Source organism: Aythya ferina (assembly GCF_964211825.1).
Source record: "Aythya ferina genome assembly, chromosome: 11".
NCBI lineage: Eukaryota > Metazoa > Chordata > Aves > Anseriformes > Anatidae > Aythya > Aythya ferina.
In genome coordinates this window covers 8,453,296-8,574,272 of record NC_140307.1, presented here as the reverse complement: position 1 = coordinate 8,574,272, position 120,977 = coordinate 8,453,296, and the positions used below count along the sequence as shown (strand labels likewise).

The window sequence follows — 120,977 nt, the reverse complement described above, 5'->3', positions numbered from 1 at the left end:
CATCCTCGTTCCCATCCTGTCCCTGCTACGTTTTATAAAACTAGATCTGGTCCAGCTCATGTGAAGTTTAATTTACTTTGATCTGAAGAAAGTCTTGGTGCCCTTTACTACATTTTAATATCTTCTGCACTGTACAGAATGTATTAAAAACACACACGAGCAACTTACCAGTTACACAGAAAATGCCCCGACGGGCTTCCTGGGCAGAAGTGCACACAGAGCAAGGTTGAGGATTTGGATCACTGATGAGTCTAAAGTTGAAGAGAGGCTTTGTCTTAACGTCACACTTGGAGGAAAATTCACGTTGCCTGTAAACTGCTTAGCAAATGTTTCTTTATGTGCATCAGTCAACGGGGAACTTCAGCCGCCTGTGATTCCTGCTTCCTTCCCCATCATCTTTCCCCCTCTTCATCTTTCTCCCTCTCTGCTGCTTGCTTTCTGCTCTCCTGCTGCCCTACAAAGTGTTCCTGCTGAGCAGTGGGATTATGACATATCTGATAATCCGGAAGATTATGACATCAGAGCACTCCATCCCACCCCTTCCAGCTTTCTTCTCTCTGCTTCTTTCTGCCTTTTCTGCTTCTCCTCTCCTAAAAGAAAGAGGAAAATTGGGCCATTAGAAAGAATGGCATTACCATGCTGGCATTATCTTCTCTTCTGGCATTACCTCTGCCTTGTTTGCATTCTCTCCTTGGCATCCAGTGGATGTGTTGGTCAAAATACACGTCACACACTGACAAAATGCATCTCTGCATGTTGGTGTGAACTGTGCAGGCAGTCACTTGGTTTGCTCACATCAGCTTCGCACACACAGATTTGCGTGATATAATGCTTCTTGCATTGGTCGTGGGGATAAGAATTTTTTCTTGGCTGCTCGTCCGTATCTATTAATTTTCTCTTTAAAAATACAGAGTGTGTGTGTTATTTTATCCCTTTAAGCATCTCTAAAACTTGTGACATTTTTGTGTCATATATTTGTGCTTCCTCAGCCCTTCACTCTTCTAAATGAATGCATGTTAGCATTTTATTTTCGCAGTAGTGGTCAATTGACAATATTCTGACATTTTACAGGCTTGCAAAATTTTTCCCTCCTTTGGGAAACTGTTAATTATCAAAGTTGCCACAATAAACAACAGGTTCTGCAGAAAAAGGGCAAGGCACCTCAGTACAAAGCTCCAACATGAGAGAATTGGAATGTGCGAGTAATTCAAATTTTTCGGAAATATTGCTTTATAAAATCTATTTCAAGTTGTGCTTTGCTCTCTTATGTAATGTTTTCTGGAATCTGCTTGGGACTATTCGTGTTACCTATTTTCTTGTCGTTACTAGTACAAAATAATATTTATAGACACCACACCAAGCTCACCAGGTCTTGCTAAGAATTGTGCTTAATACACTGCTGTTAATTTGCTGACATACCTAATTATGCAGTTGAATATGTCAAGCATTAAGTTATGTCTACCTGACAGTCATTGATGTGGCTGTTAAGTAACACAGATTTACCCAAACTACCTTTAAATGAAGCTCGGGTACTGCTACCAGCTTAGCCATTGCTGAGCCACACGGCCTGTAAAACCAACCAGAATAACTCCATAAATATTACAGTCCTGTAATAATTAGCCAGCTTAAAGTGCTGGTGGGGATGAGCTGGTGCTAGGATGCTGGACTATGAACTGCGGTATAAGACACACAGCCTCTTGTGCTGCTTTTATGCTGGTGTCAATAAAGTCCAGCAGAAAATACCGGGAGCAGCATGGCTGGTTGCAAACACCACTGCTAAATATGCTGGAGCTGATCTGCCAGGGCCCTTGCTCTTGGAAGAAAGGAATTGTGAGAATTACAGACCATGAAACAGAAGGCTGTCTGCTAACAAAACATCCCAGTGAAGTCCAAAATCAATACTGAGCCATAAGTAAATCAGAGAAAGCAAAGCAATAAGCAAAATAGAGAAAGTCATAAACATCGAAGACTGATGTATCAGTCCATATCTAACAAAAAGTTACCTCTTTCCAGACAGTGTATGAATAAATGGTCCCACAGGACACAAGAGGTGTAAGCTCCCTGCAGTGTGTATCAGACCCTTTCCATTGGAATAAGGAAAATAACTTCTTACACTTAGCCAGAATCTAAACATACTGAATTATTTTTTTTTTTTCTCCAGTGCTTCAAGAGATTTTCCACATGATCTTGGGCAAGATGCATAATTTCTCTCTGCTGTGGAGTTAGGTAATGCTTCCCTACCCTGTAGCTTGTGTTGTGAGCTGCTGAATTTCAAAGAATACTTTTTAGCTAGGATTGTATCAAATCCTGTAAAAGGTGGATAGAAATGGGATGACTTCAGGTGTCCCCCAAGTCAGTGGGAGCTGAGGTCTTGGCAGATGCTCAGCAGTTTTCAGACTCAGCTTCGTGATAAGGAAACCTTTCCCTAACCAGCATGCTGGGAGCTGGTTTAGCTTAGGGGTAAGTAGTTGTGCTCTTAATACTCAGTGGGCAAATCGATTGTTTGCTAAAAGAAAGATTGATTTCTCATTGGCACCACATGTAGGAAGTATTTCAGTGGGGTCAGGATCGATTCTGCTCCCGAGGAATGAGTTCCTGCTAACGTCTGGGGAAATATTGGAGTGAAATTTCTAAGGGGTCAGGTCCCGTGAAAGAGGGGAGGACAAGGAACAAGAGTACACAAGCCAACTTGTTTGGCAAAGCAGAGCAGTTATCAGACGTTCAGGGGCTGTGCAAGGACAGGGGATCTCGGTGTGAAGGTCTGGACACATAGCTACAAAGATAGAAGGCAGGGAGCGTTAGAAGGTGGCTGGGCACATTGCTCCTTACAGCACTGCGTTTATTAGATTCAATAAGGCCTGGTGGGAAGACACCAGTACTTTGAATTCATTTATTGGCTAAATCAAGTGATTTTTCTTATGAATGGGTTTTACACACTTAGAAATGATTTCCGCCCATTAGCAGGGTAATAACTACAGGCAGATCCAAACAAACAGACACTGACCTTTGCTGTGCACAGGAGAGAACCTTTCACCTGCAGTTGATCTCTTGCCCGGCTGCTACTTTTACAGCCTTATGTATACAGAGGATCAACACTTCAGCTTTGCAGCACTCTTTGTCATGTCCAGGTAATTAAAAGGATGCCACTGCACCTGGCAGAACTATAAAAATGTCCTTATAAAAGCCTCAGCAGTATTTAATATTTTATTCATTGCAATGTTGTTGTGTTTTGCCTGCAGTAAAGCAGCCTCATGGAAGCAAGATGCTACAGCAAAGGGCTAGCAAACATTTTCTCATCGATGTGTTACTTGAGCTCAGAGGCTTTTTTGCCTTTCCTATTCTGAATCTTTTTTTTTTTTTTTAATCAATCTTCCTGCTTTCACAACAGAAAGAAAGAAAGAAAATTATTTTTCTACAAACAAGGAAGCAGAACAGGCAGTGTTTAAGCTTCCACCCCCTTTAAATAAATGGAAAAGACTAAAAACTTTACTTCCCAGGGAAATATATTCCATCTTTTTGTCTTGAAATGCCTAAATTATTGCCTTACATATAACATTATCTCTCCTGTTAGTGACTCGGGAACTAGAAGGAAAAATAAAACAAAGTTTAATATATACAAAAGAACATTGATAGCTTTATTGCAGAAGGTGTTGTAAGCCAAACTGCACAAGCATAGACATAGCTATTAAAGGAAAATTACAGAGTTGCCAACACAAACTGTTCAGAAATAAACTGTCAGCCTCCCCCCCCCCTCCCCAAAGCCACACAATTGCCTTATAGAGTGTTGGTTTCCAAAATACAGGTTCAGTTTGTTCTTATTTGTCTTCACTTCTTGATATGCTGGAAAATCACATGTAACCAGCTTCATTTTATAAACGGGAAGGCTGTAAACTACTTTTTGACAAGGATTCTTGAGTAATAACATGACTCTGGAATAGAGAGATTTGAAAGAACCACAACCAGGCCCTGTGTCCTGCAGTAAAATTGTGAGTTTTGGCAAAATTCGTCTGTTCAATTCCAGCAGACTAACTGGCACACTAGGTTTTTCCACCCAGCAAACTCGTGTCAGAGAAAGAGGACTCTCTGCCTAGGATTTACAGACACAGAGGGAAATAAAAAAGCATGTTGGTATATCAAGAAGTCCCCACTATCTTCTGCATATGCTCAAATCACCCAGAAGTACATATGCGGGATGCCTGACTCATCCCCAAATCCTGGATGTAAGTATAGGCGCCCCGGGTGGAGAGTGTGCCAGCAGTGCAATAAGCAACGTGACTAACATCCATCACATGTAGTTTGTTTTCTCAGCCTTTTTTTTTTTTTTTTTTCTTTTCTTTTTGAGGGAAGGACCGCGTCTCTTGGCAGTTTCTGTCACATTCCTGGATACAAGGAGAGCGCTAAGCTCGAGGAACTGCTGCTAGCACAGGAAGCAGGAGGTGGTGATGTTTGTGACAGCAGTGAGCCCCCCAAAAATGCAGGGCTTACTCACGGATGGAGCTATCCCCAGCCTGGACAGGCTGCACAGTCATTTTGCAGCATCCCACTTATCTGAGGGGCATGACTACCAGCGAGGTGCTTAGTCTGAGCGACTGGATATGCCAAGCACAGCCTTGCCAGCATCTTGCTTTAAGGCTTGAAATTTATTTAGAGAAGAGGAAAAATGAGAGAAAGCTTGGAAGATTCGGCTTAACCACACCAAGCCACGTGAAGGCAACAGGAAGAAATGAATATGCCAAGCCCAAGTCAAACCAGTGGCGCACTCAATCATAAGTTGAAGGTGCAGTCTTGGGACAATCAGCCCCATTGTGACCGTCATCTAACACCAATCCATTGACACAATTAAAAAAAAAAAAAAAATCTCAGCAAAAGCTATCTGTATTTTCCTACAATAGTTTTATATATCCAAACTCTAAGTCATTGTGTTGTTGTGAAAATCAGACCCCTCATTTTAGATGGAAAAGGAAAATCCCTCATTTGGTTTCACTGAGTACATTCAGTGGTAGCACCGGTGTTGCTAATTCTGGTCATTTTACTGCAGGTCTTACATTATTCACTGAGTTTTCTTTATAAAAAAACGGGGGGGTGGGGGGAGGAGGAAAGAAAAAAGATATTGTGTGTAGCTCATGAAAAATGGGTCCCCCAAGTTTCTAGCCTTTATGGTTGCAAAGACAAGCTTGCAGACCTGGAACGGGTGTGCCTTAACTTCAGAAAACCCAAAGGCAAGTAGAAAATATGCAATTTATTGTTTTTGATCATCCTTGTGATTTTAAGTCATGCATGACTTTTCGAGGAGGCCTGACTCACAGCATTTTAATAAGTTCGCATTGGGCTGCAGCATCCCACAAAGAATGAAAAGCAACGGGAAGAGCTGTAGGGGGATGCCTACCCAGGTGAGAGGCTAGGGGCAGCCCAGCAAGTATGAAACATCCTGCCCATGCCCGCAATCTCTGCTTCATGTTCACACTGGCCAGTTGGCAGCCAGGAGGAGCCTTACACTGCTGGTGCTTTACAGGAGCAGGGAAAGTTAATGAAGAGCAAGAAGAGGCGAGGAAGAATTCCTTCCTGACTTGAAAATGGGTGAAAGTTGATCCTGAGAAAAATAGACCAAATCTCTAAGTGCTACCGCTGTGTTAATGAAAGGTTGGGGAAACGGAGAGGGAAGGCATGTGTTTATATCGCAGAGCTGGTAATGAGGGATTCTTGTTCTTGTCCTGATTCTGCCAGTGACTCATCTGGCAGGGTTAGGCTTCTTCAGTTCTCACTTCAGAGTAGTTTAGACTTAACTATAGACTCAGACGCTGTCACATTTACTTGTGTTGAGTAACACTTTCTTCCCTGGTGACACTCTTTGTGAAGCAAGAAACTGCACAGATGCCAGAACATGAATGACTGAGGCCCACTGTGGATGTGAGGAGATTATACGATGTACCAGCAGCACAAGAGATGCTCTGAGGCTTCACTAGTTAGGCCCGTGATTAATGCATCTATTAATTAGCTCAGCCACATGGAGATACAGAGATCAGTTCTTCTTCTTCTCTACAGGCCTTTGGGTGGGAGCAAAGGAACAGGAGCAGGGTGGGGTTTGGAGTTGAGGTTTGCTCAGTTTGAGAGCCCACTGCAGCTGCGGGAGGGTGACAGGATCACGGAGCTCCTCTTCTGTACTTAACCCTGAAGCAGCAGAGAAGGTGAAGAGCCCACAATATCTTCCTGGAGATCCTTCTGAAAATCCTTATACTTGAGTCTAAGACACAAGCTGAGCTTGAGGCCTAGCATAAAGCCCCTGGTTGTGGAAGCTCTGCTGTGAGTGCACACAGCTCACAAACCCCCAGACGTGGTGGCAGTTACTGACAGTACGAGAGCACTACTCAGTGAACCCTTCCAGGGAGTTTTTTCGTGTTCAGCCAAGTGCTTGATTCAAAACACAGTTTTAAAATTCAACCAGTTGCACAGACCACTGAAAATCAGTTGTTCAGGAAGTTTGGTGAGTACTGATGAGTGTTATCAACATCAATATGCATTGTTTAGGGATGGCAATTAGTACAATATACATGATTTTGTCAGCAACGTCACTGTGCCATGCCTCTGTTCCACCTTGGAGCCATCCTGTGTGGAGTGGTTGCAGACCTGTTAATAAGGACTGCACATAGAAAGTAAGTTTCATAGAAACTAAGCTCTATTGTAACTGTGGGATTGTGGCTATGTTGTTCAAATACCAGAAGTGAACTCTTGATACCTCCTCAGATTTCAAATAAACTACATGTGGAATGAAATCGGGCCAGTGTCTCATTAGTGCTCTTATGGAGGCCCTTACTTTTTTATTTCTGATTGGAAACATTTCACATTGTTTTCCTTTCTTCAGTGATCTCAGAGAAAACATTGCCTTGCTAGACTTCTTAATTCCTAAATTACCTAGTTCACATTTATTGTCATTACTCCAGTACACAAAACTCAGGCTGGGCAGCTAAATATCACTCTGTATTAAATGCACAATTCAGAACTTATGGCCGCAATAAAACCCTCACCTTTATGCTCACTGGCTCAGGAACTTCATGTCCCCCTTTTATTACATATCCATGACTTACAGCAACATAAAAACACATTGTTTTTCCTGATAATTTTGCCATCCTGCTATTTTATGAGCCAATCGGTTCATCTGCGAGCGCACGCACCAGGTAGTGTATCTCGACAAAAGAACTGGATTATGGCCAAATAAAACACTCAGACTAATATTATGGCTAATGTGCCAGAAGTGTTCACAATGGGTTTTTAAATAATCCTCCACATTTATATTACGCCATTCATCCTGAAGAGAACCAAGGTGCTGTGGAGGCTGATAGTGTTGTTTGTTTGTTTGCTTTTCTCTTTGCTGGAAAGTAATCGCTGCTGAGCTGGAGAGGAGGTGACCATCCTGCACAGCGTTACGAGTACAGGAGGTAACGAAGCAATAGATATTACCATTTGGAATTACAAGCTAATTACTTCAGTTGGAATTTGATGAGGACATGAGAGCTGATATGCCGCTGGTGGTGGAAATATGCCCTGAAGTGTTGGTGGGCCAGGTTTCATCATCTGAGAGCGATGGCTGCTCCACCAGCATCAGGTTCTCCATCATCACAATTTACACACCATTTCCAGGAGAACTCAGGGACACGACTGTGCCTTCAGAAGTGAAAACTTCATTCCTAACAGCACACAAGTCTCTCCAGAAAGCTTCCTAAGCAGCCCAGCGACTTGTGAAGCTCCCCTTGCTTTAGGAGAATTTTTGCACAAAGAGCTTTACTCACCGCAGTCCAGACACGCGCCGAGGTGTGGGAAGGTGCGTGACAGGCAGCCTTCAGCCAGGGACGTGTAGGCGCCTTGCTGATGTCTGAGCTGTAATGCAGATAATGCCATGCTGTTTAATTCACAGTGAATCTTCCCTAAAGGTGGTAGGAGGATATATAGCTTTCTACTGGACTTAGAGCTGCATCATTAATGCATCCCCACGGCCTGCTCTAACTTCTGCGTCGGGGCTGGCTCTGACACTTACTTGAAGGATGGGAAGATCAGAGTTGAATACAGAGAAAGTGAGAAATTCCTCTGTTTTGTTATTTTCTGCATTCACTGTGTAGCTATATGTAGTTATGGAAAGATTTGTCTGAAATAGCAGATAGTTCTTGACAGACTGTCCATATCACATTGCCTGTATAACCCACCACTGTCTGAATAGAGCTGTAGTGCAAGGGAAGAGCACTGATCAGACCATCATTTAGTAAAAAAATGTTACCAGAGGCAGATAGGAAGAATCAAAGCAGTATACACCAACACCGAGGTCTAAGTAATGGGAAGTCACAGGAAAAAATCACTATATGAAGAGAGCTTTCTGTCCAAACTAGATCAAGACCAAATTAATTTGCAAACTAGAAGACCTGCCCCAAGCACTATTGCTGAGCAAGGAACCTAGCTTGAGACTTCCCCTTGGTAAAGGCCTGGGCCCGGAGACCTGAGGTAAGAAAGGCACATCCCTAAAAGCAGGTTAAAGGGAAGATTCATGCTATAGGCTCAGGATTTATCAGAGAGGTCACTAATGTCCTGGGACATCACTATCTCCAGGCCAGTCTCCCCCTCTCACTCCCAATACTGAGAACAAGGCATCCACACTGCAGTGCTGTCTTTTCTCTCTGGCTCCCACACATCAGGCATAGTACATCAAACGCTGTTTCAGATGGTGCTTGTTTTCTGTGCTTAACCAAAATCATTAGGCAAATTATGTAGCAGGGTGCACAGGGATTTAGCAGTGGGATTCCCATTAATACAGCCAGACATCCATGGCTAAATCTCTGCACAGAATTGCTTTCATCTTTTCAACTTCTAAATAGTTTGCTTTGTCTATACAGAGATGCTGTAGACAAATTGAAGGTAAAACTTCACAGATTTTTTAATCAGTTAAGAGTCAATACTCTCTTCAGGCTCCTCAAATGAGAAGAAACCCTGTGATGTTGTATGACAGAAGAGGAATGCACCAAATTAAAAGCACTGTAATAGCTGAGACTGATTGGTATCGATCAGTCCTTTGTAAGCTGATAACTCAACTGCTCTCCTTGAAATAAATTTCTACACATTCCTTAAGAGTCAGTGACCAATGCAGTCATTCACCCACGATAACAAGGGTGAGCCTGTGCTGACTCAGTATTCTTCCTAACCTAAATGTCAGCAGGTACCCAAATCCCAAACTTCAGTAAGGGGCAGAGATGGCAGTGATATCAGCACTGCTAGAGTAAGAGATTACAGTTATCTTGTCACCATATCCTGACTCATACAGGTACAGAGACGTTGCCAGAAAGACAACACCAGTGAAGTTACTTGTCTTTGGCAGAGAACTCCTCACCTATCATTTTGATTGTTTAACCACTGAACCTGCTGCAAAATATACCCTGGTATCGGTGGTAGAGGACAAGCTTTCACTGAAAGCCAAACAGGTACCTCGGGGTGGAAAGATGCTTTACAATATTCCTGCCTTGAGTCCTATTGCAGCATCACTCCGACAGCTAAAAAGAAAAGCACACAAGTTGTCTATACCTGGGGTATTGCAGAGGATTTAAAATGTTGCTTTTCCTCCTCGATCCATTGAGGTCAGTTCAGATTCTGCTTCATGAGCTGCCTTTGCAGTAGGGACAGGACAGAAGAAGGGAGGGAATGATTTCTGGGAGAAGGAGCCACAGCGGCTGTTGCAAGGCCTGTCATCAGCAAGGGTGACTGAGAGCCCCCATTCTGAATTGTTGATCTCTGCAAAACCATTACAAGAAATGAAATGATAAAGCTGTGGGGGATTCATCCAGCTAGCAGAGCCTGACTTAGCTGGGAGTTATGAGCTATACATAAGGATGCCCTAATAGAAATGATAAGGATTGTGTTAATAAATATGGCACACTAGATGATCTGATTCAAATAAGCACTTCTCTTTATTTAAATATTTATCAGAAGGAACCTATTTTGATCTTACTCACACCCAGGTGCGACCCAGGTAACAGACATAGAGACAAAACACTACCAAGCCATGACTGTACCACTGCCTGGGGAAGATGACTACACATGGTATAGGGCAGCAAAGCTGGAGCATAACCCCTTTTTATGGCTGTTTGCTAAAGGGGAGGAAAAAAAAAAACAAAAGTGTTTTTGCTTATAAAGTGAGCACATTTGGTCTCACTGAGAGCCAGTAATCCTGCAGCTTGCAAGTGGCATTTTTACTGAGTCACTTTTCACAGCAGAACACCACTTGCAGTGTATTATTGGGGCTGTAAACATTTGTCTCAGCACTCCTATCTCGTTAACATTGCCACGAGTCAGGGAAGAGGTTTGCTAACGCTGAGCTCTATGCCACAGGGCAAGCTTCTAGATCACACTTTGTCATCCAGCTCCGTTCCCTTGGAAGGTGACAGAAGTGCTCACAACTCCTTAGGGTGGAGGAAGCCCCTTTACAGGCCTGGTCCTGCATTTACAGGCCAGGTCCTGCAGCGGGGTGCTGCCTTTTTCCACTCAGGAGGATTCACTGACAGTGAAACACATACATGGGGCCACAAGACCAGGTCTTGAATCTGCAGGAAGGAAGAACTGTGATTGTGTGGATGTTTTTGGAAGAAAACAATGTCTCAGAGAGACATAATAGCCAGCGAACCCTAATGTACCCAAAACTCCTACTGATTTCACCAGAGGCCGTGGTTAACGTAGAGCCTTATTTGGCAAGGCATTAATACAATAAAATCCCAGTCTTTTCTTTGTTGAGCATCCAGCTGGATACCACTAACAGAAAACCTGACTACATCATGCAAGTGTGTTGTGTTTTACCTTCTAAGAGAGATTAGTTTCTATTAGATTACAAGTTAATTAACTATAAAGGTAGTTTATTGCTGTTACAATTACATCCAATTTTCCATCTGCAAAACGTTACATACTGACAGAACTATTTCTTCATTTACAAAAAGATTTTAGCCTTTTATAAAATCTACCACTTTAAACTCCTTTGGAGAACTACACAAGTTAATTTAGTATACTAAACGCTGCAAAGAATCTGGCCACAACAGAAGAGGAGTCCACTCACAAACTGGCTCTCCAGAAGTCATTAGCAAACGACAGAGGACAAACTAAAGAAGTTCTACACCAATTTCCAAATTATATGAAGAGTAGCCTCTATATAATGGTTAAAATGGGAGAATATTTTCAGAAGAAAGCCCCTTGGAGCAAAGATCGATGCACGGGAAAATGAATCACCTCAAAGTGCAGTAACACAGTTTAATAGAATAATTTTACAGCCAGCAAGGCTTACTGTGAAAAAGAAGTGATTTGAAGAGACAGACTTGATAGAACAGTCTTTCAGATTGCCTCACAAGTACTCAGTCTTTGGGGACTTCACCAAAACACACGTCTGAAGTCCTACAGCTTTGCCATCTCTAGGGCAGATCTCTTTCTGATCCACAAGGCTGTATAGGAGAAAAACAGGACCCAATAAACAAACACACACAAGTGCCCAAACCAATATCTCACCCTATAGCTGCATTAGGCTACCCTATTAAAAATAGCACACAGGCCTGGCAGAGATCAAGGCCCCAGTGCAGGACAAACAAACAGCACCACTGACTTCTGACCAAAAAAAAAAAAAAAAAAAAAAAAAAAAAAATAGAAGAAAACAAATACTAGAGCTCTGACTCACGTGCAGCTGGCAAATGGCTGAAGTGATGTTCATCTGAGTCAGCTCTTACCTGCTCCAGCTCTGCTGGGCACGTGGCCGTGGACTCATTGCCACCAACAGCCCAGGCCTTGGCATCCTAGTGTGCCCCAAACCAGCTGAGTGGCACCATGAGTGGCACCATAAGTGGCACTTCTCCTGGCAAGCCTCCTTGGGAAGGCAAAAGACAGACACCTGACTGTAATGCTCTAATTTCCTCTATTTTAGAAGTGGGGAAGTGAGTCACAGAGAGGCCAGAAGCTCTGTCAAGGTCATGCAGGAAAGCTGTGGCATGAGAGGCAAATGTTTGCTGAATCAACAAATCTTTTGGAGAAGCCCTTCCCGCAGATGGGGAAACTGAAACTTGGAGACCCGAAGGTTTCTGCCAGACCATGTGAATGCCGACTTTTATACAGGGTATAAAGACTTTAGATTTTGTGGCTTGCCACCTTTTGTAGAGAGCCCTGGTCCCTGCCAAGACATTCAGCTGCCGATGGAGTTGTGCTGCCCGGAGACAGCAACTCCCCCAGTCCCCGTAGGCAGCCAGAGAAACGAACTCCTTTTGGAGCTGCACTGACCATTTATTAGCTTGAGAATATAAAGGCTGGATGTAAAGCAAACTAATTACTTCTGAAGGGGGCTTTTTGGAGCTGAGTCGTAAGTTGCAAAATAGATTGGGAATGGCTGCTTATTGTCAAGCCTCCAGAAGGAGATTAAGGGCAAAGGAGAGCCAAGGATGTTGCTATTATTTACATTGCTTGAGCACTGGTCACTGGATATGCATTTCTCATTAGGTGATTAACAGTTATCTAGCACATGGAGCAAATAAAAACCTTGTCTAACTCAGTCAGCCTATTCTCTCTTTAGTTTTGCTGCACTAAATCATGTGAAACTGGCTATTTACTGTCACTCCTTAGTATCATTTATCTGCTGTGATGTCATATTTCAAAATCAGGAATCATTAAGAAAACATAAGAGGTCTTTTAACTAAAGTTCTTTTCCCTTGGAAATCAATAACTTTGGGCTTCATTTAGCTCCCTGTAGATAGATTCATGTCCCCGCACAGATGAAGTTACCAAAATCAATAGAGCTTTGCTGAGGCAGGGGGGTCAGCCTGTGCAGAGCTCCTCTGACTTCATGAGCAAAGCACTCACTGCTGGGTCCAAGCTTCCATCTGCATTTGGGTTTAAAAAGGTTTCTCGGCGCTAGAATAAACTATGAAAGCCTTTGATTAAGTCATTATGATGCATAATTCCCTGGCACGCCAAGAATCTAGTCCCAAATTGATACAAAGGCAAGTCTGCGAAGGATGAATGGGCGCTCTGGGGTTTTGTTGTGAAAACTCAAAATGATGTATGCTGAACTGCTGGTGCGGAGTTTAGTTGTTGTTGCTACTGATAGCCATTAAAGTGCCTTGCCAATGAAATGCAGTCATAATGAAGTACTATCATGGTCCTGCTCCCACTGCTTCATGAAGTCAGCGGGTTTTGGGCAGGCTCAGCACTTCTCCCCACGCTCATGAACAGGGACAGGAGACTCCTTGTGGGTTTAACAGGTGAAAGAGCCAGCAGCAGGCAATCCATGTCCTGTCTGGGGCATCCAGGTGTTGCTTTACTGTCTATAACAATCAGCACAAAGTGTTGATTATTTGAAAGGGTATAGAAGAGCTCAGCTTTCTGAAAGGCAGAGCATTTTGGGGTCTGAGCAATCATCGGTGTTAGCATCATTACTGACATGCTTCTAGTTTCTGTGCAGGCTTAATTCTGCTGCTGGCTTTGGGTGAACCAAAGGCTTTTTACACAGACATTACAATGAAGTGATGCACAAATGTGGTTCAAAGCACTGAATGCTGTGAAGATATATGATTAAAAAATGAGCTCAAAAGCAAAATTCCTTCTGCTGTGGTCAAAGGATGACAGCAGGTCTGGATAACTAGTCATGGTAGCATCAGCTTCCTTCACAGTTATTTAATAGGTCGTCATTTCACTTAAAAAGATTGAGGGGCTAGTAATACATGCTCAGACAGCACGGTAATGAATGTGGTATAAATACCTGGAGAGACAGATTAGCTAGCTATTTCTGCTCACGGCCTTCTCCTAGGAGCACAAAAATGCCATCTCAGCAGGCCTTTTTTGGAGGATCACAAAATTATAACAAACACGGGGATAAAAATATACCATGGGAGCTACAGCTAATTTCTTGCTACAATTTGCAGCAATTTACACGTAATCATTGTGGGTTTGAAAATACTGCACAATGCCAACAGCAGAGTGTGTGCTGACATGGTGCAGATCAGCATGAGAAAGACACTTTGGATTAAAAGCCCCCCTAGAATAGTTGTATGGGATGTTAGGTTTGTGAGTTCTCCCCAGCACTTGGCTTATGCAGGACATTTTTATTCTACTATATACAGTCCAACTTCTTACGCTATAGGTGGATGGAATGAATTTCATACCAAATGCTTTCACACTCCAGAAAAGTCCTACCAGATTGCAATGTAGTCTGTCTTCCCGGTACGTTAGGTGAAAGGCTTTTTAAAAAAAAAATAAAGCTGAAAACAGCAGGCACTAGCACCACAACATTTTCATGCAAATACATATTTGAAGAAGTAATAAAATTGTGGTAGAAATACTGAATTAGGGTTCAGAAACATATTTTAATATAAATATTTATTTTGAGCATATGAGGCTTGCTAAAATCACATTACACATTCATGTCATTAAACATAATTTCGTTCAAAGCAGATCTGGATTGATTATAAAAGAGGAAAATATCTGCATACTGTAAAGATGTATTTCAGTTCATTTTTATAACTTGAAATAATTCAAGGCAATTTGCAAAGGGAATAAAAATAAATGCACTCCCTGACTGGACCCTGTATATAAAACAAAATAAGGACGAGTTACAAATCTCCATGAAGAATGATTTATAGCTGAAATATTAGTGTTGCTACAGCCTTCTTTTATAGGGTCATGAACAGAGGGGGTATCATAAAAGGTGGACTAAAATGATTTATTAGAAGGGTACATTATCTTCTACAGGAGAGATATTTAACCTATGAATCACTAATACTTGACCCAGTGCAAAGGTTTCTGGTATTAACAGGAGCAGATGCAGCCTTGATTTGAAGGAGGGAGAAGTAGGGAAGCAAACGTGCTCCTGGGAGAGCTGATGCAGAGGACTGCAAGGGTCTGAGACATCCAGGTAGCTTGCACCTGGTGAAGTGAACTTGAATTTTAAAGCAATTTATTTTAAAAACATGAGATACATAAACTTCTTTTGTAAAACCACATAGAAAATAATTCAAGAGCACTCTTGACTCCTTTAATCTGTTAATCACCTTTTTGAGCAGCTACATTTTTTTTTTGGAAGGCACCTAAAGGAACCAGGCACATATACCCTCTTTACGCTCAGCAGCAACTTTTTACTTCAATCTTGTTTGTGTTTTGAAAACCGCAATGACTGGGGCTCTCTGTATGCTAAGTAAGGCTCAGCTATGTGACTGAAGTGCTGTGCAACCACATTTTAAATGTCACCACGATTTAAAGTATCTTTAAAGCATCGACACGGCTGATGTTGAATGCCTGTCTCCCCTGATCCCATTACGTCCCAAGACACAGGTCTAAACAAAAGCTGCGGATCAATACACAAATGGACTTTGCACATGCTCACGTTGCACCTGCTATAACAGTGAACCAAAAGCCAAGAGCACTCTTGCCTTGCGGGAGTGTGGGACACATAACATTTTGGTTATCCTATTGAGGCATGAACCTTTGACTTATTATTTCATGAATATTCCCAAGCAGCCCTTTTATTTAGCTTCTGGGAGCAAGTATTTTCAGCAATGAAGTTGGCTTCAGCCTGAAATGTTACTGCTGGGATCTGCAAGATCTTGCTAAGTTTCTACCAAGAGTTGTTCGTGCTCCATTGTCCCAGAGGCTTAGGGAGCCTGACTTTTCCATGGCTCACTGCTGACAAGCTCCGATGACTTGTTCAAATTATCCTAATCCTGGATAAACATTTGGAAAGGCATGTGAGAACAAAACATGTGTCCACACACATGCACATGATGACAAATGGCACATGCATCATGGAGCAACGTGCTCGGCTGCCCCCTTGACTCATGATGTTGAGAGAGGTTGGATCAAGGCAAGTTGTGAGCTGTTACCAGAGGAAGTGGTGAGGCAGTGGCTGGCCCCGAATAGCACAGCCATCCTGCCCCTTGCTGTACTCCCCTCACAACACTCCAGGGGTCAGGACGGCCTCTCAGAGAATTCTTCTCATGCTTAGTCAATGGAGAGCCACAGTGTGCATCTTCACCTGAAGGATCCTCCCAAATATACTGCATGGTACTTTGAGAGCAGGAGAGAGCCTGTGACATATTGCTCAGCCCTCTGCCATTCAGGACTGCACTACAGCTCAACAGAAAGCAGTTGAAGCTACTTGTTTTAGCTTTCCAACTGGTTCTGAATCTCTCAGTTGGCCCAGAGGATGCAAAAATAGCTGCCCCCTCCAATCCTTCCTGGAGCTTGTCTTCTGTGCTACATCAGCACCTCCTGAGGCACACGGGATGTAAGCTGGCTCTAAATCTCTCTTTCAGTTGCCACAGAATTTGAGAGCCAGGATCCTGCTACAGGTATTCCCTATCACATTTCTATCCCAGAAACATTAGGAGATGGGAAGGAGTTTTATACGATGAACTGCTCCCCAAACTTCTTACGGAGATAAGCTTCCCAAGCTCTGGGCTAAAGATCTTGGCTGATAACGAGTCAGGCGACCTAGCATCATTGATTAATTGAGATCATTACCCGTGATGAGTCCCAGTGCTGCAGTATTTCAGCTCTTTGCTGCACACAGGATCCAAAGCGAGCTGGTGTTGGAGACACCCGAGTGCCCGGGCCCTGTGCTTGCAGCCAAGCCGGCTGCGACTAGGTGGCAGCACTCCACTGGGCAAAGCAGCCCAGGGATTATCCCAACACAGCTCCGCAGCTCACAGAAAGCCGGCTTGCATATTCCAAACTGTAGGGGAATGGAGGGTAAATAAAAGTCATCAAAGCCTCCCGAAGTCTTGTATCAGGGCTGTGCGGGACAGCTGGAAAGTTACAAATGAACCGAGCGATGAAATCCAATGCTGCATGAAAATTGTCCAGGTTTGGACATTAAAAACTGAGGAAAAACAGGAAAAGTCTGCAAGGACTTTCTCAAGGCCTCAAACTGTTCCTCCAGACAAAGCCTGTCTGCCTTAGCAGAGTTCGCTGTTCCCAAATTTACCTGGGACTTGAACAACTCTGGCAAGGCAGATGCAGCACAAATAGCTCAGTGAAGCTGAGCTATTGCCATTTTGCCATTTTGGCTTAATTTGGTCTGAAATAAGATGAGACAACATTATCTCATACGAGTCCATTTTATGAAAATCTGTCAACTCAGTTCCCATCTGTTATAGAAAATAAGCCTTTTTAGGTTAGGGGAGGATGTGGAGCTAGCTCTGCAGAGCACAGATTTAAATTAAAGTATTTGAAGCCACTTTCTATGCCAGGTAGCAAGGAGAGGGTTTGCATTTGAGCTTCCATGTCAGGCTGGTTTCTATTTCAAACCTATTATCGAAAATTATCCTATATAAAAGAGAGAGTACATACAGATAAGAGGAAAAGAAGAAAGAAGTAGTACGCTGTATGAGAGCTCACTGCAGGCAGCACTGTGGAGAAACAGCAGGTAGGAAGAAGAGCAGAGATTCATTAAGTTTGAGGTATTCACTTATAACTACAAAATGTGAATAAAATCTGGCAGGAGAAAGGAAGGCACAGCCTCATGTAGAAAATGAGAATCGGAGCATTACAGTGGCACGATGCAGGTAAGAGATCCCAAAGCTGACTTCTTGTGCTCAGAGCTGAACAGGAGAGCTGGAGAAGACTGCTCTGGTCAACCTTTTATATATATATACATATATATTTATATACATGTATAAACACCTGATATATATATATATATATGTATACACACACATATACGCATACATATACATATAACCTGTCAGGGCTACTAAACATCCAGCACTTCGAATCACACCCGCCACCACACACTGTTGAAAAGCAAATACATCTAACATTGAGGCTGATGGAGCAGGGGCACCTTCAGCAGCTCCATCCCCAGTTCTGGTCACCAGTGTCACAGCTGCTGTTCGAGATGTCTGCTCCGAGCTGCCACCCCCCTCCTGGGAGCTGAGCATGAGCTTCACCTTTCAGCCCTGTAAGAGATCAATGGGCTGGAAGTGGCAGCGTTTGCACCAAAACCGCCAAGATATTAACACTGATTTCTTTCTATAATGGCGACATATTCATAGCCTTATTTCATCAGCCTCCTCAGAATCCTAAATGCTCCACTAATGAAGAAATATCTGCCTCTGCCTCTGCTCTGATGCTGCAGGTGGTGAAGAAAGCAAAACCTGTCTCCGTAGGTATTGTTCACTGTTCCCATATTCAGCTATTACTTACATTCACAATGAATACAAACAGCTTTTCATTAATCAATTATTAAGAGAGTCAGGAGTGAGTTATAACTTAATAGATGGTGCTATGTAAAAGGGGTTCTTGGGATTTTTCCTTGAGTACTGATGTTAGCCATGTTTGCAGCAGGCACTCGACAGGAGGGAAGCTGTCTGGGTTCAGCGTTTTCACTCCTTTCTCCCAGAAATTTCTGTCCAGAGTTAGGTTAGCAGAGTTGGGAAGAGGTAAGAGCTGTCACATCCTTCTCTTCTTTTTTTTTCTTTTTTTTTTTTTTTTTCCTTTTCTCATTTTATTTTCATTTGGATTCCTCATAAAAATGTTGGCAGTTTGCTGAAATCACTGAACATAACAAAGGCAAAGACAGCCTAATAGCTCTGCCAGAGCAGCAGCTGCAGGTATTGGATAGAGGACACCTCTGAACTTCCAAAATGAGCTTCAGTAAGAAGGCGTGCATGTGGAGGGGAGAGCTAGCTTCCCACCCCAGCCCATTCCCAGCCCTAGAATTTCATCCTGCCCTGGGGGGAGCATCTAAAACATGAGCTCTTCCAGCTCATACCACCCTCCTAAATTCATTCTCGCCCAAGGGTGAACGTGGCACCAGCCACCTCCTTCTTGGCTTCCAACAGAAAGCGAGGCAAATGGTAATGGAGTTTCCCACTAACTAAAGGGATTGATGTCTGTGCTACGCTGGTGATACCTTGAGGTTTCGAACCCCGCTGTGTGTGGAAGATGACTGTGTCACTCCGAACCTGGTTCACCTCATACGGAAGAAAAACCCTGCGAAGGAAGTGGAAAGTACGCTTCTGTAATTAATGGGTTTCTGCAAAACTCTGATGTCAGAGCAGCAGCATATGCAATTTGAGGGGGCTAAGTAGGGCTAGCAATACACTGACAGCATGGTCGTGTTGCAGTTTGAGATTTGCCTGATGCTCCAGCAAGATCAGGTTGCCTCAGGACAAGTGGATTTGTCAGGAAAAGGGAGGGCTGGAGACCTCTGCCTCTTCTCCCCGAAAACAACTGCTTGACCAGAAATTTGAATCGCAGAGCAGCCATTGTAGGCATCGTGATGCTTTTTTGTTATCTGTCACGAAAGAATCATATGGTATTACACACCACTAGCTTGGCCCCATATTTTCAGCCTCGTGTTCTGACATGCTGACTGCATTAGCATTGTCTTTTATACTAATATTGTTTTTCACACCAGAACTCCCTGTGGGGGAAGGAAATCCTTGAAGCCATTCACTCAAATCTTCAAAGAAGGACCTTGAAGCGCACACACAGGGAGAGTGTGGGAAACTTCAGACCAGGGAATAATGCTACAAAGCTGGCTTTCCCCTTTTCCCATCCATACATGCACCACTGTTGTGTTCCCACTTCTAGCCGTTATATAAATCTCCCTGCATGATGAAAAAAGGTTTATCCATTTTTCCATACTGTTGGAAACTCCCACCAGTTTCTTCCAAAATTTGGGAAGCAGAGGTAACCCATAAACCTGCAATACAGATTGCAGCTTTAGCCACTGGCTCTGAAGATTGAGGTGGGGGAAGTTGGGGATTAGAGCAGCCTGCAAGTTCCTACAGCAATGCAGCTTTTCAGGCTTTTTTTTTTCCTTTTTTCAGCTAAATGCTTAACCTTTGCTAGCAAACACCTCTCTTAAATGCCAGATCTTTGCAAGTGTTACATAGCAAAAGTCCCTAGGAATTGACAATTTACACTGCTTAAGAAATGTGGTAAGTGGTGTTTTTAGTTGTAGAATCATACTATTTATAAAAATAATAAATCACTCAAGATTTGTTTTCTCCCCCGAGCAGACTTTTTTTTCTTTCACTTCCGCTTTGACATATTCTACAACCCACACAATAATTGACTACACTTTTACAGGAACTTCCGTGGTAAAATAAAAAAAATTCCATCTAAAACCGAAGATACAAAGCTGTGTGCATGTCTTGTGGCTGCTCATTATTGACCCTGATTAAGAGCGGTGCACTGCTCTCTGAGCTTCATACTAAATGGAAACTGCTGAGTTCTATTACGTTTATTATTTAGCTCAAGATTATCTGCAATATGTGCTTCAGGAATCACATCTTGGACCAGCACAAACCAGAGTTGCTCATGTCTTGCGAAACATTGCATCTTCGCTGCAAGATCAAACAGAGGAGGCTCTCAGACCCTTCCTGGACAGGATTGATATTACTTCTGTAGATGTTGCCAAGAGAATTTTCAATGGTGTCATGGATGAAAAATTTGCTGATGGAAATACTAACTGGGGAAGAATTACGACCATATTTACTTTTGGGGGTCTTCTCACTAAGAAGCTTCAAGAACATGGAGTTCAGCTCACTGGAGAGAAGAAGGAGCAGATCTCTTATTTTATCACAGAGTACATCATAAACAACAAAGCCGAATGGATAGATGCAAATGGTGGCTGGGTAAGTTTCAGTTCAGAATCTTCTAATTTTTCCCCAAAATATAGAGTCAGAGATTTTTCTTAATTAAGGGAAACTTTTGTTACATACACTTTCAAAAACATTATATTAAGGGCTTTAAGTGGTGGCTTAGTTTATGATGTCTGTAACGTCTGCTTGAGACTTACAGAGAAAGCTTTGCTTCTGCTTTAAAAGGGAAAACGCTAAAAGACATCTTTCTTTTGAAAAAGGCACTTCCTGTTAATAGTCAAAACCCTAGAGTTAATCATAGGATTGTACGATAATTCAGGTTTAGAGAGACATTAGGAAATCATCTAGTGCAACCTCCTGCTCCAAGCAGGTTAAACAAGGCATTCTATCAGAGCTTCCCATTATTAAATCTAAAACTGAATGCATCCTACAGTTAGTGTAGCAATTACGCTTTCATAGAGGAGTTGGTCCAAAAATACTGAAGTTCAAGGTAAGGGTCTCATCCTCACAGTTAAGTCAGTACTTCTGCTGTGGATTTCATGAAGCCATTATTTAATCCCCCAAATCAGTTGACTTAAAGACATCTAGAGGTAAGAACAACTGGAGACAAATCTCTTCTGTTTGCTTGGGCCGAGATAATCCTAGAAGTTCCATATATCAATGGCCAAAGCTGAGAAAAGCATTTGTCAATATGTGGATTACTTTGTCAAGCTGCTGAATTTCCCTTCTGCTAGTGGAGGGGAGGTCCCTTTTGCTTTGCATAGTTTCATCCCACCAATACCTTTTTCTATTGCAGTTAGGGGAAGCTGAGTAACGGTGACATCAGAGTTAGTTATTTCCCTGGTACTTTTTTTTTCTTTACCTATTTGTAAATGTTACTTTCTCTTTCCATCCCTTTCTAATCCCACTTCTCTTACATTTCCTATTTGCTATTACTTTTTTTTTTTTTTTTTTTTTTTTTTTTTTCCCTCAGTTGTCTTCTAGTGCTTTTCTTTTCCTTTATTCTCCTTTTGCTTGTTTTGATCCTTCTCTGGCTGGTAACAGTAAAAAAAGGTGATAATGAGTCACGGACCCTTGATGAGATTTATTGTAGAGGCTTCTTTCTTCATCTCTTGCAAATAGAGTGATTTTTATTTTAGAGAAGTATCAACTCTAGGCAGCTTTCTGTCATAACATGTGGCCCATCATAGTAGAAGAAGGAGGCTTGAAGGAAGATATTTATAATCATATTATTATATCAGAAACATGGTACTTGTGTCTTCCTTTAAGATGTGGGCTCAGATGATATAATTCACATTCATTTTGTATTTATACAGGGAGGGCATGGTCTTGACTTGGAGATAAAACAAACATTGAGCAAGGTGCAGCTATTTTCACCTACTCATTTTAAAGCCCTATTCATCTTTTTCAGGTAGAGCTCCAAAGAGCTGCCTCTCTATGCACAATGGTGTAGCACTTTGTTAATCTGATACTAGCACAATGTGGTACATTTTCCCTATACATGTTGCTCCTAAACTGTCCCTAACTGTGCACATTCTTTTCCACAGGAAAATGGCTTCCTAACAAAGTTTGAAAGAAGATCACTACTGTCTTTCTCCAAAATTACAGACTTATTCGTGGCTGTTTTTTCCTTGTTCAGAGAGTACTACTGAAATAATGGACCTGCCATTCACGCACAATTTAGATATTGCCACAAGCTTCATTGCTAAGCTTTCCTCCAAGCAGTATCAACTAGAAAATAATTTTACTCTGGTTTTTTTTTTTTTTTTTTTTTTTTTTTTGTAATTTATTTGTATTTATTTTGACTAAATGCAAAGTTTAACATGCTCTCCTAATTAACAAACCTAAAGAAAAGACCCCTCTGGAGAGGAATTGACACAGCAACATGCTGCAATGCAAGCCAACCTTTCCAGGCAGGACTGCTTCGAGAGAGAGAGATCGTCCCCCACATCCAGACAGTTCTTGGAATCTCTGTTGCACCTCCATGAAAGGACATTGTTTTTCTCAAATACAATCCAATGGGTTAGGAAACAAACTTTAATCTCATTTGTTTTGTAAATGAATACTATTGTAATGCATTTTTATTGCAACATTTGTATAAGTAAAAGGAGGGGATTCCTCTGAAGAAAAAGGAAACGCAAATTCCAATGTAAAAGTGGGTACAAATTACTGACACAAAGCAATCTTCATAGAACAAATTGTGGAAACTATCAACTTAGACTTGTACACTCACTCACTGTTAATGCAATGGTATGTGTTTCTTTGTTGTATTTTTAATTGCTCATATCTACAGTGACTGTTCCTTCAAAATTTTGTAATATAGTCACCTGAACATTTTTAAACTAGATTTTTTAAAATAGAGAAATACAAATTATTTTTAAATCAAAAAATTTGTGTAAATACACTAATATTTTTGAAAAATACATTAAAATATGTATTTTAAAGTCTTATGATTGGCCTCATCTCTTTCAGAAAAACTGGAGGAAGGGGAAAGATCTACCGGGGTAAGATAACTCTCAGAAAAGCTGTTACAGAGCTACAAGAGAATCTAAGTAATACATGGGTTTGAGCTGAAGCCCAGGGATGTCAATACTTTAATTTTCTGTAGTACTCTTAAGTGTTATATGGCAGTTTATACAAGAAATGGATAGCTTTTTGCAAAATTAATGAACTGGATCAGCTTCAATGACAGTAACTGGTGTTTTGGGATACACGGCCTAGTCAGAAAATTCAGAGGTAGTTCCTAACAGACTTACAGAATTTTATAGTCTGGGACAACTATTGTTTTGACTCAAGTTCCATTTGCATTCAAACTTTAAACTGTTCTTTCTCAAGAATTTATTTTAGAAGGGTTTTCTTTAGCTGTAGTGACTGCCCTACATTTGGGGACTAAGACTAGGTCTAAATAGTCTTCTGTAGACATGGTGGGAGGTGAACTGAACCAAGTCAGCAGTGGGCTTGTGGCACACAACGGCAGTATTCCCCGAGACAAATCCTCTATACCATGAGGGCTTTATGACACCAGCAGAATGAACCAGCTTCCTCCTAGTATTGGGCTCTCTCTCCAACTTGCTGGGTTTAACTAGAGAACACATGCATGCGTTAACATTCACAAGAAACAGTACCGCTCCCTCTTCCTCTCCAATGAAAGCAATAAAGATGATTTAGCATGTATACCAGGATTTCTGAGATTAATTTTGTTGCTGTTGAAGAAGAGATGGCAGCTTCCTGAGGGCATATGGCAGCTAAAGGAAAACATCCCCTTCAGGACAGCTATGGAAGTTTCTGTCAGGAATGACATTTTAAATGTATTTTGTCATACTTATTTATTTATAGTCTCAGTCTTCAGGATAAGGGCAGTAATTCTTATTCAGTTCCCTTTCTTATGCCATTTAAAGCTCTTACTGTGTTATGGCTAATACCAGCCTTTTAACGCTATATTCACTTCCTTTTATACTAATATAGTACCTTATTTTATACTGGGGAGTACAATTTTTGAATTAAATATAAAAGACTATCCGACCCTTTAAAAAGTCTAGATGTTGTAATGATTTGATAATTGGCCTTTCATGGATAAGGCCTGGGTTTAAATAAAAGAAACCTAGACCACTGACAGTTCCTTAAGCTCTAGATTATCTTCACTAGGACATAAATAATGTGTTTGCTTCGCATTTAAGAGCAAGAAAAGCTGGGTTGAGAGGCTGCACCTCGAGTTCTGTGTCCAGTTTTGGGCTCCTCACTACAAGAAGGACATTGAGGCCCTGGAGCATGTCCAGAGAAGGGCTACGAAGCTGTTGAAGGGCCTGAAGCACAAGTCCTGTGAGGAGCGGCTGAGGGAACTGGGGTTGTTTAGTCTAGAGAAGAGGAGGCTCAGAGAGACCTTATTGCTCTCTACAACTCCCTTAAAGGAAGGTGTGGGGAGCTGTGATCAGCCTCTTCTTGAAGATAACTAGCAACAGAACTAGAAGGAATGGCCTCAAGTTGCGCCAGCGGAGGTTTAGGTTGGAGTAATGAGACATTTCTTCTCAGAAAGAGCAGTCAGGTGTTGGGACAGGTTGCCCAGGGAGGTGGTGGAGTCACTGTCCCTGGGGGGGTTCAAGGAAAGGTTGGACATGGTGCTTAGGGACATGGTTTAGTGGGTGACATTGGTGGTAGGGGGATAGTTGGACCAGATGATCTTGAAGGTCTTTTCCAACCTTAATGATTCTATGATTCTACGATATACTGTCTAGAATCTAAACAGAGTTTGTCTTAAAACAGCAGTGCTACTAGCTAAGTCTTCTAAAGTAGTATAGATATACTTTGTTAACCGTCATGGGTTTGTGTATGACACTGTTCGACATGTATTGCCTCAGGTTCTGCGGCAGAGCTGTTTCACAGCTGCCAGGCGATATGTTGGAGAACACAATACTCTTTCCAGAGCAAAACATGTGGCCAACAAGCCGCATGTGGGATAGCTGGTGGCTTCAATAAACACAGTAATTAGATTGAGATGTCTCCCAGTAACACCTAGAGAAGATGTATGAAAGTGCCTGTTCCCAAGTTCCTACCAAGAGAGAAACCAAAGGACACTTGCAGTGTCTCCCTTTCAATGCCCCCATCACCAGGCCAGCACCCGTGGGTGAGGGGCTGTGAGGCTGCCATGGGCCGGTGCCAGCGCAGCGCTTTCAGTTCCTCTCAGGGCACAAAATCTCCCCTGTATTCCAGGCCCACCAGCCACCACCAGAGCTTGTAGGGATGTGAAACCATCTGTCAGGCAGCGGTCAAATATCCTGCTGAAGTGTAATTTCCCTTTCTATAACAAAATTAGGAAAGGGGAAATTCTTTGCAATCAATGCTAGCTTGACATTCCGCCTTGAAAATGGTTCTGCATGGCACAGGGCTCACCCTGACAGGTGTTTTGTGTGGAGTGGAGACCGTGGGCAGAGCACACCAGGCCTCAGAGCCACGACTTTTTGCTGGGAATCACCCTGCAGGGGAGGCTGACCCCATGGCTGTGAGGGAAGGAGGAGGTGGCTGCCCCAAGCAGGGATGGAAGCACCCATGTTCCCCTGACCCAGGCTGGGGCACAGTGCCCAACAATCCCCTCCCCGGACAGCGGGGCTGTGCTGGGACCTCAGCTGGCTGCAAGCCACCAGGAAACCCAGCCCAGCAGCTCCACAACGCTGCCCCGAGGCGCTGCTGCCCGGCTCCCCGGGGCTCATGGAGCCGCCGCGGGAGGGCGGCGGCGGCGTCCCCGAAATGGCGGCGGCGCTGCGGGCCGCCAAGCGGGCGCTGCGAGCCGAGCTGCGGCAGCGGCTGCGGGCAATGGGCACGGCGGAGAAGCAGCGGCAATCCCGCCTGCTCAGCCGCAAGGTGGGTGCGAGCCGGGGCCCTGCCGTCACCCGGAGGCTTCCAGGAAGAGCGGAGCACCGGGGGCGGGCGGGGAGGACGAAGGAAACGGGCCCGGCCCCGGCTCTCCGCGGGGAAGCCCGCCGGGGGGTTTCCGAGCCCCGCTGGGAGGCCAGGAGGGGACTCGGGGCCGCCGCCAGCTCCTCGGATCCCTCCTGGAGCAGCGGGAGCGGCTTGGCCATAGCCGTGCCCCTTCCTAAAGCGGCTCCGGCGGTGATCAGGCCGGAAGAGGACGGGGCTGGGATTTCAGGGATTTGGGGTGGCTGCTGCGGGCGAGGGGGCATTGTGGAGTGGGGACGGGCTCTGCGGTGCATTCCGGCGTGGGGGGGCTTCACGTGGCTCTGGGGTGGCTGCTTATCCTAAAATGTTCGCGTCGGCCTGGCTTTACAGCCAGCTCCGTGTCAAAACTTAGCGATTGGCTCATCCTGGCCTTTCGCTTAACTGTCTGTAATTGCCCTTCCGTGTCCTTCGGGGTATTTCTTCCCTGCAATTTGATTTCTAATGTGATTTTTATACTTTAAAAGGTATCGAGAGGGGTTTACCTCACTGGTGTCATAGCACAGAGTGGTACCAGTGTGTTCTTTTGAAATGTCCTGTTCGCATTTGGATTGCAAAGTTTTTATATAGATGTATTTTGTCATTTTAATAAACACAATAAAATTTTATTTTTCAGTCACTGCATGTAATAGAACAGTCATCCTTTTTTTTTGCAGCACCAGAGTGTACTTCTAGATGATCTATGTTTATATTGTTATTTTCCTGCCAAAGGATCTTAAATCTTTTTATAAACTTTGTGTAGTACTAATTTGTAGCCACTTCATGAATGTGACATGGCAGCACAGAAACTTTAGGTCATAGGTTCAGTTGGAACTCACATGAACTTTTTTTCATTGCTTTTATATATATACAAATATATATATAAAATATATATTATATAAATATATATATATATATGCATTACATCCTACTACAATGCAAGTATATTTTAATAATTTCACACCCCTGACTTAAATCACAATTTTTACAACATACTGTCAGAGTCCTCTGCCAACTTTATAAGCACCCGGGCCATATACAGAACTTTATGGAGCTCTCAACCTTGGTCTAACTGCAGCCGATAAACTCAGCAACAGGACACTTGTCTCTGTGGGTGAGGACATACAGAATATAAAGGTTTATTTTGCTTAAAAGAAAGCATTGGGAAATATGACATAAGTTGATGTTATCATGCCATTTTAATATTATGACACAGGTTGAAAATCATGAGCTTTCTTCAGACACAATGGCATTGCACAGCTGACAGAAGAGAGCCAGCTTCCTTATGGGAAGGGAATGCAGCTGACATGAAATTCTTGAAAATGATGAGAAATACTTGGAACAATATGAGGCTGAAAGTGTAGCTCTATAATGTATATCAGTAAGTGTAGCTAATAAAAGTGAGTATGTTTTTTTATAGCACCTGAACAGCATTTTTAGTAGTAAAATCTCATCTCAAAATTATCTTTAAATTCAAACCAAAATTGCTTAGCTTCTAGATGACTGTTCTTTTTTAACATGTCTGTTCATGATTAAAGTCATGGTGTTAGCATGCTCTAATTCTGCAGCAACAGCCATCAACAAAGGGCACACAATACTTGTAAGTGTGGAAATTTTCTCACTCTTCTCAGAAACTGCTCAGAGTCTTGGCAGCTTTGTCTTCACATTTCTGAAAACATTTGAAGTCATGCCTTTCTGATAGCTTGTGGTTTTACATCTCCAACCTCACTTCTTTCTGTACTGCATAATCATTTGTGGTGTTGGACATGTCAGAACAGATTTGACCTGTGTGGTGCCCACAGCACCTCTTTGACAGAGGAGAGTTTTGTGTTTCGGTTTCTCTATGCTGTCAGCCCATGAAAAGGTTCAGCTCAGGAGCCCCTCAGTAACATGAATCACAGGCATTGTCTGGAGTCTGCAATTTGACTAAATAGTTGGTTCTTTCAAACAAAGGCTGCCATGGAAATTCTGTTGTTTAAGAGCTTAATCACTTAGTTGGAAAAATCCATGTGTAAGGTTGAACAAATTATAAAAAGAAGTAAAGTACGCTTTTGAATTGTTAGGCACTTCTATGGCCAAGCAACACCTTACCATAATTTGGGCCAGCGTGTTTCATTATATCTTGCCTTACAAAATATATCCATCTTTTGAATATTTCACCTGGACTTTTAGCTGGTGTGCTAGAAAGAAAAAAAAAAAAAAAGAATGAGAACCAATTCTCCACTCAGATACGGGCATATATCTCTCAAAACAGGGAAAGGGCAAGGGGTAAAGCTCAGGAGAGCAGTTACCCTGCAGTTACGCAAACACAGAACAGAGGATTTGGTGTAAGCACAGTTTCTCAATTGTCTGATATTTCTGACAGCTTTTTGCAAATGCGTAGAATAAGCATAAATCACATTTAAGTCAGAAGGGACACATTTGTATTTGTCTTGTCTTGATGTAAGTAACAAAATATATAAGATACTAAAGAGAGAAGACAAGCTTTAAAAAAAAAATCCGCACAAATTTTAATGTGGAATTTAATCTGGAATTGGGCAGAGACATAGTAAGGTATGAATCTGTTAACACTCTTTCACCATATAAGCATTTTTTATTTTCATTCCTACATTCGATCTTTCATAAGTCCAGCACAGACGACCTCATGAAAATAAAAAAAATGGCAAGGCCATCTTTCCTTCAAGCTCTGAAAAATGTGCAGTAATAAGATCACCTATCAGAAGCAGGTGATGTTTGTAGTCATATATCTAAATTTGCTGGATGTAAGGCATTTCAGATTAAAAAAAAAAAAAAAAAAAAAAAAGGGCCTGATCTTGCAAGACTTTGAGCTCTGCAGTCAACTGCTTTGATGCTAATTTTCTTTTGAGAAATTTCATTGATGCATTTCTCATCCTGCCTAGGCCCAGTTGTGAAATGCAGCATGTAAAAAGGATGGAAAAAAAGGAATGCAAAATCCTCATGTCTTGTATAAGCTGGCAGTTCTGACCTGCTGTATCTTTCTCAAGTGATGTTTGGTGTTTGAGGATGCCTGCACTATATGGCACAAATATTTAAAGGATCTGGACTATCTCTAAAACAGTTTTTTGATGGCCCAAACCTGTGTTACAATGTTTTGTTCACTTGCAGCAAAAATTTGCCCATTTTGATTTTGCTCATGGTAGGGAGTAGGAAACAAAGTCAGTTTATTTTATTCTCTTTGTGATTCATGGTAGTTTGTATCTCTGCTCTTTCCAATGGGTATTTTCCTCCAGTTGTGTTTTTTATTAAAGTCTGTTGTTTAGTAAACTTTTCATAAGCTCATTACAGCAATTTCCTGTATAGGTGATCGGGCATTCAAGGTACCAAGAATCCAAAAGAATTGCAATCTTTCTGAGCATGCCAGATGAAATCCAGACAGAAGAAATCATTAAGGACATTTTTAAGCAAGGCAAGGAGTGTTTCATCCCACGTTACAAACCTGACAGCAATCACATGGACATGCTAAAGTTATCATCAGCTGAAGACATTTCTTCACTTACTTTGACATCCTGGAATATTCTTCAGCCTAGTGACGATGACAGTGCAAGAGAGGAAGCTCTTGCTGGTGGTGAGTATTTTCCTCCTACATTGCAGGGTTGTTGATCAGGAGTAGTCAGGATGCTGGTAAGAAGTAATCAGATAGCAAGAATTAAATGAAATGTTATGCTTTGGTCTAACGTGTTGTGGTAGAGATGCTGAAGTCGATGTCAGCAGGTGCTACTTTCTCTTGCCTGTTTTTCTCTAACATGTGCCACCCCTGTGATATGCCAGCAGAGCTGGCAAGAAAAATATTGCACAGTTGATCCAACTGAAAGTAGCCCCCCCTCCAGATAAATTTGCTCCCCGGTCCCCTTCCACAGAGAGGCTCAATGCAATCTTGGCAAGCACAGCATAGGGCCTCGTGGAGGCAGGCGCTTGCTAGAAGATGCTTGGGCTGCCATTGAAAGTCATGGGGATTCGCAGATATTTTCAGACACACTCTGAGAACTTTAGTTTCCCCTGCCTGAAAGGTACAGAACTTTTCAGGTGATGCCTGTAGGCTGACAAGAGGATTTTCTGAAATCTTTGATCCTGCAAATTGTATTGCATGGATGAATCACAGTGCTGATGTGGAGCCTGCCCATGCAGAACAGCTTTCTGGATTGAGACCTTAGACTGAAAATAAAAACAAAAACTTTATTGCAGGCTTGAGTAAACATTGCAAACTCTTTTCGATCATTGTCTCTTACATTTTCATTTTGATCTTAAAATGCTGTCTCAGACACTGGATTCTTTACAGAGTTGGAAAGTTACAAGTTCATTTAGGTCTATCTATGACATGTGGTTTGGTCCCAAAAGAATCTCTCTCCTAACCTAAAATTCCCCAGCTTTTACAGAATTGTAAACAAACTTACTTTTTCTGTGTCTGCATTAATTATTTTCATTCTTTTTGTAAACACATTAGTGTCTTCCTGAAACATCTGCAGAAATGTTTAGTGGATCAGGCTTGAAACCTCAGGCTGGGGAAGTTTTCTCTAGATGGAAATTTACCATGCAGACAGCTTCCACACCTCACAGACTCACCAGCTTTTTAATGCTCAGTACAGGAACATAAAATTTATATGAATCTGTTTGGTTGAACTGGGTTTTGTGTTTGTTTTGGGATGCCAATGTGCTTTCCCAGAACACTGCCCTATAGACAATTCTGCTGGAAGCATTAGCTCTAGTACGTAGTCTTCATTTATCAGCATTTTCACTGTGTTTGTTTCTATTTGTTTTTTTGGATCACTACCTCTTTCTTAATTCAGAATCTTTTCCATGTCCACAATTCAGGCAGCAAGGGATTTAACTGCTTCATACATCTGTCTTCTTTCCATTTAATATTTAATACTGTTATTTGTTTTCCTTTTTTTTTTCCCTGTAAATTTCTATATATTGGTGGTATCAAGTGGCTTTTGAAGGTAACCCTTAAAGTGTCCAGGGTTCTGTTGATTAAGTCTAGTTAGATACTTGGGACAAACTTTTGCACTACTAACAAGCTGCTGTTGAATTTAACAAGTCTGTTGCAGAGATCACAAGGGAAACATACAATTTTAGGTGTAATGGGAGCAGGGACTACCAGGTGCAGAGTGCACTGGGATGGACCTGTGGTACCTGGCTAGCCCTGGAGCTGCTGTTTCATTCTCGGCACCAGGGTATGCTTATGGGCAGAGAGCAACACCAAGAGAGCTACAGCGGTCCTGTGAGTCCTATATTTAGGCTGCTGACTGCAGTGAGAGGTCAGGGGAAGAGTTGTAAGAGGCATTTCACAGAGATCCCATGTGTTGTGTTTTGAGGAGCATAGAATGATGAGAGTGCATTTGCTCAAAATTACTCATACTTCTGTTTTGATGTAATTTCTGAAATGGTACTGTTTCTCTGATCAGCAGTTGTAACAACTGATATAAGGCCATGTCAGTGTTGTCCTGTCTGAAGCTTCAGTTTAGTCTGTTTTTACTCTATAATACAGGAATAATTTGTTGTGGATAGGAAGTCAGATTCTGGTCTTTTTCCCTTGGAAAGCTTTTGAAGATTAGAGAGTAAGTTTAGTTTTTTTGCACTGTTACATAATTGGACAGATACACTCCAATTTGTCCCCACAGAAACAGACACTGCATCTCAGTGCATCTTTAAAATACTTCTGCTATATTTTTGTGTCACTTATATCTTTTGAACTTTGGTACATTTGCAGGAATGCAAATTGCCTTGCTTCTACATTTGTCCTTCATTGTTGGAATTATGCATGGATGAAACATTTATCTTTGTGATGTTATCAAATACTGTGGTGATCTGAGGCATTTACATTGTTATAAAGAGATGACATGGTGTTATACTAGTAATGTTCCCATTGCTTGCATAAGTTGCTATGTAATTTCCAAGGAATACCCTGCAGGTACATAAATAAGTCATGTCACTACTGAGTGTATTCATTTTGCATGACAAAAAGCTTAAATTCAGACTGTCCTTAAAACTTCTTTCCTCTTTTTAAGACAGAGTTATTGTGAAGAACAGCTCAAATGTAAAACTAGGTATAATTTTTGCATGGTTTCCCAATCTTTGGTAGTACATGCAGGCTGTGTTTACTAGACATGAGCCCCTCCTCTGGGAGATGGTCCTTTTTCTGTTGGATCAGGATTTACCTGTTTTCATCTTGACAGCACAGCACATTACACCTTGTTGTCATAAACAAAGATCAGTGTAGTTTCTGTAGTAGAAAGTCTGTTGTCTTCGCTACCATACATGGATAACTATTTTAATATGAAATATTCCTTTCTTCAGGCTAAGTGGACACAGAAACAGAAAGAACAAAGCTGGAAGAAGCTCAGATATTTTACTTGGAGTAGGGGTGTATGTAAGTGCATGACTTTCCAGGTATGCTCACTGAAAGTTTTAGACAACTTTTGGAACAAGCCAGTGGTACATTTTCTCAATAGGTCTGAATTCACATGCTTAAATCCTTGCCCATCAGAAATATAAATATGCACCGGTATAGTTTGTTGCCCAAGGTAATACTTTTGATGAAACTTTAGGCAGGTTGCAGCAATTGTTTACACGAGCGTAAACACCTTACACAACCATGGAAAGAGTAAATCAGATAAAACCATGCTCCCTGTTTGCTTCTTATCACGACTCCTACAGAAATTTAAAGGACACCTTCCCAGCAGCTCTCATTTCAGTGTGGTTTAGGGAGGCGGTGTGATTCAGCAGGCTGGACATGGGTTTCCTCATTTATAATGTTATTTATTGTTACTTAAATCTACTTTGAGTGCTATGGGTGAACAGCTAAGTTGTTCCTCCTAAAAAACAATTATTCTTACTGGGACTTGAAAAAATTGATTGGGTTGAATATGTCCCTGTGGTAAAATTCTTGAAGGTGACTTTTTTGAAGGGAGTCGTGACCAACTTTGGCCTCAGGGATCTCAGCTGGAAATCTTGCATCCAGTGCATATTAAAATTAAATGTCCATAAGCAAATTGTAGACTGGTAGTTGAAGATGTACAATAAATTATAGTCAATTTTTAAAACATTCACCTGGGTGATGGGGAGAGGATTTTTGGCCTAGATACTTGGTTTTGGCTGAAATAGGTATTAGAAATTGTGGCTGTGAATCTGCTTACTCTAGTGGGTTGTGAGGTACTCTCTGAAGAAATGCAAGAAACAGGATTACATGCACAAACTTAGTTCAGCCTCTTTATCTGTGTATATTCTGCCTCAGTCTTCAAGTAGGCCTTTACATAGGCCTTGCCCATTGGATCTGGGGTCATTCAAGATGAACCCCGATGCAATGATCTAGACTCTTCCAAAGATGCAAAGGATCAATGCTGTTAATGAATGCTGCTAATAAGTATGCATTCGGTCATTTGTTTTCTCCCTTTTGTTCAAGTTAGAGTGGCAGGCCTTTTTTGCTGTACATTATTCCAACTATGGTATGACACAAGTCGTCATTTCTGTATGGGCTCTTTATCACTGTAATGTTCAATAACTTAAGAATATTGCCTGGCAGTTGCTGAGGACCAGCAGAGGCTCAGGATCCTGGGTTCCAGGCTAGGCTGTGGGGAAGAGTTGCCCCCAGTGAACACAGACTCTTTTGCCTGTCTTTCCAAACAATATGGCTTCTTCTCTGTTCCCTCCAAAGTGATTGCTTCCCAGGCTTGTCTCATCCTTAGGCTGGACCCCCCTTTTCCAAGTTTTAATTTCTCTGCCAACCGAATACCTGCCTTCTGCTCTTTGCCCAGAGTCAGTGTCTCCCTCCCTGTGTCCTTCTTGGCCTTTCTCACCAGACTGCCCATTTCCTCTTCCTCCCAGTTATAGGCTGTCACTTTTTCGGCAACTGGGCCCACATAAATAGCTTGCCACCGCCAAAAGGAAGGAGATCATGTGTTTTCTCTTCTTTCACTTGTCTGAGTCCAGACATACATGATTCCTTGTCCCAGTTTTCTCATTTCCTTCCTCACTGGTGTGGCTTCTTTCTCATTGCCTTAGAAAAAAAAAAGAAGATAAAAAAAGAAAAAAAAAAGCTTTTCTGTTAAACAGCACTTGTACTAAACAGCACAAAATTGATTGTGGAGTACTGTGTTCAGGTCTGGGGCCACCAGCACAAGAAGGACATGGAAAAAACTTGGAGAAGAGAAGGCTCTGGGGAGATACCACAGCGGCCTTCCAGTGCCTAAAGTGGGCCTACAGGAGAGCTGGGGAGGGGCTCTTTGTCAGGAATTGTAGTAACTTTAGTTTAAACTAAAAAAGGGGAGATTTAGATTAGATATTTGGAAGAAATTCTGTACTATGAGGGTGGTGAGGCACTGGAACAGGTTCTTTCCAGAGAAGCCCTGTCCCTGGAAGTGTTCAAGGCTGTGTTGGATGGGGTCTTGGCAACCTGGTCTGGTGTGAGGTGTCCCTGCTATGGCAGGGGCTTGAAATTAGGTGATCTTTGAGGTCCCTTCCAACTCAAACCATTCTGTGATTCTCATGCAGAGTTTTGTGATCCTTTCTTGTGGGCACTGCTAGATTAAATCAGCCGCTACCCTCTCTTCTTGTCTTCTGTTTGTCCCAGCCCTCCGCTGTGGTGCTGGTACTGTTATCTGTGTGGCCCTGCTGTGAGCTGCACGGGGAAATCTTCCACCAATTTGGACTGGTGCAACTAAAGGCTTGGCAGGAAACTGGTGATGAGGGGTTGCACAAACTGGTGACTAGAAGAAATGTCAGTGAAACTCCAGCCCTCATTTCCTTCCATGTTTCAGTTCCCAGTCTCGCCCAGGCAGAGGGACTAGGGCAACCCCTGCAATAAAAGTCCTTCTGAGTCCTTCTGAGTCTGAGCCTGCAGCTCCATGTGCCCTTCTTTACCTCGCTCCTGGCCTAGGGAGTTCTCCCTCCCTGCAATTTCAGCGTATTCCCACCCCGGCCTCTCTGTGGCAAACTGGATCAATGAGCTTCTCTGGATGAAAAAACGTTTTGTTCCTCTCTGCCTGTTTTGGTTGGGAATTTTGTAACCCAGATAAGTGAATACATCCAGTTTGCCACATGACCATCTTGATGCAGGGTGCGTGGGATGGGATTGAGTAGCCAGGATGGAGACAATGTCCCTTATAAACTGGCACTAGTTCCTCGTGAGCTGTGGGGCTATCTGTGCGCTTGCAGCTCCAGCAGTGGTAGAGAAGGTGGCATCCTCAGAGAAGCCCAGCATTAACCCTAATAAATCTTCCCTAAGATGTGCAAATGGCAGATTTTCAAACATTGACAATATTTTACAAGATCAACTCAAATGGATTCGAGTGGCTAAAGCCACATTGTTGACGCAGAGGCTACTCTGATCAAGTTTTCTACTTGCCCCAAAACATGGAGCAACAGAGGTTTCCTGGCCATTTTTTGCTAGCATTGTTCTTAGAAACCAGTGAACCATTTTGCCTTGAATAAAAAAGAACATAAAAAACCTTGGTTTGTCATAAATGCCCAGATTGAAAAATATAAGCACTTAGAAATATAGCATCTTATATATAATGGGGAATGCTGAATAATCTGGTACTACTCTCCTGGAGAATAATGTATTTTTGCTTCCAGAAATGAATGCATTAAGAACTGGACTTGTATTTTGTAATTTAATTTGGAGACTTCCAGAATTTTTAGTATTGGAAACAGTAGTGGCCTACTGATCACAATATTTGTGTTGTCTTCAAATTAATTAGTGAGATGCTAACTAGATAATCCGTGATATAAATACCAGAATATTTATTAAGGAAAAACCCAAAGGTCAAAGTGAGGAAATGCTAACATATGTCTGTCTATCAGTGACTTACTGCTGTTCCATTTTCACATAGCCCTTTGTACATTAACTTTTGAGGTTAGAGCAGTTATATTTTTCTATCCTTACAACCTGCAGAATACTTTGAGCCTTGCTGTGACATAAATGACAACAATATGCTGATAGTGGGAATGGACAGGGCCAGTTTACCTGTGTGGATCGTATTTGGTTTATAAGAGCTATTTACACTGGGAAGTGTGAACCTCTTGCAAGCAAAATGCTGTCTACCTCTAGACTACAATTCCAAGCAAATCCAAGTAGTCTGATTTTTTTCCAGAATGATGATTAACCCCATTTTAGACTTTGCCATTGGGATCTGCCCTGCAGAAACATTTTAGTCTGTGAAAGCTCTGTTTCACCTGTCATTAAAGTCCCACAATTTTGTTGCACATTCGAAGAGTCTGCATGTGCTGCCAGGAGTGATGGCCTTTTGATGACATTGCTATTCTGTCATTCCAAATTTTAGCAAAGTTCTTCAGAAATGTGGCTGAGGTTGTGGCAACACAGTCTCAAGAGGAAGAGATTAATTTACAGCTGCAAAGTAAAATAGGATGTAAAAAAAAAAAAAGATAATGGGTTAGAACCCACTTCCTCTCCTGCCCCCCTCAAAAATGCACCAGAAATTGAAAGATTTTGAAATATACGGCTCATGAAAGCTTAGAAATAAAAAGCAGTACAAAGAAAAGCAGTGTCTTGAAGCACAGGGAAGGTCTAATAAGCTACTTCAAACCCATTGGAGGTTGTAGAGTTGTACATGGAGGCATAATGGGAACATACAAAATGGTGTTAATCATTCTGAAAAAACACTTGTGGTAAATAATACTCGCGGGTAACTGTGACATATTTAAGTGATATACACAGATTGGAAAGTATCTGGAATAAATGAAATACAGGTTTGTGGAAAGCAGACGTTAAATATTACTGCTTAGTTAAAAAAAAAAGTGAAGTGATTGAGGGTAGTATTAGATTTTCTTTTCCTCTGGGAGTCTTGATTAAAACTTACAGTACAATATATGTCAAGGGGTAGATTACAATTTAAAATCTTTTTACACTGGTCATAAAAAAGAAAATCTGAGACCATGGGATGAAACAAAATTGAAAATCGAGGCTTAGCTCTTAATATAATTTATTTTTTAATGATATGATCAGAAGTTTGGAATGAACTTCTGCTTGGAGACAATGAGCCATAGTATTGTGATACGCATGAGGAGAGCAAATTCAGTGCAAGTGAGGCGTTAACATTCTGGTGGTGAGTGTACTAGTGGAGGGAGGATGCTGCCCCCACGAAGTGCAGGGTCACAGCACTGGCCATTCAGTCCAGCATCGTGAGTTTTACAAGATGTAGGAAACCTCACAACTTGTAGCTATGTTGCAATAGCTGAAATTTCTTCCTACCACTGCAGATACAGCTCCTGGCTTATCCCCTTACACACAGGTTCTGGTTTTTCATTACCTGTGGGCATTCTGGTCATTCCTATAAGCAACTATTTTTATTTCTATTAAGCCCTTGGTTCTGCAACATTCTGACAGCAGTGAGTTATAGTCAGTTAGTTGTAATGTGAAATATTGTGTTCCTTGTTACATTAATATTACATTATGTTCCTATGCTATGTGAAATATTATGTTCCTTGTATTCATTTTGAATTTGCTGCTTTCAGTTCAAGTGATACCTCATTCTTCTACGATAAGAAGTAAATAAGGATGTTTGATTTACTTTCTTTTTATTATTCATTGCTTAGTTAAACCTGTATTATATCAATTGTACCTTTTTTTCTTTACTAAACATTTTCTGTTTTCTTATTCTCATATGGAAGTTTTCTAGATCTGCAGCAGTTCCACCCATTGGCCTGTCAGCCTTTGCAATTTTGGAGAAAATATGCCTGAGAAAACGTTTTATGCCCAGGTGAAGAAATATTGTGAAATATATGTAACGACAGTGTTCAAGTTAATTCTTTCTGTATATGCCATAACACTGCTTTCAGATGAGCTTGCTGGGCAGGCCTTTTTTTACTGAGTTCCACACAGGTATCCCACAGCTACAAGTCGTTACAAAAATGTCTGTTCCAGTATTCCTGATCCATAAAACAGACAAGATAATCTTTAATTATTCTGTATAGGGTGTTCCCTAACATGAAATGCTAGGAAAATACTTGCTTGTAAATAAAATAGTTCAGATTTTGGACCAAGCTGTGGCAGCAGCTGCTTCCCTTAAGGTTTTCCTGCATTCCAGCCTTCAGTTGCAAGTTGCACGACTCTGTCCCCATGCCTGCCCTGCAGTCTGCACCACCTTCCACAGCTCTGGAGCAGCCTAATAACAATCAGCACCCAATTTGCTGGGCGAATACCCATACTTTTAGCTGGGCTTCTCCCAGTACTTCTGTTTAAAAAGGTTCTTGCTATGATTACACAGAATCTCTTCTTTGAAAGACTTTTGGATAAAAAAAATGTTGAATGCAAAAGTTGATGTGTTTCTGTGGTATCACTTTGTAATGCCCTTTTGGTATGCTTTAGTCCTGAATTTCTTTGGTGCAGACTAAACCACGAACACTGTGGTTTAATTTTAATACTGTGTCTGTGCAGAGGTATTCTGCAGTGAACCTGGAGGTCTGAGAGCTCTGGAATACTCTGGTTTTTTGCTTTTGTTAAGGTTATTAAGGCTTTAAAAGTGCTTTTCTTTGTAATCATCCTAAGATTAACATCCATATTTGCCTTCTTGCAGAAAACATTCTCCCTGCACTCAGCAAAACAACAAAAAAGATTACTTCTTCTGTCATCAACTAATGTTGAAAGAGAAGTGAAAACAACATAGGCGCAGGCTTTAAATTCACTGCAAGTGACTCTGAAGTGTTTTGTTTCAGAGAGCTATTTTGTTAGTGTGAATAGTGGTATTGTCATTTTCTTTACACTGTTTCCTAGGTACAGGAGTCTTTCAAAACCAAATAAGAGGTTAGGTTATTCTGTGCAGTGTGGCATGGGTCTGTATACCAAACTAGTACAGGGGAAATGCAAACATGCATCTTTGGCTGCATTAACTAATCCACAGATTTTTGTCTCCCTTTATTTTCCTTTTTGGACGGGAAGAGGTGGCACTGAACTTGTCTTTGTGCCTTTGCTCACATAATCTGGATAATCTGGAGGACAGGAGAGGATGCCTTTACCTGGTGCTCACCTGTGTATGGCGACATGGATTGAAGATGCAGTTTGGTGAGACAGCTGAGCCCTGCAGCTGGTGCCAGGAGGGGCAGCCCTGCTGCCTTTTCTTTGCTTCCAGCTCTGTTCTCCCCTTGTCCTCACAACAACGCTGATGTCATCTCTGGTGAGCAGATTTAGCTCAAGAATCTGGCAGAAAATTACTTTTTTTTTTTTTTTTCTTCTCCTAAGATTGGTTTTCTGCCAGATTAGAGGGCTATTAAATCAGGTCAGCACTTTTCCAGCTACAAAAAATTTGTCTTCCTGGCACAGGTGTAACCCCTGCTCTCTTTGCTGAGATTGAAAATACTGTCATTTCCCCTGTACAGTGGGAAATCCCTTGGACCTGGCAGGGAGCTGCTGGCTTTCAGAGGGCAGGATTCACATGCTGCTGTTCCACCGTGTAATGATAGCTCATAACTGGATGCAGTTCTTGCTTGTGATGCCTTTTGTGTGTATGGGACGGGAATCAGTTTTTGGGTGTAGATGGAGGGCAAATTACTGTCCAGGAGTGATGTGAAGCCCTTTGCCGGCAGGTGTCAGTATTCCATAGATTTGCTATGGAGCACTGGTGTCATTTAGGCAGTTTTCCTATAATTTAAGTCTCGTCCAGGTATTGTCAAACACACAGAGAGCTGGAGGGAGGTGGAGGATTCCAGGGATGGTGGGGTTTTTTTGTTTGTTTGTTTTTTCTTTTTCGGTTGGTTTGGGTTTTGTTTATTTTAAGCTGTGCAAGTTTTAAATATAAAACCTTGTGATGGAAGAAGCTGGATTACTCAGCTGTTGTGATGTTAACATGTTTGACACTAACAGGTAAGGTGCTGTCACCTACAAACCAGCTGACTACATGTTCAGCAAACCCTGCCTGGAAGGATGCCTAATGTTTCTATCCAGTGGTGTAGCTCCTTACAGGAGTCAGGTTTATGTGCTGACAAAGAAGTTGATGATATTTCACAAGCGATTCTCTGTATTTTATGATAGGCTATCTGCTGACTGAGTCAAGGGGTGTTGGAAATACTGATAGTGATACATGATGTGTTGAAAAAATCCCCAGATGATTCACTTGTGTCATATTTTGATTTAAAAATATCCAGACAGTAGCAAGCAAAAGAAGACCAAGAGTAGAGAAATGAAGTGCACATACGCATGTATCAAGTGGAAGTATTTTAAATAAGTGCTTAGATAAACACTATGGGAAATGTAGCTGATAAAATCTTAATGAATCTCACACAGGCACACAGAAAGATGCACAAAGATCCTTGTGTTTTAGGTTGTAGCAGAGTTATGACAATCCCAGCATCAACAACTCAAGCTCCCTTGCCTTGTTAGTTTCTCTGAAGGAGAAACTCAGCAGTCAGCATTTACTGATTTAACAGGATGTGTTGATGTGCTCTAAAGTGGTTGTAATGCAGTTTGTTCTCCCTTTGGAGTTGTTCCTTTGCACATCTTGTTTCAGAGTATTTTGGTGGTTTAAAATCACAGGAGAACGCAGGTGCAACCATTAGAACCAAAAATCTTCCATTGCCCAAGTTTTCCCAATCAAATTGTTCTAACTGCTCCAACGTCTGAATAGCAGAAGTAGGTAAGTCATTTTTCACAGACTGGTTGCTAAAGCATTTCTAAGCAATGATTTCCTTTACTTTGAATTTGCAAAAGCAGACGTTTTTGTAGGTGGCATGGAGTGATTATGGTTTATTTACTGTGCCTTTGCCAACTCGATGAATAATAGCGAAATAGAAAAGAACTAGTTCAAATTTTCTCTTAGGTAGACATTTGGCAAATTCTGAAAATGAGACACTAGACCTCAGCTGACAAAAACTTAAACCTCAGGGGAAATGAGTGTGATGGTTATAACCTCACACAGCCTTCCCACATGATGAAACCAGCCAGAATTTGAACAAGTCTTGGCCTTATACCGATGACACATGAAAGGATATTTATTCGTGCGGCAGGACAGGGTTGTTTGTGCAGGGCTGAAGTACCACATCTGAAGCTGTGCAGTGCCCTTAACCTCTCAAATGCTTTGGCACTAAATTTTGTTTTAACTAAATTCAAATTAGAAGGAGGAGGATGTTTACTTTTCTGAAGCTCAGTAGCACAGCAGCTGATCAAAAGGCATTATTAGTGGGTTTTGCAGGTTTGATAACAGGAGAGGGACTGACACTCCGTTGTTTTAAACCTGTATGACTGATGGCTATCATGTAGCTTCTCAGAGAGAAGTATAAATATTTTATTATGCCGTAGTTCAGGAGGGCAAGTGTGAACTGTGGAGACCAATGTTTCATGCTGACACGAAGCACAGACATGGATGAGCAGACAGATAAGTGCTGAGTTGCTCCGTGCTTGTTTGTAGATTCTGCTGATGGTTCTATTTTCTGCAAAATATTTTATTGAAGCAATAACCAAAGCTGTCTCAGTCATCCTATAGTGGACCAATTACCTGTGGCACATGGATGGCAGAGGAGATAGTCTACTTGACATATATATGTATGTAAAAGAGATTGGTGGGCCATGTGTATGTGTGGATGTGGATAAAATGTTGTTTGCCAGAAGACAAAAGGACACAAAAACCTTCCTTGTGCCTGCAGTGCCCTTAAACAAACAGGAATACAAATGAAGCAAGTGAGTGCCCCTGGATGAGGTGAGCATTAGCCTTGGGGACCTCACGGTGTACCCTGTACCTAAAGTGTGGGCACAGCCAGTGGGACCTGGTGTGCAGAGGTGCTTGTGGAGGCTGTCCTCCACTCTCTGGGTGCTGAGGGACTCAGCTAGCCCTTGGCACGGGTCTGCAGGCAGTCACGCTCTGCAATGGTCTGTTTTTTGATTTCTGTGCCTGGCCAGTACAAGCATCTCTCTGGCTTTCCTTCTTAGGGGAAAGACTGGCCATGAATAGTTAGAAGAAAGGAGGTCCTGCCAAAGTGCTGTGCTGCAGCACTTTGGCAGGTACTGCACAATTAAAGTTGTTCATGTAATGGAAACACCTGGAGGAAGAGCTTGTGTCTGCAGTTTAAAATTAGCTGTATTTTAAATCTAATACGAAACACAACTTTTAGTCCTGTTAGGTAACTGTGTTTGGGATCACAAGGAGACTACAGAGTGAGCACTCTAGGAAAGCTTTAGAGGAGAGCTGTTTATGAGCAAACAACAAATACCTACAAGAGAAAAGAATTGATTTTCCTCAAACATGTGTCAGTAATTCATGATACTTCCTATGTAGTTCTCAAGGTCAGTGCAGAGGGGACTCAGTGGGGCAATGCTGATTTACAGTAACTGAGGATCTGATCCTTTTCTGTTGTAACTTAGGTTTCAAAGGAAATGAGGATTCATGCTGAGCTTCTGATATTGATTTTCAAAGACTATGTCATGTGAGCAAATCAGAAATGAAACTCTTACCAATATTTCTTTTTCAGGGATTGTATTTGCATTTTAGCAGCCCGTCTGGGGCAAGGTTAAACAACGCACTTGTTTATGGCTGTGATCACTTGTGCTACTGGAAAAACTCACCATAATTGGTTCTGGATGAATGGCTTTTTTTTCAAATGCTTATCAATTGCAGCGAAGGGTAATGCTTCTGTCTCCTTGCTCATTAGATTGGGATGATAACGCCACAGGGCAGCCAGAGAACAGCCTTTTGCTGGTGGCAGGAGTGGGTCCTGAAGGACACGAGCCCCAGAGGCCAGGAGCTGCAGGATCAAGGCTGGCTCCAGGTCCTGCCGTCAGAGCAGGGTGCTGTATAGTGTTCCTTACCCTCTCCTGGGCTTAGGATAATGAGCTGTTTTCCTCTGGAAGTGATCCCAGCTCTGGGAAGCACACACACCGCTGGGTTCAGGATTAGGCCTGTAGTGAACAGATTTGTCATTTCCCTTTCCGAACTTCTACCATGGCAGGTGTGTAATAGCAGAGATGCTGTGCCTGAAACCAAGAGCAGGTTTTTTCCAGAGGGCAGAAAATTTGCATCTGGAAGGAAGTACTGGGCGGTTAGCAACCTCAGTAGTGGTGCAAGGGGCAGCCAGGGCATTCCAGGGGGAAAGCTGAGTACTGTTCATCTGCAGCATAATTGAAATATTTACTTCTGTGGAGTTGTTTTCCCCAAGGTCTGGTGATTAACCGAGAGCACACTGTGGTAGGTGCTGTGGAAAGAGCAAGATGACGATCTGAGTCCTGCAGAATATATGTTAAGAAGCTAACACTTACCCAAGAGGCCTAACTGTGCTGATGCTGACAGTAATTAAAGTTATAGTAATGATTCTGCCATTAATTAGAACTTTCTCAGTTATTCCAACTCATTGGCCCATACCCTGCATGTCACCAAGACTGATACTTCAATATTAGGATCAAATGGATTGAGTTAATGTTTTCTTCTCTGCTGGGGCAGCAGTTACAGAGACAGCAGGCAGTTACCGTGTCCTTTTAGTTCTGAAAAGTAAAGTTTTCCTGCGTAAGGGTTTGCTTTTTCTCCATTGTGGTCTTTGGTAGATCATGAAAGCACCAAAGTCAGCTTTCATTCCTTGTAAATGAACAGCTTTCAAGTACTTGTCAGCTCTGCAGAGGCTGTGCGTAGACTGATCTGACACTGCTTATGGTGAGCATTGTGCAGAAAGGCTTTCCTTTTCTTTAAACAGAAAATTGTTCTTGGCCCAGTTCTTCATGGCCCTGCACCTTATATAACCTTTTATATCTGAGCAAAGCAGAGGGAGTCCCTAATGACCACTGCGGAATGAGCTGTGCTTGGGAAAAAAAAAAAAAAACAACTGCTCAAGAGCTCGCTGGTGCTGCAGGCACCGTGCTGAGAGAACCCAGGCATCTTGTGGGGACACAGCAAGCCAAGCACAGGCTGCTGGGCTTGGGGGAGTTATGTCCCCCAAGATAAACTGTGGAATAAATCTCCCTCACAGCGGGGTGGCAGTGGGCTGGGACCCCTTCACGTCAGGGAGGAGAGAGGCTGCGCCGGCTGCTCCATCTGCGGGCAGGCCAAGGCCCCAGCAGTCTTTCTATGACCTGTGTCTGGTGCACCATGCTGGACTCTTCTATAATTAACCATTGTCAAGAACACTTCAGAAAACACCGGTTGGCATTTCAAATAGGAACATCAGATTAAGGAGAAGAGAGGTAATGAGGTGCAAGGAGAAAATCCTTCCCTGGGGATCAAATCAAACTTGATATTATCATAAAGGGTAATGAGAAATGCACTGCCGAACTGAGGAAATTCACCGCAGCTGCCTAGAGGAAGCGAAACTGTGTATTCCTATTTAAAACAGCAGAGAGAGGATGCTAATGTTTCGGTCTGCTGGGTAAGTCAGGGGACGCGCAGCATGCACACCTGCCTTTTGCATGTACTTTTGCCACACATTTCCTGAGTCCTCGGGCCAGTCATTTCACTTCTCTGTGTAGACATAAGGTGTATAGACATAGATGTTGCATGTCAGTGCAGACAAAGCATGCCTGCACACCCACATGGCAGGTTCTGAAGCTGTGACTTGATACTGCTAAATATAGCGGGGCCTAGTAGCACAGACTGGTCCTGTCCCCACCACACAGGACTTGGCTTGCCTCCCAGCATGAGGCCTTGTGGCAGACCATCACGGCAGTATTTTTGTAGCAAGAATACAAAGATTTGTGTGGCATAAACTGACAGGAGGCAGGAAAGCCTGTGTCTGGAGGAGCAACCCCAGTTTGGATGGTGTAGGAGGATCGTGCGGGGTGAAAGGGGCCAGACCTGCACACTTCTGTCTTTGCTGCTCACGGGTACTGGCAGAACCCGGCAGAGTACTAACAGATAAACAGTGTGGACCACCTGGGATCCTGTAAATGAGTCTGCTTTCTCGTCCTGCTTTATTTAGCTGTATAAATGAAACCTATGTGGCCGTGTCAGCACGGCTGCATGCCCACGTTGGTAAATCAGGGTGTATTATTTCACACACGGTGGTACACAGTTGAAGGAGCTGTAGCCACAAGAGCTCATGTCATGGGTAGAGTGAGTATTAGGTGACTGTCATCATAATTGCCAACCTTACATGGGTATCCTGTAGCTTAATTAAAGTTTATAAGAAGCATTGGTATTCTCTTCACAGAAGACCTGGGCTGGTGCAATGTATTGCTGCTTGTGTGTTTTCAGCCCTCAGCATTTTGCAGACCACCTGAGAGAAGTACTCTGAGAGAAGTGCCGATTAACCACAGCAAAAGCCCTCTCGACAGTGGCTGTGCTTTTCTTGGTTTTGTGTCCTGGGCTCCTGGCCTCTTGTCACAGGAGGCTCAGGGATCCCTGAGCCAGCAGTTAATGACTGCAGGCGTGTGAGGGACAGAAGGCATTACAAGGACAGGGACAGAAGCTGGTGGCCATCGGGAGGCCTCATTTATACCATTTTACAAGGCAGTAAAAACTGACTGGTGTTTGATGCTCAAGAACCTCCTCTTTCTTCTCAGGGATGGGGATTTGGGAAAGGAACAGGCCTTCAGGGCATCCTGAGTGGCAACTCATGGTCCTACAGGGCTGGAAGGGCTTGTGAGCATGAGGAGGGCCACATGCCTGGAGGGGCAAGACGTCCTTCCCCTCACCTGCCATCCTGTTGATGTATGCTCACTGCTGATAGTAATCTTATATGTCTGCAATCTTGGTCTCATCTGTGTGTCACTCTCATCCAGCAACAGCTCTTCCCCCGCGCTGCCGCAGGCACCGCAGGAGGTTTTGTTGCTCCCCAAGTTATGTGGAGGGAAAGTGTTTTCTCCATGCAGCTTTCTTCCATTCCTTCTAGCTCCCAGGGCAGGATTTGGGGCTAATACAGCTTGAACTGCCTTCGGGCTCCTTGCAGGGTAGCTGTGTCATTTTTCTACTGAAAGTCTTGCTTGGTATTTTACTTAAATCTTATGCGGTGTGAGTTGCGTGGCTATCAGTGTGTTGTGAGTCAGAGCAAAGGCATTCGGTGTCACACTGCTCTAGTGGAAAAAAAAATATAACGGTAACTATTACAGTATTTACAGCATTGTTTTTTATATTGAGATTTGCACAAGCTTGTTTGAGTTATTCGGCATAAAAAATCCATGATTATAGCGGAGCTAACTCATTAAAGCAGACTCCATTTCTCCAGAGAACCCAGAAGAAAACACAGTGCTTTAATACATCTGAATTCACTCGAGTGTGCCCTGTGCTATCAGTTAAACGACACAGAAAATATATTTCTTCCCTGCACTGTTCCTGCCAATTCCCTCTTTCCTTAGTGCTTCCCCAGCTTGTCTCCTTCCTGTCTGTAATATAAATGTAAAAAGAAATTGCACCTTTTTCCTCAGCAGATTTGCCCCTTGTGTACATTCCTACCTGCCAACAGTAGTGGCAGCAAATGTTTTCTGCTTTTTTCCATGAGTCACACGGAGAGAAAACAACTAAAAAATGTGTACGCCAGAGTGTGTTTCTTTTTAAACATGATTGGTGCTTGGTCCGCACTGGTTCCTGGGCCACCTGTATGCCTGTACAAAGCCAATGTGAGGCAAGTCATGGAGAGAACAAAGAATGAGCACAGGATTAACAGGAGAGTATTTGACCTGCAGAATCTCCATTACTGACCATGCTAATGGGGAGAAGACCAACTGGTTTCCGGGTCCTAGGCTATAGGCCTGACAATTGGCGAATATCTGTTTTTATTTGAACACTCAAGAGATTTGACAAGGTATGTCCAACGTGGTGTACACAGTGACACCATAAAAATGACATCCCTATCCAAGTGAGATCGTATTTCTGCTCTCTTGCCTCTTTTTTTCTGTTTGCTATTCACCATTTGTCTGTCTTAGGAAACAAAAGTTGACTGCAGTGTGGTAAATTACTGAGGCTCCCTTGTAATTCAACCAGTAATATTCTGTAGCCTCCCCGTTGGCTAATTCCCTCCTCATATTTCCTTGACCTCTTTTGAAAAAGCATACTTCTTAACTGTATGATGCCAGATTTACAAGATTAATCTTTTCCAAGCATCGTATATGCATTGCCTTGCATATTTTATGTCAATGTTCTAGTTCGGTCAGGTCATGATGGATGGGTGTTCACATCAGTGACTCTTCCTGAAGGATGAGCAGTGGAAGGTGATCTCCAGGAGCCTGAGAAGGATGTGCAAATGAGTTGGTCTTGTGTGCACTTTCAGCATGCTCTTCCAAGCTGAGTTCAGAGCTGATACTTGGTCTCACACAGGGTTTCCTGGAAACTGAAAAACTCTGCTTAGCTCTGGTTCTTTCAGTCCATGCTCCCGTGTATCTCCTTGAAAGCTGAGTGTTGTCCCTCAGCTAGATGTGGTGAGAGCTGTGCAGTTCAAAGTGGCAGTAGAGAGTTGGTTTGGAAAAGTACTGCCGCATGCTAGCTCTGGTGAAGGAGCAGAAGGTAATTATAAAACTGCTTCTTAAGGCAGTACTGTTGCTATAAGGAAGAAGCAGTGGACTGAGATGCAGTATTTGCTTTCTTTCTAAACTCATCTGAGCTGTGTTTAGTCTGTACTATTTTTCCCCTGCCACTCCTGCTTTCCTCTTCTTAAGTGTCTGTCTGCTACAGCAGCAAGTAATGAAAGACTTTATTTGCATTGTGAAACTAGTAAGTGGTGTGTTCCTGGGTTCAGCGGTCAGTACCAGGCCAGCCAAGCTCATTTGTTTAGAGGATGTCCCTGCAAGACTTCTAACACCAGCAGAACAAGCCTCGCATAAGGGATGGAAGCAGCGCGCTGGCTGCTGTGCGCCTGGTGGGTGCTCAGCGGGGCAGCCCGTGCCCTTTGCCTGATGGCAGAGGTGTGATCAGCTCCTGAAACGAGTGGGCAGCAGCCTGTAAATTGGAGTATTGATGCGCCTGTCATGATGCTGCTCCACATCTGGTGACAGAGTATGAGCAGAGCGAGTATAAAGGGCTTTCCTGATCCCATCTCTTCTGTCTGGAGCTGGCGGGTGGGATCTGTAGGCAGGGTTTCCCCAACTGCTCGGATCTCTTCTGCCCAGATAACTGGCCACTTAAGCAGCTTGCTTAAGTTTTTTAACTGATTCTGAGTTCCAGTTGTACAATCTCAGAAGGGTCTCAGAGAATCCATACTCTTTGTAATCTCTCTGGAAGGAGAGAGATTTGGTGAAGGCAGGCAGAACAGCTGGGTGTGCTGCCGGAGTAACACAAATTGCTGGAGACCCAGCAGGACAGTCCTTTAGGAGAGGAACCTCATGAAGAGACAGCTCTTCAAAACTTCTTCACAATGTAAGAGGGCAGATAACCACTTTCAGAATACTTTGTATTCAAGCCTCTTTGAGTCATAGCATCTTACGGTTGTGTCAAGAAGGTACTCTCTGTCTTACACATCTTCTTCTCATTCTTTTTTTCCTTTCTATTATTGTGCCTGATGTAGAAGTTCATTTGATTTTCTGATTCTTCCTGCATTTAATTTCTCTGAGTTCAATCTCTGTCTAGATTTAGAGTCATAATCATTAGTATTTGGAAGTGTGAGGCTAAAATGATATAATAAATTTGTTATAAGGTAGATTTTTTTTTCTTTCTAGCTTTTCAGGGTCTAATTATTTTACAGCTGATCTAGTATGCAATTGGTAAGATGAAAATGTAAATTCGCAGGTTTAGTATTCAAGGTATTTTTCATCTGATCAAAGAGATGGAAGCATTTTGCAAAACACAAAGCTAGCACTTTTGCTATGTATGAAATTATGTGGATGTAGTCCAGCCATCAGGAAATCCACAGTGCATCCACTAATGTTTATTTCATTTTTCTACAGGGGGTCTTGACCTTATCTTCATGCCAGGCCTTGGGTTTGATAAAAAAGGCAACAGATTGGGAAGAGGGAAAGGATATTATGATACCTATCTTGAAAGATGTATGAAACATCCCAGTGGAAAGCCTTACACGATTGCCTTGGCGTTTAAGGAACAGATTTGTGAAGCTGTGCCTGTGGCAGAAAATGATGTCCCAGTAGATGAAATTCTTTATGAAGACTGCTAAAAGCATCTTGATACCAACCCGCCTTCAGAGTGACCGACCAAAGACTTCAGATCCATTAACCACAACTTTTTAATAGTCATATATGATGTTGGGAGCAATAAAATACATTATTTGTATTCGAACAAGAAAAAAAAACACAATGTATATGTGGTAATAGTAATGCAGATTGCATTGATTTGCTTCTAATTAGCAAATATCTGGAGTGAATTCTTATTCTAGAATCAGTAGAAATAAGAATATGTGACTGTTTATTGCAGTAAGAATCATTTATTCTCATCATACTCATGATGAACAAGCTACTTGATACCTAACAGTTTTATTATTCCAGTTTCAGAGTGAACTGTCTTCTGATGACATTTCTTTATCCATTCTGATATTTGTTATGGTAAATGTTCTTAGTACTGAAATATTATGTGCATCTGTGAGCAAAACAAGAAACCACCAGATAAGTCGTAGAGTAAGCTGGACAAAAACTGGTGATTCAAAATAAGTTTTAATTGATTTTAGTGTATGCAAGTAATGTTGATTGTTTATTTGTCTCTGTGATCTCATAATAAAAAGAGTATCTGTTAAGAACAAGTTTCATGTCTATGACTTTCATACGTGTTTGTTTCTTTTATCTTAATATAAAAATGTCATGTGGTCTCAAATGTGGGCAGGGAGTTCTTGATCTGGAGAACAACTTATATTTTTCTTTTTTTTTATAAAATAACATTCAGAATTACTTCAACCTTTACAATTTTGTACATGAGCCATTCTTAATACCCCAAATGTTGTACGAAGTATGGGAAGTATGTTAAAAGATTAGACACTAAGAATTGCAGAGAACAGTTTTTATGGATTGACTAAGGTTTTGGGTGGGAGGTTGTTATTTGCCCCAGGCAGATTAAAAACAATATGTATGTAATTACGCTTTAATGATGTCAAGGGGCAGATTGGAGGAAGATGGACACCCATTAGTTAGGTGGATGTGGCAGAGATTATCAATCCTCCAGACCATCCTGGAAGTCAGCAGGAGGACAATCAGTTTTCCTCTGCAAGCTGTCCTCATGGTAACAGGACATGATATTTCTGACTCTGGATCAATCACAGTCAAAATTATGTTTCCGTACCCAGTGGTCCAAAAGCCTTACAGAGTTTTTGCCATGTAATCGTGCATTGCTGTGTATGTGCTGCACGTGTGAACTGGAACTAGAGCAAACTAAAGCATGACTCTGTCTTGGAGTCTGCACAGCATCTAAAATGTGTGTGCCCAGGAAAAGTGTAGTGCCCACTCAGAGGGAGGATGCTAGGTTTTAAAGGAAAACAGGTTTGTGAATTAAAGGCCAATAATAGGTGATAAGAAGGGTGGCAAAATGCTCAGTTTCTCCCCTTCCTGTGCTATTAATAATCCTACCTGCCTTCTTCAGCATGACTTCACTTTTCCTATACATGTTTAATCCCTCAATCAATAAGTCAGTGCATTTATTTTAACCAAACTACTGCATGTCATCATTAAAAATTCCATGAATTCTCAAGGACCAGATGCAGACCAGAATGCCCTTAAGACTTCGTCCATGGTAACTGTCCTTGTGAACAAAACCGTGCCTACCTGTGATTATATGAATCTTTCATCTCAGAAAGCTTGTATTCAATTTTATTCCCATTTTGCCAATAGAGTAATTAATTAAAACCCTCTTGTTCTGAGGTTAACAGAGCTCCATTAGCTCAGGTCTCTCTGGCCTGTGCACCCTGGTGTTTCTTTACCCCATGCTACTGAAGGTCTGTCTGCCTGGGGTGAAGATGCACCTTCAATGTTGGCCTGCTGGCCTTCCCACCAGCGTGCACAGCAAAGCTGCAGCCTGAACAAGACAGCTGGAAGCAGTTTGCAGCTCGGGCTATTTAGTAAAACGATGGTGCTCAGACTTGGCTGCCTGTCAGTTCTTTATCAAACTGAATCCTTCCGCCAAATGAAAGATGCATTTTCTCACTTGGTGTGTTGCAAACTATGCAGAATAAGTTGTGTTCAGGTGTCATACAGCATTGTGCAAGCAGAAGGTGAGATGATGGTGTTGGTGCATGCAGCAGAGCGTTCTCCAGCTTCTCTCAGCTCTGCAGTGCTGTCAGCTGTTCTGCTGTACAGGATGAAGGCAGACTCTTAAGATTCAGGACCTTCAGGGAACAAGTGTGATGAGAAAATTGGACTTTTTTTTTCATATCCTGGCAGTGTTTTAATTCCTTCTTCATTTCTGAACTTCTGTTGGCATATGGAGAGCAAAAAGGAAAAGACAGGGCAGGCTTCGTGTGTAGCAGGTTTGTCTGCAAGGCTGCTAGAGTTCACTGGTCACATTAGGATGAGACCTATGCCAGATGGCACTGCCTGCCATGGACATCAACAAAGCTGTGCTGAAGCCAGTATTTTTCACAGAGGAAACCTGGATCCCAATCCTGATAAATGTTTTAAATGCGTATACTACGTCCAGCCCTATTCAAACAGCTACGTCCTTCCATCCCACCCAAACTGGGGTGCTTATAGGAGCGTCCTGCCTCAAAGTCTAACCCTGGCAGCATAGCTGGGCTCCTGAGACTTGTTTCTGTGCTTTTGGTTAGTGTGACACTAAGCATGACTGCGTCAACGCCACTCCAATCCTACTTTAGGCACAAATTGAGAGCCCATAGCAGCATAGCAGAATATAATCAGGCACTAATGACCTCTCGCTGTTACATTCAAGCAGAGGGGAAGCCATGATGTGTGGTTTTGAGGCTGAATAATTTTTTTTGACTGCGTTTTATTAGAACACTTTATATTACATAAATCAAATAGCTACCAAGAAAGCCTCCTTATTACCCAAATCCTCTGTCTTGTGGCTTTGCTTTTCTTAGGCATTCTTTACATAAGAAGGTATTTTATTATTATTATTACTGTTATTATTATTACTTTATTTTATTTTATTATTCTTACTATTATTTGACCAGTTAGATATGAGGTTAGTCACACTTTATGGGCCTTTTGGATTAGCTTTTAATCCTTCTGGCTGAGCTTTGGTGTGTTCACCAGAACAGACCTTGGTTTGACACACATATTTCACTGCGGGTGATAACAGGTGAGCAGCTGTGTACAACAAGGCTAGCAAATGATGCAGAGACTTCAGGGCCAGCACTAACAGCTGTACAGAAACTAGAGAGAACTGAGGGCTTGGTCACTCATTTTGGTGTGGGGGAGTTTAAAATGGGGCAAAAGGGAAAAGCAAAAATTTGGCTGCAAACTAGGAGCTCCTGTCCAGCACAGCCGCAGGTAGGTGCCAAGCCACTTCTTTGTGGGCTAGCTGGAAATAATTGGTACAGAAAAAGAAAGCATACTTTGAAGGCTTTCTTATCTCACAGATCACATCACTGGGCACTACAAAGCCGATCTCTGCCACTCATGCTCCCAACCGCCCTTTTGGCTACGGCTGTGAGGGAGGCATTTAATGCACCGTGACACTGGGAACGAGAGGAGCAGGCACTATGTTCCTTACCAGCCCCTCCTGGGTCAGAAGGAGATCAGCACAGGCCTGGGGAGCCACAGGGCCCCAGCTGATGCAGACAGCCCTTAACATTTGGCTGGTGGGGACAGTAAACCAATATTTATGTATATCGTCTCGAGAATCACAGAGCTAAATAAATGTGACAGCTTTCATTTGACACCTAAAACTCGCCGCTGTCGCTCTGGGTTTTTCTGTTTGCCACATAACATGAAATCACTGTCAGTTTGATGGTATATAACAGTGTTTCTGAAGCACAAAGGTTAGGGGGCTGGTAGGTGCGTCAGAATTATTTACGTTTGCTATGCATAAAATGGCACTTGGGGAGCAAGGCAGGCTGCCAAGGAGAGGAGCCTGGGCTGTCTGTATGCTCCCTCGTATCAATGCTGGATTGTCAGGGTAGGATTTATAAAAATTGCTTCGAAACGGTATCATCCTTCCCCAAATGGATGTGCCCCTGTCTGTTGCAGTGAATGTCATTATTGCTCTTCTCATGACAAAGCACCTATCAGGCTTTACTTTGTTTATAAACAAATCTGCCTGCCCTGCATAAGAAATGGGTAGTTTAAGGAAAAATACCATTACCAAAGGAATAAGGTAATTATATTTCAGGATCCCAGCAGGGAATGCTATCTCAGAGTATTCAGGAAGATCTGACCAGTGGAGTTATAATTAAAAAATGTCCCCAGGGAGGAACTTGTAAATTATTTACTGTAAGGGGCTTTTCCAGGCTCTTTTAGTTTAATTACACACTCTGAAAGAGAAAGGCCTCAGAAACAAATTAACTAAGAGGTTGAAATGGATTTGTTAAAATCATGTTCACGGCTAAGCAAGTGGAAGACTGTGAGTAAGGTTCAAATATAGGACAAATCTTCGGAAGTTTTCGAAGATTGTTCGTGGTTTAAAAGTCAGATGGAAAGCACCAAAATGTACATGCATGGAAATGCAGTCGGTGGGTTTGTCCAGGATTTCCACTGGCCTTTGTATGTACTACAGGGGCTCAGATCTGACGGTGCTTCATGTCCTCACAGCCATTTGCTTTGTGAGAGGAGGACCTGACATTTGTGAGCCTTTGGGAAGGTGCAGATGACGTCCGAACGGAGGGGGATGAGGGATTAGAGATGATGGAGAGGCACAGTCAGAAGGTGCTGAGACATAATGAGTTTTCCATTGCTCTCATGCCTCCTGTGGCACTTTAGCTCAAACCAGCCTGGTTAACCCTTGGTGGAAGGTGGTCTGAATGTGGCCCTTGGTGCTGAGCCGCAGGCACCGGTACCATTAACCCATACCATTGACAGCTGTCTCCATTTCGAATGCCTGGCTGAAACCTGACTTGCTTGCTGGAAGGCAGCTGGAGTGATCTCTGGTCAGATGTGGAGAGGGGGAGTCAAGAGGCCAGAGCTCTCCTCTCATCTCAGCCCCTGACTCATTGCTTGGCAGAGAAGGAGGCATTATCTAATATCTGTTTGCTAAGAAATAAGGTAGCCAGTGATACTATATCTGCCTGCCTGCCGATGCCAAACCTTATGTATGTAATGGCCCTTCTAAGCTGCTTTTCTCCTTGCATTTATCTCTTTCTGAAAATAAATAAATAAATAAATAATCCGCTGTGGCACCCTTTGCAAACAGCCAACTGCCTGAGCAGAGCAGCCTGCCAGGCAGGGTTTCTGGTACGTTAGCACATGTACAGGCATATAGAACTTCTCTTTTCCTCATGTTTCCTTTTTCTTTCAATTTATTGCACTTACATGTCTTTCTTAGATGGAAACTGCCCCAGAGTTAGCAGTATTTCTACCCCCTGCATGTGCAGAGCCTTCACCACATGCCATTTGGTTATAGCCTCGAGGTCCTGCTATAATGTCCTAAACAATAAGTTCTCCACCTTCAGGCAAACTAGCTGAAAATCTGTAGATGAAAGCTGCTTTAGTCATTCATCAGGCTGATGAGATCTCAGCTTTTATTTTGTTATAGTGTAAATCTGCTGCTTAGTTTTCTAGTCTCTCTGAAAACTACTGAATCATAAAATGCTTGTAGCAAATGCCATCTTGCCTGTCACCAGAATAATACATTAAATGGCTTATCAACTCCAGGAGACGACTACAATACCTTCGAGATGATTTGGATGTATAGTTAGGGAACAAAATATGTTGACAGCTTTAGAATTGTCTTGATCAGTAGATTTTATTTTGTATTTTACTATAGCATCCAGTAGTACCTGGGGAGGAAAGAAAAGACCACTAAATTTCTGCAAATCTAGCTTATTCATGGGGAAAACCATAGAAGAAAAGTGGAGTTTAAATGTAAAATGAAGGACTCTTCTTGAAAGGGCAGAACTGTGAGGTTTGACTATCCTCAGCAGGAGTATTGCCATTTAATTATTAGGAGTGGTGAGTCCATATTAACCTTTATGGAAAGGTACTATAGACCATAATAAAATTGAATATTTTTCTATAGCTTTTTGTTATCGCTGTGTCAAATTTAATAAAAATTTATTAATAAAGAAATTCCATTAGAATGACTAAAAAATTACTGGAAAGGATCATTTGCTATTAAATAGTGTAGATTCATAGAGTGATTATTATTGGACCATATAAAAGCGTGTATGACTTTTTCCTTCTGCATGCAGCTGGAAAATGTAGTTACAGATAGACCTCGAAGGGCCCTGGCTGATGTTGCTGTGCCTGAAATGAGTGCCCCTGGGCAGCTCTCCATCACTGCCTTCCTACACGTGGCATGCCTTGAGTGGGGCCAGGAGCTGCCCCAGACCAACCCAGCTGGGACACAAGGCACATGCAAACCTTGTCTGGAGTGAGATAGCCCCAGAGACCCTCCAGGTCATCTGTGGGTTTCATGCTGAAGCAGTCCCACCAGGGCCAGCTGTCTGGCTTGCTTTCCCTGGATGTGTAGGTCAGGATGGCTCACCAGTGCCCTGGAGAAGGCGCCCCTTTGCATTCTTCTGCCACACCAGTTCTGCACCTTTCTGCAGAAATCCTGCTGGCATGAGGCTTTTCTGCAGGCAGATCATCCAGGGTTTCTCTCCTGGTCTGTCCTCAGTAACTCAGAGGAGGTGGGAATCTGGGGAGGTTTAGGGAAAATCACGTCATGCTGGAAAAACAGAAAAACAGGTCACTCTTGGTGAGCTGAGCTGTGGTAGGTGGCCCACTGGGAGGAGAAAGAGCTTAGCTCAGACTTTGCAAACGAGGGTTTTGGAGATCCCCTCCTGAGCAAGTGGCCAGATGCAAACTGCTCTTTTTTTATGAGCGTGATAAATTCTCTCCACTTTGCGAGGGCTAAAAAGGCGACTTTGCAGCTTGTGAGCTGGGAGAGATGCCTTGCCCTGGGACTTCTGCTGCTTAAACTGGTGGCGCTTTAATAAACTTCATCTGCTGCAGTGCTACAGGACACGCCACTGTCTCCCTAACAGGAAAAGCTCATGTATGAACAGTGTTGTTATAATAAATTAAGACTAGTGGGAAAGGCCATGGAAGTTAGCCATAAATCTGGTGGTAAGCGCCAGCGAGCAGCAGGGGCTCTGCTGTACATCGTTAATAAAGATGTTGGAGAGGCACAGCAGCGTGTTGCTGGGGATATTGTTACTCGGGTCTCCACCACAGCAGAGCTGGAGTTTGATACGCAGCGAGACAATCAGTCAAAACCTCTCCGCTATCGTCAAACGAGCCAGGTTGCTCTCAGTAAAAGCTGCTGGTGGCAACAAGGTTATTGTTTCATTTTTATGTTAAAAAAAAAAAAAAGTGTCCAGCTTGATTTTTCAACATAATGCAAATTCCTCAGAAAATTCCATGGCTTGTTGAACAGTGCTGTGAAGACTGTTTTGCATTATTTGCACCAAAATTGAAGCGAGGTTTTCAGCTGTTTAGATCACTGGCCTTGGCTTTGTGCACACAGTCTTCAGCATGACAGGCCTCTGGCTAGCATTAATGCCAGCACAATGCAGATTATTAAAGAGGGAGAATAAAGAGGTGAGAGGAGGGTATTTTAGTGCAAGAGGATTAAATCTGGTTTTGAGTAAGGTCTGTGGATCAATCAGGCTATTTTATCACCGCTTTGGTAGTTCAAAACAACCTAGATAAATAATTTTAGAGCATTGTAGTTTTCCCTGATGGCTACCCAAATTTCTGGAATAACTGTGTTCTCCCTGTGTGTGTGCAGGATGCTCTGAGGCCCACGGGCAGACTCTGAGGGGCACAGCAGGTGTCTTGCTCATGCTGGCACCTAGAAATTGAAATGTTTTTCTCGCTAGAGCTCAGGTAGAGGATTGAATCCATCTGGGCATCGAGGATGGGGAATGAGGATCTGAAAGTGCATGGCAGCGGAGCAGGAAGGGGACCAGCTCTGCAGCTGGGGCTATCCCGGATTCATCCCCTGTGAGTCAAGAGCAGGGAGACTTTACAGGCAGAGCCCTGGAGAATGCAAGCATTTGTGGACTGTGGGGAGAAATAGAATGCAAATTAAATTTTGAAGTAAGCATTTAGCTAAAATTAGCGCCCATGGGCCTGATGTTCTGTGTAGGCTGTGACAGGAGACATGGCTAATTGCAAGTGAGTTTCCACCCCACTTGATTATTGTTGTGACACACAGATCATTAACATGATGGTCTAAACATGAAACAAATTGTTTAAATATTAAACTGTCAAGCCTTTCCTCTGATCTCTAAATCACTACCTAAAATAGGGGGGATGTGTGTGTAAAAAATGAGTTTTGGGCTCTGCCACCGTCTGATACCGTGTTGCTCCCTGTCAGTGTGGCGACTGCTGCCAGAAGGCTGCGAAATGGTGTTTTCCATCATCTGCTTTGTTTGCAGATATATTTAATAACTGGTCACCTTCCACAAGCTCTCATGAAGACACAGAGGCTGCTGCCTCCTGCGTGCCTCCCTCTGGCCTGGCTCTCCAGCACGACTGGCCCCAGCCGTGACTTAGGGCATTTGGAGCAAGGGAGATGAAGAAAGAGGCCATCTGCCAAATTCTGGCCCCTTCTGCAGTGGTTCCAGGTGGGAGTCATTGAGCAGTGAACAACTGCAGTGTCCTACTGTCCGTCTTGTGCTGAGCTACAGCTGGTCCTGCAGGAGCTGGGTGGCTTGGAAGAACCCCAGGAGCAGCTACAGGCAACGTCTGTGCTCCCAGGTAAGAAGCCTCCTTTTGTCACAGAGCTGCAAGATCCACAGGTTTGCAGGATGCCCTAATTGCCAGCTCTTACACTTTCAGAAACACCGGCCTTCAGGTAGAGGGAGGCGACCACAGACAGCCCTCATGATGCAAGAAGGGTGTTGGACATGTGGGCGAGGCCTACACCATTTTCTCATTTTCCTGGTCCTTAGGCCACAGAACAACACAAATATCCCCTAGACGCTCCAGGTGCAGTAATACTAGACTGGGTGTGGACTAGATGATCTTTCAAGGTCCCTTCCGATCCCTAACATTCTGTGATTCTGTAATACGCTTCCCAGAGAGGAAGAATTTGTTTGTGTCCAAGCACCTCACCTCTTTGAGGGTCTCCCCAACACCATTTCTCCATGAAACGACCTGTGTTCAGCATCAGCTTCCAGATAACATAGGATAAAATGAGTGTAAGAGCACTGAACTTCCATTATTTACAGTTCTGACCAGCTGAATTTTATATCTCAAATAGCTGTTCTGCCATGCAAAAAGTGTTAAGCATAAAAGACAGCAGAAGAGACAGAATAGAAACTGTTTAGCAGGAGCACAATGCTGTTGGGAGAAAAATGCAAGCACATTAATGACATTCAACCAAAGGGTTATCAAAGGCAATGAGACTAGGGCACTTATTTGGGAAACTATTTATTCAAGGAGGAGACTCTAACAGGTTTGGATTCATGGTTTCCTTCCTGCGTAATACATTAGAGTGCAGGAAGCCAGCTCTTGAATTCACAGGTCATAACCTTATCTGCTGAAGAGCTTGAGAAGGATCAATTTGAAATGAGTCCTAGCACTCTTCTGCTTTTCCCCAAGAGCACAGGAAAATTAATACACCACTGAAGTTTCTCTCTGTCTCAAACCAGAAAATACACATTGTGCTGATAATTACTTTGACAGCCATCACATGTGCGTGTTGTAAAGGATCAGCACAGACGCAGCTTTCAATGTGACGATAGCCTGTGGTAATAGCTACTACTAGGAGGAAGCTAATTAGAATGCATTACACAGACAGTCCCTACAGTTCACTGTTCCTTAAGAAAATTTGCATTTGGAAAGAGAGCCTTATTTTTAATATACATGGACAGTGTTGCCTGCAGATGTCTATTGTGCTACACCGGATCCATTTGTACCAAAGCATTCTCTGCAGTATCTCACCACATATAGCAGCTTTCTTTAGCACAGCAACAAAACTCAGAAAAAGCTTTGTCCTAGTTCTCCTTATAGACAAGCACGTACAAAAATATCAAGCAATATTTAGCAGGAACAAAGATTTTAGAGGTAACCTAAGGAATTTTGTCCAATACTACTTTTTCAGAGTTCTCTCAAAGGCTACCTGCTGGCAACGTAATATGCAGAATAATGAAGTGAGGATAAGTAAATCTGTTTCTCACACACACATTCCAAAACTAGATTCAGAATGAGTTGAAGCTTTTGAATAGTACTTTGATTTCTAAGTCACGTAAGTATTTGCAATTTTACCCAGTATCAAGTTGCACATGCAAACAGACGAGTTTCAAGCAGCACGAACATACTCAAATTCTTCTGTGCTGGAGGTATTAATCCACATACGGGCACTCAATTACTACCAGAGCAAACTGTTCAACTGCACTAGAATCAGATAAAAATATGCAAAGTAGGTAGCTTGAGGCTCGTTTATACTACAATTCTTTTAGCTGTTTGAAGAGACTTTGTAATGTCAGTATACTCCCACCTGAGTATATTTTTTGTTGTGAGCATAGTAAAGTGGCCTTCTCATATGTGAGAGCTGGATCTGAATATATTCACTTCAAGGATGCAGGGCTTTTTGTCTTAAGATAAAAATGACCAAATAAGAAAAATAACCTAATTATTATTATTATTATTTTAAGAACTTATGGAACTTATAGAGTGAGAATCTGTGAAAAATAAATGAAAACCTGGATTCTACTTCTCTTGTTTTCTCCTGCTCACCATTTACCCTTTCTTTCTAGTTCTTCCCCCCACCTCCATACTATCGTTCTTGCTATCCTTATCAGCATAATTGGTTTTGTTGGCCTCCAGCTCAAAGGCCTGCCACCCCATCACTGTTTTAGTTTTTCAGATGCAGGGGGGAGGTTCAGGATAGAATCCCATCTTTTGGGAGCCTATGGAGATGCATAGAAAAAAAAAAAAAAAGCAGATAAGAACAGTAAGTCTATAAATCTTCACATCTATAAATCTTAAAATGGATTACTGATGACAGTGACTCTTTAATGGAAAGAGTGACAGTCCATGTAGACGAAAGGCAGTGTAATTCATGGAGGCTATTAAATTTGAGAGGCCTTTTCATTCTCATTTGTCTTTCAATGTTATGTGTCGATTTCTGGGAGATTATTCTCTGGGGAGATATGTGCCCTACTCAGCAAGGCCTGAAAACTGCCTGTGTTTGTCTGGCATTGGCCACAGTGGGTAATGTATTTGCTTCTCCTGCATCAGGGGCAACAACCCCCAGCACTTTTGGGGGCTGTGGTAGGGCACCCATCTGCCCTGTCCTGCCCTGCTCATGATGTTTGAGACCCTGCTGGTTGCACTCACTGAGCTTTTAGGATGAAAAGGGGCCAAAAACCCATCACAGGGCAGCAGGACACCCACAAAAACTTCTCCACATCTGCTGATCATCTGTGATGCAGCTGTCCCCAGACAGCCCCTTCATGGCATGGCACAAAAATCACAGGACAGGGGTCACCTCCATGGCATGGGACCTGCTGCTGGGGCTGTTTTCTGGGAGCTCCTCAGTTGGCATTTTGCAATGGGACTGAGATCTGGGATGAGACTTTGAGGCACTACTGACCACCAAAATAAGACTGTGGTTTTAAAATGCTCATACATCAGAATAAGAGTGCAGGGTAGCAAGTGGGCTCTGGGGGGATTTGCATCTCAAAGCGCTCCCTTTGCCAAGGTTGCATTCCTTTATTTTGATCACGGATTACAAAGCTACCGTGCAACAGGTTCCCATGGGAAAATAAAGAGCAGCTGAGTTTCATCAGGAAACAAGTTACTGCTTTGAATCCAAAGAGGCCAGGAATGGGATAGTTTCACTCCACGGCGCAGGAGGATTTACTGTAACACAATCACTCCATGCAGGTGATTGACTGTTACTGCTGCCTGCGAGAGCCTGAAATCTGTTGCCTTTGCGTCCTTGCCGCTGGTACAATTGTTCATTCATGGGCTGAGACGCTCCTGGTGCATCCAATTCTGCCCTGGGTAAGTGGATGCGATCCCCATCAAAATCAATTGACTGAAGTCAGGCCCCACATCTCCAGCTGCTGAGGGGAGGCAACGAGATGGGCGCTGGTGCAGAAAGTCACTTAGCGCTCCCAGCTGCTTTATGGCAACGGAGGCTGGGAGAGGAGAAGCAGAGACACGAGCAGGGCCCTGCATTGCCTGGGAGTCCTGGGGATGTGGGTGGGAAGGAACCTGGGAGGGGGAGCTGCTCCTTGACCATGTGTTGAAAATGCCCTTTTGATTCTGGAGGAAATTACACGCTATGTATTTGTTTACTTATTTATACAGCTAAAAAGATTGAGGACATTGCTGTCAATCTGCAGGGCTCTGGATTCACACGCTGTCACTACAGCCAGGTGCTCCAGTGCTCTAAATTCCTCGCTAGCTGCAATTAGCCCCAGGCTGGCCAAACCTGCTCCTTCCTAAGTCCATACCTATGCAGCCCAGGTCAGCAGTGGTGACCTAAAATCGTTGCCTTTCCCCCTACAGAGAGGGTGCATTGGCCTCACGCTCCACACCGCTGCCTAGAAACTTTGTCACAACACCCCGCTGCATTTTGGCAGCCTTACTGTTGTTTTGGGGATGAGTCACAGGAGACTGAGCTATCTGGTCCCAAAGGCTCAGTTTCGGTGCTGAGTCACTGGCAAGGCGGTGTGGGCAGCCTGGGGCTGCGTTTGTGCTCTGCCTCCTGTTTGACAAAGGACTTTAGCTTATTTTTTGCCCATCTAAAATGTCATGCATCCATAGGCCTCCATTTGCTGATGTTTCTCCTGCACATCCAGCCAAGGATGGTGTGGCTGGTTCATGGTCCTCGCTGGGTAACACGAGCGCTTTGTCACGGTGCATCACCCTCGTGCTCATTGGGGCTGCCTCCAGCCTGGCTCTGACTCCAAGGCAGACTCCATTTACTTATTTATTTATTTATTTTCAAATAAAACCAATATTGTTATTGTTATGTATTATTTATGCTGTGGAAAATACTGAGACGAAGAAGTAGGAAAAAATTAGCTCATTCTTTCTAGAATCTGAGAGCAGCTGAAAGACAAAGAATATAGAATTAAAAAAAAAAAAAAAGGCTCGGCTAATTTTGGAACGTTTCATCTTCACAAGATCCTCTCATTTCATAGCTAATTCTTTATAAACCGTTATTCCTTTTGTTGCAAGTTTGGTATCATTTTACATTATGCCAAGTTCAATGATAGAAAGAAAGGGAGAGATGGTTTGAATTATTCCCCATCCCCCTATCCCACAAGTAAAACTTGGGTTTGAAGATCACTTTTTAATATGCAAGAATCCAGCCAAGGACACCCTTGCTAATCTTTCAAAATGCAGCATTGTGCTCCTTCAAAGTATTAAAAGCTGCTTGGGTTTTGATGGAACGTGTAACCCTGTATTAAACTTCTAATGGCTAACGAGACAGGACTTGGTTATGAGGGCTAAAATATAGAAAATATAAATCAGCAGCCTGGAATGAACACTCGTCCTCTTTTACTTTCATTAAATCCATTTTAAACTAACTTTACCATTTATCTTTCATGAGATTTTCATTACTTTCCTATCCATTGAGGACAAGCTGGAGCAGTCAGTTTTATCGTTCATTTGTCTAATCTTCCCTTCACTGTGGGTTATTCAAGCATCTGAGCGTGATATTTTGGTGCCAGCCCAAGCTAGTGTTTTAGTGTGCGCTGACCCTGCTCCTCCTCCTGTAACACGCTGTACTGGCAAGAATATGCACCTTTAAAACAAAAATACTCCCTTCCAGTCTCATTCTAAGCTGGAGCAAAGAATGGAAATGATAATAGTGGATTTTGTTCATCCTGTTTCCCCCTAGAAAGTTGCTTTGAGTTATATTGGGCTTGCCTTGTGCAAACAAAGTAGCGAGGTTTGATTCAGTAATGCCAGGGGGATTTCTGGCTTTGGCTAAACTATAAATCTCTAATTTTGTTAATGCACACCTATGGAATTCCCAACAGCTGTGGCTCCTGGCACCTAGAAAACAGCTGAAGGACAATAACAGGGTTTATGTAAGTTACTTATTTGTGTGGAGGCTACACTGTAGCTCTGCTGGAAATAATGGTAATTCTCCAGTAATTTACATCAGTGAAATGATGTTATTCCCCGATTGCTCTGCAGTTAGCTTGTGCCACTGCTACAACCCAGGAATGGAGCAGGTAGGATATGTTGTTAAAGAAATCAGCGCACTTCTGAAGGTGTTCCTTATGGCCACCAGCCCCCAAAGAGTCTCTCTGCTTAAGAAAGAGATGGACAAGTGGTAGCAGTGAGGATCCAGAAGTATTTTTCAGGACAAAGCTCAGTGTTATTGATGGGGTCGCATGTATGGGAGCCTTACCCCAAAGGGAGAAGTGGTGGTGTACAGAGAAAGAGCTGTAAATTGGCCAGGAGAGCAATGATCTGCATCCAGCCCTGGTGTGTGGATGGCCTCCAGCTCCATCACCCTTCCTTGCTCAGGCCTGGCTGCAGAAATCAGGCACTGAAAATGCTGGAGAAGCCTTCCCAAGTCTTATCAAAAAATAAAAATACCTATGTTAGTTAGAATGGACAAGGGAAGGCAAGGTGCATAGGCTGTTCCTTACCAGAAGGGCTGGATAGAGGGTGAAGATTTATTATATGCTTCTTTAAGGGGTTTTATTATTTTTTTTCAGGGATCAGATGAACATGACTGCTAATGGGAAAAACCCAGCGCCCACAACAAAGGCATGCGGATGTCAGGAGCTGCCCTTCAGCCTGGTGGGGGGGAAACTTACAGTGATTGATCCCTTCATCCTGGTTAAAGCGTGGAAAGAAGGCAGAGGCTGGATGTGCTGCAGAGTTATTAGCAGCAGTAATTCCCTCCCCGCCGCTGCTGTCAGCTCCCTCTGCAGCAACCAGCCACCGGAGCCGAGCAGGGAGAGGCTGAGCGGTGCCATGTGGCACGAACACATGTCAAGTCCCGAGCCCCGGGGACAGAAACTGGGACAGGGAGCTCCCAGCAGGAACCTCGGCAGCTTCTTACAGCCACTGCTGGGTGCTGGAGCCTCCCCTACCTATTAGCAGACAAAAATAGGGCCACAAGGCTGCGACGGGGACAGATGATGCTGTTCCTCTGAAATCAGATGTGTATGTCTGGGGTGTTGCATGGTTTCTGCCTCAACAGCTGGATCGCATCCTCATTCTTACTGCTCACTAATGTTCCGAAATTAGCTGTGCCGAGCTCTTGCACATTTAATTTAAGGTTTTTAATTCTCCTTATAGACAGTCGCACCCAGTAGTGCATCGCATGAGGAGGTGTCGGGCTGGTTTCCATACAGACCTGCAGTGCTAGATGCTGAGGAAGAAAGTGGGGAGGAAAGGCTTGTTCCTCTCAGCAATACCACCCAGGTAAATGGGGCCCGTGCCACTTTGCAGGCTGTTCAACAAGGAATAAATCACCGTGTTTTCAAGCTTGGCAGCTTGTTTCTCATAATTCCTTGAGAGACAGTAATTAAATATCACTGCATTAGTACCAATATGTCCCAAGCAGAGAACAAACTCATACTCATAATTATGTAGCCATCACATTAAACAAACGAGCTGCTCATTAAAAATAGATGCAAAAGATTCAATTAGATCTGGTGCTGTATTAAGAATCTGATGACATGCTGGCTTTATTTCCATTGGTTCTAGCAATATCGAAACAGCTTTTTGTAGTGACCCAAGAGGAATATATTTCTTTTTTAAATACCCATTTCCTTCCTAATCTTAAAACTACTGTTAAGCACCTTTTCCTTTAAGTGAAGAGAGAAAAACAAAAAAAAAAAAAAGGAGCTTTATTGTTTTCTAGCATTCCAGCTGCGTTTGGAGGCATAAAAGGGCGAGGGAGCCCAATCTTTATTCTGTGTGCTACCTCTAATATAATTCAGGACAATGTAATAAAGAATCAAATCCCTTTAAGGATGATTACTGAACACACAGAATTTCTTCTAGCTGTTACCTGCCCCTCCTTCATATGCTCGGAGCACCAGAAGAGCCGGGGCAATGCGGTGCTGGTGATGGGAGCGTTGCCTTCAGTGTGTGCTCCCCGGCCAGCTGGGCACTGCCTGCCCAGTCTCAGAGGGCTTCGGCATCGCCTCAAGCTTAGCAAGTGGTTTTGTTCTCCCAGCCTGGTCTCATTTAAACCCCCTGCCTGTGGCCCTGCCCCACATGTTTTGGAAGCAAGTTGCCTTTTGCCAGCACACCAGGATTATGCTTTCTCCGTCTCTGCTCTCCTTCCTCCTGAAGTGCTGCCCAGGGGACGGGGCTGTAAATTGCATTCCAGTTCTGTCTTAATCCATCACCTGGACCAAGCAGGAGAGTCCTAGCAAACACTGAGACAAAATCAGCTTTGCTTTTCCCCTGAATCTCTCACCTAGTGCGCAATACACTGTCGACTTTTAATTAAGTGTAGGCAGATTATCCAGATTCAAATGGACTGTGCTACACCAAAAATAAAGCATTTTTATTCCTGTCTTTGACCTTTTTCTACATCATAACTCCAGTTTATACTAAGATTAATATAGAAAATAAAACACTTATTTTCACAATCTGATTTAACTCTGGTTTTGTTCAACTGTGCTTTACTTTATTTGAGTTAGTTCCGCTCCCTCTCCCGGGTCTGGATAATCATGAGTTGACTGAATATAGTGTGGAGAGACATATTAAAATTTATACTTATAAAATAGCCTGATGCAGCGTCTGCTGTAGATGGCAAAATAGATCGGATTGATTGGGCATTTGTCTCCGAAACAGAGGGTGGTTTTGATGTATGTGCATAATTTGTAAGTGAATTTGCTTCTCCCTAGAACTGCTGCGTTTGATGTTGCATAATTAAGAATTTCATCACCAGCCTGAAAAGTGCCCTTCAGTTTGTACTGGGGCTTGATTTCATGAAGAAATCACCTTCTGGACACAATGCACTTGGAAACCCCAACAGTCCCAGCTGCTCTGGGATATTTGATGTGATGGGCATTTAAAGGACCGTGAGTTTATGGGTGATATCATTATAATGACCAATTTCTTAACTCCACCTTGCAAGTCAATATATTCTAGCAAAGGGCACTAGCATGAAAAGTTGTCCACCTAATACGCTAATCTGCAAGAGACATGAAAAAGGGAATATTTCAGGTATCTTTACAGTCAAATTTCAGCTCTTGCTGCTGTATCCAGCCTATAGATGGCTGTGAAATCTCTTCTTCGCAAGGTGCATTGTAGAGTGAGGAATAACTTTGCAGTGCCTCCAGTGCAGAAGAGGAGATGGTGATGGGGACGTGAGCTTGCTTCTCCAGTCTGGTGCTTGCTGTGTTTTCACGTTCTCATGAAGACACAGATTCCTTCAGAAAAGTAACAGATGTTGGCTTTGTGTGCAGCGCATACAAACCTGTGTCTTCAGGAGGAGAACTGCAGGCTGGAAAGCAGAGCACTGGCAGTTGCTGCTGCTGTCTCTGCCGAAACTTGCAGAACGTATGTTTTTTCCACTTTTGCCCACATACTTTTCCCTAGCTAGCTCATTTCCCTTTTAAAAGACATTCTTTTCCTTTTTTTTTTTTTTATTTTTTTTTTTCCAAATGAGTAACAGTTTCTTATGTGCCATTTTACTGTCATCTCCAGGAAGGTGCAAGGAGTTGCCACGAGTGGAAGGAATTTGTCTGTGCATTTCTTCCGCTAAAGGGAAAACTGTGACCATCCACAGCCAAGCTGCTGTTAGCATTTCCCTTTGCACGACTCTGTTCTGAAAGCTCTTGACTGAAGAAAAAAAAAATATGCAAAAGGTTAGGTTTTCTTTACACTTATAGAGCCTTTCATCCCCCAATGACTGAATTTATTTCATCCATAAAACAAGAGTCTCAAAGGATCCCACTTGTCTGTACATGGGATGGGTTGATTTGTATTCTGCTGCTGTTTTCTGTAAGATAACAAATACAGGAGGAGAACATCAATCCTGATATTTTTTTTTTCTTTCTTTATCTACCCTCCCATTCTCTGTTGTGCCACGACTGCTAATAGCATTCTGTTTTAGTGGTGGTTGTAATGAGATACGGATGCTGAATATTGTCTTTTTGTACCTGTTGCACATATACAGATGCTGACTGCAGGCTTCCCTCCTCCTCTCCTGCTTCTGTCTGAGCTGAATTCATTTACCTCAAAATTACAGATCTGTAGTTGTAAACCCACCGGGTCAGGGAGATACTTGGAAGAAAGATGTAGTCCACTCACCCCTCCTGTATACTCATACGTTATTATCACTCCCTTGCCTCCCTTCTTTTTTTTTTTTTTTTTTTTGAAAACGAGGGACAAATACTCCATCCTTCGGCTTCAGTTTCACATCATTCACTACAGTCATTGTGTGTAACTAAGTTTAATTATTTATAAAGGTGAGACTTTCTGTACTTGTAATAAATTTCTATACTCATAAAAAGCTGGGGATTCATAATACCCAGAGCTAAATTATTTATCAGCCAGAAAGATTGTGGGAGCCATAGTGCCAGGGTACTTCTGAAGACCTGAGCTGCCCAGAAGGGTCATCTCCTTTGGGCAGAGCAGGGATTTGACCTTGCTCTTTCTACTCCCTTGAGCTTTCCAGACAGAGGAAAGTGTTTGGCATTATTCAAGCCCAGGCTTTGAAAATTATGCATTTGCTAGAAAAAAAATACAGTATGGAGACATGATGTGAAACCTAGGAACCAGATATCTGTTCCTCATATATCAAATGGGAAGAGCAAAGGTGCCCATCAGAGATGCTTGTGAAGGGCAGCACTGTCTGCAGTCACTCATGTTTTGCCCAGAAATACAACTTCACCCGTGTGGAGAAAAAAGGAAGGAAGGAAGGAAGGAAGGAAGGAAGGAAGGAAGGAAGGAAGGAAGGAAGGAAGGAAGGAAGGAAGGAAGGAAGGAAGGAAGGAAGGAAGGAAGGAAGGAAGGAAGGAAGGAAGGAAGGAAACAGACAGAAGAAGGAGAAGAAAAAAAATCCACTTGTCAGAGCTATTAGATGAACCTCAAAGCACATTCATAACTCTGTTGTTCACCAGCAGCAGGGCTTCAGGAAAAAAATCTCCATAGCAGCCAGCAGCACAGGTGATATAGTGCAGAGAATCAAGGGCAGGAAGTCATCCCCAGATTTGTATTTTTGTAAGTAACTGAGAATTTCAGTTTATTTTCAAGACAAAAGAACTGAGCAGGGAAAAAAAAAAAAAAAAAAAAAAAGTGTTTCTCCTTCCATCATGAAATACATACTGTGGCAGAATGCTGCATGCCTTGTGTCAAAGGATCCATAGTATTGATTTCTTGAAATGAAAAATAAGTTTAAGGTGGAGTGCTTGAAAAAAAAAAATCAATAAAATTTAAAGTGACTGAATAGAACTATCAATTGTAATGACAGCAGTCAAAAAGCCTTATCCACTTCCATAACATTTTGGTGTCTGGACCTTTATTTTCATTACATTTGTCATTGACAGAACTCTGACCTTACCTTAACAAGCTGTCTGAAATTAGATTAAAATTAGTTTGGCCGAAAAATGCCTCTTTTCATTCCTCACAATGTTTGTAAGCAAAAAATGGAAAACAGAGCAGAAGTGCAAATGTCTGCAGTGTAAATCGGGATGCTACAACCTGGCCATCTGGGAATAAAATCTGAAAATACATCCTGAGATTTAAGAAACAGACTCAGCTTCCAGCAGCTACCACCCAAACTACCTCCCAGGCTGCCAGACCAGAACTTGAGAACATGAGGCTCTTACAAACCCTTCTTCATTGTTTTTGCCCTTTATCCCCGCAAGAACTGAATTATCAGCAATCAATAAACAAACAGCCCACATGTGTCTGAGGGCAGTTTCCCCCTGTCCGCCTGACTCGTGACTTTCATCTCAGCCTTGCCCATCTCCACCATCATCACCATCACCACCATCATGGTGGGGCTTGTGGGAGGACTCGAGGCTCGTGCCAGCCTCAGGACCCCAGTGCCCTGCCCAGCATAGATATTAAGAGTGCACAGGGCAATGCTGGGGAAAGGTATATGTGGGAAGATGGGGTTGAAGGAAACACTTTGCTCTTAGAGGGTGTCAGGTTTGTGCTGCAGCTCCGGTTAATGCGTAGGAATTCATTATTCACTGTTATAAACCATCTTATCTCACTGTACATCATGTAAACAGCGGCATCCTTTTCCACACAGGATGCTCCCTGCACAAGATACCACCGTAACCCCTGCATGACCAAGGCAGTGGCTTTTTTGGTGCCTCAGGGATGAGCAGAGGCCTGGTAAGACCAGCAGGTCTGCCTGCTGCTTGCTCCTGAGCCCTGCTCCTTTCCTTGCCTCTCCCTTTGCTTCGTGGCCTGGCTGTGCCATCTGCTCCGAGCAGCCCTGCAGCCTGCTGCACCTTCCCCACCCATCATTTGCAGCCTTTCCCAAGCAGAAATCAACTTTCCCCCTCAAGCAAGCTCTCCTGCTCTGCAGAGAGCTGAACAACCACCTAGCAAATCCACGGTGATATCTAACCTGGTATCATCAGAGCAGTGCCCCTCTCTGCCTCCAGGCAGCGAGATCCCAGGATGGACAGTGCCCATCGCCTGGCTTGGCCATCCCCAGACACCTCCTTGCTGCTGGCAGCCCGAGAGGCAGCAGAAGTGTGGTTTCTGGCTGACCTTCTGGAGGCTGCTGGGGCTCTGTTGTTTAGATACTGCCTTGCACACCTACAGCAGCCTGAGATGGTTGAACAGCCGGGGTGTTGATATCGCTGGTTTGCACCCTTACCAAAACCTTATTATTTCTTTCGGTTTCCCCGCCTGTCTGTCCACACTGACCTGCTGCTACTTGTCTTCTCCCAGGGGAGAGGCGATGTGTTTTTGTTCTCTAGCAGCACGTAGGAGAGCGAGGCCTGAGCTGCTTGTGCCCACCAGAAAAGTCATTCCCAGCAGTGAGGACCAGCAACCTCTGCAAACCCGGCATGGTCCTCGCCTGTCCTTGAGCTTCTTGCAAAGAGCCAGTCCTTCAGTCTCCCTGATGCCCAGGGAGTGCATCTTGAAGCTGCTGGCCACCAGAAGGTGAAGCAGGATGTGCCGTTCAGGGTGAAACACTCTGGCCACCCCGATACTCTGCATTCAACAGTGAGGCCCATGCCCAGGGCTGAGGTCCATGTGCACGGCAATGTTGCTGATGTGGGATGCATCAGATGCATTTGTCTGGGCTCTCATCAGAGGCTTCATGTCTGCCGGTATCTGGAGGTTGAGTCCTCCTCTCGTGGAGAGTTTTGGCCTCTCTTGCTCCAAGTGATGACATTGCAGCATACTCAGCTGATGGGAAGAGCTCTCTGGTAATATTGCTTTGTATTAAAACTAAAAAATCAAGGCTCTAAATAAGAAGCTCAGTGGCAAGTGATTTTATCTTTCTTAAAGCCTTTTGAACTTTTGAAAGCTCCAAGTGCTTGATTTACTTCGGAGTCCAGATGCCAGCTCAAGCTGATTATTTTCGAGACCTGTTCTCTCGTCCCAGGTCACTGAGTTTTGCACTTGATCTTCAAGAGCACCTTGGCTTCCACTGCTGGGCTCCTTCGGGAAAGAACGAGCTTGCGCTCAGCTCCACGGAAAGCAAGTCCAGCCTCCCCCAAAGCACTGGAGTTGATTTACAGGAAAAGGGCCAATTTTTCCTTTATCACTTCTACTGTTGCAGAGAGATGAATTCTCCATGGCATAATAGCGGAACAAAAATAGATTGCTTTTGTAATACACTATACAACAGGCTGGAATGCATCAGCCTTTTTTCCTCAACTCTTCTTTGACAAATGGAACTTTATCTATCTGACTTTACCACATCGTTCTCCTTCTCACTTTTCCTCCCCTTTCCCAAAGTCCCTCAGGAGCCCAAACGGTGCTGCCTGCGGTAGCAGAACTGTTAGGGCCATGCATATTTTTCTGACGTGGACATGTACCTGATTTACCGGTTGCTAGTGCTGCAACCAGAGCTGTGCAGAGTGGCTCAGCGAGGTTGCGAACACTTTCTTGCTGGCTGGAAGGACAGAGGTTTCCATTTGCAGCTACTGACAAGCAGCAGTGGTAGGATGACTGGGCTTGGGTCAGGTACCGGCCAGGTTTCTGTTTATATGGGGCTGGTTTTGTTTTCACAGATGACTCACAGTCATTTTTTTGCACTGCATTCCTGTTCTGTTCAGTTTTGAAGCAAGAACAGCATTAGGGAAATGCCCTTGTCTATAGAAAACCTTCTAATTAAAACAACTGCTTGGCTGTGTGCAGCTGAAGGTAAACAACTCTGAAGGGAGCATTTGCTTTATCAGTATGTAGAGAAAAAGCAATAAGAGATCACAATCTGTCTAAAAATGGATGTCAAAGTGAAATCCCTATTTTGCTTCATCCACAAAATGTAAAACCTTTAAAAAAAAAATTATGCTTTTTGTCAAACGCATTTCAGCATTGGGGGAAAAAAATGTTTCCTTCAACCAGGGTGAAACATCCCCTTCCACCTGAGGGCTTTGCAGCTTCATCCTTCCCCAGATCCTCAGCAAGGTGTTTCTTTAAAAGAAGGATGTCAAATGAGACTAGCAAGGAAAGCAGTTCCTCCATATATTGCATATATTATGATTCTGTCACATATTTTCACCCCTTTTTTTAATTTTCCTTTTTATTTTTTTTAATTTTTTTTTTGGTTTATTTCCTTTGCACAAATGATAAGTGCTTGTGAATGCTCCAATGGCTGCGGGGCTGCTAGCCCAAACACCAGTGACAGCCCAAATCTGTGCCCAGAACCCATCAGGGTCCCCGTGGTGGCACACAGGGCTTGCAGTGGCACACCAGGGACATTGCCCCAATTGGACACAGACATGTGGAGCTGCTGGTGGGGAACTGCTCACATTCAAGACCGAAAAGCCACAAACCAAAGCATCTGATGGCTTTTGGCACCGCCGCGGGGAACCCCTGCTCCGACTCATTCTGTCGAGCACCAAAAGGGCCCGTGCCGCGAGCTACAGCCCCATCAGGCGCTCTGGGTGAGGATGCCAGATTTCGGGTGCGGGGAGTGGGCTGCAGATGGCAGGCACAGTTTGTGAGCTCACTTCTCTACCCTGGGGCCCGCTGGGCAGGATTGATTGTGCCGCTCGGAAAGCGGCATTAGCAGATGTTATTGATGTGGGACCGGAGTTATCCACAGCCCGTGCTGTCGATGTAGAAAAATACCACAGATGGCATCGTTTTTTAAAACCCCTCTGCCAAAATCTTTTAAAACAAAACTTGCCATTTCTGCTCGCATTGATCCTCCCTCCCTGTTATTGATTTTCGCTTTTTCCCATTACCGATGCGAGGAGGGGGAGCGCCCTTTGCAAGCCGACTGGCTGAGGGAAGGAAATAATGCCCAGAAATCCTGTTAATGGTGGGGGGAAACTTGTTTTGCTCGGGTTCTGATTTTGTTTTTGCTCTGCTCTTACTGCTCTATTTAACATCAAAATAACAGGGATGTTAGACTGGCTACCAAGTCCCCAGGTGGCCATAAGGAGAACTTGGTGCTGTATTTATGTGACGGCTGCACCATAAAAAAGGATCAGTAAATGCTTCAAGCAGAGACCTCAGCCCTATCGCCTGATATGAACTGGAGCTGAGGAGGGATTTTGGAGCCTGAGAGACGCATTTTCAGGAAGCTGAGGAGGAAGGAGGCTGCTGGATAAGGTAGAAGAAAACCTGAGACCTGGAAGTCTCAGCCTTCCTTCTGCAAAGGGACCTGAGGTGAGTTTGACATGTTGCAGTGGTTTTCATCTCCACATTGCAACTCCTCTTCTGCCTTACTGAGAACTCACTGCAGAAAATCAAGCATGGCTTCATCCTTCCAGGAAGCGAGTCAGTCCTAAAAGAGCATCCTTAAGGTGGAGTTGTACCTGCAGAGCTTTTCAGCAACAGAGCTGGCCTGTGCCCAACTGCTGAGCTGGAGCAGCTCACTCCCAGCCTGGATGTCCCAGTGCAGCCAAGGAGGCCATGACCTGCCACGAGGTGTGATTTAGGGGTACAGAGGGTATAAACAGCCAGACCCTGGCACTCATTACCAGAGCTACCATCGCAGAAGCTGTGATTGCAGCCACCCCTGCCGTCTGTGCCAGGAGGGGGACGCAGCACCCCACGGACTCTCGCCATCCCGGCATGTGTATCTAGAGGAAAGCCAGGCCAGAAATACAAAAACAGACCTCGATCTTTCCAGGAAAGTGTTGCAACCCTGAGTCATGTCCCCTCACTGGAACCAAACAACTTTTTTCTGCTTTGCAAACAGTGACAACACCATGCTAATGCAGAGAGCAGAACAGGAATAGGTTCACCCCTGCCACATGGCTGCAGGGTCTGAATTTGCCCCTTGGAACCTCTCTTCTATGGGAAGCTGAATTACAGAGAAATCTGTGCTGCCTTTTGTACCAATTTGTGCTCACTGAGATGTTTGCTGGCTAGATCAGCCAAAAGAAAGTCATGATGCCTTCTGAAGGAAGCTGCTTATTATTTTCTTGGGCCTACCAGATCAAAAGACAATCACTTTTAACTAATTAGTAGCTGTGCAATGCTTGATCAAGGATCAGGGTGGTACCCCTCTGGTGGCAATGTTTGCATGTGAGCTGTCCTGGAGCAAGCAGGGTCTGTGCTGAGGAAGACCCATGGGATGCACTACACCACATCCCTCTGGCCCCACTGTCCCTGCAGCAAAAGCCCTGGTGCGGCTCAGCACCAGCTCAGGACAGCTGGAGGGAACATGGAGGAGAATCAGCCTCTGATTTGTTTTCAGAGCCATTACATTTACAAGAACAGACCTCTTCTTGCAATGTATTCACATGAAGTTTTGTGTCAAGCAGCAGATAATGGAAATCATCCTGGTGCCCATTACTTTGGTGGCAGCTTACCTTGAATGCAGCATTCAGTCCTGGGCACATCATTACCAGGCAAAAATAGAGAAGCCGGAGACAATTCAAAGAGCAGCTAAAATGATTTTGGAGTTGAAAAGATTGATTTATGAGGAAAGATGATGAACTAAATATATATAGCTTCACTGAGTAATGACTAGGGTTATGGTTACTATGTTCAGGCATACAGAAAAGAATTGTTGTGTGTGTACGAAAATGTGATGCTAAGGGGAGCACGATAGAAAAGGCAGAAGCAGAAGTCTGAGCTCAGTAACAGGACAAAATCTCTGTGAAATAGTCTCCTAAAAGGCATGGAAAAAAACTCCCATCTTCTTATGGGCATTTAAGAGAAAACAGGGGAAAATGTAGAAAGTGGTTATTTATCCAATTGCTTTTTAATCAATCTATAAGCCAGAAAAGTAAACAAACAAACAAATAAATAAATAAAGAGATTCATTTTCCCTGACTTCAGTGTTCCTTAAAAATACCAACAACTATGGTGGAGGAGAAGCTTCACACTACGTATCTCTCAATGAGATCTGGATTTTGTAATCTTGGCAATTCTCAGAACCCAACAAATACTCCCTCACACTGGGGACAACATTTCCAACCCAGTCGGTCTGTGGTTTTGGGGGTTCCTTTTGTTTATTGCACACCGCAGAACCCAGAGGACGTGGGCGAGGCGTCCTCGGGCGTGGGGCTCAGCCTGCTCCGGCTGCTGCTGGAGCTGCCTCCTGCCAACACCTCTTCGCCAGGCCCAGGACACTTGCGAGGCAATAGCCATGGAGAAACCCAAGTCCCATCCCATCCCTTAGCCCTCTGAGCCAAATTTCCCAATAGGTTTGCAGAAATGCTCGCCTAGCCCTGGTAAGGGAGAATTAAGTAGAAGAGAGAATGATAACTGGAAGAAGTGGACAAAATGGACAAAATCCCTTTTTCTTCTGTCCGCTGGGATTCTCCAAAGCCCTGGAGAATATGCACAGTGAGTGCTTTTGGAGTTTGAAGGGATTCCAACATCCCCAAATGGTTTAGTTTGAGAAACTGATGTTGGAGGCCATGGTCAAGGGCCACCATGCACAAAGACCCTTGTTGATGCAGTGTCCAGCTGAGAATTTCATGGGGAAAATCTGCACCCTTAAAATTAGCTAACCAGCAGAATGGCTAAAGAAGTAGTTGGCTAATTTGGATCGCAGCAATGCTGGCACTTCACACTGCCATGCCTGTAGAAGTAACAGCATGGAACATTAAGTGATATAAGTGAATGTGCTATTAAAGAACTGAAGGGCTATTTTTTTCTAGATGTCATTTAAAAAAAAAAAAATTGCCTCATTTAACCTCATCCTAAAGCTGTTAAAGCAATTTTACACATTGCTGTTTACTTTTGAAGTATGTTGAGACCTTATTTTATTCTCTCCTACCACTGTTCAAGGCTAATCAGAATATATTAATGCCTTTACAGTAAGAAAATCTATTTTCCATTGCAATAAACCAGCAAATGAACTTAGAGATTTCTACATATTCTGATTACCAAAGACCTGTTCTTTTTCTTGTCCAAAGGCTAAGAAAGGAAGTCATGAAAGAGAAGTGAGATGCTGTATGACACAGGCACCTATTCGTGGAAGAGAATTACAAAAAAGCTTAATGGTTAAACAGTGGGAGTTGAAAGCAAGCCTAAAATGACTCAGGCTGTCCTGAATAAGGAGGCTTTCCAAAATCTGGCCATCAGCAGGCTGGTGAAGCATTTTGCATCCCTAAAATCAGCTCTGTTTCCCAAAGGGGAAAAATACCTGCTCGGTAATAAAAACATGGGCTATCTGCTCTCAGTGCACCGGCTCAGGGACACAAGAGGTGAGCGATTCTGCATCAGCCATGCTCACCCTGTGCTGAAAAGCACCCTCCCACATACAGCAGGGTGCAGGTAAAGGGGAGATGTCTCAGGCTCCCCTGGGGCTGCCTCCCCCCGTGGGCTGCGGATCAGGGACTGTGCACAGGGCGGGCGCTGAATCCAAGTGAGCTGATGGAACATTTTGATAAGAGGACTGCACGGGGACTTTGCTTTGGGTTGTTTGCTCTCCCTGCTTAGGCAGGGACAAGCAATCTGAGCTTGTTTCTATCCCTCTGCAAGAAGCCAAGGAGAAAATTTAGGGGACTGCAGGAGAGACTGTGGAAAGCTTTGGGAGATAAAAACAAACAGCAAACAGAGCAACACGAGGGGACAATGCAGTGTAAAGGGTAGGAAGATTTGCTTGATGCCTATGGACGAAGGACAAATATGCAAAAGCATTTTTCTTTCTCACTGCAGAGTTTGCAGTGCTTTTTGCAGTTGCTTTTTTTTTTTTTTTTTTTTTTTTTCTCCTACACAAAAGAGACTCATATCTCCCTGCTTCAAAAAATTAAAAAAAAAAGAAAATCTTGGCTCAGAAAGGGTCAACAGATTTATGGCTAGCTTTAAATCAGTGCAACTTTACCTGGGAGGTTTAGTTTTGGATGTATTCAGAGCAGGGAATAAGCATATGAATTATTCTGGTATAGTGGTAGTAAATAGTCCAGCGGTCTCAGACCAATTTCTGCGGTGCCATATCTCATACGGGCTGATAAATCCAGCATGTGCAGCTGCTGAAAACCAAGCTCCAGGTCTGTACAGCCAGTGACTTGCTGACCATGTCCCAGCCCCACCCCAGTAATGTGTTTTTTGTGATGCCAAGATCTGGTGATGGCCTCAGCCTCCCTTGATTCATTTGCTGTTTCTCAACATCGGGAAAAAAACCATTACCATGTTAGATGGTGAGAAAAGCTCTCTCTGCAGCTGGAACAGCAACTCTTCCTCCCACTACTAGAAATTAAAAACAAAATTATAAAAATATTGTTGTGGATAATTTCAGCCCAGAAATACTGAGCAGCTCTTATGAATGATAATGTTTTCGCTAATGCTTCCTGGTAGAGCCACATCCTTATTCCTGCTGCTCAGAAGGGTGGTTTAACGTGTTTAGGAGGTTCGGAGAGCTGTCTGAAAGCAGTCAGTCAGTCTGCACTGTGATATTTTGGCTCTGCCTGTATTTTGTTTAAAAAGCAGAAGTAAATGTTGCCTGAGGAAATAAAAAGAATTGAGAGGAAAAATGTGGCTGTGGAAAGCCAGCTGTCAGTTATCCAAAATGTATTAAATCCTGGCAAACAAGTCTCCAATATCACCTCCAGCCCACTTTCTCCTTATTTTCCTTTCCTCCAGCCACACACAGTCTTTATGCCATCAGAGCACTAACAGAGTTGATGGCCCCCCAAACTCCACCACCATGAGGTCCGTTTGACCAGCCCCAGCACCAAATGGAAGCCCACCAGGAGCACACGGGATGTATCAGTGCTGAAAATTCAGTGACCTGGATAGCACCGAGCACTGCGCCATGCTGCAATGGAGTGAAAACAGCCTGTTCAGAAAACCAGCCCTGGAGACCTCCCTCTCACTTATTTTGAATCATCCTTGACACAAGGGAGGTGTGAGACTGGCACCCGCGTACAGCCACTTGCTTTTGAATTTACAAGGTGGAAAGTCCTGGAAAATTGCCCTTCAAATCCAAACCTGACTTCCCTCGGATAGATAAAACAGCGGGATTATCTTGTCTGCACTATCTCATTCAGCTGAGACTTTATGTGCTGAATGCATTCCTGATGTGCTCTCCTCTGAGGGGCTGCTGGTTGCTGTACGGGTGTATGTGGTGGTGGCTTTTTGCCAGAGCATTTTGGTCCCAGCAGCAGAGGTTGTCGGTTCAGCATTTGCTCAATATTGCTCTTTGCTTGATATTGCTCTTTGCTCAGGAGAATTCTTCTCTTCTCTCCTTTCCCTCACAGCTATCACTGTGCCTCTCCACGGTGCTCTTAGCACCATTTAAACCATGCCAGCACATCCTATTTTTACACGTTGAGAAATTGTAAGCCTATAATGAAATATGGGCACGAAGGAGAGCGTACAATAGGTGGTGCAAAACGCTCGCCGTGCAGGTGAGTCTATAAAATAGCGATGTGTAAAACATCTCTGAGCCCTGCTACGTTTTGGCAGACTATTTCCTTTTGGTTACAATTCAAGCACTAGTACAGTCTGTAGAGACTTGCACAGATTTGCCTTGGGGCTTGCTTGTCTAAAATATACACCTCTGCATCTCTATTGTTTCAGAGCAGTCAGGATCAGATGGGATTTTTTTAAGGTGTCTGATCTGGGAGAGAGTTCTTCAGGGCTGATGCCACTGTACTGCACAAGATATATAGGCTTATTTCTCGAAAAGCTGGCTCTAAAAAGTGCTTGATATGGAGAAAATTCTTTTGAGGTGTGGGATTGATGGCAGCAACAGCCAAAGGACCAACCAGAGGCTTTCATTCCCAGGGAAATGAAAGGAAAAATGACCCTCCTACATGGATTGTTCTGCTGATGGGCATTGTGCACAGCTCCCCCTGAAATTATTGCAAGTCAGCCACCAGGGGCAAGGAGAAGCCCTCTGTAATTCCTTGCAACCCATGTTCTGACTGAGGATGCTCAGGTTGGCATTTGTGAGGGCTCTGCCACCTTTTGCCAGGCTGGCCTGGGACACCTGATAGAGTATTAAAGTATTGGCCAGATCTGGCCAATGTTGGTGGGATGCTCAGAGGCACAATGGTCCCTCTGTGGAGAGCTCTGTGGCTCTGCCTTCCAATGAGAATGACAAAAGTTTGTTGGTTTTCTTTTTTATCCACTCCATACTTGTTCTTTCCATGCCTGGCAATAGGAACAGGCAGCAATGAAAACACCAGTAGCTTTCTATTGAAATGTCTTCAAAATGTTCCCGGACCGGTCAGAGTGGCTGAAACACATGCACAAAGCGTGGCTCATTTTTGTGCTTTTATGGCCCTGATTTGCCCACTCTGATGGCTGGACCTTGTGCTGGGTGAGGGCTGGTGCTCACCTTCGCCTCTCCCCATCAGTGCTCAATAGCCTGTGAAGAGGGAAGGCTTTGTTTTAGTGGGAGCAGGTGTTTGATTACCTCGCCTTTCTCTTTTTGCATTCAACGCATCCCCAGCTCACCTCTCCAGGAGGGATAAACTTGTGGTAGTGAAAGCAGCAAGGGAAATCACTTGAAAGGCGACATTGGAGATAGGCTGCCGAGCAGAGAGCTTGATGAAACAAAAGAGGAAAGAAATGAAAGAGAGCATTTAAAGTATTTTCCCTCCCTGCGGCAGCGCTGCCAGCCTCACACAAGCCTGTCCCTGGGTAGCTGCCCCAGGCTGCACCCCGCAACTGGGAGAAATTCAGTGAGAAATTCAGCCCCCTTCCCCATCCCTGGCAGTGTCCCCTCCAGGGGTCCTTGCCTGGAGGCCACACCACTGCTGGCTGCTCTCTCACCCCCAAACCAGGAGCTGTGGCTTCCCCTCGCAGGACAGGATCCAAGGAGAGCGAAGGCATCCCCAGAGGGGACATTGGATCCGCTGCCGCCCGTGCCAAGCCGCAGTCATGCAGCGGGGCCGTGCTGAGCAGCAGCAGCTGAGGACTTGGCACCTGAGCTGCCCTTGGCCCGAGCGCCCAGCTCCATGTGCCAACACCGAAAGGGCTGGTGGGCCAGAAACAAGCAGGACGGACACATGGACTGATGTTTTTTGGATGCAAAAGAACTGGTGGGGACCCTGCCTCGTTTTAGCACACCCCAGGTAAGCATCCATCCCACCAGCTTGGTCCCAAAGGAGCAGACAACTACCATCCAGGCTACATCTTCCTTTCAAAGATAGAAGGTGGCCATACCTCAGTGACTCCAAGCCCATCGCTCCGCTCTAACCATCTGTCAGGCTCGCTGCCACGGTGCCTGGGTGTTTGCTCAGACACTGAAAGGGAATTACCCACCTTGTATCACGGCAGATTGTCTTTTGCCTTCTCGCCACTCCATTCCCCTGGTGAATATTTTGGATCTTTGCCTCTAGTGGCTCAAATGCAGGTGTTGGATGATTGCCATGGAGAGTCAGGGACAGAGAATAAAGAAATTCTTGGTGTCTTTGGATGAAGTTGAGGTTGGAAGGGATTTGTGTCAGCTCTCCCAGAGTTTGCAGATACCAGCACAGCACTGGGATCAAAAGATGAGCAAAAATGATTTCTAAGCCACTATTGTTCCCTTTAGATAACATCCTCCAGCGTTGTGCCAGAGAGTGGCCCAGAGTACAGACTCAAGGCCAAACTGGGAACATTTGCCTATTGGAAACATCTGCTGTTCTTCTCTGCTCCTCATATAATTTGCCAAAATTTACTTCTCTTACGTTCCTGGCTCAGAACACTTTGTTGTGAGGCTTAATTCGCGGTGTGTAATCTTGTGACACATTGCTGCCTGATGATGTAGGACATGGAGATGATGAAGGAGGATGACTGGAGTCTAAACACACCAGAAAGAGTGCAGTGCCCAGCTTGGAAGCTGGACAAAATATTTTCATAAGCATCAGCTAGCTTTGCTGTTATTAGTCTTAAGAGCTGGAGAGAATGAGAAAGTTGTGCAGCCAAAGATAAAAGGCCTTTCAATAGATGTGCCCATGAATTGAATGCCCTGCTGAAATTTCAAGGTTTCTTTGACCTCCTGATGTGATAAAATGAGTGTCCTATGCTGGCATGTAAGCTCTTCATGCCCTGTGTGGACATCTAAATGCACTCAACTAGCCTAGGTGCCCTGTAAAGCACACCATTCCCTTAAGAAGACACTGTTGCATGATATGGTTCATTTTCCCTGCCCTAGATAAACACTACAGCTCATTAGAGCCTCCAGCCCTTTGGTTGAAGGATTTCCTGAAGGACTTTTCTGGATCAGAGCACGGAGTGGTGGGCAGTGGTCTCACTGCACCTCAGCTCTTTGGTTTTTCCAGGTTGGCCATCTCCAAAGTCAGTGATTCAACCCATCCTGAACCTGGGATCTGAAATGTGTGGGTTCAATCTATTTTGCTCTGATAATGCCATGGTCTGTCCTTTAATAGGAGAGGTAGGGAACACAGATGAACAACCTCAGCAAGACACAGGGAAAATCAGGGAAGATGAACTCCCCTCACCCAACAAAAGCTGGGACTAGGTGCTGATATACAACTCCTACAGCCAAAGAGATGTGAATGCTCCTAAAACTCATTTCTTACTTATTTTTGGGTTGTTTGAATCTAGAGGTCAAATACTAGACTTTAGCATTGCAGTCATGCCTTACATGAAAGATGAATATATGAATACTTTATAACAGGCTAATGAACAATTAATAGTTAATTCAACAAATGGATAATCAAATGTTATGGATTGTTATACAGTCCGACAGGTCAATATGCTGCCTGTGACCATGGCTGATTGCTACCAATAACACCTTGAGTGATGTGATTACTACCAGCTTTAACACAAGACGTTTGTGTCTGGGCAACTTCTATTAACCCTCTCCCCACTCTTCTAGAAATAGAAACTTCCTCCATTGCATGCCCAGAGTTAATGGGTTATGATAGGAACATAAGGCTGTGGGCTGTTGAGTAGCTCATTTGTAGCTCAAAAACTTGATTATGGATGAGCAGAAAGAAGTAGAGACAGATGAAGGCAGACTGCAAACGACGACAACATCTGCTAACTGAACAGGCAAAGCTCCGAGTGCCAGAATCGCGCATCCAGAAGTCAATGAGTGGTGGGACTTTTAATCTGTGCTGGGGGGCTCAGGAGGATCCTAGAGATTCCTTCAAGGTTTAGCCGTAAGCCTAAGTGTCTACCCGACTGTTTTAAAATAAGAGTTTGCAGAGCAGGTTAGCTAACTAGCCCAGATGAGTCTGTGCAAGAGAAATTGCTCTTTCATGATCTCAGCTCTGCTACCATACAATCAATTTTGCCTTTAAGTAGTAGAAAGGCTCCCTGGAAGTTGCCAGCTCTGATTACGGTGTGAAACATCTAACCTTGGTTTACAGCAACCGCAGTTGCGTTCCCCGTGGCTTGAGATTTACTTGGCCTGAGGCTGTGCTGGGCGAAGGGGGAGAACATCCCCCCAGCACCCCTGGGGAGGTGCAGACCGCTCACACATGCCATCAGCAAGATGGAAAAGCAGCTGAAGGAACAGCTCAACATGGGCTCGTGTCCTGAAATGCAACCGCACAGCCGCTGCTCGTTTGTCCTTGGAGCTGCAAGGATTGCTTGAGTGACGGCCGAGGCATTTCACACGCCAGTAAGCACATTCTCCCCAGGTATTTCTGATCGCTGTTCATTTTGTTTGCTGACAAGTTTGTGGCAATATGCTCGCTCCGGCTAAAAATTACACACCGGCTAAGAGATGAACAGGCTTAATTTTCCTCACTTTTACACTGGTTTTGCAATCAGTGTAACTTCAATGACCCTTTACTTTTATACCAGAAATAGTACTGAGGAAATTGGATTTAACAGAGTAAAGAGCTGTTCGGTGGAGGTATCGTAGGAAGGGAAAGACAAACCAGAGACTTTTTTTCCACTCTTCCTGATTCTGGCACAGGCTAAAAGCCAAATCTGCCACCAGTACAAAACAAAGCAAACCTCAGACTGCTTTAAATGCCCTTGGTTTGTAAAAGCTGCTAAGGAGCCTTATGGTGCCATGTTTTCTGCATCTCTGTGCGCATCCCCTCCAAAACATGAGCAGAGCTGCCGTCCTGGTGCTGTATGAGATGGTTATGATCCCCAGCTGGCTGGTTTCAAGTCTCTGCGCCAGGCCAGCTACAAAGAATCTCTGGTCCAGAGACCACTGATGTGAAGATTCACTGTTCTGAGGTCTCTGAATCATTTTTTTCTGTCTCCTCTCATTTCTTCTCCCACCTGCTGAGTGTTAGAGGCTTGATCAGCCTGGTAGAGCATGCAAATATTAACATTTTCCCCCAGAAGTGCTAACAGCCACATGAACTTCTTGCTAATGGGTGCAGCGAGCAGGAGATGTCACTGGTGCATCCAGCAACTGTCCCAGGGAGCCAGAGCTAACACCTGGGGGCTGTGGCCATGTGAGGCAGCAGGAGCAGCTTCCCCTCCCTCTGCATTTCTCCTCTGGAAGGACAGCCCAGAGGGACAGCAAGGAGGGGGAGCTGGCTGCGATCCTGAAGGCATTTCAAACCATTACCAGCTTGCAGTAGAAAATGTTTCCCAGCAGATGAATAGCCCCAGGGGTATGCGCAGACAAAAGATCCTTCTCTCAGTACGTGTGTGGATCTCAATGCCAGTATCCAAGTCATTATTGCATTTTCTTTTTTTTAATCCTCCCTAATTTTATAATGAACTTATCCTTGCTTATTTGCAGACATTTGGGGTTTGTGCCCTTTTATATGAACATAGATAGAAATAGGATAGGAAATCTTTTTCCTATGGATTATGGAGAAGTGTCCATGTCTCTGCCACATCCAGAGTCCATGGGAAGCTTCTGGCTGCCTTGTTCCTGCTCCCCCTGTTCCCAGGCCCTCTTCTCGACTGGCTGAAGGTTATCTACTGGGGGAAGGTAAGAAGATAAACCCTGCTGGCATGCTAATGCCTGCTGAGTGGGATGTGCAGCCTAGAGAGCGCAAGGAGTCCGCAGCACTTGTCCTGGGCAACGGAAGGAATGAATCAATTAATCTCCAAAAGTGGGGACTTCAGAGTTGATGAATGGCACTCAGTGAATATTAAACTCCCTTTTCTGTGGGATGGATGTTTTCCAGCCTGGCAAATTTTGTCCCTGCATACTTTACAAGAACAGTAAAGTTCTCTATGCAGTGCTCTATGGCTGTGACTAAGGACTGGAAGAGAGAGCACCTGCCTGGGGCGAGTTCCTGTAGCACTTCCAGAAACAAACATCCCTGTTCCAAAAGAAGATCCAGCACAATTTAAGATTGAAATCTGTTACTTCGAAGGATCCAAAAATGGTTGATTTTAGCAGAGATTTCACTATGCTTTTTAACTATCATAACAAAGGAAATAAAATTAGCCTGCTGGATCCACACATCTGACTCCACTCACGTGGCGCAGGCTCTTGTATTTCCCAGAAGATCATTTTCCAGCCTCCTCCTCTTTTCCCATGACAGGTGATATTAGTATTTATAGATTAATAAGCTAGCTTGGGAATTCTTGAACAATTTCTGAATGGGGAGAAACATGTGGTTTGTTTTACGGCCCAGCTGACGCTGTTGCCTCTCGGTTGAGAAGGATGGCTTCTCCACAGCAGGACGACCCACGTGTCTGCAAGGTCTGAAGGGTTGCAGGAGCCCTCATGCAGTAATGTGGGGTCCCAAAGATACCGTGAGATCTGATACTTGTTTCTAAGAACTGGCACAGATGGGAAGCAGAAAACACCAGGCTCCCAGGACCCAGACAAGAAATGAAAGCAGAACAAGGGAAAGGAGCACAGGGCTCCTAAGAGAACAACTGCCCCATGGCAGAACTGGTGCTACCAAAAATACTTCACAGACATTTCTCTAGCCCCTTCCTAAAAATCTGCCTGGGCATTCAGTGCCAGCACATAGCTCTCCAAGCATCCAGGCAGCTTTTGCTGGTTTCTAACGTCAGAGCTCGCTGCATGGTCTCACCCCCAGAAGCGGCAGGCTTCAGCAGATTAGAGCTGAGGACTCAGCCTTTCGAGTATAAAATTGAACAAAATCTTAACTATCAGCGTATTATGCGCTCCGTGCAGCAGGCCTGAAGTGGCTCTGGAAAGGACGGAGCACTTACAGTTTTCACAGAAAGAACTTAGAGTAGATAAAGATGAGCATTAACTTCTAAAATAAGGGCTGCATTTCATATAATAACTTTCATTATCTGGTGCTGCTGGCCTGGGCTGTGTTATCCATGTGGATTTGTGGATGTTTAACCTGAATTGTTCTGCTTGTTATCACCCTGCAGTTACTACAGGGCTCCTCTTCCACCAGCTGTGCAGCAGGAAAGTCTAATCCCTGGTGCGATTTCCCTGCCAAGGCTCTCAGGAGCCTTCAGGACACCAAGAAGGCCAGATCCAAAGGCAGATGGAGTCAAAGGGAAGGTTTCCAGCAAAGAGAAGTGTCTTTGGATGAGAAAAGTCCCCAGAGAAGACTCCGGCTTTCACAACTTCACTTCCTTTCCTCTCAGCAGCAGCTGCCTGTGTGGCTGGTGTTTGCACAGCTGGGGAACACCAGGGCAGGGCTGGCCTTTTGGTATCCAGAAACTGTCCTTTTGGGGTTACTTCAGCTTTGGTATATTTTCTGCATAGAAGATAGAGGGCAAAGATACACTGTCTGAAAGCCACTTTTCTTGGTTTGTCTGATTTTTGCCTCTCTTCGAAGAGAGGAACTGCTTTGGCCTTTGGGGGCAGGGTACGGACGCTTTCTCAAAATGCTGCTAATTATACCTCAAAACTCCTGCTTAAGTTTCAATGATTATTCTGGGCAAATTCTGCTGCTTTGTTGCAATCATGTCAGGAAGGGCATTGCTGGGGCTTTGGTTGACTTTGCTGGAAAAACAGGGGAAACAGTCTCCTATATTCATCACCTTTCCTCCCTGCTGTGCCCCCCACCTGCTCACCACACACCACTGCCCACATCTCTCAGCACATTTTGGGATTGCAGGGTGTTGTAAAGCAAGGAATTGTGCCATGACATTTTTCCAGAGGCTAAATTTTTAGCACATACTCAAATGAGAAATTCTTCTGATACATTAGCAGCAACATAAGAGAAATAGAACAGCTTAGCAAGCACACTATGTACTGCCTTGCTTTTGTTTCTTCTCCTGGAAAGTAATAACATAATGGTGCAACAGCTAGCTGATGAAGTTCTAAGTCTTTTTTTTTTTTTTTTTTTTTTTGCAACAGATCTTCACTGAGTTATTGCAAAGTTGTTTCCAAGTAAGTAGCCTTGTTGTTATTCTGTCTGAGTACCAAAGGTTGTTTCACTACCGCGTGGAAATTTGGGAGTCATCAATATTTAATCTGTGTTCTGTTACTACACATTTGTTTTCACTAATCCCTGCTTCTTCCTGTGATGTAGGTTTGACCTGTTTGAATTTTGCAACTTTATGTAAACTGAAAGCACTGTCATAACTCAGCCAAATGCTACTTGTGTTTTTCTGGATAAGATACTTACATTTCACCATAAATGTATTATAGTACTACAGAAAGTTTACAGGAAAGATTGCAATCAAATAAGAGTGGGGTTTGATCTCTCTTCCAGAGGAAATAATTTGAATTATTTTCTTGTGCCCACATCCTCGCTTTATTTCTGCTAAGATATCATCACTTTTTCTTTAAATGTGATCTCCTTGAAACACCTGTGCATTCTCACAAGTGTTGGCTTTCTACCATCAACTGAGCATTACAGCCTAATCTTAATCCCCATTACCTCTGTTGTTCTGAGAAAAAGAATTAATGGAGCTGATGTTGTTTTGATCTCTAGATTCTCACTGGATATTTAAGAGTCCATTTGTTCTGCCTACTTATTCCATCATTACACTACTCAAAACCCTCCAAAATAATAATGCTCTTGTCAATCCTGCAGACTCAGGAGGTTAGGGCCAGAAGGAACACACAGGTTTTACAGGTGAGTTTGGTGCTACTGCAGTAATCTCATACAGACCATCCCATGATCTATATGAGGGCATTCATCTGTAAAATGCAGATTATATAAAATTTGCTTAATCACAATCTGCAGAGCCACACAGTTAACTGAGATGTAGATACTTCACCAGAAACCAATCCTTCCTCCCACATGTTTGGGAATGAGAGGCAAGTTCAGGCACATACCTGATACAAACCAGAGACAGAATAGAATTTTAATTGATAATTCTTTTGTTTCAATTTTCCCTTAAATAATTTCATTGCAAAAGCCTGCATGGTTCAGTTTTGCCTCATTCCTCCTGCTGTCTCCCTTCCCAGCCTTAAAGCAGAGGAGTATCTGAGGAGCATTTGCTTTTTATTAGCAGAAGAGACAGGCTAAACTGGGACATGATTCATGCTTCTAATTTATGCCTTCTCTTCCTTTATTGTCAATGGCTAATGAGAGGTAATTGCAAAAGCTCACAGAGGGAGGCAGTTCTGCAAAAACAGAAGAAATGGAGAAGGTGCGAGTGAGGTTGTTTTTGCAGTTCAGAGGCTTTTCATCCCATTGTTGGTCTGTTCATGGCTTGCCAAAGTTGCTGCTCTCAGAGCTCAATGTAATTTCCAAAAGTCAGAAATCGCTTAGGTGAATCAATACATGCAGCAGTACTCTGGCTCTTGCTGCAGGACACAGTCAGCATCACCAAGTAAAAGCCCAGCCCCTCATGGTTTCATGGGAGAACACACAGGATTGGGGACCCCAAAAGGGCTTATAAATTGCCAGCCATTTCCCAGCTTTATGATCCAGATCTCATTTCATCCCAGTTTTCCTGATTTAATTATGTTCATCACTAAAAGGCTTTTGTTGAGAATGGACTGGATTCAGTATGAGTCAGAGGCAGCCTAGGATCAGTTGCCAGGAGTCATTAGAGGGGATTGCTGACCAGGAATGTTTTTCACCATTTTTCATTTTACCTACAGACTTTCCCCAGCAGGAGCCAGTGCCCCTGTGCAGTGGTCACCCCATGCAGACCTGTTCCAGCTTCAGGCAATTTATGGGAGTGCTGGCCCATAAACTGTGTTCACCGACTGCCACTGACAGCATCATTGGTTAAACCTTGGCTGAGAAAAGAGGGAATAAATGCTCAGGACAGGCTCATATTCCCCAGATTTCTCACTGCAGTATAGCCTTGCATTCAGCTATGCAAAATAACCAAATTCAAGGATGCCACCAAGTGTCCTGGTTGTTTAAGTGACAAAACATCACTGCAGGGGAAAAAAGTTACATGACCAGAGCCAGACAGCATACAGTATTGGACAGGCAACACAGCAACACTGCAATACCTCTGCCCACAAAAACTTGCAGCTCCATGTTGTGCTATAGCTGCATGAAGAGCTGATGTCTCCCTTCAATACAACTTTTTGGAAGGTCAATGTTTGCTTCTATCACAGGGAATCATGCTAGATGTAAGCCAGGCTTCAGGCTGATAAACCATGGATAGCTAACAGAGTGCTAAATAGAGCAAAGAACCACCAATGTGTTTAAAAATTACTCCTACAATTAGATTGTTTAAAATTATGTTCCTTAGTTGTAGGGTATCAAAGGTAATATTTCAGCACTGTGTCACATACACCTTAGGAGAGCCTCCTTACACTCTTCTGCCACTATGTTAATGCACCTAGACCATGGCCAGTTGCATTGATGGATTTGGTCTAATTATCTCCTTGTACTTCTTTGTCTCTCTGGCTCCATCTATCGTCTCTCATCTCCTGTCTCAGACTAACGTTTCCAGCTCTGGGACACGGGCTGCCCACCGGGTCTGCCTGATGCATCACCATAGGAGCTTTATGAACTGGAGAGAGGTGAATAATAAATAAACAGAAGGTAAAATACAACTCTCATCCAGTATAATCCAGCATTGCAAGATAGGTTTCCCAGGGAATGGCAGTATATTTGTTTTCCAGATCATTAGCTGATGCAAAAGAAAAGGAGAACATTTATTAGCCTCCCTCAGAACCAACTTTAACAAGAATGAATATTCACTGCTATAAATAAGACTGTTTCAATTAAGTCTGCACATAAAAAATGCTCCATGGTGTCACAGAAGGCCACACTATTCAAAAAGATGTGCCTAGATGAAAGTACATAAGCCCATACCTGAGAACAAACACAACTGCCTTATTTCCAGTGCTTCACAGTCACTGAATATTGTGTTTGCATCTTATCTGAACATCAGGTTGCAAGATGCAGAAGAAACCTTGGGCTTGCTTTTTTCTACCCGTTAATGGAAATCTGGATTTCAAGAAAGCTTTAATTGCTTTCTTGTTCAAATTCAGATCATCTACTGTACTGGCAATATGTTTTGTGCTTGCCTGAGTATCACTAACAAAGAGCAGTCACAGTACCCGACTGCAGCCTCCAGGAACATCACCCCCTGATGTGACATCGGGGCCCATCCATCATGTCCTGCTGCACAGATTTTGAGGAGAAAAAAAACACACATTTCTTATATCCACCTTCAAAAATCATTATGAATCAACTCCACCAGCATATAAGTTCACACCACATTGGTGCCTGGGAAAGCCCAGACAGTCACAGGCTCTCTGACTACCAAGACCAGGGAGAACACATTGGCAAAGTCCTACAGCTTGCCATGATATCCTTGCCCTGTACTTCAGGAGTCCGCTCATGGCTGTTTCCAGGGGCAGTCAGCTGTCTGACCCAGTCCAACTATTGTCATGTTCTGTAAATGACATCTACTGAAAATGAAGAGGAAAATAAAGAGAAATCAGTGCTTCTGAAGTCAAGCAGTGGCCACAGGAAAACCAAAGAGACAATTTCATAAATTCGAATACATTGGTGAACAACCTCTCCCAGCCAACCTTTTCTTTCCTCTTCATTTACAGAGCTGTGTTGTGCAACCACTGTCCTTCAGTGGATATTTGCTCCTTGAAGGATAGATCCTTCTCTCTTCCATGGACGTAAATTCATCTTTTGTAGTAATACTCATCCTATTAAGAACTCTAGAGGAGCTTATTAAATACCACTGAAAAACATGATTCCAGTAATTAGAGAGAATCAATGAAGATATTTGCTGCAGTCAATAATCTAAATTACCAACAAAAATGTGGCCCATATAAGCAGTTCATATATACTTCTCTGGGATAAAAATCAGAGCCTGCATCTAACATGGTATCAGTGGCAACAGCAAATGGTTCCAGGAAGGATTTACCCTGTTGCAAGACTGCCATAATGCAGAAAAGTGGTAATCTACTCTGAAATTACACATTACATTCAGTCCATTCAATTCAAACAATTCCAGGAAAAGCTGCATCAAAACTGGAAGCCATGACAGCTATGTCACCCCAAGTAGCAAATACAATGAGGCTTTGAGATGAACACCTACTATTAAGTCAAAGAGTAATCTATGGGCAGTCACGGTTCAGACATCCTTATTAGCATTAATTAAAATTCTGGTGATCAGGTGGCTACGGAACAGACAAAACTTTAAAAGAATTTAAGCAAGAGAGAAAGGCTGAAGATAGGGTAATAATTAGGAATAATATCTCGTGTTAAATTTAATTCTTTTAGCCTTGAAATTACCATGACAGATTTCAAATTTAGTGGCAGTTTTCCAGTCACTAAAATGAGCTTAATTATATAGTTTAAGACTTTGGGAGAACTGATTCAGATAAAGCTACATGGGGCCCATATCAACTGTGTGGTATGCTTGAATGGACTCAGATAAAGAAGGAATAGATATCAACTTGTACGAGTAGCTTAAGACATCATACCTGATTATTTTTTAATTTATTTTTGAGACGGAAAAAGTTTGGATAACTTTTAAACTTTCTTTTAATTAATAATCACTCTCACTCAATTTGCCTTTCTACTTCTTGATTTCAGCTGGGACTAAATGCAAGACAGAGATAAAGCAGCCAAAACTCTGAATAGTGCTGATGCTAACAGAACTCCTTAATCATTGCAATTGGCCTATCTGTAGAGCCCAGACAAGACACCTAGAAAGATGAGTAAAGTTCAAATCTCCAAGCTATTTCTCTGAGTTACGGGACACCTTGTAAAAATCATCACTGTGTTTTATTAACTACTGTTAGTTTAGAAGAAAATACAAGGCACTTAAGAAAATGTCATATCCCAGAATTCTATCAAATGGAAGAAATCTTTATTCTAATATGCACATTGTGACAAAGCACTTTTGGGTTTTCATGGCTAGGAAACATCCTGAGTGAAGGATAACCAGCAATATGATTAATAGACTGAAATACAGGTGCAGAACGGTCTCTTCTTACAGAATTAAACTCAAGAAGATAGATGTTAATATTATTTTAAATCCACCTTCATGGGATTCTGCCGTACCTGTGTAATACACTTATATGATCTCATAGTCAGGCTAACTGAACACTTTACAGTTCTAAAGGCATTTATTCTCCCAAGAGCCCCATGAATTGGGAAAATACAGTTGTCCCATTATATAGATGTGGAGCTGCAGCACAGAGGTGCGACGTCACACATGGCGAAGCAGGGAATTGAGCACAGCTTTCCTAAATCCCAGGTTGTCACCCTAACTACTGTTGCTACATACTCTTTACATCAAAATGAATGGTTAAGCCAGAGGCCCTGCACTGCCTCTCCTTCTGTCTACATTAATCTCTGAGCACCTTCGCAAACCCATGAGAGTGCTACATCAAGAGGACAGAGCAGGTCAGTGAGAGAAGTGCCCCGTTTATTACAGTTTCTTGCTCATGACTGATCCTCCGCCTTAGCACCCACTGGCAAAGAGTAAGCTGTTCCCGGAGATAATCTTTCAACTGAAAGGAATGGGATACAATGCCTTACAAGAGTACAAACGAGCTCTCAGAAGTGATAAAAGCAGGCACAGCCTGGACTCCGTGAACAGAAAGTGTTCATATTTCAGAAGTTATATTAAAAAGTTCAAATTCAAAGGAAAAAAAAAAATGAGAACAGTCCTGTGCAATTCTCTTAGAACACAAAGAAACCCCAAAAATGATTGTTCCAACCCTGCTGAAGATGGGAAAGCATGGGAATATCTCAGGGTCTCACCCACCCCTGAGGGGGGACCAGTTTTACACCATTCCTGAAGCCGAGGACCTTTATGCTGCACATTTTGGGATGCTTCCCTTGTGTGTTATTCCAACAGGATCCAAACCAAAGGACATGGGCTGCATTTCTTCCAAGCTGAATTACTTCTCTCCATCCTGGTGCAGTTTTACAGAAGTTTCTATGCATTTTCTTCTCAGTTTAGATTCCTGCAAGACCCTCAGATGTAGAATACAGCTTAGCCCTGAGCTGTTTTAAACTTATTTCAAAAATTAACCTTGTTGTCCTCTGAACCTAATGTGAATCCACCATCTGGAGCTCGGCACAACCACACCCAACCATTTTAGGGAACAGATCAAGCATGGAAGCATTGCCAAACATGCTGCTACACAAACAGCTTTTTCTTTACTCCTAGACAATACAAACACTTCACAACACGTACCACAACACATCCTCTATTCACACTAGCTCTGCCAGGACAGATTCATTTCATCATGCATGGAAATTGAAGAATTATTCCAGTTACATGCTCCTAATTGCAACCCCTTTCAGTCCTAGGTTTTCTCCCTTGTGACCTTTGCTAATTAGTAACATTTGAATTTGAGGTTATAAAGCCCTTGGAGAAAATTAATATAGCCCAGCTTTCTTATTTCATAAGGCTGAATCTCAGTGTCTTCATTAATTTCAGTGCAACTTTTGCCTCGTGAAACTGGAGAGGAAGGGAACGAAATGACAAGATGTTTTGGAGATAGTGATCGAAGGAAGATGCAGTAGAAATGATGGATTTCTGCATTTCCTTTTTTCTGACCGAAGTCAGAACAGGGCTGTCAGATTTAAAGCATTTACAATGGGGATCAAACCACTGATGAGCATGACACCTGCCCTCCCCAGCTCTGATAACCACCACTGGACCTTAGTCTCCGCTGACTGAGGGACCAGAGTGACACCAGAGCCTGGAAGGAGGGGAGAGATCCCAAACAGGAGGCACAGGACGATGGGGAGCCCTGTACACCCTGCAAGCAGTAAGGCTTTTAGGGAGCAACAGTGCCTATTGCCAGCTAGGTGTAGCAGATGGACTGCTTCTGAACACCCCTGCTGAAGATACTGTCCAGGTAATGCCATCTTAACGAGGGGCACAGGATTTGTGAATGTACTGCAGGAAATCCCACATTATATGGGACAGCTGGTGTCTCAGTGTGTGAAAGACTGAGCCAACATGCTGCTTTCCCACCTGGAAGTGTGTCCCGTTGTCTTCGGTAACACTTGTAGCAAATTTCCCCATAACACAAGTCTTTTCTAGTCCATAAAAGAAGAAAGTCAGTCTATGATATATATATATATATATATGTGTAAACAAAACTGCTGAACTTTATACTTGGTTTTTACTGCAGATATTTACCTCCTTGTAACCTATATTTTCTCATTGTTAAACAAAAAGAGCTTTTCTACTTCAGTGCCTACACTTCAAGAAATCACAGTGGCCACCTTCTCCTGTATTTTCCTAGTAAAAAGCCTGTGGTCAGAAATCAGCATATCCTAACACAGGATGCCACGTGAGCAGGAAGACAGCAGCCTGGTCCCAGCCTTTCCATCACTATAGGGGTAAAGAGACCTTTCCCCAGTTCTCTATGCCAGTGGCAACATTAGTCATTAGGAAATAAAAGTAAAGGGTGAACTAAGTTTTAATGAACATTCAGAGTCTGGATCCCTGCAAAAATGAAATAATGTACTCTGGGCCCATGATTAATTACGGGCATACCGGGTGACTTCTCACCCTCTTATATTAAAGAGAAGCTAAAACACCTTACTTCAGAAAAAGAGTAATAAGCGTATGATGTACATTCATTAAATATAGATGTTGCTCCTTTTACACAGCCATAACACAGAAATCTGATCTTTTTCCAGCATGTATACATGCACACACACTGTAACAGCAATAATACAGCAATTAGTGGTACAAGCTCCCAAGAAGCAGCTAACTCCCCAGCTTTCTTGCATAAACATGTAGGTCTGTACAGGTAAGCTTGTTGGAAGGTTTATATAAAATTCACCTCAGTAGCCCCTGAAATTAGTTTCCAATTTTGCTGTGAATGAACAAGAACAGCGTGCCCTGCCTTGCCACCAGCCCAACCCCACGCTGCAGCCAGCAGGGCTTGGAGCAGCTGCCCAAATGCCAAACAATCAACACTGAGCAGCAGCTCCTAATTGTTATCACTTGCATTCATGCCTCTGACTCATTCCCGATCTTTTATTTTTAAACAGTACAGCTCATCTCTAGTGGGGTGGTGAAAGGACTTAGAGCAAAAGGCAAGAAGTACTTCTGGCCACCTTTGAAGGCTTTGTGTCTGAGCATGTTGACAGAGACCAGGGGATAAACAGCCTTCTGTAAACAGGTCAGGAGAAGAAGAAAAGCATGAAACAGAAATACAGGCTGCCTTTGATGAGACAGGTCTTAGGTCCCTGCTTTGTGCCACGCTCAAGCACAGCTATTCAAGACTGATGCTGGTGGAGTTATCCTGCAGCCTCTTTACAGAAAAGTGCTTACAAGCATAAAAAAACATGATTTTAATATTGACGTATTTATACTAGAGAACACAAGCATGATAATTTTTCCAGCATGAACTTGAAAGTTTGTTTGTTTTTTTTTAAAGTGTTGAAACATTATGCCTCCTCACTGCTACATATTCTGGATGTGCAGCAGGTTGCAGACAAGCTGCTTTAGAGTGCTATTAAATTAATAATTCTAATCTATTTGCTTTCCCCCTTCGCTGGTACAGAAAGCTCCATCAAAGTCATGAATCCAATACCTCCAGCTTCAGAAAGCAAGCTAAATCCTGACACATCACCAAATAAAATCCTTTTTCAGTCCTTTGAGGACTGAAAACAAGAGCCTCTTCCCACCTGGAAAAATGATTTGGATTCCTAGGTGCCTAGAGCACCAAAGAGCCCCAAAGTTTCAACCTTCCCCTTCCGAGCACCCATGCCCTTCCCCAGTACAGCGCAACCACTGCTGCAGGAGGAAAAGGAGGAGCCCAGCAAAGCCCTGAGAGGTGAGAGCAGCAGCTGCCATCCTTATGTCAGGGTCTAGCAGAGGTGTCTTTGCCCAGAGCTGAGAGCTGCCAGCTTGGCCTTGCACCCGCTGCATGGAGGTGACAAGCCTGGAAGCACAGAGGCAAAGCGTTGAAAGGTGTAAGAGGAGCATTGCATAGCGTGACCCACCTTGAGCCTCATGTCTCACCACCCCACATCACCTCTGCAGGCAAACAGCCAGCTCACCTGCCTTTCCTTCCCTTTTAAAGCCTTCAGCTTAAGCAGGCTGGGCTTTGCCGTAACAGCTCTCAGCTGGCAGCATTCACCTGAACTGCCTTTGAACTTTGGCAGCACCAACCCCTGAAATCCCAGGCTTTGCCTGCTCAGCAGGGTTGCCCAAGGGTACTCTTGGGTGGGATGGGGAAACCTGGCTGGCAGGTAGGGTGCTGCTAGCGTCCCAGTCCCTGGGACGGGTGTCTTTCCTCCCTTTTCTACTTTTGCTGTATGAACAGTAGAGAAAATGCCTGCTGCAGAGGGAGAAGTGCTTGGGGTGGATGGCTGCTGCAGGGTGTCTCGCTGCGCGGAACGGGGGAATTTAACTTCATCTGCTCCATTACCGAGCTAGGCATTTAAGTGTCAGGGAACTTATGGGGTCTGTCTTGCCTGGATGTGTTTTATCCTGTAAAAATGTAGAAATAAAATAAAATTAAAAAATAAAATTATAAACTGTACAAATTGATTGTGTCAGCCGAAGTATGCAGCTCTAATCTATGTTCTTATTTGAGCTCTAATTTTATGCCTGCTGGTATTCAGTTATACAGAACTTCAGCAAACATTTATATCTCTCTTAATTATCCCTTTTTCCTATTAATTTCTCTTACACTCGATAAATGATCCTTATGCCTGTTGGTTTAAGACTTCCTTGCAAAGTTGTTTTTCCCTGCTTTTCCATGAGCCAGATATTTTAATTTCTTGCACTATGCCTCATTTGCTAGTAACAATGATGTATTTTCCCTTTCCCCATGTATTTATTTTTACTGAGAGATGCAGCCGTTCATCACATTCAAATGAAGAATTATTACTTAGCTATTATTATTATTGCTAGTGATGGTATGTAAACAACTATAATGATGTGTGGGCTTGTGTAGGAGCAAAGACCACAATAAAGATGTTGCCTTAGGGGGGATGAATGAGGCAAACGTGCAAGGATTTAACCAGTGCACCCTCTCCTTGCTGGTTTTGTCTCTTTTAGGAGCTCATGTCAGCTCTTTGGCCTCTTCCCTTTGGTTTTTGGATTGGATTGGATTGGATCGGATTGGATTGGATTGGATTGGGAGCCACTGGTCACTGCGGAGCCCTCCCCAAAATGCAGGCAGAAATAGCTGCTCCAAGAAGGACACACTCCAAGACACCTGTGAACCTGAATGATGTGGTAAAAGGAGTTTTCCCTAAGATTCTATTGAATATGATGAGGGAGGGATGCTTTAGATGTGTGTGGGAAAGAGAAAAAGAGGAACAGTAGATATTTTACAGAGATGACGCCCAAGCATATCTGCCAAACAGCCTGGAAAGAAGCTTTCAGAGACCACTGCTGGGGCAGTTCGGATGCTATGCGTGGGAAAAGACCCTTCTTACTCTATTTTCTTCCTCTGGGAAATGTGCCTTTTTCATATACGTTCTTAATAAATGCACACAGTTACACCAAAGGTATGAGGCTCTGCTGTTCTCTTTCCTCCCAACCGCTAACAGCCAGCAATAACTCATGTATTTGCTCAGCTGTTCAAAGGCAGTTACACTGCTACCATGTGCCAATGATTTTGTCTAGAGTAAGTGTGCAGGTGACAGGGAGAAACAAGCCACATGCGAGTCTTTGGTTGTGTTCACAGGCAAATTAAAAACAGCAGAAAATAGGGAGGGAGCATGAAGAAAGAGCCAGAACTGAATGGAAAAAAAAAAAAAAAAAAAAAAAAAAAAAAACAGCTCTTTGTCAGACCCATAAAGAAAATTCAGAGTAATAAAGAAAGTTCAGTCTCTTTATTCTGTGCTGCCAGCAATTTACTGCCCTAAAATGAAGGCAGTTGGCTTTAGGAGGATGAGCCTTGAAGACAGTAAAATTTCAGTACTGCATATTAGCCTGGCTCCCCTTCTCACAGTCGGAGTGTGAGCAGAAGAAAGAGGCATCAGCCCAGTCCTCCCTCGTCCCACCCCTTCTGGCTGCTGCAGGCTTAACACCAGAAGATCAGCCCGACCTGGTGAGGCTCTCCAGGGATGTCTCTAAATATGGCACAAGAAAGAGTATTTTGCTGCAATAACTGTTCCTTGGAAACATGTAGCCTTGGTCATAAGTTTCCCAAGACCACTGCAAAAGGCTTCTCTTGACCTTGGCTCATAACATCTGGCTCCAGGACAGACCCATCTGTGGCTCCCCAGAGCTGCTTTTTCAGCTGAAGACCCAGACCGGAGCCTCACTGCATTTTTCTGTATATTTCTTAATGCTAAACCCTTCCTAGCTTTGTCTGAGTTTCCTTTCTCAGTTTACCTTTCTAAAAGCTTTTGGTTTGTTTGCATTTTTTTTTCTTTTTAATGCCAGTAATTTTCAACAATAACCATTTTGAGCAAACCAACAAGAGGAAAATCCACTTAGGATCTCCAAAGAGCTTACGAAGGAGTTTTTACAAAGAGCTGACAAGAGTGGAGAAATATCTTAAAACATATTTTATGAATTCAGCAACCTGCTTTGAAATACATATTTCAGCCTTTCTCCTCCAAAAAGAGGGGTGAGAGTAAAAGAAAGATGGGGAAATGAAAAAATCATCTGTGTCGGGAGTATGGTGAATATCACTAACCAAACACTCAAGATTTAATGTACACCAGAGCCCAGAAAGTTTTCATATTTATTACAGCTATGTTGTATTCTTTGCTGTATTTTGGAAGAGCTTCCCTACATTAAAACACCATTCATATCTTCTGCCACTTTTGTTCCCATTTGTCTCTAACCAGCTAGAATTAAGCATTAAAATAAGGTACGGTTTGCACAACTCCTTTATGCCACCAAGGATTTGGCTTCTAGTGGCTTTGAGAGGATGGGGAGCAAAAGCTACAGCCCCATCTGGTCCCAGGCAGCTGAAAACTGGCGTGGTCCCTATGAGTACCAGCATTTTAGAAATTTGCCATTTGGGTCTCCGTGATGCTGTACCCAGAGGCATGTGTGGGCTCCCCCATTGTGGAGGGCAGAGCAAGGAGGTGCCACTGCCAGGGAAAAACACGAATTTCAGCATGGACAATCTGACCCTGCAGAACCTGGCTGAGACGAGCTGAGGGACACAGATTGGTTCTTCTCTGATAACCATACCCCAGAATTTATCCAGGTCTGGGGTTGGGTGCACTGTCACTTAGTATTCCCCACATTCCTCTGCTGTTGCTTTGCTGCATTTCTGCAGGGATTGTTCATGTTTTTTTTAACTCTCCATCCTTTCCTCCCAGAAAGACCTTTCTCAGCTTGTTTGTTTGCTTGTTCCCTTCCACGAGATCCTTCAACAAAATCACAATCTGTCAAAAACAAGGCGTCTGCATTTCTGAGCCCTCACTGCTTTTCCAGGTAATTTATGAAAATGGAAGAGCCTGTTTCAAGCGTAATCCAATTTGCTCTCTCTCAGCATCATAAGCACATTTGGAGCCAGATAAGACAATTATCACATGGATCTTTAATACCTGCAATTTATAGCTAAAAGGTTTATTCTGATAACTTTGTTTTCAAGTGCCATGTGCTAAAACACAGCGATGGGGGCTCTGCGGCAGTGAGACAGCAAAACACTCCCTGCAGCGTTTCAGCTGGCACATCCATGCCACCCCAGTGCAGGGCAGGTTTCTGGGGAGAGGAGATACTCAGAGCAGCAATATGTGGGGACAAATTACTTTGTTCCTTGGGAGAAAGGCATGGGGCAAGCAGGAGACAGTACTCGACTTTGTGGCGCTTGGTGGCCAGCCTAGGAGATGGCACGGAGGCACCCCAAAGCTTTCACCAGCTTTGACATGGAGGAATTTTTACAAAGCACCCAGGGACAGGGGGTTGCTACTGAAACATCTTTTCATAACCAATTTCCAGTTCCCAGATTTAACTTCCATATGTAGCCCTCAGTCTCTTGCAGAGCAGAAACTCAGGGACTTACAGCCACCCTCAGGGCTGGGCACCAAGAGGTCCATATTTTCAAGAGAGCTCAGTGAAGTTGTTAGCGAGTCTGCAAATATTTCCTTTTTATCACCAGGCTTGAATACTGATATCACAATATATTGCTGCTCATTAGAAAAAGAATCTGATTTCTAATTGAATTACTAGCTTTTCATCATTGTTTATGACTCAGGGTGCAGAACTGAAATATTCTAATTATTTCATGATAAGAAGTGAAGATAGGAATTTATTTCATTGTGTGGAATGGTCTGTGACAATGTCTATTTTCAACAGATAAGGTCTGATCTGATAGAGAATTCACTTGTTTCATTTATGTGAGTGGAGCCAATAGTTAGCCATAGAAAGCAACCAGGAAAGTCTTGAGAGAGCTAAAGGCAGGCACTTTTCAATTCAATTTAATGTGCAGCCCTTGAGCATTATTAGTGTTTGTATTTGGTCAGCAGTGAGAAATCAAGTATATTATGACCATGTGCTGTAGACTTGCAAATAAAAAAGTGATGTATTTTTGTAAGGCAAAAATTAATTATTTCAATATGTTTATAATTTTATAAAAACAAGCCGCCACAACAATTCAAGAGCCACACTAGTTCTCTTAGCTATGTATCTAGGGCACTACCCTAATTTCTTATCAATCCAAATAGAAGAATATTTTATAGGACTTAAGAGTTAAGACTCTTTGATGTTCGTGTGCTTCTTTGGAGAATTTTGCTAGGGAGATCTTATATCTAACACTATTTTAGCTATCTCTGATATATCCGAGCCATCAGAATATCGCAGCTCAGAAGGTCTGTGGTGCATTTCTTTGGGGACTTCATTAGTGGAAGATACCCTGACTCAGTATGTGAGGTGCTTTTGATGCATCATTCATACACACGATAATCAACTCTGCATCACGCGGTGGGGGTGGGGAGATATTTTGTGTAGCAATTTATAATGGCAACCCAAACAGCGCCCAAACATTTAAAGGCATTATTTGTATGTGTATAACATTAACTAAAGATTTTCAAGCAATAAACTCCTTGTATCGGCTCATACCCACATGACCAATTAGTTTTTCCTCCGTAGATAATTCGACCTGCAAATTACCCAGGATGTTTTGCTCTGAGTGCTCTGACCCATGCCTGAATCCAGAGAACAAGTCAGGGTGAGTGCAGGAGCCCAAACAGCAGCAGTGTGCGGGGTGGTGAGCAGCCAGAGGGGGTGCTTCAAAGGAAGTAAAAACCAGTCAGATTGAGAATAACCAAGGAATGAACTGAGCTGCTTGGTGGATGGTGCCTCTCCATGATGTTTTTGCCTTTTCCAAGGAACTACAATGGATTGGAGGCAAAGCAGATAAAGCCCGTATGTTAGGCTGCTCATCCCAGGGGGAGTCTCACAGATTTAGCAAGAAAGAAAAGTCTCAATGAGTAAACGATGGAATGGGAATTTTACCTTTTTTGGAAGACGATATTTGGCCCTAAGACAGGCAAAGATTATCCATTCTCTACGCTTCTTATTTATACCTTCAGGAGCTGACAGCTCTTCTAAAAGCAGACTGACGGTTTTTAGACAGTCTGAGGTTTAAAATTAGGCACTGGAACTAATAGGCTGTTATTGTCTCATAATTATATTTGACATGATGCTTTTAACTCTTCTGTGAAACATCATCCTGCATCAAATGGAGCTGGGATGCCGTAGCATTGTGCTGTGCAGTGGCAGACAGCAGCCACGCCATGCCACAGGGGTACCAAGGCTCTTTCCATCTCCCTCTGGACAATACAAAGAGGCCACAGTTCAAGAGAAAAAGCCCAGCTGGGTGAGGCCATCTCTTTTTTTCTTCCTTCCCTTGTCACAGCCCAAGGCTCAGAGCAGGCACGTTTCCATCACAGAAGTCAGGCAGGCACCAGCCTCCTGTCAGCAGAAGGAAAAACACAGGGTTGCAACTCAAATCCCCTGAGCTGCACGAGGCATTTAGGAGCTTCAGGTTTTAATTCTTTTGCCCAAGCTCCTGGAGCAGTGACCTTCAAGGCAGTGCCTTGACAACTTGTGCTTTTTAATAAAGCACAGGCTGGTGGAAGGCAGTTAATTTACATGGGGTTTCATTCTTTGAGCTCTGTCATAAGTGCACCAGCCTCGCTTATTGAATTCCCCAGTCGATAGAGCAACCAACTGCAGCACATTCACATCCAAGTGCCCAAATGAAGCACCTGTTCTCAGTTACTTGAGGATTAATTTCTCTTTTCCACTTTGTTCCCTTCCTTTCTTTCTTTCTCTCTCTCTGTTTTTGGCTTCTCATTCTTCTGGCACAGACACAAATGTTAGGAGCTCCAACTGGAGATGCAGCCACCTTAAGTAGCCCTTTTATTTGCTTTGTACTTTTTATTTGCTTTTCTTGGCTCTTTCAGCTGCCTCTCTCTGACTGCAAGCCCAATTCAAACCAATCCATGCAATCTAATGCAAGCCAAGGTGCTTTGTGTGTGGTTTGTTTGTTTTGTTTTTGTTTTGGGGGTAGAGTTGTATAAAGTCAGTCAATGAAAAAGAAAAATACCCATATTCCAAGCAGGTCTTACTGCCTTACCAGGTTCTGCCATCAGACGTAGCACCACCCAGGCAAAGTGCTTGAGCACAAGTAGCCTAAGGAGCTGAGTAGATCCCCTAAAGCCACCTCTTTACCTGGGCCATGTAGTCCCACATGTCCTCAGTTATCTCCCTGATGAAGAGAAGAGCACCCTCACCACAGCTCTTTGCAGAGCCAAGCGCACAGACTGTGGTTTGACCCAGAAACCTTTACTTTTTTTTTTTTTTTTCTCCAGCAGCTACACTGGGATAGGATGAAGAAAGAGATCTTTTTGAGTGTCTAGGGATGGTTGTTATGGGTTAATTAATGCTTCAGCAGTGGTGATATATAAGGGAGAGTTATGCATGTTTAAGGTGATTCATGCCGCCTCACTGGATTTAAGTCTAATGGGAAACTTATTTCACTGTATTTATGGGTAACGTCCGTCCACATCCCAGATATGTCCCCAGAGAGCCTTCTCTCCACGGCCATCCAACTCCTATGAAGAAATATGGACTCCTCTGTACCCATCTTGGCCGTAAATTTGCAATTAAGAGAACGGTTCATTTACTCCTTGGTGATGCCAAGGCGCTGCTAACCCGCGGCTCCGTCAGGCTGGTCCCTTTCCCTGCCTGCCCTGCCGCAGCCCCCAGCCAACAGCACAGCTCCCAGGGGAGCTGCACCTCCCCAGCTTGGCTTTGCAGCTCTTTTTCTTTTCATCCACTTCTCAGAGCCGTCGGATGCATTGACTGGACAGATCCAAGTCTGATTTTTGTCTGTATGAGCTGCTCGCACCTCCCAGTCCAGCCACCACCGCCCTGGTCTCCCCCCCCAGCTGCCGTCCTTGTCCTCCCCTGAGGTTTGACTCACATGTGCCCTCTAGGCAGAGCCGGTTTTGGATGGGCCTTCCAGGGCCAGCTTTGCTTTACATGACATTATGTGATTAATTTCCCGCTGAGGTGGCAGGAATAGAATGGTGACACGACAATCTGTTTAAATTCTCATTTCTATCTTCTCTCTCCCCCCTCCTCTTTCTTTTATTGTTTCTTGGCTTATGCTAAGCCTCAAGGAACTGCTGTCTCGTAACCCTCCACCATCTGCTGTGCCGCAAGCAGAGAGGGGCTGGGGACGGAGCTGTTTTCTCTTCCCTCTTCCTCCCTTTCCCCTCTGCCAGGATTTTTGCATGCTCACAGCTCCCTTTGGGCATATTCTGCCTCCAGCAAGCCAAGGGCCGCCGAGGTCTGGGCTGCTAAAATAACCTGCAGACATACTAGCATCCAAATATTCAGAGACCAGCATTATCTGGGTGTATACACAAACATGGGAGTCTGTAATACATGCAACGTACAGGAGCACAAATACAACCTGAGCACTTCTGTTCACAGGCAGAGAGAGTCAGGAGGAAGGGAAAGGAGAAATATAGACTTCACCAAACTTCTTTGCACAGTTCCCGGAGCAATGTTGAGCTTCAGCCCCAGTCCATTCAGCATTGGGTTACATTTAGGCAGGAATTAAGTGCCACCAATTCAGAAGATTTCCCTGCCTGAAACAAAGCCTTCAAGAACAGACTTTCAGGGAAAACTCATTTGTCTGTGTAATCCAAACTCTTCCACCAAGGGTTTTTGTTGCATTAAGAAATATGCTCAAAACCCATTTTCCCCATTAGGAGTTTGCTGGCGACTGCAGTCCCAGCCTGGAGGTAACATCAGTGGTTTCAAAATGTGCTGGAGATGTTGCACATGCGAATGCATCTGTCTCCCATGGCACAATAGGGCCGTGACCTATTTGGATGCTAGGCATGAATATATAAATATTAAATAAATTCTAAACTGCTACATCAATTCAATACCTCTGTGAAAATCTTAGACTGAGGCTTTTTCAGACCAGCCAAATTAAGGCTGTTTTCCTTTTGGGACAGTTTTATCTGGGTGCCGTGTTTAACCCATTAGAGCTCTTTGTTGTGCCAAGCTGGAACACATGTTGAACAAAAGAAAGTGCACAGACTTTGTAAGGCAACAAAGAAAAATCTTAGTCTAGCCCTGTCCCTGTCACTGCTCAGTCCAAGCTTCAGGAGCAGGCTGGGGCTGAGCGCAGCATCCCAGTGGCACCCGTGGGAGCACGAGAGAAGCTTGGATGCCTTCCCTCCACTTCTCCAGGGAAACACAGCTGGGAAAATATAAGAAAAAATCAGCTGAATACATGAAACTAGAGTGGAGGGAGGGTGATCTTACCCCCCATCCATATGATAGTATGGGATTTGGCCCCCTGGGTTAGGTTTTCTGGAGTGAAGATTGGATGTGGGGATGTGCGTCGCAGTGTGCCACAATATTCAAATCAATTTCCCAGGACTGTGTGCACAAAACTATGGCATCACCAGCAACACCACCAGATTTTCTTGAATTAATTCAAGACAGGGTCATTGTTAAATGATTCTCATAAATTAAATTTTATAGAATATATAATTGTCCGCAATGTTTCCTATGCTCTAGTCCAAGACATGCACCAGATCTCAGATCAAGCTGAGATCATACAAACCACAGTAACAGACAATTTCTATCCTGAAATAACTTAGTTGGGGGTGGCAGAAGTGCAATCTCCCTTTCAAAGCAACTCAGATCCATCCAATGACTCGCCCAAGGTCACACAGGAAGCCAAAGGCAGAGCCAAGACTTCAACCCAGCCCTCCAGCTAATTCCTGCCCCCTGAAACTTACCCTTTCCTCCTCAGCACTGAGTGAGAAAAATTATTACAGAAATCTCAAGTTCAAACTACTCGCTGCTTGGAGAGCAGCCCATGTCCTGGCTGCTTTATCAGTTTGTGTGGAAAGACTCCAAGACATTACTTATATTGACTCAATATTAAATGGCAATAACCACCACGACAGATTTACTGTCTGACGATGTCTTCCTGCCTGCTGTAGTAGCAGTACTGATAAATTTTTTGCTCATTAGAAGATTTAGGTGCTCAGTTCCTCTAGCAACATTTTGAATTTTTCCATTTGAGGGAGCATCAAACCCTTATAAACCATGTTTTATCGGGGAAAGATCACACCTGGCACTATTGTGCTGTGTGAGGCGGATTTTTCCTGGGAGCGATGCTGCATTTGAAGGCACCATTTGACTTACAAGCTGTCAGGGCTGTGCAGCAGCAACCCACAAGCAGATCAGGGATGGGAGGACACGGTCAGCAGGATGGAAACCAGCAGGATGTGTAAGGAGGAAAAATCTTAATTACAGACCTACGAAAGAGTAATATGTCCTGCTCTTTCTGCCTCCTCAGGGGAAGCCTGTGTTGTATAATTCTCAACTCCTCTTGGAAAATCAGAGTGCTGTTTCCTACCTGGCTTGCTCCTCAGCCAGCCCTGGAAATCCCTGCCAAGTCCCTCCTGCAGAGCATCACTTATGCAGGGCGGTGGAGCATCCCACGTCCCTGGGGCTAAGGGTTTAATAGAGCTCGGACTGCATATAGCTCAGTGGCATTTCGGTACCACTCAGTCAGGGGATGGCTGGGGCTGGGGGACCTTCTGGATGGGCTGGCAGAGCTGCAAGGGTGGTGGGTTTGGTGTGTTGGCTTGTTTACTTACTGGTTACTGCGTTCGAGCACAGGGCTGCAAACTGGGGCTGCTTTTAAGCAAGCAGATGGGCCTTACTGCCACAGACATCCCGCACCCATTGAAGTGGGGCTGCTTTCATACTGCTTTCAGCAGGGCCATGCTCTCAGGCTGTGCTTGCTCATTAATTTCTCTTGCCTTTTCTTGCCTAAGTATGGTGCAGGTGACTGAAGTGATGAAACCATTTTAGTTGCTTTTGGGTTTTTGAGCTGCAATTGGCTCTTGCCTGCTTCTGCAAATGCATGCAAGCACTCATCCACCCTGCTGCAAACATCAAAAGTAGCCTAAATGCCCCCAGTGCTCCCTTTTGCACCACCGAAAATAGCAAGAGGCAACAAAGGCAAGGCAACAAACATAAAGCCTAAGGTCAGGAAGGCTGTGTACAGCACTTGCTGCTTGCTTGTGTCGGCTCCCTGCATGCACACAGCAACGACATGGACCTTGTCACGGCTGAGCCATATGCCAGAGGGAAGCAGAGAGAAATGATTTTTCTGATGCTTCCTGCTCTCAGAAGGGCTTTGCGGATCTCACCTTGCTCTCCAGTGCTGTTGCTCTCTCATTAGGAGCAGTCAGCAGGCTGCTGGTGCCCAGGGGCAGCACTGGGGTCTGTGCTCTGCAGCTCTGGGCTGTCCCCCCGCTGGACTGCTCTCCTTCTCACCTCCCCCTAATGGACGTACACAAATATATGTATTTTCACACACATCAAAGGGGGAAGGGGAGAGAAACGCCAACAATTAATCTCAGGCTTGGACCGAAGATCTGCTTCTCCCCGCTAAATGTCAGGATCTGTGTCCAGCCCTTGAAGAGATGAAATAAGGCTAATGAGCTTGCGGTGCAGGAGACGTGGTTCTGCACTTGACCCCAGACACAGAAATAGGCACTGGAGGGAATATTATAACTAAGCACCTATTTGCTGAGTGCCTCTGTAGCCTGCCCGCTCCGTGCTGATGGGGTCTCTCGTTGTTCCCTGCTGAGCAGGCACAGAACACGTGCAGGGTGGTGCTCAAATAGATGCTCAGTTTTCAGCGTGGGCTTCTGGGCTTTGCAGGAGTTCAAAGACACGCAGGAATGCAGGAGCAGGTAGGAGAATGGCACAAGCAGCTGTGTGCTATGACTCGAGACCTCATTAAAAAGCATTTCCATCCAGGCTTTTCCCTCTCCGCTGACTCCAATTACCCCATTTGCTGTCTGCATGCTGCCCATCAAATCTAATGGCTACTGCAGGTGATGAACCGCTGCGGGCTGTCACAGAGAGCAGCTCCCCAGGCAAGCAGGAGGGATGTGTGTGCTCAGGCACCTCTCGGTGACACGATGGCACCTCTAGGTGACACTATGGCACCCATGGCCTTGGTCATGACCACGGGAATTATTGTTTTTTCTGCGTGAGGCCACAAGGCAGCCTTACCTCCTGCTGCACACACCTGGCTTTGTGCACAAAGTGCTCGTGTTCCCCACTCAGATCAGGTCACCACAAAGCCCCAGAGTGGCCCCAGAGGACAGGTACCATGGCAGCCCTGTGTTCGTGAAATCAGAGCAAATGTTTGTGCAGCATCTTAAAGGCTCACCATAGTATTGTCTGAATTATTCACTGCAATGATATTCTTTGCAAATGTTTCTCTTTTCCTCCTGTTTTAATTCACTTCTGAATGAGTTTGAATTTCGTTTGATGCATTTCTTGTAATTGTCCAGATGCTGCTTGGACATGGGGTTTCCAAACAGGCCTGGGTGTCTCACAGGCAGCGCAGTCTGACTTTCTTCCCCTGCTGTTCTTGGTTATTATGCCTGCTATATGGCTGGCCATATGTATTCTTTCTGTTTCCTAATGACTCTGAAATTTTTCCAGGAGAAAATTGAACAAATCTACTCCTGTTTGATTTTTTTTTTTTTTTTGTAAGAAATCTGAGAATTATTCTGAACAGGAAAAAAATCCATTCACCTAAGAAGCCACGAGTAACAAAACTGCAAAAGGACGAAAAATAGACTGGGCTGCTTTATCGAGCAGCGCAGTCCCTCTGTTCTCCTCTCCTTGTCCTCTACTCTTGATTTTGACATGTTCAGCCTTGTAAAAGAGAGATCATCACCAGACGCTGGAAAGCAGATCACAGGGTTTCCACATAATTTCGGATTTGCAGTGAAGTTGGTCGGTGGTGTCAGACGGAAACGTGCGGCACCAGCCGCGAAGCAAGGTCAGGGGAGGTGCGTCAGTGCTTACACAATCCACAGCATCCTTCTTGCAGAGCTTAACCTTCGTAATAAGCCCCAGCGGTTTGATTTAACTAATGCTAACTGATGCTGGCTGGATTTCACCCAGGGTCCCTGCTGTAGGTATTCGGGAGCTTTGATGGGAAGATTGCTATTAATCTACAGTGAGGGCAGGTTTCTGCTTGATGTTAATGACGCCAGCATTGCAAGTCCCACTTGCTCGGGACTAGAGGACTTATTAGCTGCTGACTGTGTCTGCTCTGAGTTTCCTCTTCCAGCAGCAAGAAATAACGACCCGTTGCCTCCGATGGAGCACTGCTGATTTACACCCATTGAGCATCCAGCCCAAGGTGTTTCATTGATCCCCTCACTGAAAAGCTGGAATAGATCATTCTGATTTAGATTATTAAAATGCATTCTTCCTGATGGAATATCTGGGCAGCACATTTAGAGCACTTTCCCTTCTCCTGCACAGTACCAAGTACTGGCATTAGTTTGTAGCATGTGATGATTTTTAAAAATGTATTCAGCTTTTGCCTTCTATTATCTTGGATCATTAGCCAGCATCCTGTTATGCAATGTGATCTGCGAAGCTTGGTGCAGTCTCTCACGATGTGGTATCATTTCTCAAACAGAGCATGCAGTGGGGGAGAAATTAATTTCTCAAAGCTGCGGCATCGTTACTGACACAGTGAAATCAGATGGCTTCCCTGGTTGTTTTAAAGGTTCTAAATGCTCCGGCTGAACACTGAACTGAGAACATTGGAGAGTTATTTAATTTATCGATCTCCAGGACAAGAGGGCTATTTTCTTTTAGGACATGATTACATGGTGAATGAAACCTCCCTGTACTATCTTAGATTTCCTTTTTGTTTGGAGCTGTCAGAACAAAGGCCAGTTTGTTGGCATAGCCTGGAAGGGGGGTGAAGGCAGAGGGAAGAGCAGATCTCCAGCCACAGGCTCTCCAATACCGTCCTGCAGAGCAATAATTTAATGAAGCCTCCAAGGCAGCTCCCTGGGCAGGGTGAGGATGTGATGAGCCGTAGGTCCATCAGGTCAGTGCACTGCATCCTGCACAGTCCCAGAGCCTCCCTACACAGATGGGAGATGTGGGGTTCATGGGGGTGCAGCCCCCCAGCCTGCCTGTTCTGCAGAGCACAGCACCGTGCAGGCTGGGATGGTCCAAGGGGTCTTTGCCCCAAGCAATGATGAAAGCAGCTGTGTGATTTTCTCCTGACCAAATGACACGCTGACCCTTCCTAGATGAACCACTCGAAGCAGAAGAAAAATGTGTTACGTTTTTTGTTCAAACGCCTGGACCCCTTTTGTACATCCAAAGTTTAGAAGCATGAATCACTCACATGAAGGCATTCATGCAGATAAAGTGCTGTGCACCGCTTTGAAAAATTGCCTCCAAAAATATGGTTCAAATGATGCAAATCCAAGGGATGTGATATGGTGTTGAGAAGTCATTAAAATCTTTGCTTCAAGAAATTTCTTTAAAAATTGTTGTCTGTGCTGGAAACAGCCACCCAGGCAGTCTAAGCCTGAAAGCAAAATTAGTTTTGTTTGTCCTTGAGAATGAAATAGCCAAAGTTCATTTCAGATACTTCCTTTCACTTTTTGGTCCCTAAATTGCTATCCACAGAGTAAATAAGATGTTCGTCCTTCTTGCCCACCAAGTCCAGACAGCGTGAGAGGACAACGGCTTTCCTGTACAAGCTGCGACCCACTGTGCATTTCAGCAGATGGTGGAATAGCTTCTGCTAGGTGAGAAGGACACCTCCCCATCTGCTTTGCATTTATTAGCCCTGACTTTAAAAAAGAAAAAAAATGTACATTTTTCAGCAGCACAGCTGAAAATCTTATTCTTTGCCAGGAAGCATGTTAAGCAGCCCTGCAGTAATTCAGATAAGTGTCCCAATATCACAGCAGCCTCAAAACATGAACACAGAATGAATGCACTGAACCAACCCAGTAGAAGCTCTCCATGATGTTCCTCAACTCTTACTTAAAGGAGCAGGGACAAGCAGCTCCCACAGCAAAGCAACTAAATCTTCTTCACCTGGCCAAGCTCTTAACAATCTCCTCCCTCTAGTCTGGGGACAGAGGACTCATAGTCTTTCTGAGGTTCTTGGGCAGAAGACAACAATGATGCCTGAGGGTCCCCATGTCACTGCTGGGCTGAGCCTAGCTGACTCAGAAGTCCAGGTCACCCAGCGAAAATCCACTGCTGACCACAACTCAAGCACTAACATCCCCACTGGCACTGTGCTGCTCTAGCTGTTAGCTTTGCGGTGTCCTTGAAACTTTCCCCAAAGAGCTCTGGGAACTATTTTCTCTACTTATTTGTTCTTCAGTTCTTCAGGAATACAGCATTAGTGAACATGCACTTGCATTGGGCAGCCCTGCACGCTCCCATCAGCTGGCTCTGAACAGCAGCCTGCTGCCTTTTTAAGGCACATCTTAGGAATGCAAATTTTTATTGCAAATAGAAAATGTTCTCGAGTGTTATGGATACAGTTTGTGTTTTTGTGGAGATCAGAGAATCTGACAACGTTACACAGTAATGACTTTATCCCAACTCTTAAAAAATTCTAAAAGTAATTGAAAATACTGTCACATATAGTTTATTCTTGGTGGACTACTCTTCCTGTCAGCTGCCTGCCACTACCAGTTGGTGAGAGGAAGGACACAGGCAGATTACAGGAATTTTTCCAATGTCTGGCTTTTCCATGCACTTTTCAGAGGGAAGCAGAATTTTCAAAGGGAAGCAGGAGGTTTCTCTCTTTTTCCCCATTATGCAAGGCCAGCTAGGTCTTCAGTTTGTTTAGAAAGAGTTTGTTATGAAAGCAGCAAAGAGCAAGTTATGGATATGCTTTTGCTTTTCTTCCTCTGGTTCTGCTAATGCTTGGTAAACTTTACAAATGGTACGATTATCAGGTGTCTAAGCAATATGACATCACTACGTTATTCACCTTGTTGCCCAAAGCTACGCTTGATGGGACACATAACTCAGTGCTAAGAGGAGAATAATGCTGCTGGGATCTTTTACCCATTTTTCTGAAAAATTGAACTCATTTCTATTATGCTGTATAATACCCTGTAGACCCTCTAGGGCTTTTGTACAGGGTTTCATTAGGGCTTCTGTACCAGGTGCTGGACTGCATCAGCAATCAGTTTTGCTCTTAGCAGTACAAGGTAAATCCAAAGTGACCAGCTTCATCCTTCTGGAGTAACTCCCCACTTCCAACCTTCTGAATGCAGTGGGGGCCCCTGTTTCAGGTACTACTGGGAAAAACATGTATTCATCTTTTAGGCAATATTATTAAGACTGAGGTACTTGCACTATGTGGGCTGCCTCTTCCAAGCAGACACTTGAAATGTTCTTATTTTAGTATGTAAAATATGTCTTTGGGAGAACTACAAACCTGTAATTACTACTAATGTAAATCTTGTTAATCCAAGTAATCCTTGCAGGGATTATTCCAAATGTTGTGCAGAAAAGATTAGAAATGATACACAATACAGAAATCATCTGAGCCAAATTCTGAAGCTTTTACTGTGAAAGCGACTTCATTTCCTCTGTAAGCCATCCCTTTGCTTGCTGACAGTCCAGCATGACCAACTGCAGCAGACAGTGGCCAGAAGAATATAGAACTGCCAAAGAATGAAGATTTGGAGAAAAAAGAAAAAGATAAAAAAAAAAAGATATTACTTTGTGAGCTGGGAATTACTTTAACAATACCAGAGGTGTAAGACAGGTTATGTAAATAAATGCACACAGAAAGTGCCATGTTTCTTCACATTACTTCTAAGATCTAAATGCCTCTGCTGTTGTATTACAACAGTGCCCTATAACACAAGCTTCTTTACTGATTTATTTAGGATATCCAGTCTCAGTGCTAGTACAAGAAGCCACATTTTGGTATTAGTTATTACTGCTGAGCTGAAGCTGCAGTGGTCTGTTCTGGTAGGATCGCATCCAGAGTGTCTGTGAGGACATGTTTGGGTCCAAACTCCCACCCTCTCCCTGAGCCCCCAAGTCCATCCTCAGCCAACATCTTTGTGTGAGCTTTGGCACAGGCAAGCTCTGGAAGACGATGAGAAGCCAGCCTGCATGCACACAACTTCTGAGGGCAGGCTAAGCCTGCTCATGATCCAGGTTGGCCTTGTCTGCTTGGACCGTGCTTGCCATACATCCTGCAGTGACAGGCCAGGAGGGACTAAATCAATCTCACAGTGGAGACTGGACTTATTTGTCATCCTGGTGTCCTTCCTCAGGTGACAGCATTGTGATAGAGAGCATAACGGCATGCAAAAAATAGCAGTGCATGTCAGTGGTGCAGGACATGGAGCGAGCCATGCTGGTACCTGCGCTGGGACATGTCCTGACAGCCAGACATGCCCCAGAGAGACAGAGCCTGGCAGTGGAAGGCAGCAGGGAAAGCAGCTCTTTATCCTGGGCCTTTACAGAAAGGGAAACCAGCAGGGGAAGGTTCAGTGACATGCCCAAGGCTACAGAGAACAGGAGGGTCAAAGCACGGGCAGAAAGCAGCAGTCAGTGGTCTCCTCCCTTCAAATTACCAACACGCTGCTGCCCAGTTGAAAGAGGCATTTCTTCCCCCCACCAGGAAGTCTGGCATTTCATTGCATGCAGCATCTGTCAGAAATGCTAATTTAAGTTTCAGCTATTCAGTTTACAAAGGGAAACACTAAAGGGAATGTTTGCAGTTGCCTGAATGCCCTGAAGCAAGCATATAAAGCAACAAAGATTATGCACTGGCGTATTTCATGTCTGCATAAAGGACCAGGTGAGTGGCCTAATGAAGGATGGCAATTCATTTCCATTTCTTTTACTTATTTTTGCCTCTTTACTCATAAATCTGTTCTTTGGTTGACATAAAAAAAAAAAAAAAAAAAAAAAAACTTATGATGCCAGCCTTAGATAGGAGATTGATGAGCTATTGGGAGGCGGCTGAGCATGCACTCCATTATCAGGGAGTAACTCACTAAGGAGTGTGCATCTCTTCTGCTTCTAATTAAGTTTGCAGTTTGTCTTAAGGATTTTGAGTACAATGTTGTTCTTTTTTTACACATGCATCAAGCCTACAAATAGCACACGTAGTTCAGTCCGTGTTTCTGATAGTCAGGAGGGCCTTTGGTAGGAACAGGAATGCTGGCTTAGAGGTGAGATGCTCAGATGCAAGGATTCACCATCGTCATCACATTAGAAAGAAGACATTTTCTATTCACCCTGTGGCACATCTCCAGCTGCTTGATTGACCTAGAAACATCAACACTTTCTCCGCAGGTACTGCAGTACGCGTGATGAGTGTTTAATGGTCAGAGGTATGAGTGATGAAACCTGGCTTGCAAGCACACAGGATGATTCAGAGAGTTTCTCCATCCCTGAGTAGCCCTTAGTCATGTCAGTTGTCCCTCTGAATGAAAAGGGGTAATTTTGTGACTAAAACCAGCTTGGCTACTGGAAAGTTTGCAGAATCTGGTAGAGAGCAAGCATGGTGTTAGTAGATGAAATCCTACTAACACCATATCCAAAAATCCCATTGATTTCAGTGTTGTTAGGCTTATTGTCCAGTGCCTGATCTAAAAATGAAATCTATTGGAAAGCTGTCCCTGCTTTTGATGTTGCATTGCACTTTTCTTTATGCAGACTTCACAAGGAAAATTTTTGTCTAGTCCCTGAAATTCATGGCAAAATTCCTATGATTTGAAGTGATCTGAGCATTTGCATGAGAGATATCATATAACCAATGCTCTCCTTTTCTCTCTGCCGACTTGCTTCTCTTCTTAGAAAGCTTGTGAATAACATTGCTTTAGGAAAGAAATAGTGAATGGAAAGATTGCCAAGAGCCTTATTTCTGTGTGCTCTACGTTCACAGATGGTCAAAGAGATAACCTTTACCAGAAGGATGCACTAGAACAGCTTTAAAGCCAAAGCCTGTATCCAGTCTCCTGAGTTCATGAGCTTATTAAGTTTTTAGAACCAATTCTGTAATTCACTTTAATTCCAATAACCTTTGCATGGGTTGTTGACACTTCTATTGAAACTGCCAGATGCTGTTAACTGGAATTGCCAGTCAGTTTTACTTGTGCAGGTGCTGCTGTTGTCAGTAGCTTTGTGCAATTAATTCAGCTGCCACAGAGACTTTGGAAGCCTGGTGTAGGGTCAGATATTATCAGTCGGGTTTAGAACAGATCAAGAAACCTTCTTATCCAAAGGTAATATCTAGCTGGACTCATAGGCATTAAATCTCAGCCCACTTCCAAGCACAGAGACTGCTTCTTTTCTTCCCCAAGGACCATGTCCAGAGCAGCCAGCTCGAGGCAAGAAAGCAGCCACTCCAAGGACTTCAGTAAATAGTTTCCTTTCCTAATCAGAAGCTGTGATAATTCTACCCCAGGCAGTAGTTCTGCCTTTCCTCCAGGATTGCTTCAAGTTTACAGTGCAAAATTAAGCATTTTGGTTTGGATTCATCTCACCTAACACTAAACCTCTGAAGCAAGCCAGCTTCTCCTGTGCTGCCTCATAGCCCATTGAGGAGACCTGCAGCTCCAAGCAGCAACACCCTGCTCATAGGTACAGTGCTGTGATGAGCTCTCAGCAGTGCCGACAACTAGGGAAGGAGCTTTAGGGGATCAGCTCACAGTACGTGCCTCGTGCATGCAAGTCAAGGTGAATCCAGGCATACAAAATGCTTCTGGATTTACCTTCCTCAGGAGCTGGGCTAAAGAAGCTCAGGATCTACCTTGTGCCAAGTGCTCTGAACCTTTCTGCAATAAATCGTCAGAGAGGCTTTGCCACGGAAACAGGTTGTGAGCCCAAGCCCTCTGTTTAGCTCTGCCAAGCCCTCCCGGTTGGACTGCCTGCATCCAATTAATGTGCTACCCCACGGTTTCAGTGGAGATTATTGACTGAATGCTTTTTCGCCCTGATAAGTTCCCAGATTGATACATGAGGGAAACCAATATCAATAAGCACTAAAGATCAGCTCAGCACTTCCCACTGTGGGACACTACTGGATAAATGCTAAGTTATTATTATCACTATCTCTCGAGTTAAGCTTTGCTTCAGATTTTAGAGCCTTAGATAATTAGCTGGAAAGACAAAAAATATGTAATGAATGACCAAGGGCCCTAAGCAAACACTTAGGTGAAAAAGGCAAGGTGGCTCCAGAGATCCACATGTCAGCCTGGGATGAAGCTTTGTTGTTGGGAGTGGCCTTGATTCATCTTCCCCATGGGCACAGAGCCTTAAAAACCTCTCCTGCTCATTGCAGCTCCCTGCAGTCCCTCGAGGGTCAGGTTTCCACCAAGCCCCCCATGTGTGATGGCTGAGATAGAAGCAGTGCTCACCAGAGCTGAAAATACGGTCCACGCCCCTCTGGGCAAGGAGTAAAAAGTCTCCATCTGGGGCTGTAAATACCCACGAGATATATATTTTCAAATGCCTGTGGATCAGCAAAGAATGCTTGGGGAAAGGAGTGGGGCGCAAGGACTCATGAAATACCTTCTCCTCCTCCCTTTTAAATACCTTGAGCTCCTTGCCTCAGCCAACTTTATTAATCCTTTGTTATTAACTGCAAGGGAATTTCTTCTGCTTTCTTATATCGTGTTCTTATACTGCTTCATCTTTTACACAAAGGTGCCTTAGGGCTTACATCTCAGGGCACTGATGCTTTTCCTCTGCAACACCACATGAAGTAACACAAGGCTCCAGGGAGACTCCTGGACAGGGTCAGGCAAGAAGAGGCAACTGTAAGACCGTGGGCTCCTTGGTACTTTGGGAACTAAGGAGCATCCTTGCTTTGTCTTGGCAAGCCTGGGCTCCACATTTGACCTCATTACCAGCCCTCTTCATGACCCTTTCCCGCACCTCCACTTCTTCCACATTTGCTGCTGGTGGCAGGGATGACACAGATCTCCCTTGCCCAGTCCCACTGAAATGACAAGCGCTTTTATATTACTTTCTGAAACCGATCTCCCCTCGGATTTTCCCCAGCTGTGAACCAGGCTGCAGCAGTCCCAGGCCAGCTCCCCCCAGGCGAGGACTTGCTCACCAGCAGCCTCCAGCAGGCAGTTTAGTTTCCCTGCTTGCACCCACGGGGTGATGCTGAGCCGAACCTACAGGCAGGTGGGAGGTGTTACCCTTATGCTGTAGTCAGGGGTGGTCTGTGTATCGCTCTCTTCCTCTTAATAATTAGGGAATATTGTGCAACAGAGTCAGATTTCTCACCTAATGTCTGTATTTCATAAAAGTGTTTAGACAGGCAGCTGATAGAAGAGAGGTGAGTCCTCCTACTCTGCAACTTGAAATTTAGCAGCATAACTTAAATAATGACATTTATTGCTCAGCAAACCATCAGAAAAACCATGAGCTACAGAGCTCTGACATAACATTTAGTCAGGCACAGCACGGGTTTGGTTGCAAACCGGCAGAATCAGCATATTTTCTTTTGTTTCTCTTACAAACTCTCATGTCAACATTCTCAGCAGTTGTTCTTTGGAGGGCATTTATACTGTGGCACGTTGCATTACACTGCTATTTGTTCTTTCCTGGCTTTGTGAGAGGAAAGCAGAGCAGCAGACAAAGGCTCGTGGAATTAACACATCCAAGAGAGCAGTTCAGGGAGTGAATATTAAAGCAGGAGCGTTATATGACACATCATAACCCTAAAACTGTATTTTTTTCCCATTGAAGTAACTGTGCTGTTGCCTGCTTGGAATTCATCCACTGGCCATGCCATGATGCTGGTGGCACATTAATCTGACAAATGCTCAAGCAATACCAGTGGTCTCCCTGTCGCAGAATTAAGAGCAGACTTGAGACTGGCTTTATGAACATGTTGGCACAGACCTAGTGAAGTAGTTTTGTTTATAAACATTTGGCCCCCAGGACCACCTTTCACATAAGCACAGCACAATTCAGAAGCTCCCCTCCTTGAGGTTTGGGTTCTGGATTTCTTCCATGTCTACACAGAACAAACCGCACTGCTTTTGTCAGCTGCTGACCAGATCCCATATGGTGGGATTTGGTAAAAAAAAAAAAAAAAAAAAAAACAGTTCCGAGTGCACTTCAGCCACTGGATCTGTGGTTTTATAAGACTCTGTTGTGTTCCCCCCACCCATGCCCTCTTGTCTCCAAATGGAGAGTCCCAGTCTCTCCTCCTTAGGCTGCAGTTTCACTCCCCCCAGCCATTTTAGGCTATATATTTTTCCCTGCTCAGGGGCTCTTTAGACACAGGTACAAAATCAAGCTCAATGGCCAGAAACCTACAGTTATTTCAGTCCCCAATCAGTATTGCTGGCAGGCTATTACCTACCCAGACACACGGTATATTCATGACCTACAACAATGACAAGACCTGCATAAGTGGTTTGTCAGTTTAAAGGAAAATCTGCAAAACACTACAGGTTGCCAGCGCCCTGCTGACCTCAGGGTGCACCTCTCTTTGCCTCAGTAACACAGATTTACCTAGAAAGTGCCATACTCTGGGGGGGAATAGAAGATCTGGATGCAAAGCAGTTGGCTCCAAATCAACTGAGACAGAAGAGACAGCCATTGGCAAGCAGCTGGGACCATGGCAAAGTAATGGAAAAAAACTGCTACCTCACCCTGTGCTCACAGCATCTCCTCTGTTCAAGAGGATGGATGGTCTTGGGGTCACATAAGCCTCATCTGCTACGGTAAGAGCCATGGCCAAAAACAAGTGCTGATTGCTAAGTGAATTTCCACAGGCTCCTTTTGTGCTGGCTTTCTGCAAATAAACCACCTAATGTGTTTATAGGTAAGAGTGCTCTGTGACTTTGGGCTGCCTGTGCTGTGGGATGCGTCATTATCTTGCTACTCACACATAAGCTACCAGGTTGAGGAGGGAAATAACCATCTTCCCCCTGCTCTGGTAATTGCTTGCCCTGCACGAAGGCGAGGTTCAGCTCCTTTCCCCACGTGCAGCAGACAGTCTGGCTGCCCCAGAGAGCTGGGGGACGTGTGCTGGGGCCAGCTGCAGCCTGGTGCAGGAGCTGCTCCCCCAGAACGGGGAGGCAGACTGAGATGTCCCACCACAGAGCACATCTCTGGTTGCTTCTAAGGCAACCCAAAAGGCTGCCCTCTCCTGTTATCCAGCCAGCAGCAAATTCTGCATGGTAACAACAAAGTTGTATTATAGCATCAGTGCCATCGTAAGTCTCAGGCTTTTTGGCCAGGCAAAGCACAGAAATAATGGTGTGAAAGTCTGTATTTCAGCTTAGCCAAACACAGCAACTACAGCAGCATGCAGAACACAAAATGCAGCAGCAAGCAAGGTGCAAGCAGACCAAGGGAATGTGGATAGGGCTTGTAACAACCAAAGAGTTTGCAGAAGTAAAAAGAAGCAAAAAAGGCATATTCAGAAAGTAACCATTAACAGTATTTCCTAAAGAATGCTTTAACCATACCAGAAAGCTAAAGCAACAACAGACAAAGATATGCATGGGCACGGAGATCTGAATTTCTATTGAGTGCCCTATTGCTGAGTTTGGTGAAGAAACTCAGAAGCTGTGGCTGATCCAGCTTGCAATGCCACAGCTGCTGGCTGGTACAGGCTGGGAAGCACACTGACTAGTGCTCTTCAGCTTCATTTTCCTGGCATGGCTAATTCATATCCTGACTCTGTGCCCTAGAGGAGCAGCAGGAGTGGAAGATGTCTTTTTCTTTTTTAAAATGAGCATTTTCATACCTATTCCACAGAATCGAGGGGTTGGAAATGCAGTTTATTTTCTATACTCCCTTCCCTCACAAAAGCTCAACCGTGGCTGAGCTTTTGTGATAGCTCAGCCTAGATAGCACTCCTGATAAATATTTATCCAACCTCTTCTTGAAGATCTCCAGCTGTGGGATCTCTATGGCCTCCCCAGGAATCCCTCATCATTACAATTAGAAGGTTTTTCCTCCCTTTTAGTCTGAATCATCCTTGCTGAAGTTTAAGCCATTGCTTTATACTGCAAAGCAGGAATTATTTTCTTCTTCTTCGCAGCAACCTTACAAGTCATTCACGCTAAGTGGGAGATCAGGGAGACACAGAAAAGGCTGAGGACCTGAAGGTCTTTCTGCCCATTTTGTCATTTTTTCCTCCAAGAGGTTAATTAAGTGGAAAGAGACACTTCCCCCAGTGCAACAGGCATGTTGCTCACATGTAAGTAGGCTTTGTGCCATCTGAACAGATGCATAGCATGTAAGCAAGCAAAGCCATGTTTGAGCATCAGGCGTGAAAACTGAGCTGAAATTTAGTCAGAAGGAGTCAGGCTATTTCTAACAAAACAGTTTTACCAGAGAAAAGCAGAAATTAAGTGTGAGTGCATCTTACCAAGCCATGATAGCTCATTTCTTTTTTTTTTTTTCCTCCTGTATGGATTATTCATCCATCTCAACCTAAGTGATTCTGTGATTCTAAGCTGTTACCAGCACACAGAAACCAGAGCCGGAGCTGTGACACGGTGATGGCACCAACACTCCTGCTCCAGGAGGGCAGTGCCCACCTCCAGGCCCACCAGAGGGACTGATCACACCTCACAGCAGCAAAATCCCCAAAATCTGAATTGCCAGGGCACAGGAATTCTTCCAGAGCACCAAAGCACATGTGCCTAAAGCTATTTACTCTGCTGTAAGCTCCCAAACCACAGCCAGCCTGTAAGCCACACTGCTGCAGTGCTGAGCTCTTCTACAGACAAATATTGGTGCCAGCGTGTCTCTGGCTGCTGTCCCCAGGAAGATGGCAATGCTCTCCAGCTATAATCAGGACCCTCTGTCCTTCCTTGCTCCCAGAAAAGATCATCAAGTCTGACGCCAAGAGCTGCGCAGAGCTAACGAGAACCAAAGGGGCAGCAGGTGGTTCCAGCTCGGTTCATCACATCTTTGCCCAAAATAATCTGCTGGCCAGCTGCGAGGGGGAGAATCTCATCTGGCCGTGAATCAGCGTAAGCAGGGGGGATTGGACACAGAGTCGGGCAGAGAGGCTGACGTGGATTATTTATGGTTCTTAGTGGATGGACAACTTTCCTAAGTTAATAACCCTTTAGTCAGTGCTTTTTTTGGTGCTTCAAGAGCAACAAAGCACATCTGGTCTCACTTCTCAGGCTGGCAAGTACTGGATTGCTAGGGAGATAGTGTCCTTGATGCTAAAAGGACTTTCTATCTTATTTTGCAGTGTTTACCAGCATAATCAAGAGGCAGCATGGGTGGGAGGGAGGGGATGAAAAAGAGCCCCATGTAGTTTGCCTTTGCCAAAGATCACTACATTAAAAGGTTTGAGGATGCTTATTTCCACAGGAGTTTGTGAGAAGGAAAATGATAAACTCTCTTCCGCAGAGCTGTAGGTTTGTGTCAGACCAGGACTGCAGCGGGTGGTGAGCAATTCTGTTGGAAATGTTTTTACATGGTGTCACACACAGCATTTCTCCGCATTGTCCCAGCTTTCCAAGGTGGTCACCCACCTCAGGTGTTTTCCTTGGAACTCTCTTCACAGATGCAGAGGCCGGATCTTTATCCTGAACCACTCCTGAAAATAATTCTTATTCCTGAACTCCAGGAGCAGATAACAGAGGTTGCAAGCTTAAAAAATCACTCCCAAGGGTCACAGCCAAAGTATTAAGGCTTCCCAGCATATGGTTGGATGAAGTGCCCAGCAATTACCTACAGTGTTGAATAAGCTGTTCATATCACGTATCATTTCTGTGCATTAAGCTGATCTGTGTTGACAGAAGAGGGATATTGGGGAGAATGTACTAGGACTCCTGATATTTTACACAATGCAGACGAAGATAATTGAAAAAGATGTTCCCTTCCACAGAGCACTGCAGGCCACCTCATCATCCTTCTCTTTCTGTTCCTCCTTTATGGGCAAATTGAAAGCGAGTGCACTGCTTGCCTCCCGCTGCTCTTCCCACCGTCTCTCTTTCATGCGACTGGCAGCAGAGCTGCATGTTGATGGATAATCAAATGGGAGATGCACATTGTGCCCCCACTATCGGGTAATGTCACTGTGGCTGGGAGGCAGGCAGGCACACCTAACTTCAGACAAAACCCAGACAAAGACCACTCTGAATCACATCTTGTTCCTGAAGGCAGTGGTTGGATCCAGCTTCAGGATCAAATCATTTTCAGTCACTTGGGAACAAAATCCCAGAAATCCCAGGCCAGCAGCCAGGGATGCAGGAGGAGAAGTTGGGGTTCCCCTCCAGACCTCGGCAGGCACCCATCCAACATTTTCTCCAGACTGGTCCATTCCTCCTCTCAGTCTGGGACAGGAGTTGCAGCATACTGACCAGGTATCGACACCTGAAAGGAGCTGCTAAAGCACCTAACATGCTCGTCTTACATTTTATACTGAGAACAACTGGGACTGAAGGACAAAACCCCTCCTGACAGCTCCGCTCACCCCCAGGAGCAGCCATATGAGGGGCGGTCAGCATGGGGCCTACTTCAGTGCCCCTCAGACTTCCCACACGTACAACCTCCTGTGGGGCTTTCCCAATACCTGAATTGCACCTTCAGCCTGTGACAACCCCCCTCTCATTCCACCATTGTGATCCCAACAAACAGAAGGATTTCATGACCCCAGGAGCCCTTCCAAGTCCCCCAGGTGGTGATTCCAGCCCACTGCACCATGCACACACACAGTGGTCCTGGCCCTCTGCTTGGTGACTGGCGGAAGGACGCCCAGGGGAAATGAATGCGATGTTATGCTATTAATTAAAAATTCCCTTCTTGATTTATGCACCTTCGGTAGCATTTATTCAACCCGTCATAAAGGTGTGAGCTCACACCTTTATGGACTTCAGTTTTCAGCTGACAGCAAGCTGCTTTTGCTTTGCAGAGTCCCAACTGTGAACAGAGGTTCATAACCCATCAGTACTGCATATTCCTGGCCCTTTTGCCCACTTCAAGAGCTGTGAGATTCCCAGTGAAATGGTCAGGGCATGGGTTTAAAGGAAAAGCAAATACACACACCCATAAGAAGGGGAAAA

The 120,977-nt window shown here is 43.9% G+C and overlaps 2 protein-coding genes and 4 long non-coding RNA genes across 9 annotated transcripts; 4 read left to right on the top strand and 2 right to left on the bottom strand.

Moving 5' to 3' along the window:
* The first annotated feature begins 20,057 nt into the window (after nt 1–20,057).
* On the top strand, nt 20,058–23,050 carry BCL2A1 (BCL2 related protein A1). Its single transcript, XM_084532810.1, has 2 exons — nt 20,058–20,633; nt 22,148–23,050. Exons 1-2 carry the CDS (start codon nt 20,214–20,216, stop codon nt 22,250–22,252), a joined length of 525 nt encoding a protein of 174 aa, XP_084388936.1. The 5' UTR covers nt 20,058–20,213; the 3' UTR covers nt 22,253–23,050.
* A 2,591-nt stretch (nt 23,051–25,641) lies between these two features.
* On the top strand, nt 25,642–49,583 carry LOC311442554 (5-formyltetrahydrofolate cyclo-ligase-like). The gene is made up of 3 exons (XM_084531906.1): nt 25,642–25,955; nt 29,349–29,613; nt 48,784–49,583. The coding sequence occupies exons 1-3, from the start codon at nt 25,803–25,805 to the stop codon at nt 49,005–49,007; spliced, it is 642 nt and encodes a 213-aa protein (XP_084388032.1). The 5' UTR covers nt 25,642–25,802; the 3' UTR covers nt 49,008–49,583.
* A 5,089-nt stretch (nt 49,584–54,672) lies between these two features.
* Nucleotides 54,673–94,651, bottom strand: LOC311442507. Its single transcript, XR_014696695.1, has 4 exons — nt 94,602–94,651; nt 58,012–58,069; nt 55,433–55,615; nt 54,673–54,725 (listed from the first exon to the last, which is right to left on the bottom strand). It is a non-coding gene; the product is annotated as an uncharacterized lncRNA (long non-coding RNA).
* LOC311442509 lies at nt 57,352–63,707 on the top strand. The gene is made up of 3 exons (XR_014696700.1): nt 57,352–57,654; nt 60,790–60,909; nt 63,594–63,707. It is a non-coding gene; the product is annotated as an uncharacterized lncRNA (long non-coding RNA).
* Nucleotides 72,533–96,210, top strand: LOC311442508. Of its 4 annotated transcripts, XR_014696698.1 has the most exons (4): nt 78,976–79,481; nt 81,729–82,001; nt 85,583–85,615; nt 95,665–96,210. It is a non-coding gene; the product is annotated as an uncharacterized lncRNA (long non-coding RNA). The 4 variants fall into 4 exon arrangements; XR_014696696.1 differs by lacking the exons at nt 78,976–79,481; nt 81,729–82,001 and adding an exon at nt 72,533–72,663; XR_014696697.1 differs by lacking the exon at nt 81,729–82,001.
* On the bottom strand, nt 77,000–80,887 carry LOC311442506. Its single transcript, XR_014696694.1, has 3 exons — nt 79,672–80,887; nt 78,862–78,950; nt 77,000–78,772 (listed from the first exon to the last, which is right to left on the bottom strand). It is a non-coding gene; the product is annotated as an uncharacterized lncRNA (long non-coding RNA).
* Nucleotides 96,211–120,977: the final 24,767 nt, after the last annotated feature.

Coding starts and splice junctions, on each gene's coding strand:
- BCL2A1 (XM_084532810.1), top strand. CDS start 20,214: ATGGAAACTGCTGAGTTCTATTACGTTTATTATTTAGCTCAAGATTAT. Junction 20,634..22,147: donor TAGATGCAAATGGTGGCTGG/GTAAGTTTCAGT, acceptor TCTTTTCCACAG/GAAAATGGCTTCCTAACAAA.
- LOC311442554 (XM_084531906.1), top strand. CDS start 25,803: ATGGAGCCGCCGCGGGAGGGCGGCGGCGGCGTCCCCGAAATGGCGGCG. Junction 25,956..29,348: donor CCCGCCTGCTCAGCCGCAAG/GTGGGTGCGAGC, acceptor TTTCCTGTATAG/GTGATCGGGCATTCAAGGTA. Junction 29,614..48,783: donor AGAGGAAGCTCTTGCTGGTG/GTGAGTATTTTC, acceptor ATTTTTCTACAG/GGGGTCTTGACCTTATCTTC.